Genomic DNA, 144,179 nt, shown 5'->3' with positions numbered 1-144,179 from the left:
ATTATGCTCCAAAATCAACTTCTGTCACCTTAGTGATACATTTTGGGATAGTACCTAAAGTTTAAAGCAGAAATCGGGGCACTTTTGAAATTTTCATTTTTGACCAAAATCAACAGGTCCGGGGCTTAGGGAATTTCTCATATGCCACAAAACTGTTGAAGCTCCTGTTCAAAAATGATGCTCCGAAATCAACTTCTGTCACCTTAGTGATACATTTTGGGATAGTACCTAAAGTTTAAAGCAGAAACAGGAGAACTTTTGAAATTTTCATTTTTGAACAAAATCGACAGCTCCGGGGCTTAGGGAATTTCTCATATGCCACAAAACTGTTGAAGCTCCTGTTCAAAAATGATGCTCCGAAATCAACTTCTGTCACCTTAGTGATACATTTTGGGATAGTACCTAAAGTTTAAAGCAGAAATCGGGGCACTTTTGAAATTTTCATTTTTGACCAAAATCAACAGGTCCGGGGCTTAAGGAATTTACATATGCCACAAAACGGTTGAAGCTCCTGTTCAAAAATGATGCTCCGAAATCAACTTCTGTCACCTTAGTGATACATTTTGGGATAGTACCTAAAGTTTAAAGCAGAAATCGGGGCACTTTTGAAATTTTCGTTTTTGAACAAAATCAACAGGACCGGGGCTTAGGGAATTTCTCATATGCCACAAAACTGTTGAAGCTCCTGTTCAAAAATGATGCTCTGAAATCAACTTCTGTCACCTTAGTGATACATTTTGGGATAGTACCTAAAGTTTAAAGCAGAAATCGGGGCACTTTTGAAATTTTCATTTTTGAACAAAATCAACAGGTTCGGGGCTTAGGGAATTTCTCATATGCCACAAAACGGTTGAAGCTCCTGTTCAAAAATGATGCTCCGAAATCAACTTCTGTCACCTTAGTGATACATTTTGGGATAGTACCTAAAGTTTAAAGCAGAAATTGGGGAACTTTTGAAATTTTCATTTTTGACCAAATTCGACAGGTTCGGGGCTTAGGGAATTTCTCATATGCCACAAAACGGTTGAAGCTCCTGTTCAAAAATGATGCTCCGAAATCAACTTTTGTCACCTTAGTGATACATTTTGGGATAGTACCTAAAGTTTAAAGCAGAAATTGGGGAACTTTTCATTTTTGACCAAAATCGACAGGTCCGGGGCTTAGGGAATTTCTCATATGCCACAAAACGGTTGAAGCTCCTGTTCAAAAATTATGCTCCAAAATCAATTTCTGTTACCTTAGTGATACATTTTGGGATAGTACCTAAAGTTTAAAGCAGAAATCGGGGCACTTTTGAAATTTGCATTTTTGACCAAAATCAACAGGTCCGGGGCTTAAGGAATTTACATATGCCACAAAACGGTTGAAGCTCCTGTTCAAAAATGATGCTCCGAAATCAACTTCTGTCACCTTAGTGATACATTTTGGGATAGTACCTAAAGTTTAAAGCACAAATTGGGACACTTTTGAAATTTTCATTTTTGACCAAAATCGACAAGTCAGGAGCTTAGGGAATTTCTCATATGCCACAAAACTGTTGAAGCTCCTGTTCAAAAATGATGCTCCGAAATCAACTTCTGTCACCTTAGTGATACATTTTGGGATAGTACCTAAAGTTTAAGGCAGAAATTGGGGCACTTTTGAAATTTTCATATTTGAACAAAATCAACAGGACCGGGGCTTAAGGAATTTCTCATATGCCAAAAACGGTTGAAGCTCCTGTTCAAAAATTATGCTCCAAAATCATCTTCTGTCACCTTAGTGATACATTTTGGGATAGTACCTAAAGTTTAAAGCAGAAACTGGGGAACTTTTGAAATTTTCATTTTTGAACAAAATCGACAGGGGCTCCTGTTCAAAAATTATGCTCCGAAATCAACTTCTGTTACCTTAGTGATACATTTTGGGATAGTACCTAAAGTTTAAAGCAGAAATCAGGGCACTTTTGAAATTTTAATTTTTGAACAAAATCAACAGGTCCGGGGCTTAAGGAATTTCTCATATGCCACAAAACGGTTGAAGCTCCTGTTCAAAAATTATGCTCCAAAATTAACTTCTGTCACCTTAGTGATACATTTTGGGATAGTACCTAAAGTTTAAAGCACAACTTGGGGCACTTTTGAAATTTTAATTTTTGACCAAAATCGACAGGTTCGGGGCTTAGGGAATTTCTCATATGCCACAAAACGGTTGAAGCTCCTGTTCAAAAATGATGCTCCGAAATCAACTTCTGTCAACTTAGTGATACATTTTGGGATAGTACCTAAAGTTTAAAGCAGAAATCGGGGCACTTTTGAAATTTTTATTTTTGACCAAAATCAACAGGTTTGGGGCTTAAGGAATTTACATATGCCACAAAACGGTTGAAGCTCCTGTTCAAAAATGATGCTCCGAAATCAACTTCTGTCACCTTAGTGATACATTTTGGGATAGTACCTAAAGTTTAAAGCAGAAATCGGGGAACTTTTGAAATTTTCATTTTTGAACAAAATCAACAGGTCCGGGGCTTAAGGAAGTTCTCATATTCCACAAAACGGTTGAAGCTCGTGTTCAAAAATTATGCTCCAAAATCAACTTCTGTCACCTTAGTGATACATTTTGGGATAGTACCTAAAGTTTAAAGCAGAAATCGGGGCACTTTTGAAATTTTCATTTTTGACCCAAATCAACAGGTCCGGGGCTTAGGGAATTTCTCATATGCCACAAAACGGTTGAAGCTCCTGTTCAAAAATGATGCTCCGAAATCAACTTCTGTCACCTTAGTGATACATTTTGGGATAGTACCTAAAGTTTAAAGCAGAAATCGGGGCACTTTTGAAATTTTCATTTTTGACCCAAATCAACAGGTCCGGGGCTTAGGGAATTTCTCATATGCCACAAAACGGTTGAAGCTCCTGTTCAAAAATGATGCTCCGAAATCAACTTTTGTCACCTTAGTGATACATTTTGGGATAGTACCTAAAGTTTAAAGCAGAAATCGGGGAACTTTTGAAATTTTCATTTTTGAACAAAATCAACAGGTACGGGGCTTAGGGAATTTCTCATATGCCACAAAACGGTTGAAGCTCCTGTTCAAAAATTATGCTCCGAAATGAACTTTTGTCACCTTAGTGATACATTTTGGGATAGTTGCTAAAGTTTAAAGCAGAAAGTGGGGCACTTTTGAAATTTTCATTTTTGAACAAAACCGACAGGTCCGGGGCTTAGGGAATTTCTCATATGCCACAAAACGGTTGAAGCTCCTGTTCAAAAATTATGCTCCGAAATCAACTTCTGTCACCTTAGTGATACATTTTGGGATAGTACCTAAAGTTTAAAGCACAAATTGGGACACTTTTGAAATTTTCATTTTTGACCAAAATCGGCAAGTCAGGAGCTTAGGGAATTTCTCATATGCCACAAAACTGTTGAAGCTCCTGTTCAAAAATGATGCTCCGAAATCAACTTCTGTCACCTTAGTGATACATTTTGGGATAGTACCTAAAGTTTAAAGCAGAAACTGGGGAACTTTTGAAATTTTCATTTTTGAACAAAATCGACAGGTGCGGGGCTTAGGGAATTTCTCATATGCCACAAAACGGTTGAAGCTCCTGTTCAAAAATTATGCTCCGAAATCAACTTCTGTTACCTTAGTGATACATTTTGGGATAGTACCTAAAGTTTAAAGCAGAAATCAGGGCACTTTTGAAATTTTCATTTTTGAACAAAATCAACAGGACCGGGGCTTAAGGAATTTCTCATATGCCACAAAACGGTTGAAGCTCCTGTTCAAAAATTATGCTCCAAAATCAACTTCTGTCACCTTAGTGATACATTTTGGGATAGTACCTAAAGTTTAAAGCACAACTTGGGGCACTTTTGAAATTTTAATTTTTGACCAAAATCGACAGGTTCAGGGCTTAGGGAATTTCTCATATGCCACAAAACGGTTGAAGCTCCTGTTCAAAAATGATGCTCCGAAATCAACTTCTGTCACCTTAGTGATACATTTTGGGATAGTACCTAAAGTTTAAAGCAGAAATCGGGGCACTTTTGAAATTTTTATTTTTGACCAAAATCAACAGGTTTGGGGCTTAAGGAATTTACATATGCCACAAAACGGTTGAAGCTCCTGTTCAAAAATTATGCTCCGAAATCAACTTCTGTCACCTTAGTGATACATTTTGGGATAGTACCTAAAGTTTAAAGCAGAAATCGGGGAACTTTTGAAATTTTCATTTTTGAACAAAATCAACAGGTCCGGGGCTTAAGGAATTTCTCATATTCCACAAAACGGTTGAAGCTCCTGTTCAAAAATTATGCTCCAAAATCAACTTCTGTCACCTTAGTGATACATTTTGGGATAGTTCCTAAAGTTTAAAGCAGAAATCGGGGCACTTTTGAAATTTTCATTTTTGACCAAAATCAACAGGTCCGGGGCTTAGGGAATTTCTCATATGCCACAAAATGGTTGAAGCTCCTGTTCAAAAATGATGCTCCGAAATCAACTTCTGTCACCTTAGTGATACATTTTGGGATAGTACATAAAGTTTAAAGCAGAAACAGGGGAACTTTTGAAATTTTAATTTTTTAACAAAATCGACAGGTCCGGGGCTTAAGGAATTTACATATGCCACAAAACGGTTGAAGCTCCTGTTCAAAAATTATGCTCCGAAATCAACTTCTGTCACCTTAGTGATACATTTTGCGATAGTACCTAAAGTTTAAAGCAGAAATCGGGGCACTTTTGAAATTTTCATTTTTGAACAAAATCAACAGGTCCGGGGCTTAAGGAATTTCTCATATTCCACAAAACAGTTGAAGCTCCTGTTCAAAAATTATGCTCCAAAATCAACTTCTGTCACCTTAGTGATACATTTTGGGATAGTACCTAAAGTTTAAAGCAGAAATCGGGGCACTTTTGAAATTTTCATTTTTGACCAAAATCAACAGGTCCGGGGCTTAGGGAATTTCTCATATGCCACAAAACGGTTGAAGCTCCTGTTCAAAAATAATGCTCCGAAATTAACTTCCGTCAACTTAGTGATACATTTTGGGATAGTACATAAAGTTTAAAGCAGAAATTGGGGCACTTTTGAAATTTTCATTTTTGACCAAAATCGACAAGTCTGGGGCTTAGGGAATTTCTCATATGTCACAAAACTGTTGAAGCTCCTGTTCAAAAATGATGCTCCGAAATCAACTTCTGTCACCTTAGTGATACATTTTGGGATAGTACCTAAAGTTTAAAGCAGAAACAGGAGAACTTTTGAAATTTTCATTTTTGAACAAAATCGACAGGTCCGGGGCTTAGGGAATTTCTCATATGCCACAAAACTGTTGAAGCTCCTGTTCAAAAATGATGCTCCGAAATCAACTTCTGTCACCTTAGTGATACATTTTGGGATAGTACCTAAAGTTTAAAGCAGAAATCGGGGCACTTTTGAAATTTTCATTTTTGACCAAAATCAACAGGTCCGGGGCTTAAGGAATTTACATATGCCACAAAACGGTTGAAGCTCCTGTTCAAAAATGATGCTCCGAAATCAACTTCTGTTACCTTAGTGATACATTTTGGGATAGTACCTAAAGTTTAAAGCAGAAATCGGGGCACTTTTGAAATTTTCATTTTTGAACAAAATCAACAGGACCGGGGCTTAGGGAATTTCTCATATGCCACAAAACTGTTGAAGCTCCTGTTCAAAAATGATGCTCCGAAATCAACTTCTGTCACCTTAGTGATACATTTTGGGATAGTACCTAAAGTTTAAAGCAGAAATCGGGGCACTTTTGAAATTTTCATTTTTGACCAAAATCAACAGGTCCGGGGCTTAAGGAATTTACATATGCCACAAAACGGTTGAAGCTCCTGTTCAAAAATGATGCTCCGAAATCAACTTCTGTCACCTTAGTGATACATTTTGGGATAGTACCTAAAGTTTAAAGCAGAAATCGGGGCACTTTTGAAATTTTCATTTTTGACCAAAATCAACAGGTCCGGGGCTTAAGGAATTTCTCATATTCCACAAAACGGTTGAAGCTCCTGTTCAAAAATTATGCTCCAAAATCAACTTCTGTCACCTTAGTGATACATTTTGGGATAGTACCTAAAGTTTAAAGCAGAAATCGGGGCACTTTTGAAATTTTCATTTTTGACCCAAATCAACAGGTCCGGGGCTTAGGGAATTTCTCATATGCCACAAAACGGTTGAAGCTCCTGTTCAAAAATGATGCTCCGAAATCAACTTCTGTCACCTTAGTGATACATTTTGGGATAGTACCTAAAGTTTAAAGCAGAAACAGGGGAACTTTTGAAATTTTAATTTTTGAACAAAATCGACAGGTGCGGGGCTTAGGGAATTTCTCATATGCCACAAAACGGTTGAAGCTCCTGTTCAAAAATTATGCTCCAAAATCAACTTCTGTCACCTTAGTGATACATTTTGGGATAGTTCCTAAAGTTTAAAGCAGAAATCGGGGCACTTTTGAAATTTTCATTTTTGACCAAAATCAACAGGTCCGGGGCTTAGGGAATTTCTCATATGCCACAAAATGGTTGAAGCTCCTGTTCAAAAATGATGCTCCGAAATCAACTTCTGTCACCTTAGTGATACATTTTGGGATAGTACCTAAAGTTTAAAGCAGAAATTGGGGAACTTTTCATTTTTGACCAAAATCAACAGGTCCGGGGCTTAGGGAATTTCTCATATGCCACAAAATGGTTGAAGCTCCTGTTCAAAAATTATGCTCCGAAATGAACTTTTGTCACCTTAGTGATACATATTGGGATAGTTGCTAAAGTTTAAAGCAGAAAGTGGGGCACTTTTGAAATTTTCATTTTTGAACAAAACCGACAGGTCCGGGGCTTAGGGAATTTCTCATATGCCACAAAACGGTTGAAGCTCCTGTTCAAAAATTATGCTCCGAAATCAACTTCTGTCACCTTAGTGATACATTTTGGGATAGTACATAAAGTTTAAAGCAGAAACTGGGGAACTTTTGAAATTTTCATTTTTGAACAAAATCGACAGGTGCGGGGCTTAGGGAATTTCTCATATGCCACAAAACGGTTGAAGCTCCTGTTCAAAAATTATGCTCCAAAATCAACTTCTGTCACCTTAGTGATACATTTTGGGATAGTTCCTAAAGTTTAAAGCAGAAATCGGGGCACTTTTGAAATTTTCATTTTTGACCAAAATCAACAGGTCCGGGGCTTAGGGAATTTCTCATATGCCACAAAATGGTTGAAGCTCCTGTTCAAAAATGATGCTCCGAAATCAACTTCTGTCACCTTAGTGATACATTTTGGGATAGTACCTAAAGTTTAAAGCAGAAACAGGGGAACTTTTGAAATTTTAATTTTTGAACAAAATCGACAGGTCCGGGGCTTAGGGAATTTCTCATATGCCACAAAACGGTTGAAGCTCCTGTTCAAAAATGATGCTCCGAAATCAACTTTTGTCACCTTAGTGATACATTTTGGGATAGTACCTAAAGTTTAAAGCAGAAATTGGGGAACTTTTCATTTTTGACCAAAATCAACAGGTCCGGGGCTTAGGGAATTTCTCATATGCCACAAAACGGTTGAAGCTCCTGTTCAAAAATTATGCTCCGAAATGAACTTTTGTCACCTTAGTGATACATATTGGGATAGTTGCTAAAGTTTAAAGCAGAAAGTGGGGCACTTTTGAAATTTTCATTTTTGAACAAAACCGACAGGTCCGGGGCTTAGGGAATTTCTCATATGCCACAAAACGGTTGAAGCTCCTGTTCAAAAATTATGCTCCGAAATCAACTTCTGTCACCTTAGTGATACATTTTGGGATAGTACCTAAAGTTTAAAGCACAAATTGGGACACTTTTGAAATTTTCATTTTTGACCAAAATCGGCAAGTCAGGAGCTTAGGGAATTTCTCATATGCCACAAAACTGTTGAAGCTCCTGTTCAAAAATGATGCTCCGAAATCAACTTCTGTCACCTTAGTGATACATTTTGGGATAGTACATAAAGTTTAAAGCAGAAACTGGGGAACTTTTGAAATTTTCATTTTTGAACAAAATCGACAGGTGCGGGGCTTAGGGAATTTCTCATATGCCACAAAACGGTTGAAGCTCCTGTTCAAAAATTATGCTCCAAAATCAACTTCTGTCACCTTAGTGATACATTTTGGGATAGTTCCTAAAGTTTAAAGCAGAAATCGGGGCACTTTTGAAATTTTCATTTTTGACCAAAATCAACAGGTCCGGGGCTTAGGGAATTTCTCATATGCCACAAAATGGTTGAAGCTCCTGTTCAAAAATGATGCTCCGAAATCAACTTCTGTCACCTTAGTGATACATTTTGGGATAGTACCTAAAGTTTAAAGCAGAAATTGGGGAACTTTTCATTTTTGACCAAAATCAACAGGTCCGGGGCTTAGGGAATTTCTCATATGCCACAAAATGGTTGAAGCTCCTGTTCAAAAATTATGCTCCGAAATGAACTTTTGTCACCTTAGTGATACATATTGGGATAGTTGCTAAAGTTTAAAGCAGAAAGTGGGGCACTTTTGAAATTTTCATTTTTGAACAAAACCGACAGGTCCGGGGCTTAGGGAATTTCTCATATGCCACAAAACGGTTGAAGCTCCTGTTCAAAAATTATGCTCCGAAATCAACTTCTGTCACCTTAGTGATACATTTTGGGATAGTACATAAAGTTTAAAGCAGAAACTGGGGAACTTTTGAAATTTTCATTTTTGAACAAAATCGACAGGTGCGGGGCTTAGGGAATTTCTCATATGCCACAAAACGGTTGAAGCTCCTGTTCAAAAATTATGCTCCAAAATCAACTTCTGTCACCTTAGTGATACATTTTGGGATAGTTCCTAAAGTTTAAAGCAGAAATCGGGGCACTTTTGAAATTTTCATTTTTGACCAAAATCAACAGGTCCGGGGCTTAGGGAATTTCTCATATGCCACAAAATGGTTGAAGCTCCTGTTCAAAAATGATGCTCCGAAATCAACTTCTGTCACCTTAGTGATACATTTTGGGATAGTACCTAAAGTTTAAAGCAGAAACAGGGGAACTTTTGAAATTTTAATTTTTGAACAAAATCGACAGGTCCGGGGCTTAGGGAATTTCTCATATGCCACAAAACGGTTGAAGCTCCTGTTCAAAAATGATGCTCCGAAATCAACTTTTGTCACCTTAGTGATACATTTTGGGATAGTACCTAAAGTTTAAAGCAGAAATTGGGGAACTTTTCATTTTTGACCAAAATCAACAGGTCCGGGGCTTAGGGAATTTCTCATATGCCACAAAACGGTTGAAGCTCCTGTTCAAAAATTATGCTCCGAAATGAACTTTTGTCACCTTAGTGATACATATTGGGATAGTTGCTAAAGTTTAAAACAGAAAGTGGGGCACTTTTGAAATTTTCATTTTTGAACAAAACCGACAGGTCCGGGGCTTAGGGAATTTCTCATATGCCACAAAACGGTTGAAGCTCCTGTTCAAAAATTATGCTCCGAAATCAACTTCTGTCACCTTAGTGATACATTTTGGGATAGTACCTAAAGTTTAAAGCACAAATTGGGACACTTTTGAAATTTTCATTTTTGACCAAAATCGGCAAGTCAGGAGCTTAGGGAATTTCTCATATGCCACAAAACTGTTGAAGCTCCTGTTCAAAAATGATGCTCCGAAATCAACTTCTGTCACCTTAGTGATACATTTTGGGATAGTACATAAAGTTTAAAGCAGAAACTGGGGAACTTTTGAAATTTTCATTTTTGAACAAAATCGACAGGTGCGGGGCTTAGGGAATTTCTCATATGCCACAAAACGGTTGAAGCTCCTGTTCAAAAATTATGCTCCAAAATCAACTTCTGTCACCTTAGTGATACATTTTGGGATAGTTCCTAAAGTTTAAAGCAGAAATCGGGGCACTTTTGAAATTTTCATTTTTGACCAAAATCAACAGGTCCGGGGCTTAGGGAATTTCTCATATGCCACAAAATGGTTGAAGCTCCTGTTCAAAAATGATGCTCCGAAATCAACTTCTGTCACCTTAGTGATACATTTTGGGATAGTACCTAAAGTTTAAAGCAGAAACAGGGGAACTTTTGAAATTTTAATTTTTGAACAAAATCGACAGGTCCGGGGCTTAGGGAATTTCTCATATGCCACAAAACGGTTGAAGCTCCTGTTCAAAAATTATGCTCCAAAATCAACTTCTGTCACCTTAGTGATACATTTTGGGATAGTACCTAAAGTTTAAAGAAGAAATCGGGGTACTTTTGAAATTTTCATTATTGACCAAAATCAACAGGTCCGGGGCTTAGGGAATTTCTCATATGCCACAAAACGGTTGAAGCTCCTGTTCAAAAATAATGCTCCGAAATCAACTTCCGTCAACTTAGTGATACATTTTTGGATAGTACATAAAGTTTAAAGCAGAAATCGGGGCACTTTTGAAATTTTCATTTTTGACCAAAATCAACAGGTCCGTGGCTTAAGGAATTTACATATGCCACAAAACGGTTGAAGCTCCTGTTCAAAAATGATGCTCCGAAATCAACTTCTGTCACCTTAGTGATACATTTTGCGATAGTACCTAAAGTTTAAAGCAGAAATCGGGGCACTTTTGAAATTTTCATTTTTGAACAAAATCAACAGGTCCGGGGCTTAAGGAATTTCTCATATTCCACAAAACAGTTGAAGCTCCTGTTCAAAAATTATGCTCCAAAATCAACTTCTGTCACCTTAGTGATACATTTTGGGATAGTACCTAAAGTTTAAAGCAGAAATCGGGGCACTTTTGAAATTTTCATTTTTGACCAAAATCAACAGGTCCGGGGCTTAGGGAATTTCTCATATGCCACAAAACGGTTGAAGCTCCTGTTCAAAAATAATGCTCCGAAATTAACTTCCGTCAACTTAGTGATACATTTTGGGATAGTACATAAAGTTTAAAGCAGAAATTGGGGCACTTTTGAAATTTTCATTTTTGACCAAAATCGACAAGTCCGGGGCTTAGGGAATTTCTCATATGCCACAAAACTGTTGAAGCTCCTGTTCAAAAATGATGCTCCGAAATCAACTTCTGTCACCTTAGTGATACATTTTGGGATAGTACCTAAAGTTTAAAGCAGAAATCGGGGCACTTTTGAAATTTTCATTTTTGAACAAAATCAACAGGACCGGGGCTTAGGGAATTTCTCATATGCCACAAAACTGTTGAAGCTCCTGTTCAAAAATGATGCTCCGAAATCAACTTCTTTCACCTTAGTGATACATTTTGGGATAGTACCTAAAGTTTAAAGCAGAAATCGGGGCACTTTTGAAATTTTCATTTTTGACCAAAATCAACCGGTCCGGGGCTTAAGGAATTTACATATGCCACAAAACGGTTGAAGCTCCTGTTCAAAAATGATGCTCCGAAATCAACTTCTGTCACCTTAGTGATACATTTTGGGATAGTACCTAAAGTTTAAAGCAGAAATCGGGGCACTTTTGAAATTTTCATTTTTGACCAAAATCAACAGGTCCGGGGCTTAAGGAATTTCTCATATTCCACAAAACGGTTGAAGCTCCTGTTCAAAAATTATGCTCCGAAATCAACTTCTGTCACCTTAGTGATACATTTTGGGATAGTACCTAAAGTTTAAAGCAGAAATCGGGGCACTTTTGAAATTTTCATTTTTGACCCAAATCAACAGGTCCGGGGCTTAGGGAATTTCTCATATGCCACAAAACGGTTGAAGCTCCTGTTCAAAAATGATGCTCCGAAATCAACTTTTGTCACCTTAGTGATACATTTTGGGATAGTACCTAAAGTTTAAAGCAGAAATTGGGGAACTTTTCATTTTTTAACCAAAATCAACAGGTCCGGGGCTTAGGGAATTTCTCATATGCCACAAAACGGTTGAAGCTCCTGTTCAAAAATTATGCTCCGAAATGAACTTTTGTCACCTTAGTGATACATATTGGGATAGTTGCTAAAGTTTAAAGCAGAAAGTGGGGCACTTTTGAAATTTTCATTTTTGAACAAAACCGACAGGTCCGGGGCTTAGGGAATTTCTCATATGCCACAAAACGGTTGAAGCTCCTGTTCAAAAATTATGCTCCGAAATCAACTTCTGTTACCTTAGTGATACATTTTGGGATAGTACCTAAAGTTTAAAGCACAAATTGGGACACTTTTGAAATTTTCATTTTTGACCAAAATCGGCAAGTCAGGAGCTTAGGGAATTTCTCATATGCCACAAAACTGTTGAAGCTCCTGTTCAAAAATGATGCTCCGAAATCAACTTCTGTCACCTTAGTGATACATTTTGGGATAGTACCTAAAGTTTAAAGCAGAAATCGGGGCACTTTTGAAATTTTCATTTTTGACCAAAATCAACAGGTCCGGGGCTTAGGGAATTTCTCATATGCCACAAAACGGTTGAAGCTCCTGTTCAAAAATAATGCTCCGAAATTAACTTCCGTCAACTTAGTGATACATTTTGGGATAGTACATAAAGTTTAAAGCAGAAATTGGGGCACTTTTGAAATTTTCATTTTTGACCAAAATCGACAAGTCCGGGGCTTAGGGAATTTCTCATATGCCACAAAACTGTTGAAGCTCCTGTTCAAAAATGATGCTCCGAAATAAACTTCTGTCACCTTAGTGATACATTTTGGGATAGTACCTAAAGTTTAAAGCAGAAACAGGAGAACTTTTGAAATTTTCATTTTTGAACAAAATCGACAGGTCCGGGGCTTAGGGAATTTCTCATATGCCACAAAACTGTTGAAGCTCCTGTTCAAAAATGATGCTCCGAAATCAACTTCTGTCACCTTAGTGATACATTTTGGGATAGTACCTAAAGTTTAAAGCAGAAATCGGGGCACTTTTGAAATTTTCATTTTTGACCAAAATCAACAGGTCCGGGGCTTAAGGAATTTACATATGCCACAAAACGGTTGAAGCTCCTGTTCAAAAATGATGCTCCGAAATCAACTTCTGTTACCTTAGTGATACATTTTGGGATAGTACCTAAAGTTTAAAGCAGAAATCGGGGCACTTTTGAAATTTTCATTTTTGAACAAAATCAACAGGACCGGGGCTTAGGGAATTTCTCATATGCCACAAAACTGTTGAAGCTCCTGTTCAAAAATGATGCTCCGAAATCAACTTCTGTCACCTTAGTGATACATTTTGGGATAGTACCTAAAGTTTAAAGCAGAAATCGGGGCACTTTTGAAATTTTCATTTTTGACCAAAATCAACAGGTCCGGGGCTTAAGGAATTTACATATGCCACAAAACGGTTGAAGCTCCTGTTCAAAAATGATGCTCCGAAATCAACTTCTGTCACCTTAGTGATACATTTTGGGATAGTACCTAAAGTTTTAAGCAGAAATCGGGGCACTTTTGAAATTTTCATTTTTGACCAAAATCAACAGGTCCGGGGCTTAAGGAATTTCTCATATTCCACAAAACGGTTGAAGCTCCTGTTCAAAAATTATGCTCCAAAATCAACTTCTGTCACCTTAGTGATACATTTTGGGATAGTACCTAAAGTTTAAAGCAGAAATCGGGGCACTTTTGAAATTTTCATTTTTGACCCAAATCAACAGGTTCGGGGCTTAGGGAATTTCTCATATGCCACAAAACGGTTGAAGCTCCTGTTCAAAAATGATGCTCCGAAATCAACTTCTGTCACCTTAGTGATACATTTTGGGATAGTACCTAAAGTTTAAAGCAGAAATCGGGGCACTTTTGAAATTTTCATTTTTGACCCAAATCAACAGGTCCGGGGCTTAGGGAATTTCTCATATGCCACAAAACGGTTGAAGCTCCTGTTCAAAAATGATGCTCCGAAATCAACTTTTGTCACCTTAGTGATACATTTTGGGATAGTACCTAAAGTTTAAAGCAGAAATTGGGGAACTTTTCATTTTTGACCAAAATCAACAGGTCCGGGGCTTAGGGAATTTCTCATATGCCACAAAACGGTTGAAGCTCCTGTTCAAAAATTATGCTCCGAAATGAACTTTTGTCACCTTAGTGATACATATTGGGATAGTTGCTAAAGTTTAAAGCAGAAAGTGGGGCACTTTTGAAATTTTCATTTTTGAACAAAACCGACAGGTCCGGGGCTTAGGGAATTTCTCATATGCCACAAAACGGTTGAAGCTCCTGTTCAAAAATTATGCTCCGAAATCAACTTCTGTCACCTTAGTGATACATTTTGGGATAGTACCTAAAGTTTAAAGCACAAATTGGGACACTTTTGAAATTTTCATTTTTGACCAAAATCGGCAAGTCAGGAGCTTAGGGAATTTCTCATATGCCACAAAACTGTTGAAGCTCCTGTTCAAAAATGATGCTCCGAAATCAACTTCTGTCACCTTAGTGATACATTTTGGGATAGTACCTAAAGTTTAAAGCAGAAACTGGGGAACTTTTGAAATTTTCATTTTTGAACAAAATCGACAGGTGCGGGGCTTAGGGAATTTTCATATGCCACAAAACGGTTGAAGCTCCTGTTCAAAAATTATGCTCCGAAATCAACTTCTGTTACCTTAGTGATACATTTTGGGATAGTACCTAAAGTTTAAAGCAGAAATCAGGGCACTTTTGAAATTTTCATTTTTGAACAAAATCAACAGGACCGGGGCTTAAGGAATTTCTCATATGCCACAAAACGGTTGAAGCTCCTGTTCAAAAATTATGCTCCAAAATCAACTTCTGTCACCTTAGTGATACATTTTGGGATAGTACCTAAAGTTTAAAGCACAACTTGGGGCACTTTTGAAATTTTAATTTTTGACCAAAATCGACAGGTTCGGGGCTTAGGGAATTTCTCATATGCCACAAAACGGTTGAAGCTCCTGTTCAAAAATGAATCTCCGAAATCAACTTCTGTCACCTTAGTGATACATTTTGGGATAGTACCTAAAGTTTAAAGCAGAAATCGGGGCACTTTTGAAATTTTTATTTTTGACCAAAATCAACAGGTTTGGGGCTTACGGAATTTACATATGCCACAAAACGGTTGAAGTTCCTGTTCAAAAATTATGCTCCGAAATCAACTTCTGTCACCTTAGTGATACATTTTGGGATAGTACCTAAAGTTTAAAGCAGAAATCGGGGAACTTTTGAAATTTTCATTTTTGAACAAAATCAACAGGTCCGGGGCTTAAGGAATTTCTCATATTCCACAAAACGGTTGAAGCTCCTATTCAAAAATTATGCTCCAAAATCAACTTCTGTCACCTTAGTGATACATTTTGGGATAGTTCCTAAAGTTTAAAGCAGAAATCGGGGCACTTTTGAAATTTTCATTTTTGACCAAAATCAACAGGTCCGGGGCTTAGGGAATTTCTCATATGCCACAAAATGGTTGAAGCTCCTGTTCAAAAATGATGCTCCGAAATCAACTTCTGTCACCTTAGTGATACATTTTGGGATAGTACCTAAAGTTTAAAGCAGAAACAGGGGAACTTTTGAAATTTTAATTTTTGAACAAAATCAACAGGTCCGGGGCTTAGGGAATTTCTCATATGCCACAAAACGGTTGAAGCTCCTGTTCAAAAATTATGCTCCAAAATCAACTTCTGTCACCTTAGTGATACATTTTGGGATAGTACCTAAAGTTTAAAGCAGAAATCGGGGCACTTTTGAAATTTTCATTTTTGACCAAAATCAACAGGTCCGGGGCTTAGGGAATTTCCCATATGCCACAAAACGGTTGAAGCTCCTGTTCAAAAATAATGCTCCGAAATCAACTTCCGTCAACTTAGTGATACATTTTGGGATAGTACATAAAGTTTAAAGCAGAAATCGGGGCACTTTTGAAATTTTCATTTTTGACCAAAATCAACAGGTCCGGGGCTTAAGGAATTTACATATGCCACAAAACGGTTGAAGCTCCTGTTCAAAAATGATGCTCCGAAATCAACTTCTGTCACCTTAGTGATACATTTTGCGATAGTACCTAAAGTTTAAAGCAGAAATCGGGGCACTTTTGAAATTTTCATTTTTGAACAAAATCAACAGGTCCGGGGCTTAAGGAATTTCTCATATTCCACAAAACAGTTGAAGCTCCTGTTCAAAAATTATGCTCCAAAATCAACTTCTGTCACCTTAGTGATACATTTTGGGATAGTACCTAAAGTTTAAAGCAGAAATCGGGGCACTTTTGAAATTTTCATTTTTGACCAAAATCAACAGGTCCGGGGCTTAGGGAATTTCTCATATGCCACAAAACGGTTGAAGCTCCTGTTCAAAAATAATGCTCCGAAATTAACTTCCGTCAACTTAGTGATACATTTTGGGATAGTACATAAAGTTTAAAGCAGAAATTGGGGCACTTTTGAAATTTTCATTTTTGACCAAAATCGACAAGTCCGGGGCTTAGGGAATTTCTCATATGCCACAAAACTGTTGAAGCTCCTGTTCAAAAATGATGCTCCGAAATCAACTTCTGTCACCTTAGTGATACATTTTGGGATAGTACCTAAAGTTTAAAGCAGAAACAGGAGAACTTTTGAAATTTTCATTTTTGAACAAAATCGACAGGTCCGGGGCTTAGGGAATTTCTCATATGCCACAAAACTGTTGAAGCTCCTGTTCAAAAATGATGCTCCGAAATCAACTTCTGTCACCTTAGTGATACATTTTGGGATAGTACCTAAAGTTTAAAGCAGAAATCGGGGCACTTTTGAAATTTTCATTTTTGACCAAAATCAACAGGTCCGGGGCTTAAGGAATTTACATATGCCACAAAACGGTTGAAGCTCCTGTTCAAAAATGATGCTCCGAAATCAACTTCTGTTACCTTAGTGATACATTTTGGGATAGTACCTAAAGTTTAAAGCAGAAATCGGGGCACTTTTGAAATTTTCATTTTTGACCAAAATCAACAGGTCCGGGGCTTAAGGAATTTACATATGCCACAAAACGGTTGAAGCTCCTGTTCAAAAATGATGCTCCGAAATCAACTTCTGTCACCTTAGTGATACATTTTGGGATAGTACCTAAAGTTTAAAGCAGAAATCGGGGCACTTTTGAAATTTTCATTTTTGACCAAAATCAACAGGTCCGGGGCTTAAGGAATTTCTCATATTCCACAAAACGGTTGAAGCTCCTGTTCAAAAATTATGCTCCAAAATCAACTTCTGTCACCTTAGTGATACATTTTGGGATAGTACCTAAAGTTTAAAGCAGAAATCGGGGCACTTTTGAAATTTTCATTTTTGACCCAAATCAACAGGTCCGGGGCTTAGGGAATTTCTCATATGCCACAAAACGGTTGAAACTCCTGTTCAAAAATGATGCTCCGAAATCAACTTCTGTCACCTTAGTGATACATTTTGGGATAGTACCTAAAGTTTAAAGCAGAAATCGGGGCACTTTTGAAATTTTCATTTTTGACCCAAATCAACAGGTCCGGGGCTTAGGGAATTTCTCATATGCCACAAAACGGTTGAAGCTCCTGTTCAAAAATGATGCTCCGAAATCAACTTTTGTCACCTTAGTGATACATTTTGGGATAGTACCTAAAGTTTAAAGCAGAAATTGGGGAACTTTTCGTTTTTGACCAAAATCAACAGGTCCGGGGCTTAGGGAATTTCTCATATGCCACAAAACGGTTGAAGCTCCTGTTCAAAAATTATGCTCCGAAATGAACTTTTGTCACCTTAGTGATACATATTGGGATAGTTGCTAAAGTTTAAAGCAGAAAGTGGGGCACTTTTGAAATTTTCATTTTTGAACAAAACCGACAGGTCCGGGGCTTAGGGAATTTCTCATATGCCACAAAATGGTTGAAGCTCCTGTTCAAAAATTATGCTCCGAAATCAACTTCTGTCACCTTAGTGATACATTTTGGGATAGTACCTAAAGTTTAAAGCAGAAACTGGGGAACTTTTGAAATTTTCATTTTTGAACAAAATCGACAGGTGTGGGGCTTAGGGAATTTCTCATATGCCACAAAACGGTTGAAGCTCCTGTTCAAAAATTATGCTCCAAAATCAACTTCTGTCACCTTAGTGATACATTTTGGGATAGTACCTAAAGTTTAAAGCACAACTTGGGGCACTTTTGAAATTTTAATTTTTGACCAAAATCGACAGGTTCGGGGCTTAGGGAATTTCTCATATGCCACAAAACGGTTGAAGCTCCTGTTCAAAAATGAATCTCCGAAATCAACTTCTGTCACCTTAGTGATACATTTTGGGATAGTACCTAAAGTTTAAAGCAGAAATCGGGGCACTTTTGAAATTTTTATTTTTGACCAAAATCAACAGGTTTGGGGCTTAAGGAATTTACATATGCCACAAAACGGTTGAAGCTCCTGTTCAAAAATTATGCTCCGAAATCAACTTCTGTCACCTTAGTGATACATTTTGGGATAGTACCTAAAGTTTAAAGCAGAAATCGGGGAACTTTTGAAATTTTCATTTTTGAACAAAATCAACAGGTCCGGGGCTTAAGGAATTTCTCATATTCCACAAAACGGTTGAAGCTCCTATTCAAAAATTATGCTCCAAAATCAACTTCTGTCACCTTAGTGATACATTTTGGGATAGTTCCTAAAGTTTAAAGCAGAAATCGGGGCACTTTTGAAATTTTCATTTTTGACCAAAATCAACAGGTCCGGGGCTTAGGGAATTTCTCATATGCCACAAAATGGTTGAAGCTCCTGTTCAAAAATGATGCTCCGAAATCAACTTCTGTCACCTTAGTGATACATTTTGGGATAGTACCTAAAGTTTAAAGCAGAAACAGGGGAACTTTTGAAATTTTAATTTTTGAACAAAATCAACAGGTCCGGGGCTTAAGGAATTTACATATGCCACAAAACGGTTGAAGCTCCTGTTCAAAAATTATGCTCCGAAATCAACTTCTGTCACCTTAGTGATACATTTTGGGATAGTACCTAAAGTTTAAAGCAGAAATCGGGGAACTTTTGAAATTTTCATTTTTGAACAAAATCAACAGGTCCGGGGCTTAAGGAATTTCTCATATTCCACAAAACGGTTGAAGCTCCTATTCAAAAATTATGCTCCAAAATCAACTTCTGTCACCTTAGTGATACATTTTGGGATAGTTCCTAAAGTTTAAAGCAGAAATCGGGGCATTTTTGAAATTTTCATTTTTGACCAAAATCAACAGGTCCGGGGCTTAGGGAATTTCTCATATGCCACAAAACGGTTGAAGCTCCTGTTCAAAAATAATGCTCCGAAATCAACTTCCGTCAACTTAGTGATACATTTTGGGATAGTACATAAAGTTTAAAGCAGAAATCGGGGCACTTTTGAAATTTTCATTTTTGACCAAAATCAACAGGTCCGGGGCTTAAGGAATTTACATATGCCACAAAACGGTTGAAGCTCCTGTTCAAAAATGATGCTCCGAAATCAACTTCTGTCACCTTAGTGATACATTTTGCGATAGTACCTAAAGTTTAAAGCAGAAATCGGGGCACTTTTGAAATTTTCATTTTTGAACAAAATCAACAGGTCCGGGGCTTAAGGAATTTCTCATATTCCACAAAACAGTTGAAGCTCCTGTTCAAAAATTATGCTCCAAAATCAACTTCTGTCACCTTAGTGATACATTTTGGGATAGTACCTAAAGTTTAAAGCAGAAATCGGGGCACTTTTGAAATTTTCATTTTTGACCAAAATCAACAGGTCCGGGGCTTAGGGAATTTCTCATATGCCACAAAACGGTTGAAGCTCCTGTTCAAAAATAATGCTCCGAAATTAACTTCCGTCAACTTAGTGATACATTTTGGGATAGTACATAAAGTTTAAAGCAGAAATTGGGGCACTTTTGAAATTTTCATTTTTGACCAAAATCAACAAGTCCGGGGCTTAGGGAATTTCTCATATGCCACAAAACTGTTGAAGCTCCTGTTCAAAAATGATGCTCCGAAATCAACTTCTGTCACCTTAGTGATACATTTTGGGATAGTACCTAAAGTTTAAAGCAGAAACAGGAGAACTTTTGAAATTTTCATTTTTGAACAAAATCGACAGGTCCGGGGCTTAGGGAATTTCTCATATGCCACAAAACTGTTGAAGCTCCTGTTCAAAAATGATGCTCCGAAATCAACTTCTGTCACCTTAGTGATACATTTTGGGATAGTACCTAAAGTTTAAAGCAGAAATCGGGGCACTTTTGAAATTTTCATTTTTGACCAAAATCAACAGGTCCGGGGCTTAAGGAATTTACATATGCCACAAAACGGTTGAAGCTCCTGTTCAAAAATGATGCTCCGAAATCAACTTCTGTTACCTTAGTGATACATTTTGGGATAGTACCTAAAGTTTAAAGCAGAAATCGGGGCACTTTTGAAATTTTCATTTTTGAACAAAATCAACAGGACCGGGGCTTAGGGAATTTCTCATATGCCACAAAACTGTTGAAGCTCCTGTTCAAAAATGATGCTCCGAAATCAACTTCTGTCACCTTAGTGATACATTTTGGGATAGTACCTAAAGTTTAAAGCAGAAATCGGGGCACTTTTGAAATTTTCATTTTTGACCAAAATCAACAGGTCCGGGGCTTAAGGAATTTACATATGCCACAAAACGGTTGAAGCTCCTGTTCAAAAATGATGCTCCGAAATCAACTTCTGTCACCTTAGTGATACATTTTGGGATAGTACCTAAAGTTTAAAGCAGAAATCGGGGCACTTTTGAAATTTTCATTTTTGACCAAAATCAACAGGTCCGGGGCTTAAGGAATTTCTCATATTCCACAAAACGGTTGAAGCTCCTGTTCAAAAAGTATGCTCCAAAATCAACTTCTGTCACCTTAGTGATACATTTTGGGATAGTACCTAAAGTTTAAAGCAGAAATCGGGGCACTTTTGAAATTTTCATTTTTGACCCAAATCAACAGGTCCGGGGCTTAGGGAATTTCTCATATGCCACAAAACGGTTGAAGCTCCTGTTCAAAAATGATGCTCCGAAATCAACTTCTGTCACCTTAGTGATACATTTTGGGATAGTACCTAAAGTTTAAAGCAGAAATCGGGGCACTTTTGAAATTTTCATTTTTGACCCAAATCAACAGGTCCGGGGCTTAGGGAATTTCTCATATGCCACAAAACGGTTGAAGCTCCTGTTCAAAAATGATGCTCCGAAATCAACTTTTGTCACCTTAGTGATACATTTTGGGATAGTACCTAAAGTTTAAAGCAGAAATTGGGGAACTTTTCCTTTTTGACCAAAATCAACAGGTCCGGGGCTTAGGGAATTTCTCATATGCCACAAAACGGTTGAAGCTCCTGTTCAAAAATTATGCTCCGAAATGAACTTTTGTCACCTTAGTGATACATATTGGGATAGTTGCTAAAGTTTAAAGCAGAAAGTGGGGCACTTTTGAAATTTTCATTTTTGAACAAAACCGACAGGTCCGGGGCTTAGGGAATTTCTCATATGCCACAAAATGGTTGAAGCTCCTGTTCAAAAATTATGCTCCGAAATCAACTTCTGTCACCTTAGTGATACATTTTGGGATAGTACCTAAAGTTTAAAGCACAAATTGGGACACTTTTGAAATTTTCATTTTTGACCAAAATCGGCAAGTCAGGAGCTTAGGGAATTTCTCATATGCCACAAAACTGTTGAAGCTCCTGTTCAAAAATGATGCTCCGAAATCAACTTCTGTCACCTTAGTGATACATTTTGGGATAGTACCTAAAGTTTAAAGCAGAAACTGGGGAACTTTTGAAATTTTCATTTTTGAACAAAATCGACAGGTGCGGGGCTTAGGGAATTTCTCATATGCCACAAAACGGTTGAAGCTCCTGTTCAAAAATTATGCTCCGAAATCAACTTCTGTTACCTTAGTGATACATTTTGGGATAGTACCTAAAGTTTAAAGCAGAAATCAGGGCACTTTTGAATTTTCATTTTTGAACAAAATCAACAGGACCGGGGCTTAAGGAATTTCTCATATGCCACAAAACGGTTGAAGCTCCTGTTCAAAAATTATGCTCCAAAATCAACTTTTGTCACCTTAGTGATACATTTTGGGATAGTTCCTAAAGTTTAAAGCAGAAATCGGGGCACTTTTGAAATTTTCATTTTTGACCAAAATCAACAGGTCCGGGGCTTAGGGAATTTCTCATATGCCACAAAACGGTTGAAGCTCCTGTTCAAAAATAATGCTCCGAAATCAACTTCCGTCAACTTAGTGATACATTTTGGGATAGTACATAAAGTTTAAAGCAGAAATCGGGGCACTTTTGAAATTTTCATTTTTGACCAAAATCAACAGGTTCGGGGCTTAGGGAATTTCTCATATGCCACAAAACGGTTGAAGCTCCTGTTCAAAAATAATGCTCCGAAATTAACTTCCGTCAACTTAGTGATACATTTTGGGATAGTACATAAAGTTTAAAGCAGAAATTGGGGCACTTTTGAAATTTTCATTTTTGACCAAAATCGACAAGTCCGGGGCTTAGGGAATTTCTCATATGCCACAAAACTGTTGAAGCTCCTGTTCAAAAATGATGCTCCGAAATCAACTTCTGTCACCTTAGTGATACATTTTGGGATAGTACCTAAAGTTTAAAGCAGAAATCGGGGCACTTTTGAAATTTTCATTTTTGAACAAAATCAACAGGACCGGGGCTTAGGGAATTTCTCATATGCCACAAAACTGTTGAAGCTCCTGTTCAAAAATGATGCTCCGAAATCAACTTCTGTCACCTTAGTGATACATTTTGGGATAGTACCTAAAGTTTAAAGCAGAAATCGGGGCACTTTTGAAATTTTCATTTTTGACCAAAATCAACAGGTCCGGGGCTTAAGGAATTTACATATGCCACAAAACGGTTGAAGCTCCTGTTCAAAAATGATGCTCCGAAATCAACTTCTGTCACCTTAGTGATACATTTTGGGATAGTACCTAAAGTTTAAAGCAGAAATCGGGGCACTTTTGAAATTTTCATTTTTGACCAAAAATCAACAGGTCCCGGGCTTAAGGAATTTCTCATATTCCACAAAACGGTTGAAGCTCCTGTTCAAAAATTATGCTCCAAAATCAACTTCTGTCACCTTAGTGATACATTTTGGGATAGTACCTAAAGTTTAAAGCAGAAATCGGGGCACTTTTGAAATTTTCATTTTTGACCCAAATCAACAGGTCCGGGGCTTAGGGAATTTCTCATATGCCACAAAACGGTTGAAGCTCCTGTTCAAAAATGATGCTCCGAAATCAACTTCTGTCACCTTAGTGATACATTTTGGGATAGTACCTAAAGTTTAAAGCAGAAATCGGGGCACTTTTGAAATTTTCATTTTTGACCCAAATCAACAGGTCCGGGGCTTAGGGAATTTCTCATATGCCACAAAACGGTTGAAGCTCCTGTTCAAAAATGATGCTCCGAAATCAACTTTTGTCACCTTAGTGATACATTTTGGGATAGTACCTAAAGTTTAAAGCAGAAATTGGGGAACTTTTCATTTTTGACCAAAATCAACAGGTCCGGGGCTTAGGGAATTTCTCATATGCCACAAAACGGTTGAAGCTCCTGTTCAAAAATTATGCTCCAAAATGAACTTTTGTCACCTTAGTGATACATATTGGGATAGTTGCTAAAGTTTAAAGCAGAAAGTGGGGCACTTTTGAAATTTTCATTTTTGAACAAAACCGACAGGTCCGGGGCTTAGGGAATTTCTCATATGCCACAAAACGGTTGAAGCTCCTGTTCAAAAATTATGCTCCGAAATCAACTTCTGTCACCTTAGTGATACATTTTGGGATAGTACCTAAAGTTTAAAGCAGAAATCGGGGCACTTTTGAAATTTTCATTTTTGACCAAAATCAACAGGTCCGGGGCTTAGGGAATTTCTCATATGCCACAAAACGGTTGAAGCTCCTGTTCAAAAATAATGCTCCGAAATTAACTTCCGTCAACTTAGTGATACATTTTGGGATAGTACATAAAGTTTAAAGCAGAAATTGGGGCACTTTTGAAATTTTCATTTTTGACCAAAATCGACAAGTCCGGGGCTTAGGGAATTTCTCATATGCCACAAAACTGTTGAAGCTCCTGTTCAAAAATGATGCTCCGAAATCAACTTCTGTCACCTTAGTGATACATTTTGGGATAGTACCTAAAGTTTAAAGCAGAAACAGGAGAACTTTTGAAATTTTCATTTTTGAACAAAATCGACAGGTCCGAGGCTTAGGGAATTTCTCATATGCCACAAAACGGTTGAAGCTCCTGTTCAAAAATTATGCTCCGAAATGAACTTTTGTCACCTTAGTGATACATATTGGGATAGTTGCTAAAGTTTAAAGCAGAAAGTGGGGCACTTTTGAAATTTTCATTTTTGAACAAAACCGACAGGTCCGGGGCTTAGGGAATTTCTCATATGCCACAAAATGGTTGAAGCTCCTGTTCAAAAATTATGCTCCGAAATCAACTTCTGTCACCTTAGTGATACATTTTGGGATAGTACCTAAAGTTTAAAGCACAAATTGGGACACTTTTGAAATTTTCATTTTTGACCAAAATCGGCAAGTCAGGAGCTTAGGGAATTTCTCATATGCCACAAAACTGTTGAAGCTCCTGTTCAAAAATGATGCTCCGAAATCAACTTCTGTCACCTTAGTGATACATTTTGGGATAGTACCTAAAGTTTAAAGCAGAAACTGGGGAACTTTTGAAATTTTCATTTTTGAACAAAATCGACAGGTGCGGGGCTTAGGGAATTTCTCATATGCCACAAAACGGTTGAAGCTCCTGTTCAAAAATTATGCTCCGAAATCAACTTCTGTTACCTTAGTGATACATTTTGGGATAGTACCTAAAGTTTAAAGCAGAAATCGGGGCACTTTTGAAATTTTCATTTTTGACCAAAATCAACAGGTCTGGGGCTTAAGGAATTTACATATGCCACAAAACGGTTGAAGCTCCTGTTCAAAAATGATGCTCCGAAATCAACTTCTGTTACCTTAGTGATACATTTTGGGATAGTACCTAAAGTTTAAAGCAGAAATCGGGGCACTTTTGAAATTTTCATTTTTGAACAAAATCAACAGGACCAGGGCTTAGGGAATTTCTCATATGCCACAAAACTGTTGAAGCTCCTGTTCAAAAATGATGCTCCGAAATCAACTTCTGTCACCTTAGTGATACATTTTGGGATAGTACCTAAAGTTTAAAGCAGAAATCGGGGCACTTTTGAAATTTTCATTTTTGACCAAAATCAACAGGTCCGGGGCTTAAGGAATTTACATATGCCACAAAACGGTTGAAGCTCCTGTTCAAAAATGATGCTCCGAAATCAACTTCTGTCACCTTAGTGATACATTTTGGGATAGTACCTAAAGTTTAAAGCAGAAATCGGGGCACTTTTGAAATTTTCATTTTTGACCAAAAATCAACAGGTCCCGGGCTTAAGGAATTTCTCATATTCCACAAAACGGTTGAAGCTCCTGTTCAAAAATTATGCTCCAAAATCAACTTCTGTCACCTTAGTGATACATTTTGGGATAGTACCTAAAGTTTAAAGCAGAAATCGGGGCACTTTTGAAATTTTCATTTTTGACCCAAATCAACAGGTCCGGGGCTTAGGGAATTTCTCATATGCCACAAAACGGTTGAAGCTCCTGTTCAAAAATGATGCTCCGAAATCAACTTCTGTCACCTTAGTGATACATTTTGGGATAGTACCTAAAGTTTAAAGCAGAAATCGGGGCACTTTTGAAATTTTCATTTTTGACCCAAATCAACAGGTCCGGGGCTTAGGGAATTTCTCATATGCCACAAAACGGTTGAAGCTCCTGTTCAAAAATGATGCTCCGAAATCAACTTTTGTCACCTTAGTGATACATTTTGGGATAGTACCTAAAGTTTAAAGCAGAAATTGGGGAACTTTTCATTTTTGACCAAAATCAACAGGTCCGGGGCTTAGGGAATTTCTCATATGCCACAAAACGGTTGAAGCTCCTGTTCAAAAATTATGCTCCAAAATGAACTTTTGTCACCTTAGTGATACATATTGGGATAGTTGCTAAAGTTTAAAGCAGAAAGTGGGGCACTTTTGAAATTTTCATTTTTGAACAAAACCGACAGGTCCGGGGCTTAGGGAATTTCTCATATGCCACAAAACGGTTGAAGCTCCTGTTCAAAAATTATGCTCCGAAATCAACTTCTGTCACCTTAGTGATACATTTTGGGATAGTACCTAAAGTTTAAAGCACAAATTGGGACACTTTTGAAATTTTCATTTTTGACCAAAATCGGCAAGTCAGGAGCTTAGGGAATTTCTCATATGCCACAAAACTGTTGAAGCTCCTGTTCAAAAATGATGCTCCGAAATCAACTTCTGTCACCTTAGTGATACATTTTGGGATAGTACCTAAAGTTTAAAGCAGAAATCGGGGCACTTTTGAAATTTTCATTTTTGACCAAAATCAACAGGTCCGGGGCTTAGGGAATTTCTCATATGCCACAAAACGGTTGAAGCTCCTGTTCAAAAATAATGCTCAGAAATTAACTTCCGTCAACTTAGTGATACATTTTGGGATAGTACATAAAGTTTAAAGCAGAAATTGGGGCACTTTTGAAATTTTCATTTTTGACCAAAATCGACAAGTCCGGGGCTTAGGGAATTTCTCATATGCCACAAAACTGTTGAAGCTCCTGTTCAAAAATGATGCTCCGAAATCAACTTCTGTCACCTTAGTGATACATTTTGGGATAGTACCTAAAGTTTAAAGCAGAAACAGGAGAACTTTTGAAATTTTCATTTTTGAACAAAATCGACAGGTCCGGGGCTTAGGGAATTTCTCATATGCCACAAAACTGTTGAAGCTCCTGTTCAAAAATGATGCTCCGAAATCAACTTCTGTCACCTTAGTGATACATTTTGGGATAGTACCTAAAGTTTAAAGCAGAAATCGGGGCACTTTTGAAATTTTCATTTTTGACCAAAATCAACAGGTCCGGGGCTTAAGGAATTTACATATGCCACAAAACGGTTGAAGCTCCTGTTCAAAAATGATGCTCCGAAATCAACTTCTGTTACCTTAGTGATACATTTTGGGATAGTACCTAAAGTTTAAAGCAGAAATCGGGGCACTTTTGAAATTTTCATTTTTGAACAAAATCAACAGGACCGGGGCTTAGGGAATTTCTCATATGCCACAAAACTGTTGAAGCTCCTGTTCAAAAATGATGCTCCGAAATCAACTTCTGTCACCTTAGTGATACATTTTGGGATAGTACCTAAAGTTTAAAGCAGAAATCGGGGCACTTTTGAAATTTTCATTTTTGACCAAAATCAACAGGTCCGGGGCTTAAGGAATTTACATATGCCACAAAACGGTTGAAGCTCCTGTTCAAAAATGATGCTCCGAAATCAACTTCTGTCACCTTAGTGATACATTTTGGGATAGTACCTAAAGTTTTAAGCAGAAATCGGGGCACTTTTGAAATTTTCATTTTTGACCAAAATCAACAGGTCCGGGGCTTAAGGAATTTCTCATATTCCACAAAACGGTTGAAGCTCCTGTTCAAAAATTATGCTCCAAAATCAACTTCTGTCACCTTAGTGATACATTTTGGGATAGTACCTAAAGTTTAAAGCAGAAATCGGGGCACTTTTGAAATTTTCATTTTTGACCCAAATCAACAGGTCCGGGGCTTAGGGAATTTCTCATATGCCACAAAACGGTTGAAGCTCCTGTTCAAAAATGATGCTCCGAAATCAACTTCTGTCACCTTAGTGATACATTTTGGGATAGTACCTAAAGTTTAAAGCAGAAATCGGGGCACTTTTGAAATTTTCATTTTTGACCCAAATCAACAGGTCCGGGGCTTAGGGAATTTCTCATATGCCACAAAACGGTTGAAGCTCCTGTTCAAAAATGATGCTCCGAAATCAACTTTTGTCACCTTAGTGATACATTTTGGGATAGTACCTAAAGTTTAAAGCAGAAATTGGGGAACTTTTCATTTTTGACCAAAATCAACAGGTCCGGGGCTTAGGGAATTTCTCATATGCCACAAAACGGTTGAAGCTCCTGTTCAAAAATTATGCTCCGAAATGAACTTTTGTCACCTTAGTGATACATATTGGGATAGTTGCTAAAGTTTAAAGCAGAAAGTGGGGCACTTTTGAAATTTTCATTTTTGAACAAAACCGACAGGTCCGGGGCTTAGGGAATTTCTCATATGCCACAAAACTGTTGAAGCTCCTGTTCAAAAATGATGCTCCGAAATCAACTTCTGTCACCTTAGTGATACATTTTGGGATAGTACCTAAAGTTTAAAGCAGAAACTGGGGAACTTTTGAAATTTTCATTTTTGAACAAAATCGACAGGTGCGGGGCTTAGGGAATTTCTCATATGCCACAAAACGGTTGAAGCTCCTGTTCAAAAATTATGCTCCGAAATCAACTTCTGTTACCTTAGTGATACATTTTGGGATAGTACCTAAAGTTTAAAGCAGAAATCGGGGCACTTTTGAAATTTTCATTTTTGAACAAAATCAACAGGACCGGGGCTTAGGGAATTTCTCATATGCCACAAAACTGTTGAAGCTCCTGTTCAAAAATGATGCTCCGAAATCAACTTCTGTCACCTTAGTGATACATTTTGGGATAGTACCTAAAGTTTAAAGCAGAAATCGGGGCACTTTTGAAATTTTCATTTTTGACCAAAATCAACAGGTCCGGGGCTTAAGGAATTTACATATGCCACAAAACGGTTGAAGCTCCTGTTCAAAAATGATGCTCCGAAATCAACTTCTGTCACCTTAGTGATACATTTTGGGATAGTACCTAAAGTTTTAAGCAGAAATCGGGGCACTTTTGAAATTTTCATTTTTGACCAAAATCAACAGGTCCGGGGCTTAAGGAATTTCTCATATTCCACAAAACGGTTGAAGCTCCTGTTCAAAAATTATGCTCCAAAATCAACTTCTGTCACCTTAGTGATACATTTTGGGATAGTACCTAAAGTTTAAAGCAGAAATCGGGGCACTTTTGAAATTTTCATTTTTGACCCAAATCAACAGGTCCGGGGCTTAGGGGATTTCTCATATGCCACAAAACGGTTGAAGCTCCTGTTCAAAAATGATGCTCCGAAATCAACTTCTGTCACCTTAGTGATACATTTTGGGATAGTACCTAAAGTTTAAAGCAGAAATCGGGGCACTTTTGAAATTTTCATTTTTGACCCAAATCAACAGGTCCGGGGCTTAGGGAATTTCTCATATGCCACAAAACGGTTGAAGCTCCTGTTCAAAAATGATGCTCCGAAATCAACTTTTGTCACCTTAGTGATACATTTTGGGATAGTACCTAAAGTTTAAAGCAGAAATTGGGGAACTTTTCATTTTTGACCAAAATCAACAGGTCCGGGGCTTAGGGAATTTCTCATATGCCACAAAACGGTTGAAGCTCCTGTTCAAAAATTATGCTCCGAAATGAACTTTTGTCACCTTAGTGATACATATTGGGATAGTTGCTAAAGTTTAAAGCAGAAAGTGGGGCACTTTTGAAATTTTCATTTTTGAACAAAACCGACAGGTCCGGGGCTTAGGGAATTTCTCATATGCCACAAAACGGTTGAAGCTCCTGTTCAAAAATTATGCTCCGAAATCAACTTCTGTCACCTTAGTGATACATTTTGGGATAGTACCTAAAGTTTAAAGCACAAATTGGGACACTTTTGAAATTTTCATTTTTGACCAAAATCGGCAAGTCAGGAGCTTAGGGAATTTCTCATATGCCACAAAACTGTTGAAGCTCCTGTTCAAAAATGATGCTCCGAAATCAACTTCTGTCACCTTAGTGATACATTTTGGGATAGTACCTAAAGTTTAAAGCAGAAACTGGGGAACTTTTGAAATTTTCATTTTTGAACAAAATCGACAGGTGCGGGGCTTAGGGAATTTCTCATATGCCACAAAACGGTTGAAGCTCCTGTTCAAAAATTATGCTCCGAAATCAACTTCTGTTACCTTAGTGATACATTTTGGGATAGTACCTAAAGTTTAAAGCAGAAATCAGGGCACTTTTGAAATTTTCATTTTTGAACAAAATCAACAGGACCGGGGCTTAAGGAATTTCTCATATGCCACAAAACGGTTGAAGCTCCTGTTCAAAAATTATGCTCCAAAATCAACTTCTGTCACCTTAGTGATACATTTTGGGATAGTACCTAAAGTTTAAAGCACAACTTGGGGCACTTTTTAAATTTTAATTTTTGACCAAAATCGACAGGTTCGGGGCTTAGGGAATTTCTCATATGCCACAAAACGGTTGAAGCTCCTGTTCAAAAATGAATCTCCGAAATCAACTTCTGTCACCTTAGTGATACATTTTGGGATAGTACCTAAAGTTTAAAGCAGAAATCGGGGCACTTTTGAAATTTTTATTTTTGACCAAAATCAACAGGTTTGGGGCTTAAGGAATTTACATATGCCACAAAACGGTTGAAGCTCCTGTTCAAAAATGATGCTCCGAAATCAACGTCTGTCACCTTAGTGATACATTTTGGGATAGTACCTAAAGTTTAAAGCAGAAATCGGGGAACTTTTGAAATTTTCATTTTTGAACAAAATCAACAGGTCCGGGGCTTAAGGAATTTCTCATATTCCACAAAACGGTTGAAGCTCCTATTCAAAAATTATGCTCCAAAATCAACTTCTGTCACCTTAGTGATACATTTTGGGATAGTTCCTAAAGTTTAAAGCAGAAATCGGGGCACTTTTGAAATTTTCATTTTTGACCAAAATCAACAGGTCCGGGGCTTAGGGAATTTCTCATATGCCACAAAATGGTTGAAGCTCCTGTTCAAAAATGATGCTCCGAAATCAACTTCTGTCACCTTAGTGATACATTTTGGGATAGTACCTAAAGTTTAAAGCAGAAACAGGGGAACTTTTGAAATTTTAATTTTTGAACAAAATCAACAGGTCCGGGGCTTAGGGAATTTCTCATATGCCACAAAACGGTTGAAGCTCCTGTTCAAAAATTATGCTCCAAAATCAACTTCTGTCACCTTAGTGATACATTTTGGGATAGTACCTAAAGTTTAAAGCAGAAATCGGGGCACTTTTGAAATTTTCATTTTTGACCAAAATCAACAGGTCCGGGGCTTAGGGAATTTCTCATATGCCACAAAACGGTTGAAGCTCCTGTTCAAAAATAATGCTCCGAAATCAACTTCCGTCAACTTAGTGATACATTTTGGGATAGTACATAAAGTTTAAAGCAGAAATCGGGGCACTTTTGAAATTTTCATTTTTGACCAAAATCAACAGGTCCGGGGCTTAAGGAATTTACATATGCCACAAAACGGTTGAAGCTCCTGTTCAAAAATGATGCTCCGAAATCAACTTCTGTCACCTTAGTGATACATTTTGCGATAGTACCTAAAGTTTAAAGCAGAAATCGGGGCACTTTTGAAATTTTCATTTTTGAACAAAATCAACAGGTCCGGGGCTTAAGGAATTTCTCATATTCCACAAAACAGTTGAAGCTCCTGTTCAAAAATTATGCTCCAAAATCAACTTCTGTCACCTTAGTGATACATTTTGGGATAGTACCTAAAGTTTAAAGCAGAAATCGGGGCACTTTTGAAATTTTCATTTTTGACCAAAATCAACAGGTCCGGGGCTTAGGGAATTTCTCATATGCCACAAAACGGTTGAAGCTCCTGTTCAAAAATAATGCTCCGAAATTAACTTCCGTCAACTTAGTGATACATTTTGGGATAGTACATAAAGTTTAAAGCAGAAATTGGGGCACTTTTGAAATTTTCATTTTTGACCAAAATCGACAAGTCCGGGGCTTAGGGAATTTCTCATATGCCACAAAACTGTTGAAGCTCCTGTTCAAAAATGATGCTCCGAAATCAACTTCTGTCACCTTAGTGATACATTTTGGGATAGTACCTAAAGTTTAAAGCAGAAACAGGAGAACTTTTGAAATTTTCATTTTTGAACAAAATCGACAGGTCCGGGGCTTAGGGAATTTCTCATATGCCACAAAACTGTTGAAGCTCCTGTTCAAAAATGATGCTCCGAAATCAACTTCTGTCACCTTAGTGATACATTTTGGGATAGTACCTAAAGTTTAAAGCAGAAATCGGGGCACTTTTGAAATTTTCATTTTTTGACCAAAATCAACAGGTCCGGGGCTTAAGGAATTTACATATGCCACAAAACGGTTGAAGCTCCTGTTCAAAAATGATGCTCCGAAATCAACTTCTGTTACCTTAGTGATACATTTTGGGATAGTACCTAAAGTTTAAAGCAGAAATCGGGGCACTTTTGAAATTTTCATTTTTGAACAAAATCAACAGGACCGGGGCTTAGGGAATTTCTCATATGCCACAAAACTGTTGAAGCTCCTGTTCAAAAATGATGCTCCGAAATCAACTTCTGTCACCTTAGTGATACATTTTGGGATAGTACCTAAAGTTTAAAGCAGAAATCGGGGCACTTTTGAAATTTTCATTTTTGACCAAAATCAACAGGACCGGGGCTTAAGGAATTTACATATGCCACAAAACGGTTGAAGCTCCTGTTCAAAAATGATGCTCCGAAATCAACTTCTGTCACCTTAGTGATACATTTTGGGATAGTACCTAAAGTTTAAAGCAGAAATCGGGGCACTTTTGAAATTTTCATTTTTGACCAAAATCAACAGGTCCGGGGCTTAAGGAATTTCTCATATTCCACAAAACGGTTGAAGCTCCTGTTCAAAAATGATGCTCCGAAATCAACTTTTGTCACCTTAGTGATACATTTTGGGATAGTACCTAAAGTTTAAAGCAGAAATTGGGGAACTTTTCATTTTTGACCAAAATCAACAGGTCCGGGGCTTAGGGAATTTCTCATATGCCACAAAACGGTTGAAGCTCCTGTTCAAAAATTATGCTCCGAAATGAACTTTTGTCACCTTAGTGATACATATTGGGATAGTTGCTAAAGTTTAAAGCAGAAAGTGGGGCACTTTTGAAATTTTCATTTTTGAACAAAACCGACAGGTCCGGGGCTTAGGGAATTTCTCATATGCCACAAAACGGTTGAAGCTCCTGTTCAAAAATTATGCTCCGAAATCAACTTCTGTCACCTTAGTGATACATTTTGGGATAGTACCTAAAGTTTAAAGCACAAATTGGGACACTTTTGAAATTTTCATTTTTGACCAAAATCGGCAAGTCAGGAGCTTAGGGAATTTCTCATATGCCACAAAACTGTTGAAGCTCCTGTTCAAAAATGATGCTCCGAAATCAACTTCTGTCACCTTAGTGATACATTTTGGGATAGTACCTAAAGTTTAAAGCAGAAACTGGGGAACTTTTGAAATTTTCATTTTTGAACAAAATCGACAGGTGCGGGGCTTAGGGAATTTCTCATATGCCACAAAACGGTTGAAGCTCCTGTTCAAAAATTATGCTCCGAAATCAACTTCTGTTACCTTAGTGATACATTTTGGGATAGTACCTAAAGTTTAAAGCAGAAATCAGGGCACTTTTGAAATTTTCATTTTTGAACAAAATCAACAGGACCGGGGCTTAAGGAATTTCTCATATGCCACAAAACGGTTGAAGCTCCTGTTCAAAAATTATGCTCCAAAATCAACTTCTGTCACCTTAGTGATACATTTTGGGATAGTTCCTAAAGTTTAAAGCAGAAATCGGGGCACTTTTGAAATTTTCATTTTTGACCAAAATCAACAGGTCCGGGGCTTAGGGAATTTCTCATATGCCACAAAATGGTTGAAGCTCCTGTTCAAAAATGATGCTCCGAAATCAACTTCTGTCACCTTAGTGATACATTTTGGGATAGTACCTAAAGTTTAAAGCAGAAACAGGGGAACTTTTGAAATTTTAATTTTTGAACAAAATCGACAGGTCCGGGGCTTAGGGAATTTCTCATATGCCACAAAACGGTTGAAGCTCCTGTTCAAAAATTATGCTCCAAAATCAACTTCTGTCACCTTAGTGATACATTTTGGGATAGTACCTAAAGTTTAAAGCAGAAATCGGGGCACTTTTGAAATTTTCATTTTTGAACAAAATCAACAGGTCCGGGGCTTAGGGAATTTCTCATATGCCACAAAACGGTTGAAGCTCCTGTTCAAAAATAATGCTCCGAAATCAACTTCCGTCAACTTAGTGATACATTTTGGGATAGTACATAAAGTTTAAAGCAGAAATCGGGGCACTTTTGAAATTTTCATTTTTGACCAAAATCAACAGGTCCGGGGCTTAAGGAATTTACATATGCCACAAAACGGTTGAAGCTCCTGTTCAAAAATGATGCTCCGAAATCAACTTCTGTCACCTTAGTGATACATTTTGCGATAGTACCTAAAGTTTAAAGCAGAAACAGGAGAACTTTTGAAATTTTCATTTTTGAACAAAATCAACAGGTCCGGGGCTTAAGGAATTTCTCATATGCCACAAAACAGTTGAAGCTCCTGTTCAAAAATTATGCTCCAAAATCAACTTCTGTCACCTTAGTGATACATTTTGGGATAGTACCTAAAGTTTAAAGCAGAAATCGGGGCACTTTTGAAATTTTCATTTTTGAACAAAATCAACAGGACCGGGGCTTAGGGAATTTCTCATATGCCACAAAACTGTTGAAGCTCCTGTTCAAAAATTATGCTCCGAAATCAACTTCTGTCACCTTAGTGATACATTTTGGGATAGTACCTAAAGTTTAAAGCAGAAATCGGGGCACTTTTGAAATTTTCATTTTTGAACAAAATCAACAGGACCGGGGCTTAGGGAATTTCTCATATGCCACAAAACTGTTGAAGCTCCTGTTCAAAAATGATGCTCCGAAATCAACTTCTGTCACCTTAGTGATACATTTTGGGATAGTACCTAAAGTTTAAAGCAGAAATCGGGGCACTTTTGAAATTTTCATTTTTGACCAAAATCAACAGGTCCGGGGCTTAAGGAATTTACATATGCCACAAAACGGTTGAAGCTCCTGTTCAAAAATGATGCTCCGAAATCAACTTCTGTCACCTTAGTGATACATTTTGGGATAGTACCTAAAGTTTTAAGCAGAAATCGGGGCACTTTTGAAATTTTCATTTTTGACCAAAATCAACAGGTCCGGGGCTTAAGGAATTTCTCATATTCCACAAAACGGTTGAAGCTCCTGTTCAAAAATTATGCTCCAAAATCAACTTCTGTCACCTTAGTGATACATTTTGGGATAGTACCTAAAGTTTAAAGCAGAAATCGGGGCACTTTTGAAATTTTCATTTTTGACCCAAATCAACAGGTCCGGGGCTTAGGGAATTTCTCATATGCCACAAAACGGTTGAAGCTCCTGTTCAAAAATGATGCTCCGAAATCAACTTTTGTCACCTTAGTGATACATTTTGGGATAGTACCTAAAGTTTAAAGCAGAAATTGGGGAACTTTTCATTTTTGACCAAAATCAACAGGTCCGGGGCTTAGGGAATTTCTCATATGCCACAAAACGGTTGAAGCTCCTGTTCAAAAATTATGCTCCGAAATGAACTTTTGTCACCTTAGTGATACATATTGGGATAGTTTCTAAAGTTTAAAGCAGAAAGTGGGGCACTTTTGAAATTTTCATTTTTGAACAAAACCGACAGGTCCGGGGCTTAGGGAATTTCTCATATGCCACAAAACGGTTGAAGCTCCTGTTCAAAAATTATGCTCCGAAATCAACTTCTGTTACCTTAGTGATACATTTTGGGATAGTACCTAAAGTTTAAAGCACAAATTGGGACACTTTTGAAATTTTCATTTTTGACCAAAATCGGCAAGTCAGGAGCTTAGGGAATTTCTCATATGCCACAAAACTGTTGAAGCTCCTGTTCAAAAATGATGCTCCGAAATCAACTTCTGTCACCTTAGTGATACATTTTGGGATGGTACCTAAAGTTTAAAGCAGAAACTGGGGAACTTTTGAAATTTTCATTTTTGAACAAAATCGACAGGTGCGGGGCTTAGGGAATTTCTCATATGCCACAAAACGGTTGAAGCTCCTGTTCAAAAATTATGCTCCGAAATCAACTTCTGTTACCTTAGTGATACATTTTGGGATAGTACCTAAAGTTTAAAGCAGAAATCAGGGCACTTTTGAAATTTTCATTTTTGAACAAAATCAACAGGACCGGGGCTTAAGGAATTTCTCATATGCCACAAAACGGTTGAAGCTCCTGTTCAAAAATTATGCTCCAAAATCAACTTCTGTCACCTTAGTGATACATTTTGGGATAGTACCTAAAGTTTAAAGCACAACTTGGGGCACTTTTGAAATTTTAATTTTTGACCAAAATCGACAGGTTCGGGGCTTAGGGAATTTCTCATATGCCACAAAACGGTTGAAGCTCCTGTTCAAAAATGAATCTCCGAAATCAACTTATGTCACCTTAGTGATACATTTTGGGATAGTACCTAAAGTTTAAAGCAGAAATCGGGGCACTTTTGAAATTTTTATTTTTGACCAAAATCAACAGGTTTGGGGCTTAAGGAATTTACATATGCCACAAAACGGTTGAAGCTCCTGTTCAAAAATTATGCTCCGAAATCAACTTCTGTCACCTTAGTGATACATTTTGGGATAGTACCTAAAGTTTAAAGCAGAAATCGGGGAACTTTTGAAATTTTCATTTTTGAACAAAATCAACAGGTCCGGGGCTTAAGGAATTTCTCATATTCCACAAAACGGTTGAAGCTCCTATTCAAAAATTATGCTCCAAAATCAACTTCTGTCACCTTAGTGATACATTTTGGGATAGTTCCTAAAGTTTAAAGCAGAAATCGGGGCACTTTTGAAATTTTCATTTTTGACCAAAATCAACAGGTCCGGGGCTTAGGGAATTTCTCATATGCCACAAAATGGTTGAAGCTCCTGTTCAAAAATGATGCTCCGAAATCAACTTCTGTCACCTTAGTGATACATTTTGGGATAGTACCTGAAGTTTAAAGCAGAAACAGGGGAACTTTTGAAATTTTAATTTTTGAACAAAATCAACAGGTCCGGGGCTTAGGGAATTTCTCATATGCCACAAAACGGTTGAAGCTCCTGTTCAAAAATAATGCTCCGAAATCAACTTCCGTCAACTTAGTGATACATTTTGGGATAGTACATAAAGTTTAAAGCAGAAATCGGGGCACTTTTGAAATTTTCATTTTTGACCAAAATCAACAGGTCCGGGGCTTAAGGAATTTACATATGCCACAAAACGGTTGAAGCTCCTGTTCAAAAATGATGCTCCGAAATCAACTTCTGTCACCTTAGTGATACATTTTGCGATAGTACCTAAAGTTTAAAGCAGAAATCGGGGCACTTTTGAAATTTTAATTTTTGAACAAAATCAACAGGTCCGGGGCTTAAGGAATTTCTCATATTCCACAAAACAGTTGAAGCTCCTGTTCAAAAATTATGCTCCAAAATCAACTTCTGTCACCTTAGTGATACATTTTGGGATAGTACCTAAAGTTTAAAGCAGAAATCGGGGCACTTTTGAAATTTTCATTTTTGACCAAAATCAACAGGTCCGGGGCTTAGGGAATTTCTCATATGCCACAAAACGGTTGAAGCTCCTGTTCAAAAATAATGCTCCGAAATTAACTTCCGTCAACTTAGTGATACATTTTGGGATAGTACATAAAGTTTAAAGCAGAAATTGGGGCACTTTTGAAATTTTCATTTTTGACCAAAATCGACAAGTCCGGGGCTTAGGGAATTTCTCATATGCCACAAAACTGTTGAAGCTCCTTTTCAAAAATGATGCTCCGAAATCAACTTCTGTCACCTTAGTGATACATTTTGGGATAGTACCTAAAGTTTAAAGCAGAAACAGGAGAACTTTTGAAATTTTCATTTTTGAACAAAATCGACAGGTCCGGGGCTTAGGGAATTTCTCATATGCCACAAAACTGTTGAAGCTCCTGTTCAAAAATGATGCTCCGAAATCAACTTCTGTCACCTTAGTGATACATTTTGGGATAGTACCTAAAGTTTAAAGCAGAAATCGGGGCACTTTTGAAATTTTCATTTTTGACCAAAATCAACAGGTCCGGGGCTTAAGGAATTTACATATGCCACAAAACGGTTGAAGCTCCTGTTCAAAAATGATGCTCCGAAATCAACTTCTGTTACCTTAGTGATACATTTTGGGATAGTACCTAAAGTTTAAAGCAGAAATCGGGGCACTTTTGAAATTTTCATTTTTGAACAAAATCAACAGGACCGGGGCTTAGGGAATTTCTCATATGCCACAAAACTGTTGAAGCTCCTGTTCAAAAATGATGCTCCGAAATCAACTTCTGTCACCTTAGTGATACATTTTGGGATAGTACCTAAAGTTTAAAGCAGAAATCGGGGCACTTTTGAAATTTTCATTTTTGACCAAAATCAACAGGTCCGGGGCTTAAGGAATTTACATATGCCACAAAACGGTTGAAGCTCCTGTTCAAAAATGATGCTCCGAAATCAACTTCTGTCACCTTAGTGATACATTTTGGGATAGTACCTAAAGTTTAAAGCAGAAATCGGGGCACTTTTGAAATTTTCATTTTTGACCAAAATCAACAGGTCCGGGGCTTTAGGAATTTCTCATATTCCACAAAACGGTTGAAGCTCCTGTTCAAAAATGATGCTCCAAAATCAACTTCTGTCACCTTAGTGATACATTTTGGGATAGTACCTAAAGTTTAAAGCAGAAATCGGGGCACTTTTGAAATTTTCATTTTTGACCCAAATCAACAGGTCCGGGGCTTAGGGAATTTCTCATATGCCACAAAACGGTTGAAGCTCCTGTTCAAAAATGATGCTCCGAAATCAACTTCTGTCACCTTAGTGATACATTTTGGGATAGTACCTAAAGTTTAAAGCAGAAATCGGGGCACTTTTGAAATTTTCATTTTTGACCCAAATCAACAGGTCCGGGGCTTAGGGAATTTCTCATATGCCACAAAACGGTTGAAGCTCCTGTTCAAAAATGATGCTCCGAAATCAACTTTTGTCACCTTAGTGATACATTTTGGGATAGTACCTAAAGTTTAAAGCAGAAATTGGGGAACTTTTCATTTTTGACCAAAATCAACAGGTCCGGGGCTTAGGGAATTTCTCATATGCCACAAAACGGTTGAAGCTCCTGTTCAAAAATTATGCTCCGAAATGAACTTTTGTCACCTTAGTGATACATATTGGGATAGTTGCTAAAGTTTAAAGCAGAAAGTGGGGCACTTTTGAAATTTTCATTTTTGAACAAAACCGACAGGTCCGGGGCTTAGGGAATTTCTCATATGCCACAAAATGGTTGAAGCTCCTGTTCAAAAATTATGCTCCGAAATCAACTTCTGTCACCTTAGTGATACATTTTGGGATAGTACCTAAAGTTTAAAGCACAAATTGGGACACTTTTGAAATTTTCATTTTTGACCAAAATCGGCAAGTCAGGAGCTTAGGGAATTTCTCATATGCCACAAAACTGTTGAAGCTCCTGTTCAAAAATGATGCTCCGAAATCAACTTCTGTCACCTTAGTGATACATTTTGGGATAGTACCTAAAGTTTAAAGCAGAAACTGGGGAACTTTTGAAATTTTCATTTTTGAACAAAATCGACAGGTGCGGGGCTTAGGGAATTTCTCATATGCCACAAAATGGTTGAAGCTCCTGTTCAAAAATGATGCTCCGAAATCAACTTCTGTCACCTTAGTGATACATTTTGGGATAGTACCTAAAGTTTAAAGCAGAAACAGGGGAACTTTTGAAATTTTAATTTTTGAACAAAATCGACAGGTCCGGGGCTTAGGGAATTTCTCATATGCCACAAAACGGTTGAAGCTCCTGTTCAAAAATTATGCTCCAAAATCAACTTCTGTCACCTTAGTGATACATTTTGGGATAGTACCTAAAGTTTAAAGCAGAAATCGGGGCACTTTTGAAATTTTCATTTTTGACCAAAATCAACAGGTCCGGGGCTTAGGGAATTTCTCATATGCCACAAAACGGTTGAAGCTCCTGTTCAAAAATAATGCTCCGAAATCAACTTCCGTCAACTTAGTGATACATTTTGGGATAGTACATAAAGTTTAAAGCAGAAATCGGGGCACTTTTGAAATTTTCATTTTTGACCAAAATCAACAGGTCCGGGGCTTAGGGAATTTCTCATATGCCACAAAACGGTTGAAGCTCCTGTTCAAAAATAATGCTCCGAAATTAACTTCCGTCAACTTAGTGATACATTTTGGGATAGTACATAAAGTTTAAAGCAGAAATTGGGGCACTTTTGAAATTTTCATTTTTGACCAAAATCGACAAGTCCGGGGCTTAGGGAATTTCTCATATGCCACAAAACTGTTGAAGCTCCTGTTCAAAAATGATGCTCCGAAATCAACTTCTGTCACCTTAGTGATACATTTTGGGATAGTACCTAAAGTTTAAAGCAGAAACAGGAGAACTTTTGAAATTTTCATTTTTGAACAAAATCGACAGGTCCGGGGCTTAGGGAATTTCTCATATGCCACAAAACTGTTGAAGCTCCTGTTCAAAAATGATGCTCCGAAATCAACTTCTGTCACCTTAGTGATACATTTTGGGATAGTACCTAAAGTTTAAAGCAGAAATCGGGGCACTTTTGAAATTTTCATTTTTGACCAAAATCAACAGGTCCGGGGCTTAAGGAATTTACATATGCCACAAAACGGTTGAAGCTCCTGTTCAAAAATGATGCTCCGAAATCAACTTCTGTTACCTTAGTGATACATTTTGGGATAGTACCTAAAGTTTAAAGCAGAAATCGGGGCACTTTTGAAATTTTCATTTTTGAACAAAATCAACAGGACCGGGGCTTAGGGAATTTCTCATATGCCACAAAACTGTTGAAGCTCCTGTTCAAAAATGATGCTCCGAAATCAACTTCTGTCACCTTAGTGATACATTTTGGGATAGTACCTAAAGTTTAAAGCAGAAATCGGGGCACTTTTGAAATTTTCATTTTTGACCAAAATCAACAGGTCCGGGGCTTAAGGAATTTACATATGCCACAAAACGGTTGAAGCTCCTGTTCAAAAATGATGCTCCGAAATCAACTTCTGTCACCTTAGTGATACATTTTGGGATAGTACCTAAAGTTTAAAGCAGAAATCGGGGCACTTTTGAAATTTTCATTTTTGACCAAAATCAACAGGTCCGGGGCTTAAGGAATTTCTCATATTCCACAAAACGGTTGAAGCTCCTGTTCAAAAATTATGCTCCAAAATCAACTTCTGTCACCTTAGTGATACATTTTGGGATAGTACCTAAAGTTTAAAGCAGAAATCGGGGCACTTTTGAAATTTTCATTTTTGACCCAAATCAACAGGTCCGGGGCTTAGGGAATTTCTCATATGCCACAAAACGGTTGAAGCTCCTGTTCAAAAATGATGCTCCGAAATCAACTTTTGTCACCTTAGTGATACATTTTGGGATAGTACCTAAAGTTTAAAGCAGAAATCGGGGCACTTTTGAAATTTTCATTTTTGACCCAAATCAACAGGTCCGGGGCTTAGGGAATTTCTCATATGCCACAAAACGGTTGAAGCTCCTGTTCAAAAATGATGCTCCGAAATCAACTTTTGTCACCTTAGTGATACATTTTGGGATAGTACCTAAAGTTTAAAGCAGAAATTGGGGAACTTTTCATTTTTGACCAAAATCAACAGGTCCGGGGCTTAGGGAATTTCTCATATGCCACAAAACGGTTGAAGCTCCTGTTCAAAAATTATGCTCCGAAATGAACTTTTGTCACCTTAGTGATACATATTGGGATAGTTGCTAAAGTTTAAAGCAGAAAGTGGGGCACTTTTGAAATTTTCATTTTTGAACAAAACCGACAGGTCCGGGGCTTAGGGAATTTCTCATATGCCACAAAACGGTTGAAGCTCCTGTTCAAAAATTATGCTCCGAAATCAACTTCTGTCACCTTAGTGATACATTTTGGGATAGTACCTAAAGTTTAAAGCACAAATTGGGACACTTTTGAAATTTTCATTTTTGACCAAAATCGGCAAGTCAGGAGCTTAGGGAATTTCTCATATGCCACAAAACTGTTGAAGCTCCTGTTCAAAAATGATGCTCCGAAATCAACTTCTGTCACCTTAGTGATACATTTTGGGATAGTACCTAAAGTTTAAAGCAGAAATCGGGGCACTTTTGAAATTTTCATTTTTGACCAAAATCAACAGGTCCGGGGCTTAGGGAATTTCTCATATGCCACAAAACGGTTGAAGCTCCTGTTCAAAAATAATGCTCCGAAATTAACTTCAGTCAACTTAGTGATACATTTTGGGATAGTACATAAAGTTTAAAGCAGAAATTGGGGCACTTTTGAAATTTTCATTTTTGACCAAAATCGACAAGTCCGGGGCTTAGGGAATTTCTCATATGCCACAAAACTGTTGAAGCTCCTGTTCAAAAATGATGCTCCGAAATCAACTTCTGTCACCTTAGTGATACATTATGGGATAGTACCTAAAGTTAAAAGCAGAAACAGGAGAACTTTTGAAATTTTCATTTTTGAACAAAATCGACAGGTCCGGGGCTTAGGGAATTTCTCATATGCCACAAAACTGTTGAAGCTCCTGTTCAAAAATGATGCTCCGAAATCAACTTCTGTCACCTTAGTGATACATTTTGGGATAGTACCTAAAGTTTAAAGCAGAAATCGGGGCACTTTTGAAATTTTCATTTTTGACCAAAATCAACAGGTCCAGGGCTTAAGGAATTTACATATGCCACAAAACGGTTGAAGCTCCTGTTCAAAAATGATGCTCCGAAATCAACTTCTGTTACCTTAGTGATACATTTTGGGATAGTACCTAAAGTTTAAAGCAGAAATCGGGGCACTTTTGAAATTTTCATTTTTGAACAAAATCAACAGGACCGGGGCTTAGGGAATTTCTCATATGCCACAAAACTGTTGAAGCTCCTGTTCAAAAATGATGCTCCGAAATCAACTTCTGTCACCTTAGTGATACATTTTGGGATAGTACCTAAAGTTTAAAGCAGAAATCGGGGCACTTTTGAAATTTTCATTTTTGACCAAAATCAACAGGTCCGGGGCTTAAGGAATTTACATATGCCACAAAACGGTTGAAGCTCCTGTTCAAAAATGATGCTCCGAAATCAACTTCTGTCACCTTAGTGATACATTTTGGGATAGTACCTAAAGTTTTAAGCAGAAATCGGGGCACTTTTGAAATTTTCATTTTTGACCAAAATCAACAGGTCCGGGGCTTAAGGAATTTCTCATATTCCACAAAACGGTTGAAGCTCCTGTTCAAAAATTATGCTCCAAAATCAACTTCTGTCACCTTAGTGATACATTTTGGGATAGTACCTAAAGTTTAAAGCAGAAATCGGGGCACTTTTGAAATTTTCATTTTTGACCCAAATCAACAGGTCCGGGGCTTAGGGAATTTCTCATATGCCACAAAACGGTTGAAGCTCCTGTTCAAAAATGATGCTCCGAAATCAACTTCTGTCACCTTAGTGATACATTTTGGGATAGTACCTAAAGTTTAAAGCAGAAATCGGGGCACTTTTGAAATTTTCATTTTTGACCCAAATCAACAGGACCGGGGCTTAGGGAATTTCTCATATGCCACAAAACGGTTGAAGCTCCTGTTCAAAAATGATGCTCCGAAATCAACTTTTGTCACCTTAGTGATACATTTTGGGATAGTACCTAAAGTTTAAAGCAGAAATTGGGGAACTTTTCATTTTTGACCAAAATCAACAGGTCCGGGGCTTAGGGAATTTCTCATATGCCACAAAACGGTTGAAGCTCCTGTTCAAAAATTATGCTCCGAAATGAACTTTTGTCACCTTAGTGATACATTTTGGGATAGTACCTAAAGTTTAAAGCAGAAATCGGGGCACTTTTGAAATTTTCATTTTTGACCCAAATCAACAGGTCCGGGGCTTAGGGAATTTCTCATATGCCACAAAACGGTTGAAGCTCCTGTTCAAAAATGATGCTCCGAAATCAACTTTTGTCACCTTAGTGATACATTTTGGGATAGTACCTAAAGTTTAAAGCAGAAATTGGGGAACTTTTCATTTTTGACCAAAATCAACAGGTCCGGGGCTTAGGGAATTTCTCATATGCCACAAAACGGTTGAAGCTCCTGTTCAAAAATTATGCTCCGAAATGAACTTTTGTCACCTTAGTGATACATATTGGGATAGTTGCTAAAGTTTAAAGCAGAAAGTGGGGCACTTTTGAAATTTTCATTTTTGAACAAAACCGACAGGTCCGGGGCTTAGGGAATTTCTCATATGCCACAAAATGGTTGAAGCTCCTGTTCAAAAATTATGCTCCGAAATCAACTTCTGTCACCTTAGTGATACATTTTGGGATAGTACCTAAAGTTTAAAGCACAAATTGGGACACTTTTGAAATTTTCATTTTTGACCAAAATCGGCAAGTCAGGAGCTTAGGGAATTTCTCATATGCCACAAAACGGTTGAAGCTCCTGTTCAAAAATTATGCTCCGAAATCAACTTCTGTTACCTTAGTGATACATTTTGGGATAGTACCTAAAGTTTAAAGCAGAAATCAGGGCACTTTTGAAATTTTCATTTTTGAACAAAATCAACAGGACCGGGGCTTAAGGAATTTCTCATATGCCACAAAACGGTTGAAGCTCCTGTTCAAAAATTATGCTCCAAAATCAACTTCTGTCACCTTAGTGATACATTTTGGGATAGTTCCTAAAGTTTAAAGCAGAAATCGGGGCACTTTTGAAATTTTCATTTTTGACCAAAATCAACAGGTCCGGGGCTTAGGGAATTTCTCATATGCCACAAAATGGTTGAAGCTCCTGTTCAAAAATGATGCTCCGAAATCAACTTCTGTCACCTTAGTGATACATTTTGGGATAGTACCTAAAGTTTAAAGCAGAAACAGGGGAACTTTTGAAATTTTAATTTTTGAACAAAATCGACAGGTCCGGGGCTTAGGGAATTTCTCATATGCCACAAAACGGTTGAAGCTCCTGTTCAAAAATTATGCTCCAAAATCAACTTCTGTCACCTTAGTGATACATTTTGGGATAGTACCTAAAGTTTAAAGCAGAAATCGGGGCACTTTTGAAATTTTCATTTTTGACCAAAATCAACAGGTCCGGGGCTTAGGGAATTTCTCATATGCCACAAAACGGTTGAAGCTCCTGTTCAAAAATAATGCTCCGAAATCAACTTCCGTCAACTTAGTGATACATTTTGGGATAGTACATAAAGTTTAAAGCAGAAATCGGGGCACTTTTGAAATTTTCATTTTTGACCAAAATCAACAGGTCCGGGGCTTAGGGAATTTCTCATATGCCACAAAACGGTTGAAGCTCCTGTTCAAAAATAATGCTCCGAAATTAACTTCCGTCAACTTAGTGATACATTTTGGGATAGTACATAAAGTTTAAAGCAGAAATTGGGGCACTTTTGAAATTTTCATTTTTGACCAAAATCGACAAGTCCGGGGCTTAGGGAATTTCTCATATGCCACAAAACTGTTGAAGCTCCTGTTCAAAAATGATGCTCCGAAATCAACTTCTGTCACCTTAGTGATACATTTTGGGATAGTACCTAAAGTTTAAAGCAGAAACAGGAGAACTTTTGAAATTTTCATTTTTGAACAAAATCGACAGGTCCGGGGCTTAGGGAATTTCTCATATGCCACAAAACTGTTGAAGCTCCTGTTCAAAAATGATGCTCCGAAATCAACTTCTGTCACCTTAGTGATACATTTTGGGATAGTACCTAAAGTTTAAAGCAGAAATCGGGGCACTTTTGAAATTTTCATTTTTGACCAAAATCAACAGGTCCGGGGCTTAAGGAATTTACATATGCCACAAAACGGTTGAAGCTCCTGTTCAAAAATGATGCTCCGAAATCAACTTCTGTTACCTTAGTGATACATTTTGGGATAGTACCTAAAGTTTAAAGCAGAAATCGGGGCACTTTTGAAATTTTCATTTTTGAACAAAATCAACAGGACCGGGGCTTAGGGAATTTCTCATATGCCACAAAACTGTTGAAGCTCCTGTTCAAAAATGATGCTCCGAAATCAACTTCTGTCACCTTAGTGATACATTTTGGGATAGTACCTAAAGTTTAAAGCAGAAATCGGGGCACTTTTGAAATTTTCATTTTTGACCAAAATCAACAGGTCCGGGGCTTAAGGAATTTACATATGCCACAAAACGGTTGAAGCTCCTGTTCAAAAATGATGCTCCGAAATCAACTTCTGTCACCTTAGTGATACATTTTGGGATAGTACCTAAAGTTTAAAGCAGAAATCGGGGCACTTTTGAAATTTTCATTTTTGACCAAAATCAACAGGTCCGGGGCTTAAGGAATTTCTCATATTCCACAAAACGGTTGAAGCTCCTGTTCAAAAATTATGCTCCAAAATCAACTTCTGTCACCTTAGTGATACATTTTGGGATAGTACCTAAAGTTTAAAGCAGAAATCGGGGCACTTTTGAAATTTTCATTTTTGACCCAAATCAACAGGTCCGGGGCTTAGGGAATTTCTCATATGCCACAAAACGGTTGAAGCTCCTGTTCAAAAATGATGCTCCGAAATCAACTTTTGTCACCTTAGTGATACATTTTGGGATAGTACCTAAAGTTTAAAGCAGAAATCGGGGCACTTTTGAAATTTTCATTTTTGACCCAAATCAACAGGTCCGGGGCTTAGGGAATTTCTCATATGCCACAAAACGGTTGAAGCTCCTGTTCAAAAATGATGCTCCGAAATCAACTTTTGTCACCTTAGTGATACATTTTGGGATAGTACCTAAAGTTTAAAGCAGAAATTGGGGAACTTTTCATTTTTGACCAAAATCAACAGGTCCGGGGCTTAGGGAATTTCTCATATGCCACAAAACGGTTGAAGCTCCTGTTCAAAAATTATGCTCCGAAATGAACTTTTGTCACCTTAGTGATACATATTGGGATAGTTGCTAAAGTTTAAAGCAGAAAGTGGGGCACTTTTGAAATTTTCATTTTTGAACAAAACCGACAGGTCCGGGGCTTAGGGAATTTCTCATATGCCACAAAACGGTTGAAGCTCCTGTTCAAAAATTATGCTCCGAAATCAACTTCTGTCACCTTAGTGATACATTTTGGGATAGTACCTAAAGTTTAAAGCACAAATTGGGACACTTTTGAAATTTTCATTTTTGACCAAAATCGGCAAGTCAGGAGCTTAGGGAATTTCTCATATGCCACAAAACTGTTGAAGCTCCTGTTCAAAAATGATGCTCCGAAATCAACTTCTGTCACCTTAGTGATACATTTTGGGATAGTACCTAAGTTTAAAGCAGAAATCGGGGCACTTTTGAAATTTTCATTTTTGACCAAAATCAACAGGTCCGGGGCTTAGGGAATTTCTCATATGCCACAAAACGGTTGAAGCTCCTGTTCAAAAATAATGCTCCGAAATTAACTTCAGTCAACTTAGTGATACATTTTGGGATAGTACATAAAGTTTAAAGCAGAAATTGGGGCACTTTTGAAATTTTCATTTTTGACCAAAATCGACAAGTCCGGGGCTTAGGGAATTTCTCATATGCCTCAAAACTGTTGAAGCTCCTGTTCAAAAATGATGCTCCGAAATCAACTTCTGTCACCTTAGTGATACATTTTGGGATAGTACCTAAAGTTTAAAGCAGAAACAGGAGAACTTTTGAAATTTTCATTTTTGAACAAAATCGACAGGTCCGGGGCTTAGGGAATTTCTCATATGCCACAAAACTGTTGAAGCTCCTGTTCAAAAATGATGCTCCGAAATCAACTTCTGTCACCTTAGTGATACATTTTGGGATAGTACCTAAAGTTTAAAGCAGAAATCGGGGCACTTTTGAAATTTTCATTTTTGACCAAAATCAACAGGTCCGGGGCTTAAGGAATTTACATATGCCACAAAACGGTTGAAGCTCCTGTTCAAAAATGATGCTCCGAAATCAACTTCTGTTACCTTAGTGATACATTTTGGGATAGTACCTAAAGTTTAAAGCAGAAATCGGGGCACTTTTGAAATTTTCATTTTTAAACAAAATCAACAGGACCGGGGCTTAGGGAATTTCTCATATGCCACAAAACTGTTGAAGCTCCTGTTCAAAAATGATGCTCCGAAATCAACTTCTGTCACCTTAGTGATACATTTTGGGATAGTACCTAAAGTTTTAAGCAGAAATCGGGGCACTTTTGAAATTTTCATTTTTGACCAAAATCAACAGGTCCGGGGCTTAAGGAATTTCTCATATTCCACAAAACGGTTGAAGCTCCTGTTCAAAAATTATGCTCCAAAATCAACTTCTGTCACCTTAGTGATACATTTTGGGATAGTACCTAAAGTTTAAAGCAGAAATCGGGGCACTTTTGAAATTTTCATTTTTGACCCAAATCAACAGGTCCGGGGCTTAGGGAATTTCTCATATGCCACAAAACGGTTGAAGCTCCTGTTCAAAAATGATGCTCCGAAATCAACTTCTGTCACCTTAGTGATACATTTTGGGATAGTACCTAAAGTTTAAAGCAGAAATCGGGGCACTTTTGAAATTTTCATTTTTGACCCAAATCAACAGGACCGGGGCTTAGGGAATTTCTCATATGCCACAAAACGGTTGAAGCTCCTGTTCAAAAATGATGCTCCGAAATCAACTTTTGTCACCTTAGTGATACATTTTGGGATAGTACCTAAAGTTTAAAGCAGAAATTGGGGAACTTTTCATTTTTGACCAAAATCAACAGGTCCCGGGCTTAGGGAATTTCTCATATGCCACAAAACGGTTGAAGCTCCTGTTCAAAAATTATGCTCCGAAATGAACTTTTGTCACCTTAGTGATACATATTGGGATAGTTGCTAAAGTTTAAAGCAGAAAGTGGGGCACTTTTGAAATTTTCATTTTTGAACAAAACCGACAGGTCCGGGGCTTAGGGAATTTCTCATATGCCACAAAACGGTTGAAGCTCCTGTTCAAAAATTATGCTCCGAAATCAACTTCTGTCACCTTAGTGATACATTTTGGGATAGTACCTAAAGTTTAAAGCACAAATTGGGACACTTTTGAAATTTTCATTTTTGACCAAAATCGGCAAGTCAGGAGCTTAGGGAATTTCTCATATGCCACAAAACTGTTGAAGCTCCTGTTCAAAAATGATGCTCCGAAATCAACTTCTGTCACCTTAGTGATACATTTTGGGATAGTACCTAAAGTTTAAAGCAGAAACTGGGGAACTTTTGAAATTTTCATTTTTGAACAAAATCGACAGGTGCGGGGCTTAGGGAATTTCTCATATGCCACAAAACGGTTGAAGCTCCTGTTCAAAAATTATGCTCCGAAATCAACTTCTGTTACCTTAGTGATACATTTTGGGATAGTACCTAAAGTTTAAAGCAGAAATCAGGGCACTTTTGAAATTTTCATTTTTGAACAAAATCAACAGGACCGGGGCTTAAGGAATTTCTCATATGCCACAAAACGGTTGAAGCTCCTGTTCAAAAATTATGCTCCAAAATCAACTTCTGTCACCTTAGTGATACATTTTGGGATAGTACCTAAAGTTTAAAGCACAACTTGGGGCACTTTTGAAATTTTAATTTTTGACCAAAATCGACAGGTTCGGGGCTTAGGGAATTTCTCATATGCCACAAAACGGTTGAAGCTCCTGTTCAAAAATGAATCTCCGAAATCAACTTCTGTCACCTTAGTGATACATTTTGGGATAGTACCTAAAGTTTAAAGCAGAAATCGGGGCACTTTTGAAATTTTTATTTTTGACCAAAATCAACAGGTTTGGGGCTTAAGGAATTTACATATGCCACAAAACGGTTGAAGCTCCTGTTCAAAAATTATGCTCCGAAATCAACTTCTGTCACCTTAGTGATACATTTTGGGATAGTACCTAAAGTTTAAAGCAGAAATCGGGGAACTTTTGAAATTTTCATTTTTGAACAAAATCAACAGGTCCGGGGCTTAAGGAATTTCTCATATTCCACAAAACGGTTGAAGCTCCTATTCAAAAATTATGCTCCAAAATCAACTTCTGTCACCTTAGTGATACATTTTGGGATAGTTCCTAAAGTTTAAAGCAGAAATCGGGGCACTTTTGAAATTTTCATTTTTGACCAAAATCAACAGGTCCGGGGCTTAGGGAATTTCTCATATGCCACAAAATGGTTGAAGCTCCTGTTCAAAAATGATGCTCTGAAATCAACTTCTGTCACCTTAGTGATACATTTTGGGATAGTACCTAAAGTTTAAAGCAGAAACAGGGGAACTTTTGAAATTTAAATTTTTGAACAAAATCAACAGGTCCGGGGCTTAGGGAATTTCTCATATGCCACAAAACGGTTGAAGCTCCTGTTCAAAAATTATGCTCCAAAATCAACTTCTGTCACCTTAGTGATACATTTTGGGATAGTACCTAAAGTTTAAAGCAGAAATCGGGGCACTTTTGAAATTTTCATTTTTGACCAAAATCAACAGGTCCGGGGCTTAGGGAATTTCTCATATGCCACAAAACGGTTGAAGCTCCTGTTCAAAAATAATGCTCCGAAATCAACTTCCGTCAACTTAGTGATACATTTTGGGATAGTACATAAAGTTTAAAGCAGAAATCGGGGCACTTTTGAAATTTTCATTTTTGAACAAAATCAACAGGTCCGGGGCTTAAGGAATTTCTCATATTCCACAAAACAGTTGAAGCTCCTGTTCAAAAATTATGCTCCAAAATCAACTTCTGTCACCTTAGTGATACATTTTGGGATAGTACCTAAAGTTTAAAGCAGAAATCGGGGCACTTTTGAAATTTTCATTTTTGACCAAAATCAACAGGTCCGGGGCTTAGGGAATTTCTCATATGCCACAAAACGGTTGAAGCTCCTGTTCAAAAATAATGCTCCGAAATTAACTTCCGTCAACTTAGTGATACATTTTGGGATAGTACATAAAGTTTAAAGCAGAAATTGGGGCACTTTTGAAATTTTCATTTTTGACCAAAATCGACAAGTCCGGGGCTTAGGGAATTTCTCATATGCCACAAAACTGTTGAAGCTCCTGTTCAAAAATGATGCTCCGAAATCAACTTCTGTCACCTTAGTGATACATTTTGGGATAGTACCTAAAGTTTAAAGCAGAAACAGGAGAACTTTTGAAATTTTCATTTTTGAACAAAATCGACAGGTCCGGGGCTTAGGGAATTTCTCATATGCCACAAAACTGTTGAAGCTCCTGTTCAAAAATGATGCTCCGAAATCAACTTCTGTCACCTTAGTGATACATTTTGGGATAGTACCTAAAGTTTAAAGCAGAAATCGGGGCACTTTTGAAATTTTCATTTTTGACCAAAATCAACAGGTCCGGGGCTTAAGGAATTTACATATGCCACAAAACGGTTGAAGCTCCTGTTCAAAAATGATGCTCCGAAATCAACTTCTGTTACCTTAGTGATACATTTTGGGATAGTACCTAAAGTTTAAAGCAGAAATCGGGGCACTTTTGAAATTTTCATTTTTGAACAAAATCAACAGGACCGGGGCTTAGGGAATTTCTCATATGCCACAAAACTGTTGAAGCTCCTGTTCAAAAATGATGCTCCGAAATCAACTTCTGTCACCTTAGTGATACATTTTGGGATAGTACCTAAAGTTTAAAGCAGAAATCGGGGCACTTTTGAAATTTTCATTTTTGACCAAAATCAACAGGTCCGGGGCTTAAGGAATTTACATATTCCACAAAACGGTTGAAGCTCCTGTTCAAAAATTATGCTCCATAATCAACTTCTGTCACCTTAGTGATACATTTTGGGATAGTACCTAAAGTTTAAAGCAGAAATCGGGGCACTTTTGAAATTTTCATTTTTGACCCAAATCAACAGGTCCGGGGCTTAGGGAATTTCTCATATGCCACAAAACGGTTGAAGCTCCTGTTCAAAAATGATGCTCCGAAATCAACTTCTGTCACCTTAGTGATACATTTTGGGATAGTACCTAAAGTTTAAAGCAGAAATCGGGGCACTTTTGAAATTTTCATTTTTGACCCAAATCAACAGGTCCGGGGCTTAGGGAATTTCTCATATGCCACAAAACGGTTGAAGCTCCTGTTCAAAAATGATGCTCCGAAATCAACTTTTGTCACCTTAGTGATACATTTTGGGATAGTACCTAAAGTTTAAAGCAGAAATTGGGGAACTTTTCATTTTTGACCAAAATCAACAGGTCCGGGGCTTAGGGAATTTCTCATATGCCACAAAACGGTTGAAGCTCCTGTTCAAAAATTATGCTCCGAAATGAACTTTTGTCACCTTAGTGATACATATTGGGATAGTTGCTAAAGTTTAAAGCAGAAAGTGGGGCACTTTTGAAATTTTCATTTTTGAACAAAACCGACAGGTCCGGGGCTTAGGGAATTTCTCATATGCCACAAAATGGTTGAAGCTCCTGTTCAAAAATTATGCTCCGAAATCAACTTCTGTCACCTTAGTGATACATTTTGGGATAGTACCTAAAGTTTAAAGCACAAATTGGGACACTTTTGAAATTTTCATTTTTGACCAAAATCGGCAAGTCAGGAGCTTAGGGAATTTCTCATATGCCACAAAACTGTTGAAGCTCCTGTTCAAAAATGATGCTCCGAAATCAACTTCTGTCACCTTAGTGATACATTTTGGGATAGTACCTAAAGTTTAAAGCAGAAACTGGGGAACTTTTGAAATTTTCATTTTTGAACAAAATCGACAGGTGCGGGGCTTAGGGAATTTCTCATATGCCACAAAACGGTTGAAGCTCCTGTTCAAAAATTATGCTCCGAAATCAACTTCTGTTACCTTAGTGATACATTTTGGGATAGTACCTAAAGTTTAAAGCAGAAATCAGGGCACTTTTGAAATTTTCATTTTTGAACAAAATCAACAGGACCGGGGCTTAAGGAATTTCTCATATGCCACAAAACGGTTGAAGCTCCTGTTCAAAAATTATGCTCCAAAATCAACTTCTGTCACCTTAGTGATACATTTTGGGATAGTACCTAAAGTTTAAAGCACAACTTGGGGGACTTTTGACATTTTAATTTTTGACCAAAATCGACAGGTTCGGGGCTTAGGGAATTTCTCATATGCCACAAAACGGTTGAAGCTCCTGTTCAAAAATGATGCTCCGAAATCAACTTCTGTCACCTTAGTGATACATTTTGGGATAGTACCTAAAGTTTAAAGCAGAAATCGGGGCACTTTTGAAATTTTTATTTTTGACCAAAATCAACAGGTCCGGGGCTTAAGGAATTTACATATGCCACAAAACGGTTGAAGCTCCTGTTCAAAAATGATGCTCCGAAATCAACTTCTGTCACCTTAGTGATACATTTTGGGATAGTACCTAAAGTTTAAAGCAGAAATCGGGGCACTTTTGAAATTTTCATTTTTGACCAAAATCAACAGGTCCGGGGCTTAAGGAATTTCTCATATTCCACGAAACGGTTGAAGCTCCTGTTCAAAAATTATGCTCCAAAATCAACTTCTGTCACCTTAGTGATACATTTTGGGATAGTTCCTAAAGTTTAAAGCAGAAATCGGGGCACTTTTGAAATTTTCATTTTTGACCAAAATCAACAGGTCCGGGGCTTAGGGAATTTCTCATATGCCACAAAACGGTTGAAGCTCCTGTTCAAAAATAATGCTCCGAAATCAACTTCCGTCAACTTAGTGATACATTTTGGGATAGTACATAAAGTTTAAAGCAGAAATTGGGGCACTTTTGAAATTTTCATTTTTGACCAAAATCGACAAGTCCGGGGCTTAGGGAATTTCTCATATGCCACAAAACTGTTGAAGCTCCTGTTCAAAAATGATGCTCCGAAATCAACTTCTGTCACCTTAGTGATACATTTTGGGATAGTACCTAAAGTTTAAAGCAGAAACAGGAGAACTTTTGAAATTTTCATTTTTGAACAAAATCGACAGGTCCGGGGCTTAGGGAATTTCTCATATGCCACAAAACTGTTGAAGCTCCTGTTCAAAAATGATGCTCCGAAATCAACTTCTGTCACCTTAGTGATACATTTTGGGATAGTACCTAAAGTTTAAAGCAGAAATCGGGGCACTTTTGAAATTTTCATTTTTGACCAAAATCAACAGGTCCGGGGCTTAAGGAATTTACATATGCCACAAAACGGTTGAAGCTCCTGTTCAAAAATGATGCTCCGAAATCAACTTCTGTCACCTTAGTGATACATTTTGGGATAGTACCTAAAGTTTAAAGCAGAAATCGGGGCACTTTTGAAATTTTCATTTTTGAACAAAATCAACAGGTTCGGGGCTTAGGGAATTTCTCATATGCCACAAAACGGTTGAAGCTCCTGTTCAAAAATGATGCTCAGAAATCAACTTCTGTCACCTTAGTGATACATTTTGGGATAGTACCTAAAGTTTAAAGCAGAAATTGGGGAACTTTTGAAATTTTCATTTTTGACCAAATTCGACAGGTTCGGGGCTTAGGGAATTTCTCATATGCCACAAAACGGTTGAAGCTCCTGTTCAAAAATAATGCTCCGAAATCAACTTCTGTCACCTTAGTGATACATTTTGGGATAGTACCTAAAGTTTAAAGCAGAAATCGGGGCACTTTTGAAATTTTCATTTTTGACCAAAATCAACAAGTCCGGGGCTTAAGGAATTTACATATGCCACAAAACGGTTGAAGCTCCTGTTCAAAAATGATGCTCCGAAATCAACTTTTGTCACCTTAGTGATACATTTTGGGATAGTACCTAAAGTTTAAAGCAGAAATCGGGGCACTTTTGAAATTTTCATTTTTGAACAAAATCAACAGGTTCGGGGCTTAGGGAATTTCTCATATGCCACAAAACGGTTGAAGCTCCTGTTCAAAAATGATGCTCCGAAATCAACTTCTGTCACCTTAGTGATACATTTTGGGATAGTACCTAAAGTTTAAAGCAGAAATTGGGGAACTTTTGAAATTTTCATTTTTGACCAAATTCGACAGGTTCGGGGCTTAGGGAATTTCTCATACGCCACAAAACGGTTGAAGCTCCTGTTCAAAAATGATGCTCCGAAATCATCTTTTGTCACCTTAGTGATACATTTTGGGATAGTACCTAAAGTTTAAAGCAGAAATTGGGGAACTTTTCATTTTTGACCAAAATCAACAGGTCCGGGGCTTAGGGAATTTCTCATATGCCACAAAACGGTTGAAGCTCCTGTTTAAAAAATTATGCTCCAAAATCAATTTCTGTTACCTTAGTGATACATTTTGGGATAGTACCTAAAGTTTAAAGCACAAATTGGGACACTTTTGAAATTTTCATTTTTTACCAAAATCGACAAGTCAGGAGCTTAGGGAATTTCTCATATGCCACAAAACTGTTGAAGCTCCTGTTCAAAAATGATGCTCCGAAATCAACTTCTGTCACCTTAGTGATACATTTTGGGATAGTACCTAAAGTTTAAAGCAGAAATCGGGGCACTTTTGAAATTTTCATTTTTGAACAAAATCAACAGGACCGGGGCTTAAGGAATTTCTCATATGCCAAAAACGGTTGAAGCTCCTGTTCAAAAATTATGCTCCAAAATCAACTTCTGTCACCTTAGTGATACATTTTGGGATAGTACCTAAAGTTTAAAGCAGAAACTGGGGAACATTTGAAATTTTCATTTTTGAACAAAATCGACAGGTGCGGGGCTTAGGGAATTTCTCATATGCCACAAAACGGTTGAAGCTCCTGTTCAAAAATTATGCTCCAAAATCAACTTCTGTCACCTTAGTGATACATTTTGGGATAGTACCTAAAGTTTAAAGCACAACTTGGGGCACTTTTGAAATTTTAATTTTTGACCAAAATCGACAGGTTCGGGGCTTAGGGAATTTCTCATATGCCACAAAACGGTTGAAGCTCCTGTTCAAAAATGATGCTCCGAAATCAACTTCTGTCACCTTAGTGATACATTTTGGGATAGTACCTAAAGTTTAAAGCAGAAATCGGGGCACTTTTGAAATTTTTATTTTTGACCAAAATCAACAGGTTTGGGGCTTAAGGAATTTACATATGCCACAAAACGGTTGAAGCTCCTGTTCAAAAATAATGCTCCGAAATCAACTTCCGTCAACTTAGTGATACATTTTGGGATAGTACATAAAGTTTAAAGCAGAAATTGGGGCACTTTTGAAATTTTCATTTTTGACCATAATCAACAGGTCCGGGGCTTAGGGAATTGCTCATATGCCACAAAACGGTTGAAGCTCCTGTTCAAAAATGATGCTCCGAAATCAACTTCTGTCACCTTAGTGATACATTTTGGGATAGTACCTAAAGTTTAAAGCAGAAACAGGGGAACTTTTGAAATTTTAATTTTTGAACAAAATCGACAGGTCCGGGGCTTAGGGAATTTCTCATATTCCACAAAACGGTTGAAGCTCCTGTTCAAAAATTATGCTCCAAAATGAACTTCTGTCACCTTAGTGATACATTTTGGGATAGTACCTAAAGTTTAAAGCAGAAATCGGGGCACTTTTGAAATTTTCATTTTTGACCAAAATCAACAGGTCCGGGGCTTAGGGAATTTCTCATATGCCACAAAACGGTTGAAGCTCCTGTTCAAAAATAATGCTCCGAAATCAACTTCCGTCAACTTAGTGATACATTTTGGGATAGTACATAAAGTTTAAAGCAGAAATCGGGGCACTTTTGAAATTTTCATTTTTGACCAAAATCAACAGGTCCGGGGCTTAAGGAATTTACATATGCCACAAAACGGTTGAAGCTCCTGTTCAAAAATGATGCTCCGAAATCAACTTCTGTCACCTTAGTGATACATTTTGGGATAGTACCTAAAGTTTAAAGCAGAAATCGGGGCACTTTTGAAATTTTCATTTTTGAACAAAATCAACAGGTCCGGGGCTTAAGGAATTTCTCATATTCCACAAAACGGTTGAAGCTCCTGTTCAAAAATTATGCTCCAAAATCAACTTCTGTCACCTTAGTGATACATTTTGGGATAGTACCTAAAGTTTAAAGCAGAAATCGGGGCACTTTTGAAATTTTCATTTTTGACCAAAATCAACAGGTCCGGGGCTTAGGGAATTTCTCATATGCCACAAAACGGTTGAAGCTCCTGTTCAAAAATAATGCTCCGAAATCAACTTCCGTCAACTTAGTGATACATTTTGGGATAGTACATAAAGTTTAAAGCAGAAATTGGGGCACTTTTGAAATTTTCATTTTTGACCAAAATCGACAAGTGTGGGGCTTAGGGAATTTCTCATATGCCACAAAACTGTTGAAGCTCCTGTTCAAAAATGATGCTCCGAAATGAACTTTTGTCACCTTAGTGATACATTTTGGGATAGTTGCTAAAGTTTAAAGCAGAAAGTGGGGCACTTTTGAAATTTTCATTTTTGAACAAAACCGACAGGTCCGGGGCTTAGGGAATTTCTCATATGCCACAAAACTGTTGAAGCTCCTGTTCAAAAATGATGCTCCGAAATCAACTTCTGTCACCTTAGTGATACATTTTGGGATAGTACCTAAAGTTTAAAGCAGAAACAGGAGAACTTTTGAAATTTTCATTTTTGAACAAAATCGACAGGTCCGGGGCTTAGGGAATTTCTCATATGCCACAAAACTGTTGAAGCTCCTGTTCAAAAATGATGCTCCGAAATCAACTTCTGTCACCTTAGTGATACATTTTGGGATAGTACCTAAAGTTTAAAGCAGAAACAGGAGAACTTTTGAAATTTTCATTTTTGAACAAAATCGACAGGTCCGGGGCTTAGGGAATTTCTCATATGCCACAAAACTGTTGAAGCTCCTGTTCAAAAATGATGCTCCGAAATCAACTTCTGTCACCTTAGTAATACATTTTGGGATAGTACCTAAAGTTTAAAGCAGAAATCGGGGCACTTTTGAAATTTTCATTTTTGACCAAAATCAACAGGTCCGGGGCTTAAGGAATTTACATATGCCACAAAACGGTTGAAGCTCCTGTTCAAAAATGATGCTCCGAAATCAACTTCTGTCACCTTAGTGATACATTTTGGGATAGTACCTAAAGTTTAAAGCAGAAATCGGGGCACTTTTGAAATTTTCATTTTTGAACAAAATCAACAGGTCCGGGGCTTAGGGAATTTCTCATATGCCACAAAACTGTTGAAGCTCCTGTTCAAAAATGATGCTCCGAAATCAACTTCTGTCACCTTAGTGATACATTTTGGGATAGTACCTAAAGTTTAAAGCAGAAATCGGGGCACTTTTGAAATTTTCATTTTTGACCAAAATCAACAGGTCCGGGGCTTAGGGAATTTCTCATATGCCACAAAACGGTTGAAGCTCCTGTTAAAAAATAATGCTCCGAAATCAACTTCCGTCAACTTAGTGATACATTTTGGGATAGTACATAAAGTTTAAAGCAGAAATCGGGGCACTTTTGAAATTTTCATTTTTGACCAAAATCGACAAGTCCGGGGCTTAGGGAATTTCTCATATGCCACAAAACTGTTGAAGCTCCTGTTCAAAAATTATGCTCCGAAATGAACTTTTGTCACCTTAGTGATACATTTTGGGATAGTTGCTAAAGTTTAAAGCAGAAAGTGGGGCACTTTTGAAATTTTCATTTTTGAACAAAACCGACAGGTCCGGGGCTTAGGGAATTTCTCATATGCCACAAAACTGTTGAAGCTCCTGTTCAAAAATGATGCTCCGAAATCAACTTCTGTCACCTTAGTGATACATTTTGGGATAGTACCTAAAGTTTAAAGCAGAAACAGGAGAACTTTTGAAATTTTCATTTTTGAACAAAATCGACAGGTCCGGGGCTTAGGGAATTTCTCATATGCCACAAAACTGTTGAAGCTCCTGTTCAAAAATGATGCTCCGAAATCAACTTCTGTCACCTTAGTGATACATTTTGGGATAGTACCTAAAGTTTAAAGCAGAAATCGGGGCACTTTTGAAATTTTCATTTTTGACCAAAATCAACAGGTCCGGGGCTTAAGGAATTTACATATGCCACAAAACGGTTGAAGCTCCTGTTCAAAAATGATGCTCCGAAATCAACTTCTGTTACCTTAGTGATACATTTTGGGATAGTACCTAAAGTTTAAAGCAGAAATCGGTGCACTTTTGAAATTTTCATTTTTGAACAAAATCAACAGGACCGGGGCTTAGGGAATTTCTCATATGCCACAAAACTGTTGAAGCTCCTGTTCAAAAATGATGCTCCGAAATCAAGTTCTGTCACCTTAGTGATACATTTTGGGATAGTACCTAAAGTTTAAAGCAGAAATCGGGGCACTTTTGAAATTTTCATTTTTGACCAAAATCAACAGGTCCGGGGCTTAAGGAATTTACATATGCCACAAAACGGTTGAAGCTCCTGTTCAAAAATGATGCTCCGAAATCAACTTCTGTCACCTTAGTGATACATTTTGGGATAGTACCTAAAGTTTAAAGCAGAAATCGGGGCACTTTTGAAATTTTCATTTTTGAACAAAATCAACAGGACCGGGGCTTAGGGAATTTCTCATATGCCACAAAACTGTTGAAGCTCCTGTTCAAAAATGATGCTCCGAAATCAACTTCTGTCACCTTAGTGATACATTTTGGGATAGTACCTAAAGTTTAAAGCAGAAATCGGGGCACTTTTGAAATTTTCATTTTTGAACAAAATCAACAGGTTCGGGGCTTAGGGAATTTCTCATATGCCACAAAACGGTTGAAGCTCCTGTTCAAAAATGATGCTCCGAAATCAACTTCTGTCACCTTAGTGATACATTTTGGGATAGTACCTAAAGTTTAAAGCAGAAATTGGGGAACTTTTGAAATTTTCATTTTTGACCAAATTCGACAGGTTCGGGGCTTAGGGAATTTCTCATATTCCACAAAACGGTTGAAGCTCCTGTTCAAAAATGATGCTCCGAAATCAACTTCTGTCACCTTAGTGATACATTTTGGGATAGTACCTAAAGTTTAAAGCAGAAATCGGGGCACTTTTGAAATTTTCATTTTTGACCAAAATCAACAGGTCCGGGGCTTAAGGAATTTACATATGCCACAAAACGGTTGAAGCTCCTGTTCAAAAATGATGCTCCGAAATCAACTTCTGTCACCTTAGTGATACATTTTGGGATAGTACCTAAAGTTTAAAGCAGAAATCGGGGCACTTTTGAAATTTTCATTTTTGAACAAAATCAACAGGTTCGGGGCTTAGGGAATTTCTCATATGCCACAAAACGGTTGAAGCTCCTGTTCAAAAATGATGCTCCGAAATCAACTTCTGTCACCTTAGTGATACATTTTGGGATAGTACCTAAAGTTTAAAGCAGAAATTGGGGAACTTTTGAAATTTTCATTTTTGACAATATTCGACAGGTTCGGGGCTTAGGGAATTTCTCATATGCCACAAAACGGTTGAAGCTCCTGTTCAAAAATGATGCTCCGAAATCATCTTTTGTCACCTTAGTGATACATTTTGGGATAGTACCTAAAGTTTAAAGCAGAAATTGGGGAACTTTTCATTTTTGACCAAAATCAACAGGTCCGGGGCTTAGGGAATTTCTCATATGCCACAAAACGATTGAAGCTCCTGTTTAAAAAATTATGCTCCAAAATCAATTTCTGTTACCTTAGTGATACATTTTGGGATAGTACCTAAAGTTTAAAGCAGAAATCGGGGCACTTTTGAAATTTTCATTTTTGACCAAAATCAACAGGTCCGGGGCTTAGGGAATTTCTCATATGCCACAAAACGGTTGAAGCTCCTGTTCAAAAATAATGCTCCGAAATCAACTTCCGTCACCTTAGTGATACATTTTGCGATAGTACCTAAAGTTTAAAGCAGAAATCGGGGCACTTTTGAAATTTTCATTTTTGAACTAAATCAACAGGTCCGGGGCTTAAGGAATTTCTCATATTCCACAAAACGGTTGAAGCTCCTGTTCAAAAATTTTGCTCCAAAATCAACTTCTGTCACCTTAGTGATACATTTTGGGATAGTACCTAAAGTTTAAAGCAGAAATCGGGGCACTTTTGAAATTTTCATTTTTGACCAAAATCAACAGGTCCGGGGCTTAGGGAATTTCTCATATGCCACAAAACGGTTGAAGCTCCTGTTCAAAAATAATGCTCCGAAATTAACTTCCGTCAACTTAGTGATACATTTTGGGATAGTACATAAAGTTTAAAGCAGAAATTGGGGCACTTTTGAAATTTTCATTTTTGACCAAAATCGACAAGTCCGGGGCTTAGGGAATTTCTCATATGCCACAAAACTGTTGAAGCTCCTGTTCAAAAATTATGCTCCGAAATGAACTTTTGTCATCTTAGTGATACATTTTGGGATAGTTGCTAAAGTTTAAAGCAGAAAGTGGGGCACTTTTGAAATTTTCATTTTTGAACAAAACCGACAGGTCCGGGGCTTAGGGAATTTCTCATATGCCACAAAACTGTTGAAGCTCCTGTTCAAAAATGATGCTCCGAAATCAACTTCTGTCACCTTAGTGATACATTTTGGGATAGTACCTAAAGTTTAAAGCAGAAACAGGAGAACTTTTGAAATTTTCATTTTTGAACAAAATCGACAGGTCCGGGGCTTAGGGAATTTCTCATATGCCACAAAACTGTTGAAGCTCCTGTTCAAAAATGATGCTCCGAAATCAACTTCTGTCACCTTAGTGATACATTTTGGGATAGTACCTAAAGTTTAAAGCAGAAATCGGGGCACTTTTGAAATTTTCATTTTTGACCAAAATCAACAGGTCCGGGGCTTAAGGAATTTACATATGCCACAAAACGGTTGAAGCTCCTGTTCAAAAATGATGCTCCGAAATCAACTTCTGTTACCTTAGTGATACATTTTGGGATAGTACCTAAAGTTTAAAGCAGAAATCGGGGCACTTTTGAAATTTTCATTTTTGAACAAAATCAACAGGACCTGGGCTTAGGGAATTTCTCATATGCCACAAAACTGTTGAAGCTCCTGTTCAAAAATGATGCTCCGAAATCAACTTCTGTCACCTTAGTGATACATTTTGGGATAGTACCTAAAGTTTAAAGCAGAAATCGGGGCACTTTTGAAATTTTCATTTTTGACCAAAATCAACAGGTCCGGGGCTTAAGGAATTTACATATGCCACAAAACGGTTGAAGCTCCTGTTCAAAAATCATGCTCCAAAATCAACTTCTGTCACCTTAGTGATACATTTTGGGATAGTACCTAAAGTTTAAAGCAGAAATCGGGGCACTTTTGAAATTTTCATTTTTGAACAAAATCAACAGGACCGGGGCTTAGGGAATTTCTCATATGCCACAAAACTGTTGAAGCTCCTGTTCAAAAATGATGCTCCGAAATCAACTTCTGTCACCTTAGTGATACATTTTGGGATAGTACCTAAAGTTTAAAGCAGAAATCGGGGCACTTTTGAAATTTTCATTTTTGAACAAAATCAACAGGTTCGGGGCTTAGGGAATTTCTCATATGCCACAAAACGGTTGAAGCTCCTGTTCAAAAATGATGCTCCGAAATCAACTTCTGTCACCTTAGTGATACATTTTGGGATAGTACCTAAAGTTTAAAGCAGAAATTGGGGAACTTTTGAAATTTTCATTTTTGACCAAATTCGACAGGTTCGGGGCTTAGGGAATTTCTCATATGCCACAAAACGGTTGAAGCTCCTGTTCAAAAATGATGCTCCGAAATCAACTTCTGTCACCTTAGTGATACATTTTGGGATAGTACCTAAAGTTTAAAGCAGAAATCGGGGCACTTTTGAAATTTTCATTTTTTGACCAAAATCAACAGGTCCGGGGCTTAAGGAATTTACATATGCCACAAAACGGTTGAAGCTCCTGTTCAAAAATGATGCTCCGAAATCAACTTCTGTCACCTTAGTGATACATTTTGGGATAGTTGCTAAAGTTTAAAGCAGAAAGTGGGGCACTTTTGAAATTTTCATTTTTGAACAAAATCAACAGGTTCGGGGCTTAGGGAATTTCTCATATGCCACAAAACGGTTGAAGCTCCTGTTCAAAAATGATGCTCCGAAATCAACTTCTGTCACCTTAGTGATACATTTTGGGATAGTACCTAAAGTTTAAAGCACAAATTGGGACACTTTTGAAATTTTCATTTTTTACCAAAATCGACAAGTCAGGAGCTTAGGGAATTTCTCATATGCCACAAAACTGTTGAAGCTCCTGTTCAAAAATGATGCTCCGAAATCAACTTCTGTCACCTTAGTGATACATTTTGGGATAGTACCTAAAGTTTAAAGCAGAAATCGGGGCACTTTTGAAATTTTCATTTTTGAACAAAATCAACAGGACCGGGGCTTAAGGAATTTCTCATATGCCAAAAACGGTTGAAGCTCCTGTTCAAAAATTATGCTCCAAAATCAACTTCTGTCACCTTAGTGATACATTTTGGGATAGTACCTAAAGTTTAAAGCAGAAACTGGGGAACTTTTGAAATTTTCATTTTTGACCAAAATCAACAGATCCGGGGCTTAGGGAATTTCTCATATGCCACAAAACTGTTGAAGCTCCTGTTCAAAAATTATGCTCCCAAATGAACTTTTGTCACCTTAGTGATACATTTTGGGATAGTTGCTAAAGTTTAAAGCAGAAAGTGGGGCACTTTTGAACAAAACCGACAGGTCCGGGGCTTAGGGAATTTCTCATATGCCACAAAACTGTTGAAGCTCCTGTTCAAAAATGATGCTCCGAAATCAACTTCTGTCACCTTAGTGATACATTTTGGGATAGTACCTAAAGTTTAAAGCAGAAACAGGAGAACTTTTGAAATTTTCATTTTTGAACAAAATCGACAGGTCCGGGGCTTAGGGAATTTCTCATATGCCACAAAACTGTTGAAGCTCCTGTTCAAAAATGATGCTCCGAAATCAACTTCTGTCACCTTAGTGATACATTTTGGGATAGTACCTAAAGTTTAAAGCAGAAATCGGGGCACTTTTGAAATTTTCATTTTTGAACAAAATCAACAGGACCGGGGCTTAAGGAATTTCTCATATGCCAAAAACGGTTGAAGCTCCTGTTCAAAAATGATGCTCCGAAATCAACTTCTGTCACCTTAGTGATACATTTTGGGATAGTACCTAAAGTTTAAAGCAGAAATCGGGGCACTTTTGAAATTTTCATTTTTGACCAAAATCAACAGGTCCGGGGCTTAAGGAATTTACATATGCCACAAAACGGTTGAAGCTCCTGTTCAAAAATGATGCTCCGAAATCAACTTCTGTCACCTTAGTGATACATTTTGGGATAGTACCTAAAGTTTAAAGCAGAAATCGGGGCACTTTTGAAATTTTCATTTTTGAACAAAATCAACAGGACCGGGGCTTAGGGAATTTCTCATATGCCACAAAACTGTTGAAGCTCCTGTTCAAAAATGATGCTCCGAAATCAACTTCTGTCACCTTAGTGATACATTTTGGGATAGTACCTAAAGTTTAAAGCAGAAATTGGGGAACTTTTGACATTTTCATTTTTGAACAAATTCGACAGGTTCGGGGCTTAGGGAATTTCTCATATGCCACAAAACGGTTGAAGCTCCTGTTCAAAAATGATGCTCCGAAATCATCTTTTGTCACCTTAGTGATACATTTTGGGATAGTACCTAAAGTTTAAAGCAGAAATCGGGGCACTTTTGAAATTTTCATTTTTGACCAAAATCAACAGGTCCGGGGCTTAAGGAATTTACATATGCCACAAAACGGTTGAAGCTCCTGTTCAAAAATGATGCTCCGAAATCAACTTCTGTCACCTTAGTGATACATTTTGGGATAGTACCTAAAGTTTAATGCAGAAATCATGGCACTTTTGAAATTTTCATTTTTGAACAAAATCAACAGGACCGGGGCTTAGGGAATTTCTCATATGCCACAAAACTGTTGAAGCTCCTGTTCAAAAATGATGCTCCGAAATCAACTTCTGTCACCTTAGTGATACATTTTGGGATAGTACCTAAAGTTTAAAGCAGAAATTGGTGAACTTTTGAAATTTTCATTTTTGACCAAATTCGACAGGTTCGGGGCTTAGGGAATTTCTCATATGCCACAAAACGGTTGAAGCTCCTGTTCAAAAATGATGCTCCGAAATCATCTTTTGTCAGCTTAGTGATACATTTTGGGATAGTACCTAAAGTTTAAAGCAGAAATTGGGGAACTTTTCATTTTTGACCAAAATCAACAGGTCCGGGGCTTAGGGAATTTCTCATATGCCACAAAACGGTTGAAGCTCCTGTTCACAAATTATGCTCCAAAATCAATTTCTGTTACCTTAGTGATACATTTTGGGATAGTACCTAAAGTTTAAAGCTTAAATCGGGGCACTTTTGAAATTTGCATTTTTGACCAAAATCAACAGGTTCGGGGCTTAAGGAATTTACATATGCCACAAAACGGTTGAAGCTCCTGTTCAAAAATTATGCTCCGAAATCAACTTCTGTCACCTTAGTGATACATTTTGGGATAGTACCTAAAGTTTAAAGCACAAATTGGGACACTTTTGAAATTTTCATTTTTTACCAAAATCGACAAGTCAGGAGCTTAGGGAATTTCTCATATGCCACAAAACTGTTGAAGCTCCTGTTCAAAAATGATGCTCCGAAATCAACTTCTGTCACCTTAGTGATACATTTTGGGATAGTACCTAAAGTTTAAAGCAGAAATCGGGGCACTTTTGAAATTTTCATTTTTGAACAAAATCAACAGGACCGGGGCTTAAGGAATTTCTCATATGCCAAAAACGGTTGAAGCTCCTGTTCAAAAATGATGCTCCGAAATCAACTTCTGTCACCTTAGTGATACATTTTGGGATAGTACCTAAAGTTTAAAGCACAACTTGGGGCACTTTTGAAATTTTAATTTTTGACCAAAATCGACAGGTTCGGGGCTTAGGGAATTTCTCATATGCCACAAAACGGTTGAAGCTCCTGTTCAAAAATGATGCTCCGAAATCAACTTCTGTCACCTTAGTGATACATTTTGGGATAGTACCTAAAGTTTAAAGCAGAAATCGGGGCACTTTTGAAATTTTTATTTTTGACCAAAATCAACAGGTTTGGGGCTTAAGGAATTTACATATGCCACAAAACGGTTGAAGCTCCTGTTCAAAAATTATGCTCCGAAATGAACTTTTGTCACCTTAGTGATACATTTTGGGATAGTTGCTAAAGTTTAAAGCAGAAAGTGGGGCACTTTTGAAATTTTAATTTTTGACCAAAATCAACAGGTCTGGGGCTTAGGGAATTTCTCATATGCCACAAAACTGTTGAAGCTCCTGTTCAAAAATGATGCTCCGAAATCAACTTCTGTCACCTTAGTGATACATTTTGGGATAGTACCTAAAGTTTAAAGCAGAAATCGGGGCACTTTTGAAATTTTCATTTTTGAACAAAATCAACAGGTTTGGGGCTTAAGGAATTTACATATGCCACAAAACGGTTGAAGCTCCTGTTCAAAAATTATGCTCCGAAATCAACTTCTGTCACCTTAGTGATACATTTTGGGATAGTACCTAAAGTTTAAAGCAGAAATCGGGGAACTTTTGAAATTTTCATTTTTGAACAAAATCAACAGGTCCGGGGCTTAAGGAATTTCTCATATTCCACAAAACGGTTGAAGCTCCTGTTCAAAAATTATGCTCCAAAATCAACTTCTGTCATTTTAGTGATACATTTTGGGATAGTACCTAAAGTTTAAAGCAGAAATCGGGGCACTTTTGAAATTTTCATTTTTGACCAAAATCAACAGGTCCGGGGCTTAGGGAATTTCTCATATGCCACAAAACGGTTGAAGCTCCTGTTCAAAAATAATGCTCCGAAATCAACTTCCGTCAACTTAGTGATACATTTTGGGATAGTACATAAAGTTTAAAGCAGAAATTGGGGCACTTTTGAAATTTTCATTTTTGACCAAAATCGACAATTCCGGGGCTTAGGGAATTTCTCATATGCCACAAAACTGTTGAAGCTCCTGTTCAAAAATTATGGTCCGAAATGAACTTTTGTCACCTTAGTGATACATTTTGGGATAGTTGCTAAAGTTTAAAGCAGAAAGTGGGGCACTTTTGAAATTTTAATTTTTGACCAAAATCAACAGGTCTGGGGCTTAGGGAATTTCTCATATGCCACAAAACTGTTGAAGCTCCTGTTCAAAAATGATGCTCCGAAATCAACTTCTGTCACCTTAGTGATACATTTTGGGATAGTACCTAAAGTTTAAAGCAGAAATCGGGGCACTTTTGAAATTTTCATTTTTGAACAAAATCAACAGGACCGGGGCTTAAGGAATTTCTCATATGCCACAAAACTGTTGAAGCTCCTGTTCAAAAATGATGCTCCGAAATCAACTTCTGTCACCTTAGTGATACATTTTGGGATAGTACCTAAAGTTAAAGCAGAAACAGGGGAACTTTTGAAATTTTCATTTTTGAACAAAATCGACAGGTCCGGGGCTTAGGGAATTTCTCATATGCCACAAAACTGTTGAAACTCCTGTTCAAAAATGATGCTCCGAAATCAACTTCTGTCACCTTAGTGATACATTTTGGGATAGTACCTAAAGTTTAAAGCAGAAATCGGGGCACTTTTGAAATTTTCATTTTTGAACAAAATCAACAGGACCGGGGCTTAAGGAATTTCTCATATGCCACAAAACGGTTGAAGCTCCTGTTCAAAAATGATGCTCCAAAATCAACTTCTGTCACCTTAGTGATACATTTTGGGATAGTACCTAAAGTTTAAAGCAGAAATCGGGGCACTTTTGAAATGTTCATTTTTGACCAAAATCAACAGGACCGGGGCTTAAGGAATTTCTCATATGCCAAAAACTGTTGAAGGTACCTAAAGTTTAGAGTAGAAATTGGGGCACTTTTGAAATTATTATTTTTGACCAAAATCGATGGGTCTGGGGCTTAGGGAATTTATTTTTGTCACAATACGGTTGACGCTCCTGTTTAAAAATCATGCTCTGAATTCAACTTCTGTCACCTTAGTGATACATTTTGGGATGGTACCTAAAGTTTAGAGCAGAAATTGGGGCACTTTTGAAATTTTCATTTTTGACCAAAATCGATGGGTCTGGGATTTAGGGAATTTCTCATAATCCACAAAATGGTTGAAGCTCCTTTTCAAAAATCATGCTCCGAAATCAACTTCTGTCACCTTAGTGATACATTTTGGAGTGGTACCCAAAGTTTAAAGCAGAAATTGGGGCACTTTTGAAATTTTCATTTTTTACCAAAATCGAAGTGTCTGGGGCTTAGGGAATTTCTTATATGTCATAAAACGGTTGACGCTCCTGTTTAAAAATCATGCTCCAAAATCAACTTCTGTACTTTAGTGAAAAACTTTGGGATGGTACCTAAAGTTTAAAGCAGAAATTGGGGCACTTTTGAAATTTTCATTTTTGACCAAAATCTATGGGTCTGGGATTTAGGGAATTTCTCATAATCCACAAAATGGTTGAAGCTCCTGTTCAAAAATCATGCTCCGAAATCAACTTCTGTCACCTTAGTGATACATTTTGGGGTGGTACCCAAAGTTTAAAGCAGAAATTGGGGCACTTTTGAAATTGTCATTTTTGACCAAAATCTATGGGTCCGTGGCTTAGGACATTTCTCAGATGCAACAAAATGGTTGAAGCTCCTGTTCAAAAATCATGCTCCGAAATCAACTTCTGTCACCTTAGTGATACATTTTGGGGTGGTACCCAAAGTTTAAAGCAGAAATTGGGGCACTTTTGAAATTGTCATTTTTGACCAAAATCTATGGGTCCGTGGCTTAGGACATTTCTCAGATGCAACAAAATGGTTGAAGCTCCTATTCAAAAATCATGCTCCGTAATCAACTTCTGTCACCTTAGTGATACATTTTGGGGTGGTACCTAAAGTTTAAAGCTGAAATCGGGGCACTTTTGACATTTTCATTTTTGACCAAAATCAACAGGTCCGGGGCTTAAGGAATTTACATATGCCACAAAACGGTTAAAGCTCCTGTTCAAAAATGATGCTCCGAAATCAACTTCTGTCACCTTAGTGATACATTTTGGGATAGTACCTAAAGTTTAAAGCAGAAACAGGGGAACTTTTGAAATTTTCATTTTTGAACAAAATCGACAGGTCCGGGGCTTAGGGAATTTCTCATATGCCACAAAACTGTTGAAGCTCCTGTTCAAAAATGATGCTCCGAAATCAACTTCTGTCACCTTAGTGATACATTTTGGGATAGTACCTAAAGTTTAAAGCAGAAATCGGGGCACTTTTGAAATTTTCATTTTTGAACAAAATCAACAGGACCGGGGCTTAAGGAATTTCTCATATGCCACAAAACGGTTGAAGCTCCTGTTCAAAAATTATGCTCCAAAATCAACTTCTGTCACCTTAGTGATACATTTTGGGATAGTACATAAAGTTTAAAGCAGAAACTGGGGAACTTTTGAAATTTTCATTTTTGAACAAAATCGACAGGTTTAGGGAATTTCTCATATGCCACAAAACTGTTGAAGCTCCTGTTAAAAAATGATGCTCCGAAATCAACTTCTGTCACCTTAGTGATACATTTTGGGATAGTACCTAAAGTTTAAAGCAGAAATCGGGGCACTTTTGAAATTTTCATTTTTGACCAAAATCGGTGGGTCTGGGGCTTAGGGAATCTCTCATATGCCACAAAATGATTACGCTCCAGTTTAAAAATCTTGCTATAAAAATAAACTTCTGTCACCTCAGTGATACATTTTGGGGTGGTACCTAAAGTTTAAAGCAGAAATTGGGGCACTTTTGAAATTTTCATTTTTGACCAAAATCGATGGGTCTGGGACTTAGGGAATTTCTCATAATCCACAAAATGGTTGAAGCTCCTGTTCAAAAATCATGCTCCGAAATCAACTTCTGTCACCTTAGTGATACATTTTGGGGTGGTACCCAAAGTTTAAAGCAGAAATTGGGGCACTTTTGAAATTTTCATTTTTGACCAAAATCGGCGGGTCTGGGGCTTAGGGAATCTCTCATATGCCACAAAATGATTACGCTCCAGTTTAAAAATCTTGCTATAAAAATCAACTTCTGTCAACTCAGTGATACATTTTGGGGTGGTACCTAAAGTTTAAAGCAGAAATTGGGGCACTTTTGAAATTGTCATTTTTGACCAAAATCTATGGGTCCGTGGCTTAGGAAATTTCTCAGATGCAACAAAATGGTTGAAGCTCCTATTCAAAAATCATGCTCCGTAATCAACTTCTGTCACCTTAGTGATACATTTTGGGGTGGTACCTAAAGTTTAAAGCAGAAATTGGGGCACTTTTGAAATTTTCATTTTTGACCAAAATCGATGGGTCTGGGGCTTAGGGAATTTCTCATATGCAACAAAATGGTTGAAGCTCCTGTTTAAAAATCATGATCCAAAATCAACTTCTTTCACCTTAGTGAAAAACTTTGGGATGGTACCTAAAGTTTAAAGCAGAAATTGGGGCACTTTTGAAATTTTCATTTTTTGACCAAAATCGATGGGTCTGGGGCTTAGGGAATTTCTCATAATCCACAAAATGGTTGAAGCTCCTGTTCAAAAATCATGCTCCGAAATCAACTTCTGTCACCTTAGTGATACATTTTGGGATGGTTCCTAAAGTTTAAAGCAGGAATTGGGGCACTTTTGAAATTTTCATTTTTGACCAAAATCGATGGGTCTGGGGCTTAGGGAATTTCTCATAATCCACAAAATGGTTGAAGCTCCTGTTCAAAAATCATGCTCCGAAATCAACTTCTGTCACCTTAGTGATACATTTTGGGATGGTTCCTAAAGTTTAAAGCAAAAATTGGGGCACTTTTGAAATTTTCATTTTTGACCAAAATCGATGGGTCCGTGGCTTTGGGAATTTCTCATAATCCACAAAATGGTTGAAGCTCCTGTTCAAAAATCATGCTCCGTAATCAACTTCTGTCACCTTAGTGATACATTTTGGGGTGGTACCTAAAGTTTAAAGCAGAAATTGGGGCACTTTTGAAATTTTAATTTTTGATCAAAATCGATGGGTCTGGGGCTTAGGGAATTTCTCATAATCCACAAAATGGTTGAAGCTCCTGTTCAAAAATCATGCTCCGAAATCAACTTCTGTCACCTTAGTGATACATTTTGGGATGGTTCCTAAAGTTTAAAGCAAAAATTGGGGCACTTTTGAAATTTTCATTTTTGACCAAAATCGATGGGTCTGGGGCTTAGGGAATTTCTCATAATCCACAAAATGGTTGAAGCTCCTGTTCAAAAATCATGCTCCGTAATCAACTTCTGTCACCTTAGTGATACATTTTGGGGTGGTACCTAAAGTTTAAAGCAGAAATTGGGGCACTTTTGAAATTTTCATTTTTGACCAAAATCTATGGGTCCGTGGCTTAGGAAATTTCTCAAATGCAACAAAATGGTTGAAGCTCCTATTCAAAAATCATGCTCCGTAATCAACTTCTGTCACCTTAGTGATACAATTTGGGGTGGCACCTAAAGTTTAAAGCAGAAATTGGGGCACTTTTGAAATTTTCATTTTTTACCAAAATCGAAGTGTCTGGGGCTTAGGGAATTTCTTATATGTCATAAAACGGTTGACGCTCCTGTTTAAAAATCATGCTCCAAAATCAACTTCTGTCACCTTAGTGAAAAACTTTGGGATGGTACCTAAAGTCTAAAGCAAAAATTGGGGAACTTTTGAAATTTTCATTTTTGACCAAAATCGATGGGCCTGGGGCTTAGGGAATTTCTCAAAATCCACAAAATGGTTGAAGCTCCTGTTCAAAAATCATGCTCCGAAATCAACTTCTGTCACCTTAGTGATACATTTTGGGGTGGTACCTAAAGTTTAAAGCAGAAATTAAGGCACTTTTGAAATTTTCATTTTTGACCAAAATTGATGGGTCCGGGGCTTAGGGAATTTCTCATAATCCACAAAATGGTTGAAGCCCCTGTTGAAAAATAATGCTCCAAAATCAACTTCTGTCACCTTAGTGAAACACTTTGGGATGGTACCTATTGTTTAAAGCAGAAATTGGGGCACTTTTGAAATTTTCATTTTTGACCAAAATCGATGGTCCGTGGCTTAGGAATTTTCTCATAATCCACAAAACGGTTGAAGCTCCTGTTCAAAAATCATGCTCAAAAATCAATTTCTGTCACCTTAGTGATACATTTTGGGATGGTACCTAAAGTTTAGAGTAGAAATTGGGGCACTTTTGAAATTATTATTTTTGACCAAAATCGATGGGTCTGGGGCTTAGGGAATTTATTTTTGTCACAAAACGGTTGACGCTCCTGTTCAAAATTCATGCTCTGAATTCAACTTCTGTCACCTTAGTGATACATTTTGGGATGGTACCTAAAGTTTAGAGTAGAAATTGGGGCACTTTTGAAATTTTCATTTTTGACCAAAATCGGTGGGTCTGGGGCTTAGGGAATCTCTCATATGCCACAAAATGATTACGCTCCTGTTTAAAAATCTTGCTATAAAAATCAACTTCTGTCACCTCAGTGATACATTTTGGGGTTGTACCTAAAGTTTAAAGCAGAAATTGGGGCACTTTTGAAATTTTCATTTTTGACCAAAATCGATGGGTCTGGGATTTAGGGAATTTCTCATAATCCACAAAATGTTTGAAGCTCCTGTTCAAAAATCATGCTCCGAAATCTACTTCTGTTACCTTAGTGATACATTTTGGGGTGGTACCTAAAGTTTAAAGCAGAAATTGGGGCACTTTTGAAATTTTAATTTTTGACCAAAATCGATGGATTTGTGGCTTAGGAAATTTCTCAGATGCAACAAAATGGTTGAAGCTCCTATTCAAAAATCATGCTCCGTAATCAACTTCTGTCAACTTAGTGATACATTTTGGGGTGGTACCTAAAGTTTAAAGCAGAAATTAAGGCACTTTTGAAATTTTAATTTTTGACCAAAATTGATGGGTCTGGGGCTTAGGGAATTTCTCATAATCCACAAAATGGTTGAAGCCCCTGTTGAAAAATAATTCTCCGAAATCAACTTCTGTCACCTTAGTGAAACACTTTGGGATGGTACCTATTGTTTAAAGCAGAAATTGGGGCACTTTTGAAATTTTCATTTTTTGACCAAAATCGATGGTCCGTGGCTTAGGAAATTTCTCATAATCCACAAAACGGTTGAAGCTCCTGTTCAAAAATCATGCTCCGAAATTAATTTCTGTCACCTTAGGGATACATTTTGGGATGGTACCTAAAGTTTAGAGTAGAAATTGGGGCACTTTTGAAATTTTCATTTTGACCAAAATCGGTGGGTCTGAGACTTAGGGAATCTCTCATATGACACAAAATGATTACGCTCCAGTTTAAAAATCTTGCTATAAAAATCAACTTCTGTCACCTCAGTGATACATTTTGGGGTGGTACCTAAAGTTTAAAGCAGAAATTGGGGCACTTTTGAAATTTTCATTTTTGACCAAAATTGATGGGTCTGGGGCTTAGCAAATTTCTCAGATGCCACAAAATGGTTGAAGCTCAAGTTCAAAAATCATGCTCCGAAATCAACTTCTGTCACCTTAGTGATACAATTTGGGATGGTACCTAAAGTTTAGAGTAGAAATTGGGGCACTTTTGAAATTTTCATTTTTTACCAAAATCGAATTGTCTGGGGCTTAGGGAATTTCTCATAATCCACAAAATAGTTGAAGCTCCTGTTCAAAAATCATGCTCCGAAATCAACTTCTGTCACCTTAGTGAAAAACTTTGGGATGGTACCTAAAGTTTAAAGTAAAAATTGGGGCACTTTTGAAATTTTAATTTTTGACCAAAATCGATGGGTTTGTGGCTTAGGAAATTTCTCAGATGCAACAAAATGGTTGAAGCTCCTATTCAAAAATCATGCTCCGTAATCAACTTCTGTCACCTTAGTGATACATTTTGGGGTGGTACCTAAAGTTTAAAGCAGAAATTGGGGCACTTTTGAAATTTTCAGTTTTGACCAAAATGGATGGGTCTGGGGCTTAGGGAATTTCTCATAATCCACAAAATGGTTGAAGCTCCTGTTCAAAAATCATGCTCTGAAATCAACTTCTGTCACCTTAGTGATACATTTTGGGATGATACCTAAAGTTTAGAGTAGAAATTGGGGCACTTTTGAAATTATTATTTTTGACCAAAATCGATGGGTCTGGGGCTTAGGGAATTTAATTTTTGTCACAAAACGGTTGACGCTCCTGTTTAAAAATCATGCTCTGAAATCAACTTCTGTCACCTTAGTGATACATTTTGGGATGGTACCTAAAGTTTAGAGTAGAAATTGGGGCACTTTTGAAATTTTCATTTTTGACCAAAATCGGTGGGTCTGGGGCTTAGGGAATCTCTCATATGCCACAAAATGATTACGCTCCAGTTTAAAAATCTTGCTATAAAAATCAACTACTGTCACCTCAGTGATACATTTTGGGGTGGTACCTAAAGTTTAAAGCAGAAATTGGGGCACTTTTGAAATTTTCATTTTTGACCAAAATCGATGGGTCTGGGGCTTAGGGAATTTCTCATAATCCACAAAATGGTTGAAGCTCCTGTTCAAAAATCATGCTCCGAAATCAACTTCTGTCACCTTAGTGATACATTTTGGGATGGTTCTTAAAGTTTAAAGCAAAAATTGGGGCACTTTTGAAATTTTCATTTTTGACCAAAATTGATGGGTCTGGGGTTTAGGGAATTTCTCATAATCCACAAAATGGTTGAAGCTCCTGTTCAAAAATCATGCTCCGTAATCAACTTCTGTCACCTTAGTGATACATTTTGGGGTGGTACCTAAAGTTTAAAGCAGAAATTGGGGCACTTTTTAAATTTTTATTTTTGACCAAAATCTATGGGTCTGGGGCTTAGGGAATTTCTCATAATCCACAAAATGGTTGAAGCTCCTGTTCAAAAATCATGCTCCGAAATCAACTTCTGTCACCTAAGTGATACATTTTGGGGTGGTACCTAAAGTTTAAAGCAGAAATTGGGGCACTTTTGAAATTGTCATTTTTGACCAAAATCTATGGGTCCGTGGCTTAGGAAATTTCTCAGATGCAACAAAATGGTTGAAGCCCCTATTCAAAAATCATGCTCCGTAATCAACTTGTCACCTTAGTGATACAATTTGGGGTGGTACCTAAAGTTTAAAGCAGAAATTGGGGCACTTTTGAAATTTTAATTTTTGACCAAAATCGAAGTGTCTGGGGCTTAGGGAATTTCTTATATGTCACAAAACGGTTGACGCTCCTGTTTAAAAATCATGCACCAAAATCAACTTCTGTCACCTTAGTGAAAAACTTTGGGATGGTACCTAAAGTTTAAAGCAGAAATTGGGGCACTTTTGAAATTTTCATTTTTGACCAAAATCGATGGATTTGTGGCTTAGGAAATTTCTCAGATGCAACAAAATGGTTGAAGCTCCTATTCAAAAATCATGCTCCGTAATCAACTTCTGTCACCTTAGTGATACATTTTGGGTTGGTACCTAAAGTTTAAAGCAGAAATTAAGGCACTTTTGAAATTTTCATTTTTGACCAAAATCGATGGGTCTGGGGCTTAGGAAACTTCTCATAATCCACAAAACGGTTGAAGCTCCTGTTCAAAAATCATGCTCCGAAATCAATTTCTGTCACCTTAGTGATACATTTTGGGATGGTACCTAAAGTTTAAAGCAGAAATTGGGGGCACTTTTGAAATTTTCATTTTTGACCAAAATAGATGGGTCTGGGGCTTAGGGAATTTCTCATAATCCACAAAATGGTTGAAGCTCCTGTTCAAAAATCATGCTCCGAAATCAACTTCTGTCACCTTAGTGATACATTTTGGGATGGTACCTAAAGTTTAGAGTAGAAATTGGGGCACTTTTGAAATTATTATTTTTGACCAAAATTGATGGGTCTGGGGCTTAGGGAATTTATTTTTGTCACAAAACGGTTGACGCTCCTGTTTAAAAATCATGCTCTGAATTCAACTTCTGTCACCTTAGTGATACATTTTGGGATGGTACCTAAAGTTTAGAGTAGAAATTGGGGCACTTTTGAAATTTTCATTTTTGACCAAAATCGGTGGGTCTGGGGGTTAGGGAATCTCTCATATGCCACAAAATGATTACGCTCCAGTTTAAAAATCTTGCTATAAAAATCAACTTCTGTCACCTCAGTGATACATTTTGGGGTGGTACCTAAAGTTTAAAGCAGAAATTGGGGCACTTTTGAAATTTTCATTTTTGACCAAAATCGATGGGTCTGGGATTTAGGGAATTTCTCATAATCCACAAAATGTTTGAAGCTCCTGTTCAAAAATCATGCTCCAAAATCAACTTATGTCACCTTAGTGATACATTTTGGGGTGGTACCCAAAGTTTATAGGAGAAATTGGGGCACTTTTGAAATTTTAATTTTTGACCAAAATTGATGGGTTTGTGGCTTAGGAAATTTCTCAGATGCAACAAAATGGTTGAAGCTCCTATTCAAAAATCATGCTCCGTAATCAACTTCTGTCACCTTAGTGATACATTTTGGGGTGGTACCTAAAGTTTAAAGCAGAAATTGGGGCACTTTTGACATTTCTAATTTTTGACAAAAATCGATGGGTTTGTGGCTTAGGAAATTTCTCAGATGCAACAAAATGGTTGAAGCTCCTATTCAAAAATCATGCTCCGTAGTCAACTTCTGTCACCTTAGTGATACATTTTGGGGTGGTACCTAAAGTTTAATGCAGAAATTGGGGCACTTTTGAAATTTTCATTTTTTACCAAAATAGATGGGTCTGGGGCTTAGGGAATTTCTCATAATCCACAAAATGGTTGAAGCTCCTGTTCAAAAATCATGCTCCGAAATCAACTTCTGTCACCTTAGTGATACATTTTGGGATGGTACCTAAAGTTTAGAGTAGAAATTGGGGCACTTTTGAAATTATTATTTTTGACCAAAATCGATGGGTCTGGGGCTTAGGGAATTTATTTTTTGTCACAAAATGGTTGACGCTCCTGTTTAAAAATCATGCTCTGAAATCAACTTCTGTCACCTTAGTGATACATTTTGGGATGGTACCTAAAGTTTAGAGTAGAAATTGGGGCACTTTTGAAATTTTCATTTTTGACCAAAATCGGTGGGTCTGGGGCTTAGGGAATCTCTCATATGCCACAAAATGATTGACGCTCAAGTTTAAAAATCTTGCTATAAAAATCAACTTCTGTCACCTCAGTGATACATTTTGAGGTGGTACCTAAAGTTTAATGCAGAAATTGGGGCACTTTTGAAATTTTCATTTTTGACCAAAATCGATGGGTCCATGGCTTAGGAAATTTCTCAGATGCAACAAAATGGTTGAAGCTCCTATTCAAAAAGCATGCTCCGTAATCATCTTCTGTCACCTTAGTGATACATTTTGGGATGGTACCCAAAGTTTAAAGCAAAAATTGGGGCACTTTTGAAATTTTCATTTTTGACCAAAATCGATGGGTTTGTGGCTTAGGAAATTTCTCAGATGCAACAAAATGGTTGAAGCTCCTATTCAAAAATCATGCTCCGTAATCAACTTCTGTCACCTTAGTGCTACATTTTGGGGTGGTACCTAAAGTTTAAAGCAGAAATTGGGGAACTTTTGAAATTTTCATTTTTGACCAAAATCGATGGGTCTGGGGCTTAGGGAATTTCTCATAATCCACAAAATGGTTGAAGCTCCTGTTCAAAAATCATGCTCCGAAATCAACTTCTGTCACCTTAGTGATACATTTTGGGGTGGTACCTAGAGTTTAAAGCAGAAATTGGGGCACTTTTGAAATTTTTAATTTTTGACAAAAATCGATGGGTTTGTGGCTTAGGAAATTTCTCAGATGCAACAAAATGGTTGAAGCTCCTATTCAAAAATCATGCTCCGAAATCAACTTCTGTCACCTTAGGGATACATTTTGGGGTGGTACCTAAAGTTTAAAGCAGAAATTGGGGCACTTTTGAAATTTTCATTTTTGACCAAAATCGATGGGTCTGGGGCTTAGGGAATTTCTCAAAATCCACAAAATGGTTGAAGCTCCTGTTCAAAAATCATGCTCCGAAATCAACTTCTGTCACCTTAGTGATACATTTTGGGATGGTACCTAAAGTTTAAAGCAGAAATTGGGGGCACTTTTGAAATTTTCATTTTTGACCAAAATAGATGGGTCTGGGGCTTAGGGAATTTCTCATAATCCACAAAATGGTTGAAGCTCCTGTTCAAAAATCATGCTCCGAAATCAACTTCTGTCACCTTAGTGATACATTTTGGGATGGTACCTAAAGTTTAGAGTAGAAATTGGGGCACTTTTGAAATTATTATTTTTGACCAAAATCGATGGGTCTGGGGCTTAGGGAATTTCTCATAATCCACAAAATGGTTGAAGCTCCTGTTCAAAAATCATGCTCCGAAATCAACTTCTGTCACCTTAGGGATACATTTTGGGGTGGTACCTAAAGTTTAAAGCAGAAATTGGGGGCACTTTTGAAATTTTCATTTTTGACCAAAATAGATGGGTCTGGGGCTTAGGGAATTTCTCATAATCCACAAAATGGTTGAAGCTCCTGTTCAAAAATCATGCTCCGAAATCAACTTCTGTCACCTTAGTGATACATTTTGGGGTGGTACCTAAAGTTTAAAGCAGAAATTGGGGCACTTTTTAAATTTTTATTTTTGACCAAAATCTATGGGTCTGGGGCTTAGGGAATTTCTCATAATCCACAAAATGGTTGAAGCTCCTGTTCAAAAATCATGCTCCGAAATCAACTTCTGTCACCTAAGTGATACATTTTGGGGTGGTACCTAAAGTTTAAAGCAGAAATTGGGGCACTTTTGAAATTGTCATTTTTGACCAAAATCTATGGGTCCGTGGCTTAGGAAATTTCTCAGATGCAACAAAATGGTTGAAGCCCCTATTCAAAAATCATGCTCCGTAATCAACTTGTCACCTTAGTGATACAATTTGGGGTGGTACCTAAAGTTTAAAGCAGAAATTGGGGCACTTTTGAAATTTTAATTTTTGACCAAAATCGAAGTGTCTGGGGCTTAGGGAATTTCTTATATGTCACAAAACGGTTGACGCTCCTGTTTAAAAATCATGCACCAAAATCAACTTCTGTCACCTTAGTGAAAAACTTTGGGATGGTACCTAAAGTTTAAAGCAGAAATTGGGGCACTTTTGAAATTTTCATTTTTGACCAAAATCGATGGATTTGTGGCTTAGGAAATTTCTCAGATGCAACAAAATGGTTGAAGCTCCTATTCAAAAATCATGCTCCGTAATCAACTTCTGTCACCTTAGTGATACATTTTGGGTTGGTACCTAAAGTTTAAAGCAGAAATTAAGGCACTTTTGAAATTTTCATTTTTGACCAAAATCGATGGGTCTGGGGCTTAGGAAACTTCTCATAATCCACAAAACGGTTGAAGCTCCTGTTCAAAAATCATGCTCCGAAATCAATTTCTGTCACCTTAGTGATACATTTTGGGATGGTACCTAAAGTTTAAAGCAGAAATTGGGGGCACTTTTGAAATTTTCATTTTTGACCAAAATAGATGGGTCTGGGGCTTAGGGAATTTCTCATAATCCACAAAATGGTTGAAGCTCCTGTTCAAAAATCATGCTCCGAAATCAACTTCTGTCACCTTAGTGATACATTTTGGGATGGTACCTAAAGTTTAGAGTAGAAATTGGGGCACTTTTGAAATTATTATTTTTGACCAAAATTGATGGGTCTGGGGCTTAGGGAATTTATTTTTGTCACAAAACGGTTGACGCTCCTGTTTAAAAATCATGCTCTGAATTCAACTTCTGTCACCTTAGTGATACATTTTGGGATGGTACCTAAAGTTTAGAGTAGAAATTGGGGCACTTTTGAAATTTTCATTTTTGACCAAAATCGGTGGGTCTGGGGGTTAGGGAATCTCTCATATGCCACAAAATGATTACGCTCCAGTTTAAAAATCTTGCTATAAAAATCAACTTCTGTCACCTCAGTGATACATTTTGGGGTGGTACCTAAAGTTTAAAGCAGAAATTGGGGCACTTTTGAAATTTTCATTTTTGACCAAAATCGATGGGTCTGGGATTTAGGGAATTTCTCATAATCCACAAAATGTTTGAAGCTCCTGTTCAAAAATCATGCTCCAAAATCAACTTATGTCACCTTAGTGATACATTTTGGGGTGGTACCCAAAGTTTATAGGAGAAATTGGGGCACTTTTGAAATTTTAATTTTTGACCAAAATTGATGGGTTTGTGGCTTAGGAAATTTCTCAGATGCAACAAAATGGTTGAAGCTCCTATTCAAAAATCATGCTCCGTAATCAACTTCTGTCACCTTAGTGATACATTTTGGGGTGGTACCTAAAGTTTAAAGCAGAAATTGGGGCACTTTTGACATTTCTAATTTTTGACAAAAATCGATGGGTTTGTGGCTTAGGAAATTTCTCAGATGCAACAAAATGGTTGAAGCTCCTATTCAAAAATCATGCTCCGTAGTCAACTTCTGTCACCTTAGTGATACATTTTGGGGTGGTACCTAAAGTTTAATGCAGAAATTGGGGCACTTTTGAAATTTTCATTTTTTACCAAAATAGATGGTTCTGGGGCTTAGGGAATTTCTCATAATCCACAAAATGGTTGAAGCTCCTGTTCAAAAATCATGCTCCGAAATCAACTTCTGTCACCTTAGTGATACATTTTGGGATGGTACCTAAAGTTTAGAGTAGAAATTGGGGCACTTTTGAAATTATTATTTTTGACCAAAATCGATGGGTCTGGGGCTTAGGGAATTTATTTTTTGTCACAAAATGGTTGACGCTCCTGTTTAAAAATCATGCTCTGAAATCAACTTCTGTCACCTTAGTGATACATTTTGGGATGGTACCTAAAGTTTAGAGTAGAAATTGGGGCACTTTTGAAATTTTCATTTTTGACCAAAATCGGTGGGTCTGGGGCTTAGGGAATCTCTCATATGCCACAAAATGATTGACGCTCAAGTTTAAAAATCTTGCTATAAAAATCAACTTCTGTCACCTCAGTGATACATTTTGAGGTGGTACCTAAAGTTTAATGCAGAAATTGGGGCACTTTTGAAATTTTCATTTTTGACCAAAATCGATGGGTCCATGGCTTAGGAAATTTCTCAGATGCAACAAAATGGTTGAAGCTCCTATTCAAAAAGCATGCTCCGTAATCATCTTCTGTCACCTTAGTGATACATTTTGGGATGGTACCCAAAGTTTAAAGCAAAAATTGGGGCACTTTTGAAATTTTCATTTTTGACCAAAATCGATGGGTTTGTGGCTTAGGGAATTTCTCATAATCCACAAAATGGTTGAAGCTCCTGTTCAAAAATCATGCTCCGAAATCAACTTCTGTCACCTTAGTGATACATTTTGGGGTGGTACCTAGAGTTTAAAGCAGAAATTGGGGCACTTTTGAAATTTTTAATTTTTGACAAAAATCGATGGGTTTGTGGCTTAGGAAATTTCTCAGATGCAACAAAATGGTTGAAGCTCCTATTCAAAAATCATGCTCCGAAATCAACTTCTGTCACCTTAGGGATACATTTTGGGGTGGTACCTAAAGTTTAAAGCAGAAATTGGGGCACTTTTGAAATTTTCATTTTTGACCAAAATCGATGGGTCTGGGGCTTAGGGAATTTCTCAAAATCCACAAAATGGTTGAAGCTCCTGTTCAAAAATCATGCTCCGAAATCAACTTCTGTCACCTTAGTGATACATTTTGGGATGGTACCTAAAGTTTAAAGCAGAAATTGGGGGCACTTTTGAAATTTTCATTTTTGACCAAAATAGATGGGTCTGGGGCTTAGGGAATTTCTCATAATCCACAAAATGGTTGAAGCTCCTGTTCAAAAATCATGCTCCGAAATCAACTTCTGTCACCTTAGTGATACATTTTGGGATGGTACCTAAAGTTTAGAGTAGAAATTGGGGCACTTTTGAAATTATTATTTTTGACCAAAATCGATGGGTCTGGGGCTTAGGGAATTTATTTTTGTCACAAAACGGTTGACGCTCCTGTTTAAAAATCATGCTCTGAATTCAACTTCTGTCACCTTAGTGATACATTTTGGGATGGTACCTAAAGTTTAGAGTAGAAATTGGGGCACTTTTGAAATTTTCATTTTTGACCAAAATCGGTGGGTCTGGGGCTTAGGGAATCTCTCATATGCCACAAAATGATTGACGCTCAAGTTTAAAAATCTTGCTATAAAAATCAACTTCTGTCACCTCAGTGATACATTTTGAGGTGGTACCTAAAGTTTAATGCAGAAATTGGGGCACTTTTGAAATTTTCATTTTTGACCAAAATCGATGGGTCCATGGCTTAGGAAATTTCTCAGATGCAACAAAATGGTTGAAGCTCCTATTCAAAAAGCATGCTCCGTAATCATCTTCTGTCACCTTAGTGATACATTTTGGGATGGTACCTAAAGTTTAAAGCAAAAATTGGGGCACTTTTGAAATTTTCATTTTTGACCAAAATCGATGGGTTTGTGGCTTAGGAAATTTCTCAGATGCAACAAAGTGGTTGAAGCTCCTATTCAAAAATCATGCTCCGTAATCAACTTCTGTCACCTTAGTGCTACATTTTGGGGTGGTACCTAAAGTTTAAAGCAGAAATTGGGGAACTTTTGAAATTTTCATTTTTGACCAAAATCGATGGGTCTGGGGCTTAGGGAATCTCTCATAATCCACAAAATGGTTGAAGCTCCTGTTCAAAAATCATGCTCCGAAATCAACTTCTGTCACCTTAGTGATACATTTTGGGGTGGTACCTAAAGTTTAAAGCAGAAATTGGGGCACTTTTGAAATTTTTAATTTTTGACAAAAATCGATGGGTTTGTGGCTTAGGAAATTTCTCAGATGCAACAAAATGGTTGAAGCTCCTATTCAAAAATCATGCTCCGAAATCAACTTCTGTCACCTTAGGGATACATTTTGGGGTGGTACCTAAAGTTTAAAGCAGAAATTGGGGGCACTTTTGAAATTTTCATTTTTGACCAAAATAGATGGGTCTGGGGCTTAGGGAATTTCTCATAATCCACAAAATGGTTGAAGCTCCTGTTCAAAAATCATGCTCCGAAATCAACTTCTGTCACCTTAGTGATACATTTTGGGATGGTACCTAAAGTTTAGAGTAGAAATTGGGGCACTTTTGAAATTATTATTTTTGACCAAAATCGATGGGTCTGGGGCTTAGGGAATTTATTTTTGTCACAAAACGGTTGACGCTCCTGTTTAAAAATCATGCTCTGAATTCAACTTCTGTCACCTTAGTGATACATTTTGGGATGGTACCTAAAGTTTAGAGTAGAAATTGGGGCACTTTTGAAATTTTCATTTTTGACCAAAATCGGTGGGTCTGGGGCTTAGGGAATCTCTCATATGCCACAAAATGATTGACGCTCAAGTTTAAAAATCTTGCTATAAAAATCAACTTCTGTCACCTCAGTGATACATTTTGAGGTGGTACCTAAAGTTTAATGCAGAAATTGGGGCACTTTTGAAATTTTCATTTTTGACCAAAATCGATGGGTCCATGGCTTAGGAAATTTCTCAGATGCAACAAAATGGTTGAAGCTCCTATTCAAAAAGCATGCTCCGTAATCATCTTCTGTCACCTTAGTGATACATTTTGGGATGGTACCTAAAGTTTAAAGCAAAAATTGGGGCACTTTTGAAATTTTCATTTTTGACCAAAATCGATGGGTTTGTGGCTTAGGAAATTTCTCAGATGCAACAAAGTGGTTGAAGCTCCTATTCAAAAATCATGCTCCGTAATCAACTTCTGTCACCTTAGTGCTACATTTTGGGGTGGTACCTAAAGTTTAAAGCAGAAATTGGGGAACTTTTGAAATTTTCATTTTTGACCAAAATCGATGGGTCTGGGGCTTAGGGAATCTCTCATAATCCACAAAATGGTTGAAGCTCCTGTTCAAAAATCATGCTCCGAAATCAACTTCTGTCACCTTAGTGATACATTTTGGGGTGGTACCTAAAGTTTAAAGCAGAAATTGGGGCACTTTTGAAATTTTTAATTTTTGACAAAAATCGATGGGTTTGTGGCTTAGGAAATTTCTCAGATGCAACAAAATGGTTGAAGCTCCTATTCAAAAATCATGCTCCGAAATCAACTTCTGTCACCTTAGGGATACATTTTGGGGTGGTACCTAAAGTTTAAAGCAGAAATTGGGGCACTTTTGAAATTTTCATTTTTGACCAAAATCGATGGGTCTGGAGCTTAGGGAATTTCTCATAATCCACAAAATGGTTGAAGCTCCTGTTCAAAAATCATGCTCCGAAATCAACTTCTGTCACCTTAGTGATACATTTTGGGATGGTACCTAAAGTTTAAAGCAGAAATTGGGGGCACTTTTGAAATTTTCATTTTTGACCAAAATAGATGGGTCTGGGGCTTAGGGAATTTCTCATAATCCACAAAATGGTTGAAGCTCCTGTTCAAAAATCATGCTCCGAAATCAACTTCTGTCACCTTAGTGATACATTTTGGGATGGTACCTAAAGTTTAGAGTAGAAATTGGGGCACTTTTGAAATTATTATTTTTGACCAAAATCGATGGGTCTGGGGCTTAGGGAATTTATTTTTGTCACAAAACGGTTGACGCTCCTGTTTAAAAATCATGCTCTGAATTCAACTTCTGTCACCTTAGTGATACATTTTGGGATGGTACCTAAAGTTTAGAGTAGAAATTGGGGCACTTTTGAAATTTTCATTTTTGACCAAAATCGGTGGGTCTGGGGGTTAGGGAATCTCTCATATGCCACATAATGATTACGCTCCAGTTTAAAAATCTTGCTATAAAAATCAACTTCTGTCACCTCAGTGATACATTTTGGGGTGGTACCTAAAGTTTAAAGCAGAAATTGGGGCACTTTTGAAATTTTCATTTTTGACCAAAATCGATGGGTCTGGGATTTAGGGAATTTCTCATAATCCACAAAATGTTTGAAGCTCCTGTTCAAAAATCATGCTCCGAAATCAACTTCTATCACCTTAGTGATACATTTTGGGGTGGTACCCAAAGTTTAAAGGAGAAATTGGGGCACTTTTGAAATTTTAATTTTTGACCAAAATTGATGGGTTTGTGGCTTAGGAAATTTCTCAGATGCAACAAAATGGATGAAGCTCCTATTCAAAAATCATGCTCCGTAATCAACTTCTGTCACCTTAGTGATACATTTTGGGGTGGTACCTAAAGTTTAAAGCAGAAATTGGGGCACTTTTGAAATTTTTAATTTTTGACAAAAATCGATGGGTTTGTGGCTTAGGAAATTTCTCAGATGCAACAAAATGGTTGAAGCTCCTATTCAAAAATCATGCTCCGTAATCAACTTCTGTCACCTTAGTGATACATTTTGGGGTGGTACCTAAAGTTTAATGCAGAAATTGGGGCCCTTTTGAAATTTTCATTTTTGACCAAAATCGATGGGTCTGGGGCTTAGGGAATTTCTCATAATCCACAAAATGGTTGAAGCTCCTGTTCAAAAATCATGCTCCGAAATCAACTTCTGTCACCTTAGTGATACATTTTGGGATGATACCTAAAGTTTAGAGTAGAAATTGGGGCACTATTGAAATTTTCATTTTTGACCAAAATCGGTGGGTCTGGGGCTTAGGTAATCTCTCATATGCCACAAAATGATTGACGCTCAAGTTTAAAAATCTTGCTATAAAAATCAACTTCTGTCACCTCAGTGATACATTTTGGGGTGGTACCTAAAGTTTAATGCAGAAATTGGGGCACTTTTGAAATTTTCATTTTTGACCAAAATCGATGGGTTTGTGGCTTAGGAAATTTCTCAGATGCAACAAAATGGTTAAAGCTCCTATTCAAAAATCATGCTCCGTAATCAACTTCTGTCACCTTAGTGATACATTTTGGGATGGTACCTAAAGTTTACAGCAAAAATTGGGGCACTTTTGAAATTTTCATTTTTGACCAAAATCGATGGGTTTGTGGCTTAGGAAATTTCTCAGATGCAACAAAATGGTTGAAGCTCCTATTCAAAAATCATGCTCCGTAATCAACTTCTGTCACCTTAGTGCTACATTTTGGGGTGGTACCTAAAGTTTAGAGTAGAAATTGGGGCACTATTGAAATTTTCATTTTTGACCAAAATCGGTGGGTCTGGGGCTTAGGTAATCTCTCATATGCCACAAAATGATTGACGCTCAAGTTTAAAAATCTTGCTATAAAAATCAACTTCTGTCACCTCAGTGATACATTTTGGGGTGGTACCTAAAGTTTAATGCAGAAATTGGGGCACTTTTGAAATTTTCATTTTTGACCAAAATCGGTGGGTCCATGGCTTAGGAAATTTCTCAGATGCAACAAAATGGTTGAAGCTCCTATTCAAAAAGCATGCTCCGTAATCATCTTCTGTCACCTTAGTGATACATTTTGGGATGGTACCTAAAGTTTAAAGCAAAAATTGGGGCACTTTTGAAATTTTCATTTTTGACCAAAATCGATGGGTTTGTGGCTTAGGAAATTTCTCAGAAGCAACAAAATGGTTGAAGCTCCTATTCAAAAATCATGCTCCGAAATCAATTTCTGTCACCTTAGGGATACATTTTGGGGTGGTACCTAAAGTTTAAAGCAGAAATTGGGGCACTTTTGAAATTTTCATTTTTGACCAAAATCGATGGGTCTGGGGCTTAGGGAATTTCTCATAATCCACAAAATGGTTGAAGCTCCTGTTCAAAAATCATGCTCCGAAATCAACTTCTGTCACCTTAGTGATACATTTTGGGGTGGTACCTAAAGTTTAAAGCAGAAATTGGGGCACTTTTGAAATTTTTAATTTTTGACAAAAATCGATGGGTTTGTGGCTTAGGAAATTTCTCAGATTCAACAAAATGGTTGAAGCTCCTATTCAAAAATCATGCTCCGAAATCAATTTCTGTCACCTTAGGGATACATTTTGGGGTGGTACCTAAAGTTTAAAGCAGAAATTGGGGCACTTTTGAAATTTTCATTTTTGACCAAAATCGATGGTCTGTGGCTTAGGAAACTTCTCATAATCCACAAAACGGTTGAAGCTCCTGTTCAAAAATCATGCTCCGAAATCAATTTCTGTCACCTTAGTGATACATTTTGGGATGGTACCTAAAGTTTAAAGCAGAAATTGGGGGCACTTTTGAAATTTTCATTTTTGACCAAAATAGATGGGTCTGGGGCTTATGGAATTTCTCATAATCCACAAAATGGTTGAAGCTCCTGTTCAAAAATCATGCTCCGAAATCAACTTCTGTCACCTTAGTGATACATTTTGGGATGGTACCTAAAGTTTAGAGTAGAAATTGGGGCACTTTTGAAATTATTATTTTTGAACAAAATCGATGGGTCTGGGGCTTAGGGAATTTATTTTTGTCACAAAATGGTTGACGCTCCTGTTTAAAAATCATGCTCTGAATTCAACTTCTGTCACCTTAGTGATACATTTTGGGATGGTACCTAAAGTTTAGAGTAGAAATTGGGGCACTTTTGAAATTTTCATTTTTGACCAAAATTGATGGGTCTGGGATTTAGGGAATTTCTCATAATCCACAAAATGTTTGAAGCTCCTGTTCAAAAATCATGCTCCGAAATCAACTTCTGTCACCTTAGTGATACATTTTGGGGTGGTACCCAAAGTTTAAAGGAGAAATTGGGGCACTTTTGAAATTTTAATTTTTGACCAAAATTGATGGGTCTGGGGCTTAGGGAATTTCTCAGATGCCACAAAATGGTTGAAGCTCCTGTTCAAAAATCATGCTCCGAAATCAACTTCTGTCACCTTAGTGATACATTTTGGGATGGTACCTAAAGTTTAGAGTAGAAAATGGGGCACTTTTGAAATTATAATTTTTTACCAAAATAGAAGTGTCTGGGGCTTAGGGAATTTCTTATATGTCACAAAACGGTTGACGCTCCTGTTTAAAAACCATGCTCCAAAATCAACTTCTGTCACCTTAGTGATACATTTTGGGGTGGTACCTAAAGTTTAAAGCAGAAATTGGGGCACTTTTGAAATTTTCATTTTTGACCAAAATCGATGGGTCCACGGCTTAGGAAATCTCTCAGATGCAACAAAATGGTTGAAGCTCCTATTCAAAAAGCATGCTCCGTAATCATCTTCTGTCACCTTAGTGATACATTTTGGGATGGTTCCTAAAGTTTAAAGCAAAAATTGGGGCACTTTTGAAATTTTCATTTTTGACCAAAATCGATGGGTTTGTGGCTTAGGAAATTTCTCAGATGCAACAAAATGGTTGAAGCTCCTATTTAAAAATCATGCTCCGTAATCAACTTCTGTCACCTTAGTGATACATTTTGGGGTGGTACCTAAAGTTTAATGCAGAAATTGGGGCACTTTTGAAATTTTCATTTTTTACCAAAATCGATGGGTCTGGGGCTTAGGGAATTTCTCATAATCCACAAAATGGTTGAAGCTCCTGTTCAAAAATCATGCTCCGAAATCAACTTCTGTCACCTTAGTGATACATTTTGGGATGGTACCTAAAGTTTAGAGTAGAAATTGGGGCACTTTTGAAATTTTAATCTTTTACCAAAATCGAAGTGTCTGGGGCTTAGGGAATTTCTTATATGTCACAAAACGGTTGACGCTCCTGTTTAAAAACCATGCTCCAAAATCAACTTCTGTCACCTTAGTGATACATTTTGGGGTGGTACCTAAAGTTTAAAGCAGAAATTGGGGCACTTTTAAAATTTTCATTTTTGACCAAAATCGATGGGTCCACGGCTTAGGAAATCTCTCAGATGCAACAAAATGGTTGAAGCTCCTATTCAAAAAGCATGCTCCGTAATCATCTTCTGTCACCGTAGTGATACATTTTGGGATGGTTCCTAAAGTTTAAAGCAAAAATTGGGGCACTTTTGAAATTTTCATTTTTGACCAAAATCGATGGGTTTGAGGCTTAGGAAATTTCTCAGATGCAACAAAATGGTTGAAGCTCCTATTTAAAAATCATGCTCCGTAATCAACTTCTGTCACCTTAGTGATACATTTTGGGGTGGTACCTAAAGTTTAGAGCAGAAATTGGGGCACTTTTGAAATTTTCATTTTTGACCAAAATCGATGGGTCTGGGGCTTAGGGAATTTCTCATAATCCACAAAATGGTTGAAGCTCCTGTTCAAAAATCATGCTCCGAAATCAACTTCTGTCACCTTAGTGATACATTTTGGGATGGTACCTAAAGTTTAGAGTAGAAATTGGGGCACTTTTGAAATTTTAATTTTTTACCAAAATCGAAGTGTCTGGGGCTTAGGGAATTTCTTATATGTCACAAAACGGTTGACGCTCCTGTTTAAAAACCATGCTCCAAAATCAACTTCTGTCACCTTAGTGATACATTTTGGGGTGGTACCTAAAGTTTAAAGCAGAAATTGGGGCACTTTTGAAATTTTCATTTTTGACCAAAATCGATTGGTCCACGGCTTAGGAAATCTCTCAGATGCAACAAAATGGTTGAAGCTCCTATTCAAAAAGCATGCTCCGTAATCATCTTCTGTCACCTTAGTGATACATTTTGGGATGGTTCCTAAAGTTTAAAGCAAAAATTGGGGCACTTTTGAAATTTTCATTTTTGACCAAAATCGATGGGTTTGAGGCTTAGGAAATTTCTCAGATGCAACAAAATGGTTGAAGCTCCTATTTAAAAATCATGCTCCGTAATCAACTTCTGTCACCTTAGTGATACATTTTGGGGTGGTACCTAAAGTTTAAAGCAAAAATTGGGACACTTTTGAAATTTTCATTTTTTACCAAAATAGATGGGTCTGGGGCTTCGGGAATTTCTCATAATCCTCAAAATGGTTGAAGCTCCTGTTCAAAATAAATTCCCTAAACTCCAGATTCATCGATTTTGGTCAAAAATAATAATTTCAAAAGTGCCCCAATTTCTACTCTAAACTTTAGGTATCATCCCAAAATGTATCACTAAGGTGACAGAAGTTGAATTCAGAGCATGATTTTTAAACAGGAGCGTCAACCGTTTTGTGACATATAAGAAATTCCCTAAGCCCCAGACACTTCGATTTTGGTAAAAAATGAAAATTTCAAAAGTGCCCCAATTTCTACTCTAAACTTTAGGTACCATCCCAAAATGTATCACTAAGGTGACAGAAGTTGAATTCAGAGCATGATTTTTAAACAGGAGCGTCAACCGTTTTGTGACAAAAATAAATTCCCTAAGCCCCAGACCCATCGATTTTGGTCAAAAATAATAATTTCAAAAGTGCCCCAATTTCTACTCTAAACTTTAGGTACCATCCCAAAATGTATCACTAAGGTGACAGAAGTTGAATTCAGAGCATGATTTTTGAACAGGAGCTTCAACCATTTTGTGGATTATGAGAAATTCCCTAAGCCCCAGACCCATCGATTTTGGTCAAAAATGAAAATTTCAAAAGTGCCCCAATTTTTGCTTTAAACATTAGGAACCATCCCAAAATGTATCACTAAGGTGACAGAAGTTGATTACGGAGCATGATTTTTGAATAGGAGCTTCAACCATTTTGTTGCATCTGAGAAATTTCCTAAGCCATGGACCCATCGTTTTTGGTCAAAAATGAAAATTTCAAAAGTGCCCCAATTTTTGCTTTAAACTTTAGGTACTATCCCAAAGTTTTTCACTAAGGTGACAGAAGTTGATTTTGGAGCATGATTTTTAAACAGGAGCGTCAACCGTTTTGTGACAAAAATAAATTCCCTAAGCCCCAGACCCATCGATTTTGGTCAAAAATAATAATTTCAAAAGTGCCCCAATTTCTACTCTAAACTTTAGGTACCATCCCAAAATGTATCACTAAGGTGACAGAAGTTGATTTCGGAGCATGATTTTTGAACAGGAGCTTCAACCATTTTGTGGATTATGAGAAATTTCCTAAGCCACGGACCATCGATTTTTGTCAAAAATGAAAATTTCAAAAGTGCCCCAATTTCTGCTCTAAACTTTAGGTACCATCCCAAAATGTATCACTAAGGTGACAGAAGTTGAATTCAGAGCATGATTTTTAAACAGGATCGTCAACCGTTTTGTGACAAAAATAAATTCCCTAAGCCCCAGACCCATCGATTTTGGTCAAAAATAATAATTTCAAAAGTGCCCCAATTTCTACTCTAAACTTTAGGTACCATCCCAAAATGTATCACTAAGGTGACAGAAGTTGATTTCAGAGCATGATTTTTGAACAGGAGCTTCAACCATTTTGTGGATTATGAGAAATTCCCTATGCCCCAGACCCATCGATTTTGGTCAAAAATGAAAATTTCAAAAGTTCCCCAATTTTTGCTTTAAACTTTAGGTACCATCCCAAAATGTATCACTAAGTTGACAGAAGTTGATTACGGAGCATGATTTTTGAATAGGAGCTTCAACCATTTTGTTGCATCTGAGAAATTTCCTAAGCCATGGACCTATCGATTTTGGTCAAAAATGAAAATTTCAAAAGTGCCCCAATTTCTGCTTTAAACTTTAGGTACCATCCCAAAGTTTTTCACTAAGGTGACAGAAGTTGATTTTGGAGCATGATTTTTAAACAGCAGCGTCAACCGTTTTGTGACATATAAGAAATTCCCTAAGCCCCAGACACTTCGATTTTGGTAAAAAATTAAAATTTCAAAAGTGCCCCAATTTCTACTCTAAACTTTAGGTACCATCCCAAAATGTATCACTAAGGTGACATAAGTTGATTTCGGAGCATGATTTTTAAACAGGAGCGTCAACCGTTTTGTGACAAAAATAAATTCCCTAAGCCCCAGACCCATCGATTTTGGTCAAAAATAATAATTTCAAAAGTGCCCCAATTTCTACTTTAAACTTTAGGTACCACCCCAAATTGTATCACTAAGGTGACAGAAGTTGATTACGGAGCATGATTTTTGAATAGGAGCTTCAACCATTTTGTTGCATCTGAGAAATTTCCTAAGCCACGGACCCATAGATTTTGGTCAAAAATGACAATTTCAAAAGTGCCCCAATTTCTGCTCTAAACTTTAGGTACCATCCCAAAATGTATCACTAAGGTGACAGAAGTTGAATTCAGAGCATGATTTTTAAACAGGAGCGTCAACCGTTTTGTGACAAAAATAAATTCCCTAAGCCCCAGACCCATCGATTTTGGTCAAAAATAATAATTTCAAAAGTGCCCCAATTTCTACTCTAAACTTTAGGTACCATCCCAAAATGTATCACTAAGGTGACAAAAGTTGATTTCAGAGCATGATTTTTGAACAGGAGCTTCAACCATTTTGTGGATTATGAGAAATTCCCTAAGCCCCAGACCCATCGATTTTGGTCAAAAATAATAATTTCAAAAGTGCCCCAATTTCTACTCTAAACTGTAGGTACCATCCCAAAATGTATCACTAAGGTGACAGAAATTGATTTCGGAGCATGATTTTTGAACAGGGGCTTCAACCGTTTTGTGGATTATGAGAAATTTCCTAAGCCACGGACCACCGATTTTGGTCAAAAATGAAAATTTCAAAAGTGCCCCAATTTCTTCTCTAAACTTTAGGTACCATCCCAAAATGTATCACTAAGGTGACAGAAGTTGAATTCAGAGCATGATTTTTAAACAGGAGCGTCAACCGTTTTGTGACAAAAATAAATTCCCTAAACCCCAGACCCATCGATTTTGGTCAAAAATAATAATTTCAAAAGTGCCCCAATTTCTACTCTAAACTTTAGGTACCATCCCAAAATGTATCACTAAGGTGACAGAAGTTGATTTCGGAGCATGATTTTTGAACAGGAGCTTCAACCATTTTGTGGATTATGAGAAATTTCCTAAGCCACGGACCATCGATTTTGGTCAAAAATGAAAATTTCAAAAGTGCCCCAATTTCTGCTCTAAACTTTAGGTACCATCCCAAAATGTATCACTAAGGTGACAGAAGTTGAATTCAGAGCATGATTTTTAAACAGGAGCGTCAACCGTTTTGTGACAAAAATAAATTCCCTAAGCCCCAGACCCATCGATTTTGGTCAAAAATAATAATTTCAAAAGTGCCCCAATTTCTACTCTAAACTTTAGGTACCATCCCAAAATGTATCACTAAGGTGACAGAAGTTGATTTCAGAGCATGATTTTTGAACAGGAGCTTCAACCATTTTGTGGATTATGAGAAATTCCCTAAGCCCCAGACCCATCGATTTTGGTCAAAAATGAAAATTTCAAAAGTTCCCCAATTTTTGCTTTAAACTTTAGGTACCATCCCAAAATGTATCACTAAGGTGACAGAAATTGATTTCGGAGCATGATTTTTGAACAGGGGCTTCAACCGTTTTGTGGATTATGAGAAATTTCCTAAGCCATGGACCTATCGATTTTGGTCAAAAATGAAAATTTCAAAAGTGCCCCAATTTCTGCTTTAAACTTTAGGTACCATCCCAAAGTTTTTCACTAAGGTGACAGAAGTTGATTTTGGAGCATGATTTTTAAACAGCAGCGTCAACCGTTTTGTGACATATAAGAAATTCCCTAAGCCCCAGACACTTCGATTTTGGTAAAAAATTAAAATTTCAAAAGTGCCCCAATTTCTACTCTAAACTTTAGGTACCATCCCAAAATGTATCACTAAGGTGACAGAAGTTGAATTCAGAGCATGATTTTTAAACAGGAGCGTCAACCGTTTTGTGACAAAAATAAATTCCCTAAGCCCCAGACCCATCGATTTTGGTCAAAAATAATAATTTCAAAAGTGCCTAAATTTCTACTCTAAACTTTAGGTACCATCCCAAAATGTATCACTAAGGTGACAGAAATTGATTTTGGAGCATGATTTTTGAACAGGGGCTTCAACCGTTTTGTGGATTATGAGAAATTTCCTAAGCCACGGACCACCGATTTTGGTCAAAAACGAAAATTTCAAAAGTGCCCCAATTTCTTCTCTAAACTTTAGGTACCATCCCAAAATGTATCACTAAGGTGACAGAAGTTGAATTCAGAGCATGATTTTTAAACAGGAGCGTCAACCGTTTTGTGCCATAAATAAATTCCCTAAGCCCCAGACCCATCGATTTTGGTCAAAAATAATAATTTCAAAAGTGCCCCAATTTCTACTCTAAACTTTACTTACCATCCCAAAATGTATCACTAAGGTGACAGAAGTTGATTTCGGAGCATGATTTTTGAACAGGAGCTTCAACCATTTTGTGGATTATGAGAAATTCCCTAAGCCCCAGACCCATCGATTTTGGTCAAAAATGACAATTTCAAAAGTGCCCCAATTTTTGCTTTAAACATTAGGAACCATCCCAAAATGTATCACTAAGGTGACAGAAGTTGATTACGGAGCATGATTTTTGAATAGGAGCTTCAACCATTTTGTTGCATCTGAGAAATTTCCTAAGCCATGGACCCATCGATTTTGGTCAAAAATGAAAATTTCAAAAGTGCCCCAATTTTTGCTTTAAACTTTAGGTACTATCCCAAAGTTTTTCACTAAGGTGACAGAAGTTGATTTTGGAGCATGATTTTTAAACAGGAGCGTCAACCGTTTTGTGACAAAAATAAATTCCCTAAGCCCCAGACCCATCGATTTTGGTCAAAAATAATAATTTCAAAAGTGCCCCAATTTCTACTCTAAACTTTAGGTACCATCCCAAAATGTATCACTAAGGTGACAGAAGTTGATTTCGGAGCATGATTTTTGAACAGGAGCTTCAACCATTTTGTGGATTATGAGAAATTCCCTAAGCCCCAGACCCATTTATTTTGGTCAAAAATGAAAATTTCAAAAGTGCCCCCAATTTCTGCTTTAAACTTTAGGTACCATCCCATAATGTGTTACTAAGGTGACAGATATTGATTTCGGAGCATGATTTTTGAACAGGGGCTTCAACCGTTTTGTGGATTATGAGAAATTTCCTAAGCCACGGACCATCGATTTTGGTCAAAAATGAAAATTTCAAAAGTGCCCCAATTTCTGCTCTAAACTTTAGGTACCATCCCAAAATGTATCACTAAGGTGACAGAAGTTGAATTCAGAGCATGATTTTTAAACAGGAGCGTCAACCGTTTTGTGACAAAAATAAATTCCCTAAGCCCCAGACCCATCGATTTTGGTCAAAAATAATAATTTCAAAAGTGCCCCAATTTCTACTCTAAACTTTAGGTACCATCCCAAAATGTATCACTAAGGTGACAGAAGTTGATTTCAGAGCATGATTTTTGAACAGGAGCTTCAACCATTTTGTGGATTATGAGAAATTCCCTAAGCCCCAGACCCATCGATTTTGGTCAAAAATGAAAATTTCAAAAGTTCCCCAATTTTTGCTTTAAACTTTAGGTACCATCCCAAAATGTATCACTAAGGTGACAGAAATTGATTTCGGAGCATGATTTTTGAACAGGGGCTTCAACCGTTTTGTGGATTATGAGAAATTTCCTAAGCCATGGACCTATCGATTTTGGTCAAAAATGAAAATTTCAAAAGTGCCCCAATTTCTGCTTTAAACTTTAGGTACCATCCCAAAGTTTTTCACTAAGGTGACAGAAGTTGATTTTGGAGCATGATTTTTAAACAGCAGCGTCAAACGTTTTGTGACATATAAGAAATTCCCTAAGCCCCAGACACTTCGATTTTGGTAAAAAATGAAAATTTCAAAAGTGCCCCAATTTCTACTCTAAACTTTAGGTACCATCCCAAAATGTATCACTAAGGTGACAGAAGTTGAATTCAGAGCATGATTTTTAAACAGGAGCGTCAACCGTTTTGTGACAAAAATAAATTCCCTAAGCCCCAGACCCATCGATTTTGGTCAAAAATAATAATTTCAAAAGTGCCCCAATTTCTACTCTAAACTTTAGGTACCATCCCAAAATGTATCACTGAGGTGACAGAAGTTGAATTCAGAGCATGATTTTTGAACAGGAGCTTCAACCATTTTGTGGATTATGAGAAATTCCCTAAGCCCCAGACCCATCGATTTTGGTCAAAAATGAAAATTTCAAAAGTGCCCCAATTTTTGCTTTAAACATTAGGAACCATCCCAAAATGTATCACTAAGGTGACAGAAGTTGATTACGGAGCATGATTTTTGAATAGGAGCTTCAACCATTTTGTTGCATCTGAGAAATTTCCTAAGCCATGGACCCATCGTTTTTGGTCAAAAATGAAAATTTCAAAAGTGCCCCAATTTTTGCTTTAAACTTTAGGTACTATCCCAAAGTTTTTCACTAAGGTGACAGAAGTTGATTTTGGAGCATGATTTTTAAACAGGAGCGTCAACCGTTTTGTGACAAAAATAAATTCCCTAAGCCCCAGACCCATCGATTTTGGTCAAAAATAATAATTTCAAAAGTGCCCCAATTTCTACTCTAAACTTTAGGTACCATCCCAAAATGTATCACTAAGGTGACAGAAGTTGATTTCGGAGCATGATTTTTGAACAGGAGCTTCAACCATTTTGTGGATTATGAGAAATTTCCTAAGCCACGGACCATCGATTTTTGTCAAAAATGAAAATTTCAAAAGTGCCCCAATTTCTGCTCTAAACTTTAGGTACCATCCCAAAATGTATCACTAAGGTGACAGAAGTTGAATTCAGAGCATGATTTTTAAACAGGATCGTCAACCGTTTTGTGACAAAAATAAATTCCCTAAGCCCCAGACCCATCGATTTTGGTCAAAAATAATAATTTCAAAAGTGCCCCAATTTCTACTCTAAACTTTAGGTACCATCCCAAAATGTATCACTAAGGTGACAGAAGTTGATTTCAGAGCATGATTTTTGAACAGGAGCTTCAACCATTTTGTGGATTATGAGAAATTCCCTATGCCCCAGACCCATCGATTTTGGTCAAAAATGAAAATTTCAAAAGTTCCCCAATTTTTGCTTTAAACTTTAGGTACCATCCCAAAATGTATCACTAAGTTGACAGAAGTTGATTACGGAGCATGATTTTTGAATAGGAGCTTCAACCATTTTGTTGCATCTGAGAAATTTCCTAAGCCATGGACCTATCGATTTTGGTCAAAAATGAAAATTTCAAAAGTGCCCCAATTTCTGCTTTAAACTTTAGGTACCATCCCAAAGTTTTTCACTAAGGTGACAGAAGTTGATTTTGGAGCATGATTTTTAAACAGCAGCGTCAACCGTTTTGTGACATATAAGAAATTCCCTAAGCCCCAGACACTTCGATTTTGGTAAAAAATTAAAATTTCAAAAGTGCCCCAATTTCTACTCTAAACTTTAGGTACCATCCCAAAATGTATCACTAAGGTGACATAAGTTGATTTCGGAGCATGATTTTTAAACAGGAGCGTCAACCGTTTTGTGACAAAAATAAATTCCCTAAGCCCCAGACCCATCGATTTTGGTCAAAAATAATAATTTCAAAAGTGCCCCAATTTCTACTTTAAACTTTAGGTACCACCCCAAATTGTATCACTAAGGTGACAGAAGTTGATTACGGAGCATGATTTTTGAATAGGAGCTTCAACCATTTTGTTGCATCTGAGAAATTTCCTAAGCCACGGACCCATAGATTTTGGTCAAAAATGACAATTTCAAAAGTGCCCCAATTTCTGCTCTAAACTTTAGGTACCATCCCAAAATGTATCACTAAGGTGACAGAAGTTGAATTCAGAGCATGATTTTTAAACAGGAGCGTCAACCGTTTTGTGACAAAAATAAATTCCCTAAGCCCCAGACCCATCGATTTTGGTCAAAAATAATAATTTCAAAAGTGCCCCAATTTCTACTCTAAACTTTAGGTACCATCCCAAAATGTATCACTAAGGTGACAAAAGTTGATTTCAGAGCATGATTTTTGAACAGGAGCTTCAACCATTTTGTGGATTATGAGAAATTCCCTAAGCCCCAGACCCATCGATTTTGGTCAAAAATAATAATTTCAAAAGTGCCCCAATTTCTACTCTAAACTGTAGGTACCATCCCAAAATGTATCACTAAGGTGACAGAAATTGATTTCGGAGCATGATTTTTGAACAGGGGCTTCAACCGTTTTGTGGATTATGAGAAATTTCCTAAGCCACGGACCACCGATTTTGGTCAAAAATGAAAATTTCAAAAGTGCCCCAATTTCTTCTCTAAACTTTAGGTACCATCCCAAAATGTATCACTAAGGTGACAGAAGTTGAATTCAGAGCATGATTTTTAAACAGGAGCGTCAACCGTTTTGTGACAAAAATAAATTCCCTAAACCCCAGACCCATCGATTTTGGTCAAAAATAATAATTTCAAAAGTGCCCCAATTTCTACTCTAAACTTTAGGTACCATCCCAAAATGTATCACTAAGGTGACAGAAGTTGATTTCGGAGCATGATTTTTGAACAGGAGCTTCAACCATTTTGTGGATTATGAGAAATTCCCTAAGCCCCAGACCCATTTATTTTGGTCAAAAATGAAAATTTCAAAAGTGCCCCCAATTTCTGCTTTAAACTTTAGGTACCATCCCAAAATGTATCACTAAGGTGACAGAAATTGATTTCGGAGCATGATTTTTGAACAGGGGCTTCAACCGTTTTGTGGATTATGAGAAATTTCCTAAGCCACGGACCATCGATTTTGGTCAAAAATGAAAATTTCAAAAGTGCCCCAATTTCTGCTCTAAACTTTAGGTACCATCCCAAAATGTATCACTAAGGTGACAGAAGTTGAATTCAGAGCATGATTTTTAAACAGGAGCGTCAACCGTTTTGTGACAAAAATAAATTCCCTAAGCCCCAGACCCATCGATTTTGGTCAAAAATAATAATTTCAAAAGTGCCCCAATTTCTACTCTAAACTTTAGGTACCATCCCAAAATGTATCACTAAGGTGACAGAAGTTGATTTCAGAGCATGATTTTTGAACAGGAGCTTCAACCATTTTGTGGATTATGAGAAATTCCCTAAGCCCCAGACCCATCGATTTTGGTCAAAAATGAAAATTTCAAAAGTTCCCCAATTTTTGCTTTAAACTTTAGGTACCATCCCAAAATGTATCACTAAGGTGACAGAAATTGATTTCGGAGCATGATTTTTGAACAGGGGCTTCAACCGTTTTGTGGATTATGAGAAATTTCCTAAGCCATGGACCTATCGATTTTGGTCAAAAATGAAAATTTCAAAAGTGCCCCAATTTCTGCTTTAAACTTTAGGTACCATCCCAAAGTTTTTCACTAAGGTGACAGAAGTTGATTTTGGAGCATGATTTTTAAACAGCAGCGTCAACCGTTTTGTGACATATAAGAAATTCCCTAAGCCCCAGACACTTCGATTTTGGTAAAAAATTAAAATTTCAAAAGTGCCCCAATTTCTACTCTAAACTTTAGGTACCATCCCAAAATGTATCACTAAGTTGAAAGAAGTTGATTACGGAGCATGATTTTTGAATAGGAGCTTCAACCATTTTGTTGCATCTGAGTAATTTCCTAAGCCATGGACCTATCGATTTTGGTCAAAAATGAAAATTTCAAAAGTGCCCCAATTTCTGCTTTAAACTTTAGGTATCATCCCAAAGTTTTTCACTAAGGTGACAGAAGTTGATTTTGGAGCATGATTTTTAAACAGCAGCGTCAACCGTTTTGTGATATATAAGAAATTCCCTAAGCCCCAGACACTTCGATTTTGGTAAAAAATGAAAATTTCTAAAGTGCCCCAATTTCTACTCTAAACTTTAGGTACCATCCCAAAATGTATCACTAAGGTGACAGAAGTTGAATTCAGAGCATGATTTTTAAACAGGAGCGTCAACCGTTTTGTGACAAAAATAAATTCCCTAAGCCCCAGACCCATCGATTTTGGTCAAAAATAATAATTTCAAAAGTGCCTAAATTTCTACTCTAAACTTTAGGTACCATCAGAAAATGTATCACTAAGGTGACAGAAATTGATTTCGGAGCATGATTTTTGAACAGGGGCTTCAACCGTTTTGTGGATTATGAGAAATTTCCTAAGCCACGGACCACCGATTTTGGTCAAAAATGAAAATTTCAAAAGTGCCCCAATTTCTTCTCTAAACTTTAGGTACCATCCCAAAATGTATCACTAAGGTGACAGAAGTTGAATTCAGAGCATGATTTTTAAACAGGAGCGTCAACCGTTTTGTGACATAAATAAATTCCCTAAGCCCCAGACCCATCGATTTTGGTCAAAAATAATAATTTCAAAAGTGCCCCAATTTCTACTCTAAACTTTACTTACCATCTCAAAATGTATCACTAAGGTGACAGAAGTTGATTTCGGAGCATGATTTTTGAACAGGAGCTTCAACCATTTTGTGGATTATGAGAAATTCCCTAAGCCCCAGACCCATCGATTTTGGTCAAAAATGACAATTTCAAAAGTGCCCCAATTTTTGCTTTAAACATTAGGAACCATCCCAAAATGTATCACTAAGGTGACATAAGTTGATTACGGAGCATGATTTTTGAATAGGAGCTTCAACCATTTTGTTGCATCTGAGAAATTTCCTAAGCCATGGACCCATCGATTTTGGTCAAAAATGAAAATTTCAAAAGTGCCCCAATTTTTGCTTTAAACTTTAGGTACTATCCCAAAGTTTTTCACTAAGGTGACAGAAGTTGATTTTGGAGCATGATTTTTAAACAGGAGCGTCAACCGTTTAGTGACAAAAATAAATTCCCTAAGCCCCAGACCCATCGATTTTGGTCAAAAATAATAATTTCAAAAGTGCCCCAATTTCTACTCTAAACTTTAGGTACCATCCCAAAATGTATCACTAAGGTGACAGAAGTTGATTTCGGAGCATGATTTTTGAACAGGAGCTTCAACCATTTTGTGGATTATGAGAAATTCCCTAAGCCCCAGACCCATTTATTTTGGTCAAAAATGAAAATTTCAAAAGTGCCCCCAATTTCTGCTTTAAACTTTAGGTACCATCCCATAATGTGTTACTAAGGTGACAGATATTGATTTCGGAGCATGATTTTTGAACAGGGGCTTCAACCGTTTTGTGGATTATGAGAAATTTCCTAAGCCACGGACCATCGATTTTGGTCAAAAATGAAAATTTCAAAAGTGCCCCAATTTCTGCTCTAAACTTTAGGTACCATCCCAAAATGTATCACTAAGGTGACAGAAGTTGAATTCAGAGCATGATTTTTAAACAGGAGCGTCAACCGTTTTGTGACAAAAATAAATTCCCTAAGCCCCAGACCCATCGATTTTGGTCAAAAATAATAATTTCAAAAGTGCCCCAATTTCTACTCTAAACTTTAGGTACCATCCCAAAATGTATCACTAAGGTGACAGAAGTTGATTTCAGAGCATGATTTTTGAACAGGAGCTTCAACCATTTTGTGGATTATGAGAAATTCCCTAAGCCCCAGACCCATCGATTTTGGTCAAAAATGAAAATTTCAAAAGTTCCCCAATTTTTGCTTTAAACTTTAGGTACCATCCCAAAATGTATCACTAAGGTGACAGAAATTGATTTCGGAGCATGATTTTTGAACAGGGGCTTCAACCGTTTTGTGGATTATGAGAAATTTCCTAAGCCATGGACCTATCGATTTTGGTCAAAAATGAAAATTTCAAAAGTGCCCCAATTTCTGCTTTAAACTTTAGGTACCATCCCAAAGTTTTTCACTAAGGTGACAGAAGTTGATTTTGGAGCATGATTTTTAAACAGCAGCGTCAAACGTTTTGTGACATATAAGAAATTCCCTAAGCCCCAGACACTTCGATTTTGGTAAAAAATTAAAATTTCAAAAGTGCCCCAATTTCTACTCTAAACTTTAGGTACCATCCCAAAATGTATCACTAAGGTGACAGAAGTTGAATTCAGAGCATGATTTTTAAACAGGAGCGTCAACCGTTTTGTGACAAAAATAAATTCCCTAAGCCCCAGACCCATCGATTTTGGTCAAAAATAATAATTTCAAAAGTGCCCCAATTTCTACTCTAAACTTTAGGTACCATCCCAAAATGTATCACTAAGGTGACATAAGTTGATTTCGGAGCATGATTTTTAAACAGGAGCGTCAACCGTTTTGTGACAAAAATAAATTCCCTAAGCCCCAGACCCATCGATTTTGGTCAAAAATAATAATTTCAAAAGTGCCCCAATTTCTATTCTAAACTTTAGGTACCACCCCAAATTGTATCACTAAGGTGACAGAAGTTGATTACGGAGCATGATTTTTGAATAGGAGCTTCAACCATTTTGTTGCATCTGAGAAATTTCCTAAGCCACGGACCCATAGATTTTGGTCAAAAATGACAATTTCAAAAGTGCCCCAATTTCTGCTCTAAACTTTAGGTACCATCCCAAAATGTATCACTAAGGTGACAGAAGTTGAATTCAGAGCATGATTTTTAAACAGGAGCGTCAACCGTTTTGTGACAAAAATAAATTCCCTAAGCCCCAGACCCATCGATTTTGGTCAAAAATAATAATTTCAAAAGTGCCCCAATTTCTACTCTAAACTTTAGGTACCATCCCAAAATGTATCACTAAGGTGACAAAAGTTGATTTCAGAGCATGATTTTTGAACAGGAGCTTCAACCATTTTGTGGATTATGAGAAATTCCCTAAGCCCCAGACCCATCGATTTTGTTCAAAAATGAAAATTTCAAAAGTTCCCCAATTTTTGCTTTAAACTTTAGGTACCATCCCAAAATGTATCACTAAGTTGAAAGAAGTTGATTACGGAGCATGATTTTTGAATAGGAGCTTCAACCATTTTGTTGCATCTGAGAAATTTCCTAAGCCATGGACCTATCGATTTTGGTCAAAAATGAAAATTTCAAAAGTGCCCCAATTTCTGCTTTAAACTTTAGGTATCATCCCAAAGTTTTTCACTAAGGTGACAGAAGTTGATTTTGGAGCATGATTTTTAAACAGCAGCGTCAACCGTTTTGTGATATATAAGAAATTCCCTAAGCCCCAGACACTTCGATTTTGGTAAAAAATGAAAATTTCAAAAGTGCCCCAATTTCTACTCTAAACTTTAGGTACCATCCCAAAATGTATCACTAAGGTGACAGAAGTTGAATTCAGAGCATGATTTTTAAACAGGAGCGTCAACCGTTTTGTGACAAAAATAAATTCCCTAAGCCCCAGACCCATCGATTTTGGTCAAAAATAATAATTTCAAAAGTGCCCCAATTTCTACTCTAAACTTTAGGTACCATCCCAAAATGTATCACTAAGGTGACAGAAATTGATTTTGGAGCATGATTTTTGAACAGGAGCTTCAACCGTTTTGTGGATTATGAGAAATTTCCTAAATCCCAGACCCATCGATTTTGGTAAAAAATGAAAATTTCAAAAGTGCCCCAATTTCTACTCTAAACTTTAGGTACCATCCCAAAATGTATCACTAAGGTGACAGAAGTTGATTTCGGAGCATGATTTTTGAACAGGAGCTTCAACCATTTTGTGGCATCTTAGAAATTCCCTAAGCCCCGGATCTGTCGATTTTGGTCAAAAATGAAAATTTCAAAAGTGCCCCAATTTCTGCTTTAAACTTTAGGTACCACCCCAAAATGTATCACTGAGGTGACAGAAGTTGATTTTTATAGCAAGATTTTTAAACTGGAGCGTCAATCATTTTGTGGCATATGAGAGATTCCCTAAGCCCCAGACCCACCGATTTTGGTCAAAAATGAAAATTTCAAAAGTGCCCCAATTTCTACTCTAAACTTTAGGTACCATCCCAAAATGTATCACTAAGGTGACAGAAATTGATTTCGGAGCATGATTTTTGAACAGGAGCTTCAACCGTTTTGTGGATTATGAGAAATTTCCTAAGCCACGGACCATCGATTTTGGTCAAAAATGAAAATTTCAAAAGTGCCCCAATTTCTGCTTTAAACTTTAGGTACCACCCCAAAATGTATCACTAAGGTGACAGAAGTTGATTTCGGAGCATGATTTTTGAACAGGAGCTTCAACCATTTTGTGGATTATGAGAAAATCCCTAAGCCCCAGACCCATCGATTTTGGTCAAAAATGAAAATTTCAAAAGTGCCCCAATTTCTGCTTTAAACAATAGGCACCATCACAAAGTGTTTCACTAAGGTGACAGAAGTTGATTTCGGAGCATTATTTTTCAACAGGAGCTTCAACCATTTTGTGGCATCTGAGAAATTCCCTAAGCCCCAGACCCATCAATTTTGGTCAAAAATGAAAATTTCAAAAGTGCCCCAATTTCTACTCTAAACTTTAGGTACCATCCCAAAATGTATCACTAAGGTGACAGAAGTTGAATTCAGAGCATGATTTTTAAACAGGAGCGTCAACCGTTTTGTGACAAAAATAAATTCCCTAAGCCCCAGACCCATCGATTTTGGTCAAAAATAATAATTTCAAAAGTGCCTAAATTTCTACTCTAAACTTTAGGTACCATCAGAAAATGTATCACTAAGGTGACAGAAATTGATTTCGGAGCATGATTTTTGAACAGGGGCTTCAACCGTTTTGTGGATTATGAGAAATTTCCTAAGCCACGGACCACCGATTTTGGTCAAAAATGAAAATTTCAAAAGTGCCCCAATTTCTTCTCTAAACTTTAGGTACCATCCCAAAATGTATCACTAAGGTGACAGAAGTTGAATTCAGAGCATGATTTTTAAACAGGAGCGTCAACCGTTTTGTGACATAAATAAATTCCCTAAGCCCCAGACCCATCGATTTTGGTCAAAAATAATAATTTCAAAAGTGCCCCAATTTCTACTCTAAACTTTACTTACCATCTCAAAATGTATCACTAAGGTGACAGAAGTTGATTTCGGAGCATGATTTTTGAACAGGAGCTTCAACCATTTTGTGGATTATGAGAAATTCCCTAAGCCCCAGACCCATCGATTTTGGTCAAAAATGACAATTTCAAAAGTGCCCCAATTTTTGCTTTAAACATTAGGAACCATCCCAAAATGTATCACTAAGGTGACATAAGTTGATTACGGAGCATGATTTTTGAATAGGAGCTTCAACCATTTTGTTGCATCTGAGAAATTTCCTAAGCCATGGACCCATCGATTTTGGTCAAAAATGAAAATTTCAAAAGTGCCCCAATTTTTGCTTTAAACTTTAGGTACTATCCCAAAGTTTTTCACTAAGGTGACAGAAGTTGATTTTGGAGCATGATTTTTAAACAGGAGCGTCAACCGTTTAGTGACAAAAATAAATTCCCTAAGCCCCAGACCCATCGATTTTGGTCAAAAATAATAATTTCAAAAGTGCCCCAATTTCTACTCTAAACTTTAGGTACCATCCCAAAATGTATCACTAAGGTGACAGAAGTTGATTTCGGAGCATGATTTTTGAACAGGAGCTTCAACCATTTTGTGGATTATGAGAAATTCCCTAAGCCCCAGACCCATTTATTTTGGTCAAAAATGAAAATTTCAAAAGTGCCCCCAATTTCTGCTTTAAACTTTAGGTACCATCCCATAATGTGTTACTAAGGTGACAGATATTGATTTCGGAGCATGATTTTTGAACAGGGGCTTCAACCGTTTTGTGGATTATGAGAAATTTCCTAAGCCACGGACCATCGATTTTGGTCAAAAATGAAAATTTCAAAAGTGCCCCAATTTCTGCTCTAAACTTTAGGTACCATCCCAAAATGTATCACTAAGGTGACAGAAGTTGAATTCAGAGCATGATTTTTAAACAGGAGCGTCAACCGTTTTGTGACAAAAATAAATTCCCTAAGCCCCAGACCCATCGATTTTGGTCAAAAATAATAATTTCAAAAGTGCCCCAATTTCTACTCTAAACTTTAGGTACCATCCCAAAATGTATCACTAAGGTGACAGAAGTTGATTTCAGAGCATGATTTTTGAACAGGAGCTTCAACCATTTTGTGGATTATGAGAAATTCCCTAAGCCCCAGACCCATCGATTTTGGTCAAAAATGAAAATTTCAAAAGTTCCCCAATTTTTGCTTTAAACTTTAGGTACCATCCCAAAATGTATCACTAAGGTGACAGAAATTGATTTCGGAGCATGATTTTTGAACAGGGGCTTCAACCGTTTTGTGGATTATGAGAAATTTCCTAAGCCATGGACCTATCGATTTTGGTCAAAAATGAAAATTTCAAAAGTGCCCCAATTTCTGCTTTAAACTTTAGGTACCATCCCAAAGTTTTTCACTAAGGTGACAGAAGTTGATTTTGGAGCATGATTTTTAAACAGCAGCGTCAAACGTTTTGTGACATATAAGAAATTCCCTAAGCCCCAGACACTTCGATTTTGGTAAAAAATTAAAATTTCAAAAGTGCCCCAATTTCTACTCTAAACTTTAGGTACCATCCCAAAATGTATCACTAAGGTGACAGAAGTTGAATTCAGAGCATGATTTTTAAACAGGAGCGTCAACCGTTTTGTGACAAAAATAAATTCCCTAAGCCCCAGACCCATCGATTTTGGTCAAAAATAATAATTTCAAAAGTGCCCCAATTTCTACTCTAAACTTTAGGTACCATCCCAAAATGTATCACTAAGGTGACATAAGTTGATTTCGGAGCATGATTTTTAAACAGGAGCGTCAACCGTTTTGTGACAAAAATAAATTCCCTAAGCCCCAGACCCATCGATTTTGGTCAAAAATAATAATTTCAAAAGTGCCCCAATTTCTATTCTAAACTTTAGGTACCACCCCAAATTGTATCACTAAGGTGACAGAAGTTGATTACGGAGCATGATTTTTGAATAGGAGCTTCAACCATTTTGTTGCATCTGAGAAATTTCCTAAGCCACGGACCCATAGATTTTGGTCAAAAATGACAATTTCAAAAGTGCCCCAATTTCTGCTCTAAACTTTAGGTACCATCCCAAAATGTATCACTAAGGTGACAGAAGTTGAATTCAGAGCATGATTTTTAAACAGGAGCGTCAACCGTTTTGTGACAAAAATAAATTCCCTAAGCCCCAGACCCATCGATTTTGGTCAAAAATAATAATTTCAAAAGTGCCCCAATTTCTACTCTAAACTTTAGGTACCATCCCAAAATGTATCACTAAGGTGACAAAAGTTGATTTCAGAGCATGATTTTTGAACAGGAGCTTCAACCATTTTGTGGATTATGAGAAATTCCCTAAGCCCCAGACCCATCGATTTTGTTCAAAAATGAAAATTTCAAAAGTTCCCCAATTTTTGCTTTAAACTTTAGGTACCATCCCAAAATGTATCACTAAGTTGAAAGAAGTTGATTACGGAGCATGATTTTTGAATAGGAGCTTCAACCATTTTGTTGCATCTGAGAAATTTCCTAAGCCATGGACCTATCGATTTTGGTCAAAAATGAAAATTTCAAAAGTGCCCCAATTTCTGCTTTAAACTTTAGGTATCATCCCAAAGTTTTTCACTAAGGTGACAGAAGTTGATTTTGGAGCATGATTTTTAAACAGCAGCGTCAACCGTTTTGTGATATATAAGAAATTCCCTAAGCCCCAGACACTTCGATTTTGGTAAAAAATGAAAATTTCAAAAGTGCCCCAATTTCTACTCTAAACTTTAGGTACCATCCCAAAATGTATCACTAAGGTGACAGAAGTTGAATTCAGAGCATGATTTTTAAACAGGAGCGTCAACCGTTTTGTGACAAAAATAAATTCCCTAAGCCCCAGACCCATCGATTTTGGTCAAAAATAATAATTTCAAAAGTGCCCCAATTTCTACTCTAAACTTTAGGTACCATCCCAAAATGTATCACTAAGGTGACAGAAATTGATTTTGGAGCATGATTTTTGAACAGGAGCTTCAACCGTTTTGTGGATTATGAGAAATTTCCTAAATCCCAGACCCATCGATTTTGGTAAAAAATGAAAATTTCAAAAGTGCCCCAATTTCTACTCTAAACTTTAGGTACCATCCCAAAATGTATCACTAAGGTGACAGAAGTTGATTTCGGAGCATGATTTTTGAACAGGAGCTTCAACCATTTTGTGGCATCTTAGAAATTCCCTAAGCCCCGGATCTGTCGATTTTGGTCAAAAATGAAAATTTCAAAAGTGCCCCAATTTCTGCTTTAAACTTTAGGTACCACCCCAAAATGTATCACTGAGGTGACAGAAGTTGATTTTTATAGCAAGATTTTTAAACTGGAGCGTCAATCATTTTGTGGCATATGAGAGATTCCCTAAGCCCCAGACCCACCGATTTTGGTCAAAAATGAAAATTTCAAAAGTGCCCCAATTTCTACTCTAAACTTTAGGTACCATCCCAAAATGTATCACTAAGGTGACAGAAATTGATTTCGGAGCATGATTTTTGAACAGGAGCTTCAACCGTTTTGTGGATTATGAGAAATTTCCTAAGCCACGGACCATCGATTTTGGTCAAAAATGAAAATTTCAAAAGTGCCCCAATTTCTGCTTTAAACTTTAGGTACCACCCCAAAATGTATCACTAAGGTGACAGAAGTTGATTTCGGAGCATGATTTTTGAACAGGAGCTTCAACCATTTTGTGGATTATGAGAAAATCCCTAAGCCCCAGACCCATCGATTTTGGTCAAAAATGAAAATTTCAAAAGTGCCCCAATTTCTGCTTTAAACAATAGGCACCATCACAAAGTGTTTCACTAAGGTGACAGAAGTTGATTTCGGAGCATTATTTTTCAACAGGAGCTTCAACCATTTTGTGGCATCTGAGAAATTCCCTAAGCCCCAGACCCATCAATTTTGGTCAAAAATGAAAATTTCAAAAGTGCCCCAATTTCTGCTTTAAACTTTAGGTACCACCCCAAATTGTATCACTAAGGTGACAGAAGTTGATTACGGAGCATGATTTTTGAATAGGAGCTTCAACCATTTTGTTGCATCTGAGAAATTTCCTAAACCACGGACCCATAGATTTTGGTCAAAAATGACAATTTCAAAAGTGCCCCAATTTCTGCTTTAAACTTTAGGTACCACCCCAAAATGTATCACTAAGTTGACAGAAGTTGATTTCGGAGCATGATTTTTGAACAGGAGCTTCAACCGTTTTGTGGATTATGAGAAATTCCCTAAGCCCCAGACCCATCAATTTTGGTAAAAAATGAAAATTTCAAAAGAGCCCCAATTTCTGCTTTAAACTTTAGGTACCACCCCAAAATGTAATACTAAGGTGACAGAAGTTGATTTCGGAGCATGATTTTTGAACAGGAGCTTCAACTATTTTGTGGATTATGAGAAATTCCCTAAGCCCCAGACCCATCGATTTTGGTCAAAAATGAAAATTTCAAAAGTGCCCCAATTTTTGCTTTAAACTTTAGGAACCATCCCAAAATGTATCACTAAGGTGACAGAAGTTGATTACGGAGCATGATTTTTGAATAGGAGCTTCAACCATTTTGTTGCATCTGAGAAATTTCCTAAGCCATGGACCCATCGATTTTGGTTAAAAATGAAAATTTCAAAAGTGCCCCAATTTCTGCTTTAAACTTTAGGTACCATCCCAAAGTTTTTCACTAAGGTGACAGAAGTTGATTTTGGAGCATGATTTTTAAACAGGAGCGTCAACCGTTTTGTGACATATAAGAAATTCCCTAAGCCCCTGACTTGTCGATTTTGGTCAAAAATTAAAATTTCAAAAGTGCCCCAATTTCTACTCTAAACTTTAGGTACCATCCCAAAATGTATCACTAAGGTGACAGAAGTTGATTTCGGAGCATGATTTTTAAACAGGAGCATCAACCGTTTTGTGACATATAAGAAATTCCCTAAGCCCCAGACAATTCGATTTTGGTCAAAAATGAAAATTTCAAAAGTGCCCCAATTTCTGCTTTAAACTTTAGGTACCACCCCAAATTGTATCACTAAGGTGACAGAAGTTGATTACAGAGCATGATTTTTGAATAGGAGCTTCAACCATTTTGTTGTATCTGAGAAATTTCCTAAGCCACGGACCCATAGATTTTGGTCAAAAATGAAAATTGCAAAAGTGCCCCAATTTCTGCTTTAAACTTTAGGTACCACCCCAAAATGTATCACTAAGGTGACAGAAGTTGATTTCGGAGCATGATTTTTGAACAGGAGCTTCAACCATTTTGTGGATTATGAGAAATTCCCTAAGCCCCAGACCCATCGATTTTGGTCAAAAATGAAAATTTTAAAAGTGCCCCAATTTCTGCTTTAAACTTTAGGTACCACCCCAAAATGTATCACTAAGGTGACAGAAGTTGATTACGGAGCATGATTTTTTGAACAGGAGCTTCAACCATTTTGTGGCATCTGAGAAATTCCCTAAGCCCCAGACCCATCAATTTTGGTCAAAAATGAAAATTTCAAAAGTGCCCCAATTTCTGCTTTAAACTTTAGGTACCATCCCAAAGTTTTTCACTAAGGTGACAGAAGTTGATTTTGGAGCATGATTTTTAAACAGGAGCGTCAACCGTTTTGTGACAAAATAAATTCCCTAAGCCCCAGACCCATCGATTTTGGTCAAAAATAATAATTTCAAAAGTGCCCCAATTTCTACTCTAAACTTTAGGTACCATCCCAAAATGTATCACTAAGGTGACAGAAATTGATTTCGGAGCATGATTTTTGAACAGGGGCTTCAACCGTTTTGTGGATTATGAGAAATTCCCTAAGCCCCAGACCCATTTATTTTGGTCAAAAATGAAAATTTCAAAAGTGCCCCCAATTTCTGCTTTAAACTTTAGGTACCATCCCAAAATGTATCACTAAGGTGACAGAAATTGATTTCGGAGCATGATTTTTGAACAGGGGCTTCAACCGTTTTGTGGATTATGAGAAATTTCCTAAGCCACGGACCATCGATTTTGGTCAAAAATGAAAATTTCAAAAGTGCCCCAATTTCTGCTCTAAACTTTAGGTACCATCCCAAAATGTATCACTAAGTTGACAGAAGTTGATTACGGAGCATGATTTTTGAATAGGAGCTTCAACCATTTTGTTGCATCTGAGAAATTTCCTAAGCCATGGACCTATCGATTTTGGTCAAAAATGAAAATTTCAAAAGTGCCCCAATTTCTGCTTTAAACTTTAGGTACCATCCCAAAGTTTTTCACTAAGGTGACAGAAGTTGATTTTGGAGCATGATTTTTAAACAGCAGCGTCAACCGTTTTGTGACATATAAGAAATTCCCTAAGCCCCAGACACTTCGATTTTGGTAAAAAATGAAAATTTCAAAAGTGCCCCAATTTCTACTCTAAACTTTAGGTACCATCCCAAAATGTATCACTAAGGTGACAGAAGTTGAATTCAGAGCATGATTTTAAAACAGGAGCGTCAACCGTTTTGTGACAAAAATAAATTCCCTAAGCCCCAGACCCATCGATTTTGGTCAAAAATAATAATTTCAAAAGTGCCTAAATTTCTACTCTAAACTTTAGGTACCATCCCAAAATGTATCACTAAGGTGACATAAGTTGATTTCGGAGCATGATTTTTGAACAGGAGCTTCAACCATTTTGTGGATTATGAGAAATTCCTTAAGCCCCAGACCCATCTATTTTGGTCAAAAATGAAAATTTCAAAAGTGCCCCCAATTTCTGCTTTAAACTTTAGGTACCATCCCAAAATGTATCACTAAGGTGACAGAAATTGATTTCGGAGCATGATTTTTGAACAGGGGCTTCAACCGTTTTGTGGATTATGAGAAATTTCCTATGCCACGGACCACCGATTTTGGTCAAAAATGAAAATTTCAAAAGTGCCCCAATTTCTACTCTAAACTTTAGGTACCATCCCAAAATGTATCACTAAGGTGACAGAAGTTGAATTCAGAGCATGATTTTTAAACAGGAGCGTCAACCGTTTTGTGACAAAAATAAATTCCCTAAGCCCCAGACCCATCGATTTTGGTCAAAAATAATAATTTCAAAAGGGCCCCAATTTCTGCTTTAAACTTTAGGTACCATCCCAAAATGTATCACTAAGGTGACAGAAATTGATTTCGGAGCTTGATTTTTGAACAGGAGCTTCAACCGTTTTGTGGATTATGAGAAATTTCCTAAATCCCAGACCCATCGATTTTGGTAAAAAATGAAAATTTCAAAAGTGCCCCAATTTCTACTCTAAACTTTAGGTACCATCCCAAAATGTATCACTAAGGTGACAGAAGTTGAATTCAGAGCATGATTTTTGAATAGGAGCTTCAACCATTTTGTTGCATCTGAGAAATTTCCTAAGCCACGGACCCATAGATTTTGGTCAAAAATGACAATTTCAAAAGTGCCCCAATTTCTACTCTAAACTTTAGGTACCATCCCAAAATGTATCACTAAGGTGACAGAAGTTGATTACGGAGCATGATTTTTGAATAGGAGCTTCAACCATTTTGTTGCATCTGAGAAATTTCCTAAACCACGGACCCATAGATTTTGGTCAAAAATGACAATTTCAAAAGTGCCCCAATTTCTGCTTTAAACTTTAGGTACCACCCCAAAATGTATCACTAAGTTGACAGAAGTTGATTTCGGAGCATGATTTTTGAACAGGAGCTTCAACCGTTTTGTGGATTATGAGAAATTCCCTAAGCCCCAGACCCATCGATTTTGGTCAAAAATGAAAATTTCAAAAGTGCCCCAATTTCTGCTTTAAACTTTAGGTACCACCCCAAATTGTATCACTAAGGTGACAGAAGTTGATTACGGAGCATGATTTTTGAATAGGAGCTTCAACCATTTTGTTGCATCTGAGAAATTTCCTAAACCACAGACCCATAGATTTTGGTCAAAAATGACAATTTCAAAAGTGCCCCAATTTCTGCTTTAAACTTTAGGTACCACCCCAAAATGTATCACTAAGTTGACAGAAGTTGATTTCGGAGCATGATTTTTGAACAGGAGCTTCAACCATTTTGTGGATTATGAGAAATTCCCTAAGTCCCAGACCCATCGATTTTGGTCAAAAATGAAAATTTCAAAAGTGCCCCAATTTCTGCTTTAAACTTTAGGTACCACCCCAAAATGTATCACTGAGGTGACAGAAGTTGATTTTTATAGCAAGATTTTTAAACTGGAGCGTCAATCATTTTGTGGCATATGAGAGATTCCCTAAGCCCCAGACCCACCGATTTTGGTCAAAAATGAAAATTTCAAAAGTGCCCCAATTTCTACTCTAAACTTTAGGTACCATCCCAAAATGTATCACTAAGGTGACAGAAATTGATTTCGGAGCATGATTTTTGAACAGGAGCTTCAACCGTTTTGTGGATTATGAGAAATTTCCTAAGCCACGGACCATCGATTTTGGTCAAAAATGAAAATTTCAAAAGTGCCCCAATTTCTGCTTTAAACAATAGGCACCATCCCAAAGTGTTTCACTAAGGTGACAGAAGTTGATTTCGGAGCATTATTTTTCAACAGGAGCTTCAACCATTTTGTGGCATCTGAGAAATTCCCTAAGCCCCAGACCCATCAATTTTGGTCAAAAATGAAAATTTCAAAAGTGCCCCAATTTCTGCTTTAAACTTTAGGTACCACCCCAAATTGTATCACTAAGGTGACAGAAGTTGATTACGGAGCATGATTTTTGAATAGGAGCTTCAACCATTTTGTTGCATCTGAGAAATTTCCTAAGCCACGGACCCATAGATTTTGGTCAAAAATGACAATTTCAAAAGTGCCCCACTTTCTGCTTTAAACTTTAGGTACCACCCCAAAATGTATCACTAAGTTGACAGAAGTTGATTTCGGAGCATAATTTGTAAAAAATGAAAATTTCAAAAGTGCCCCGATTTCTGCTTTAAACTTTAGGTACTATCCCAAAATGTATCACTAAGGTGACAGAAGTTGATTTCGGAGCAAGATTTTTGAACAGGAGCTTCAACCATTTTGTGGTGCCTGAGAAATTCCCTAAGCCCTGGACCTATCGATTTTGGTCAAAAATTAAAATGTCAAAAGTGCCCCAATTTCTGCTTTAAACTTTAGGTACCATCACAAAATGTATCACTAAGGTGACAGAAGTTGATTTCTGAGCATGATTTTTGAACAGGAGCTTCAACCATTTTGTGGATTATGAGAAAATCCCTAAGCCCCAGACCCATCGATTTTGGTCAAAAATGAAAATTTCAAAAGTGCCCCAATTTCTGCTTTAAACTTTAGGTACTATCCCAAAATGTATCACTAAGTTGACAGAAGTTGATTTCGGAGCATAATTTTTTAACACTAGCTTCAACCATTTTGTGGTGCCTGAGAAATTCTCTAAGCCCCGGACCTATCGATTTTGGTCAAAAATGAAAATTTCAAAAGTGCCCCGATTTCTGCTTTAAACTTTAGGTACTATCCCAAAATGTATCACTAAGGTGACAGTAGTTGATTTCGGAGCATAATGTTTGAACAGGAGCTTCAACCGTTTTGTGGCATATGTAAATTCCTTAAGCCCCGGACCTGTTGATTTTGGTCAAAAATGAAAATTTCAAAAGTGCCCCGATTTCTGCTTTAAACTTTAGGTACTATCCCAAAATGTATCACTAAGGTGACATAAGTTGATTTCGGAGCATCATTTTTGAACAGGAGCTTCAACAGTTTTGTGGCATATGAGAAATTCTCTAAGCCCCGAACCTGTGGATTTTGGTCAAAAATGAAAATTTCAAAAGTGACCCCAATTTCTGCTTTAAAGTTTAGGTACCATCCCAAAATGTATCACTAAGGTGACAGAAGTTGTTTTCGGAGCATGATTTTTGAACAGGAGTTTCAACCATTTTGTGGAATCTGAGAAATTACCTAAGCCTTGGAACAATCGATTTTGGTCAAAAATGAAAATTTCAAAAGTGCCCCAATTTCTGCTTTAAACTTTAAGTACCATCCCAAAATGTATCACTAAGGTGACAGAAGTTGATTTCGGAGCAAGATTTTTGAACAGGAGCTTCAACCGTTTTGTGGTGCTTGAGAAATTCCCTAAGCCCTGGACCCATAACTTTTTGGTCAAAAATTAAAATTTCAAAAGTATCTCAATTTCTGCTTTAAACTTTAGGTACCATCCCAAAATGTATCACTAAGGTGACAGAAGTTGATTTCGGAGCAAGATTTTTGAACAGGAGCTTCAACCGTTTTGTGGTGCTTGAGAATTTCCCTAAGACCTGGACCCATCAATTTTGGTCAAAAATGAAAATTTCAAAAGTGCCCCAATTTCTGCTTTAAACTTTAGGTACTATTCCAAAATGTATCACTTAGGTGACAGGAGTTTATTTTGGAGAATTATTTTTGAACAGGAGCTTCAACCGTTTTGTGGATTATGAAAAATTCCTTAAGCCCCGGACCCATATATTTTGGTTAAAAATGGAAATTTCAAAAGTGCCCCAAATTCTGCTTTAAACTTTAGGTCCCATCACAAAATGTATCACTAAGGTGACAGAAGTTGATTTTGGAGCATAATTTTTGAACAGGATCTTCAACCGTTTTGTGGTGCTTGAGAAATTCCCTAAGCCCTGGACAAATCAATTTTGGTCAAAAATTAAAATTTCAAAAGTGCCCCAATTTCTGCTTTAAACTTTAGGTACCACCCCAAAATGTATCACTGAGGTGACAGAAGTTGATTTTTATAGCAAGATTTTTAAACTGGAGCGTCAATCATTTTGTGGCATATGAGAGATTCCCTAAGCCCCAGACCCACCGATTTTGGTCAAAAATGAAAATTTCAAAAGTGCCCCAATTTCTACTCTAAACTTTAGGTACCATCCCAAAATGTATCACTAAGGTGACAGAAATTGATTTCGGAGCATGATTTTTGAACAGGAGCTTCAACCGTTTTGTGGATTATGAGAAATTTCCTAAGCCACGGACCATCGATTTTGGTCAAAAATGAAAATTTCAAAAGTGCCCCAATTTCTGCTTTAAACTTTAGGTACCACCCCAAAATGTATCACTAAGGTGACAGAAGTTGATTTCGGAGCATGATTTTTGAACAGGAGCTTCAACCATTTTGTGGATTATGAGAAAATCCCTAAGCCCCAGACCCATCGATTTTGGTCAAAAATGAAAATTTCAAAAGTGCCCCAATTTCTGCTTTAAACTTTAGGTACCACCCCAAAATGTATCACTGAGGTGACAGAAGTTGATTTTTATAGCAAGATTTTTAAACTGGAGCGTCAATCATTTTGTGGCATATGAGAGATTCCCTAAGCCCCAGACCCACCGATTTTGGTCAAAAATGAAAATTTCAAAAGTGCCCCAATTTCTACTCTAAACTTTAGGTACCATCCCAAAATGTATCACTAAGGTGACAGAAATTGATTTCGGAGCATGATTTTTGAACAGGAGCTTCAACCGTTTTGTGGATTATGAGAAATTTCCTAAGCCACGTACCATCGATTTTGGTCAAAAATGAAAATTTCAAAAGTGCCCCAATTTCTGCTTTAAACAATAGGCACCATCCCAAAGTGTTTCACTAAGGTGACAGAAGTTGATTTCGGAGCATTATTTTTCAACAGGAGCTTCAACCATTTTGTGGCATCTGAGAAATTCCCTAAGCCCCAGACCCATCAATTTTGGTCAAAAATGAAAATTTCAAAAGTGCCCCAATTTCTGCTTTAAACTTTAGGTACCACCCCAAAATGTAATACTAAGGTGACAGAAGTTGATTTCGGAGCATGATTTTTGAACAGGAGCTTCAACTATTTTGTGGATTATGAGAAATTCCCTAAGCCATGGACCCATCGATTTTGGTTAAAAATGAAAATTTCAAAAGTGCCCCAATTTCTGCTTTAAACTTTAGGTACCATCCCAAAGTTTTTCACTAAGGTGACAGAAGTTGATTTTGGAGCATGATTTTTAAACAGGAGCGTCAACCGTTTTGTGACATATAAGAAATTCCCTAAGCCCCAGACAATTCGATTTTGGTAAAAAATGAAAATTTCAAAAGTGCCCCAATTTCTACTCTAAACTTTAGGTACCATCCCAAAATGTATCACTAAGGTGACAGAAGTTGATTTCGGAGCATGGTTTTTAAACAGGAGCGTCAACCGTTTTGTGACATAAGAAATTCCCTAAGCCCCAGACAATTCGATTTTGGTCAAAAATGAAAATTTCAAAAGTGCCCCAATTTCTGCTTTAAACTTTAGGTACCACCCCAAATTGTATCACTAAGGTGACAGAAGTTGATTACAGAGCATGATTTTTGAATAGGAGCTTCAACCATTTTGTTGTATCTGAGAAATTTCCTAAGCCACGGACCCATAGATTTTGGTCAAAAATGAAAATTGCAAAAGTGCCCCAATTTCTGCTTTAAACTTTAGGTACCACCCCAAAATGTATCACTAAGTTGACAGAAGTTGATTACGGAGCATGATTTTTGAACAGGAGCTTCAACCATTTTGTGGCATCTGAGAAATTCCCTAAGCCCCAGACCCATCAATTTTGGTCAAAAATGAAAATTTCAAAAGTGCCCCAATTTCTGCTTTAAACTTTAGGTACCATCCCAAAGTTTTTCACTAAGGTGACAGAAGTTGATTTTGGAGCATGATTTTTAAACAGGAGCGTCAACCGTTTTGTGACATATAAGAAATTCCCTAAGCCCCAGACACTTCGATTTTGGTAAAAAATTAAAATTTCAAAAGTGCCCCAATTTCTACTCTAAACTTTAGGTACCATCCCAAAATGTATCAGTAAGGTGACAGAAGTTGATTTCGGAGCATGATTTTTGAACAGGAGCTTCAACCATTTTGTGGATTATGAGAAATTCCCTAAGTCCCAGACCCATCGATTTTGGTCAAAAATGAAAATTTCAAAAGTGCCCCAATTTCTGCTTTAAACTTTAGGTACCACCCCAAAATGTATCACTGAGGTGACAGAAGTTGATTTTTATAGCAAGATTTTTAAACTGGAGCGTCAATCATTTTGTGGCATATGAGAGATTCCCTAAGCCCCAGACCCACCGATTTTGGTCAAAAATGAAAATTTCAAAAGTGCCCCAATTTCTACTCTAAACTTTAGGTACCATCCCAAAATGTATCACTAAGGTGACAGAAATTGATTTCGGAGCATGATTTTTGAACAGGAGCTTCAACCGTTTTGTGGATTATGAGAAATTTCCTAAGCCACGTACCATCGATTTTGGTCAAAAATGAAAATTTCAAAAGTGCCCCAATTTCTGCTTTAAACAATAGGCACCATCCCAAAGTGTTTCACTAAGGTGACAGAAGTTGATTTCAGAGCATTATTTTTCAACAGGAGCTTCAACCATTTTGTGGCATCTGAGAAATTCCCTAAGCCCCAGACCCATCAATTTTGGTCAAAAATGAAAATTTCAAAAGTGCCCCAATTTCTGCTTTAAACTTTAGGTACCACCCCAAAATGTAATACTAAGGTGACAGAAGTTGATTTCGGAGCATGATTTTTGAACAGGAGCTTCAACTATTTTGTGGATTATGAGAAATTCCCTAAGCCATGGACCCATCGATTTTGGTTAAAAATGAAAATTTCAAAAGTGCCCCAATTTCTGCTTTAAACTTTAGGTACCATCCCAAAGTTTTTCACTAAGGTGACAGAAGTTGATTTTGGAGCATGATTTTTAAACAGGAGCGTCAACCGTTTTGTGACATATAAGAAATTCCCTAAGCCCCAGACAATTCGATTTTGGTAAAAAATGAAAATTTCAAAAGTGCCCCAATTTCTACTCTAAACTTTAGGTACCATCCCAAAATGTATCACTAAGGTGACAGAAGTTGATTTCGGAGCATGATTTTTAAACAGGAGCGTCAACCGTTTTGTGACATATAAGAAATTCCCTAAGCCCCAGACAATTCGATTTTGGTCAAAAATGAAAATTTCAAAAGTGCCCCAATTTCTGCTTTAAACTTTAGGTACCACCCCAAATTGTATCACTAAGGTGACAGAAGTTGATTACAGAGCATGATTTTTGAATAGGAGCTTCAACCATTTTGTTGTATCTGAGAAATTTCCTAAGCCACGGACCCATCGATTTTGGTCAAAAATGAAAATTTCAAAAGTGCCCCAATTTCTGCTTTAAACTTTAGGTACCATCCCAAAGTTTTTCACTAAGGTGACAGAAGTTGATTTTGGAGCATGATTTTTAAACAGGAGCGTCAACCGTTTTGTGACATATAAGAAATTCCCTAAGCCCCAGACACTTCGATTTTGGTAAAAAATTAAAATTTCAAAAGTGCCCCAATTTCTACTCTAAACTTTAGGTACCATCCCAAAATGTATCAGTAAGGTGACAGAAGTTGATTTCGGAGCATGATTTTTGAACAGGAGCTTCAACCATTTTGTGGATTATGAGAAATTCCCTAAGTCCCAGACCCATCGATTTTGGTCAAAAATGAAAATTTCAAAAGTGCCCCAATTTCTGCTTTAAACTTTAGGTACCACCCCAAAATGTATCACTGAGGTGACAGAAGTTGATTTTTATAGCAAGATTTTTAAACTGGAGCGTCAATCATTTTGTGGCATATGAGAGATTCCCTAAGCCCCAGACCCACCGATTTTGGTCAAAAATGAAAATTTCAAAAGTGCCCCAATTTCTACTCTAAACTTTAGGTACCATCCCAAAATGTATCACTAAGGTGACAGAAATTGATTTCGGAGCATGATTTTTGAACAGGAGCTTCAACCGTTTTGTGGATTATGAGAAATTTCCTAAGCCACGGACCATCGATTTTGGTCAAAAATGAAAATTTCAAAAGTGCCCCAATTTCTGCTTTAAACAATAGGCACCATCCCAAAGTGTTTCACAAAGGTGACAGAAGTTGATTTCGGAGCATTATTTTTCAACAGGAGCTTCAACCATTTTGTGGCATCTGAGAAATTCCCTAAGCCCCAGACCCATCAATTTTGGTCAAAAATGAAAATTTCAAAAGTGCCCCAATTTCTGCTTTAAACTTTAGGTACCACCCCAAATTGTATCACTAAGGTGACAGAAGTTGATTACGGAGCATGATTTTTGAATAGGAGCTTCAACCATTTTGTTGCATCTGAGAAATTTCCTAAGCCACGGACCCATAGATTTTGGTCAAAAATGACAATTTCAAAAGTGCCCCAATTTCTGCTTTAAACTTTAGGTACCATCCCAAAGTTTTTCACTAAGGTGACAGAAGTTGATTTTGGAGCATGATTTTTAAACAGGAGCGTCAACCGTTTTGTGACATATAAGAAATTCCCTAAGCCCCAGACACTTCGATTTTGGTAAAAAATTAAAATTTCAAAAGTGCCCCAATTTCTACTCTAAACTTTAGGTACCATCCCAAAATGTATCAGTAAGGTGACAGAAGTTGATTTCGGAGCATGATTTTTGAACAGGAGCTTCAACCATTTTGTGGATTATGAGAAATTCCCTAAGTCCCAGACCCATCGATTTTGGTCAAAAATGAAAATTTCAAAAGTGCCCCAATTTCTGCTTTAAACTTTAGGTACCACCCCAAAATGTATCACTGAGGTGACAGAAGTTGATTTTTATAGCAAGATTTTTAAACTGGAGCATCAATCATTTTGTGGCATATGAGAGATTCCCTAAGCCCCAGACCCACCGATTTTGGTCAAAAATGAAAATTTCAAAAGTGCCCCAATTTCTACTCTAAACTTTAGGTACCATCCCAAAATGTATCACTAAGGTGACAGAAATTGATTTCGGAGCATGATTTTTGAACAGGAGCTTCAACCGTTTTGTGGATTATGAGAAATTTCCTAAGCCACGGACCATCGATTTTGGTCAAAAATGAAAATTTCAAAAGTGCCCCCAATTTCTGCTTTAAACTTTAGGTACCATCCCAAAATGTATCACTAAGGTGACAGAAATTGATTTCGGAGCATGATTTTTGAACAGGAGCTTCAACCGTTTTGTGGATTATGAGAAATTTCCTAAGCCACGGACCATCGATTTTGGTCAAAAATGAAAATTTCAAAAGTGCCCCAATTTCTGCTTTAAACAATAGGCACCATCCCAAAGTGTTTCACAAAGGTGACAGAAGTTGATTTCGGAGCATTATTTTTCAACAGGAGCTTCAACCATTTTGTGGCATCTGAGAAATTCCCTAAGCCCCAGACCCATCAATTTTGGTCAAAAATGAAAATTTCAAAAGTGCCCCAATTTCTGCTTTAAACTTTAGGTACCACCCCAAATTGTATCACTAAGGTGACAGAAGTTGATTACGGAGCATGATTTTTGAATAGGAGCTTCAACCATTTTGTTGCATCTGAGAAATTTCCTAAGCCACGGACCCATAGATTTTGGTCAAAAATGACAATTTCAAAAGTGCCCCAATTTCTGCTTTAAACTTTAGGTACCACCCCAAAATGTATCACTAAGTTGACAGAAGTTGATTTCGGAGCATAATTTGTAAAAAATGAAAATTTCAAAAGTGCCCCAATTTCTACTCTAAACTTTAGGTACCATCCCAAAATGTATCAGTAAGGTGACAGAAGTTGATTTCGGAGCATGATTTTTGAACAGGAGCTTCAACCATTTTGTGGATTATGAGAAATTCCCTAAGTCCCAGACCCATCGATTTTGGTCAAAAATGAAAATTTCAAAAGTGCCCCAATTTCTGCTTTAAACTTTAGGTACCACCCCAAAATGTATCACTGAGGTGACAGAAGTTGATTTTTATAGCAAGATTTTTAAACTGGAGCGTCAATCATTTTGTGGCATATGAGAGATTCCCTAAGCCCCAGACCCACCGATTTTGGTCAAAAATGAAAATTTCAAAAGTGCCCCAATTTCTACTCTAAACTTTAGGTACCATCCCAAAATGTATCACTAAGGTGACAGAAATTGATTTCGGAGCATGATTTTTGAGCAGGAGCTTCAACCGTTTTGTGGATTATGAGAAATTTCCTAAGCCACGTACCATCGATTTTGGTCAAAAATGAAAATTTCAAAAGTGCCCCAATTTCTGCTTTAAACAATAGGCACCATCCCAAAGTGTTTCACTAAGGTGACAGAAGTTGATTTCGGAGCATTATTTTTCAACAGGAGCTTCAACCATTTTGTGGCATCTGAGAAATTCCCTAAGCCCCAGACCCATCAATTTTGGTCAAAAATGAAAATTTCAAAAGTGCCCCAATTTCTGCTTTAAACTTTAGGTACCACCCCAAAATGTAATACTAAGGTGACAGAAGTTGATTTCGGAGCATGATTTTTGAACAGGAGCTTCAACTATTTTGTGGATTATGAGAAATTCCCTAAGCCATGGACCCATCGATTTTGGTTAAAAATGAAAATTTCAAAAGTGCCCCAATTTCTGCTTTAAACTTTAGGTACCATCCCAAAGTTTTTCACTAAGGTGACAGAAGTTGATTTTGGAGCATGATTTTTAAACAGGAGCGTCAACCGTTTTGTGACATATAAGAAATTCCCTAAGCCCCAGACAATTCGATTTTGGTAAAAAATGAAAATTTCAAAAGTGCCCCAATTTCTACTCTAAACTTTAGGTACCATCCCAAAATGTATCACTAAGGTGACAGAAGTTGATTTCGGAGCATGGTTTTAAAACAGGAGCGTCAACCGTTTTGTGACATAAGAAATTCCCTAAGCCCCAGACAATTCGATTTTGGTCAAAAATGAAAATTTCAAAAGTGCCCCAATTTCTGCTTTAAACTTTAGGTACCACCCCAAATTGTATCACTAAGGTGACAGAAGTTGATTACAGAGCATGATTTTTGAATAGGAGCTTCAACCATTTTGTTGTATCTGAGAAATTTCCTAAGCCACGGACCCATAGATTTTGGTCAAAAATGAAAATTGCAAAAGTGCCCCAATTTCTGCTTTAAACTTTAGGTACCACCCCAAAATGTATCACTAAGTTGACAGAAGTTGATTACGGAGCATGATTTTTGAACAGGAGCTTCAACCATTTTGTGGCATCTGAGAAATTCCCTAAGCCCCAGACCCATCAATTTTGGTCAAAAATGAAAATTTCAAAAGTGCCCCAATTTCTGCTTTAAACTTTAGGTACCATCCCAAAGTTTTTCACTAAGGTGACAGAAGTTGATTTTGGAGCATGATTTTTAAACAGGAGCGTCAACCGTTTTGTGACATATAAGAAATTCCCTAAGCCCCAGACACTTCGATTTTGGTAAAAAATTAAAATTTCAAAAGTGCCCCAATTTCTACTCTAAACTTTAGGTACCATCCCAAAATGTATCAGTAAGGTGACAGAAGTTGATTTCGGAGCATGATTTTTGAACAGGAGCTTCAACCATTTTGTGGATTATGAGAAATTCCCTAAGTCCCAGACCCATCGATTTTGGTCAAAAATGAAAATTTCAAAAGTGCCCCAATTTCTGCTTTAAACTTTAGGTACCACCCCAAAATGTATCACTGAGGTGACAGAAGTTGATTTTTATAGCAAGATTTTTAAACTGGAGCGTCAATCATTTTGTGGCATATGAGAGATTCCCTAAGCCCCAGACCCACCGATTTTGGTCAAAAATGAAAATTTCAAAAGTGCCCCAATTTCTACTCTAAACTTTAGGTACCATCCCAAAATGTATCACTAAGGTGACAGAAATTGATTTCGGAGCATGATTTTTGAACAGGAGCTTCAACCGTTTTGTGGATTATGAGAAATTTCCTAAGCCACGTACCATCGATTTTGGTCAAAAATGAAAATTTCAAAAGTGCCCCAATTTCTGCTTTAAACAATAGGCACCATCCCAAAGTGTTTCACTAAGGTGACAGAAGTTGATTTCAGAGCATTATTTTTCAACAGGAGCTTCAACCATTTTGTGGCATCTGAGAAATTCCCTAAGCCCCAGACCCATCAATTTTGGTCAAAAATGAAAATTTCAAAAGTGCCCCAATTTCTGCTTTAAACTTTAGGTACCACCCCAAAATGTAATACTAAGGTGACAGAAGTTGATTTCGGAGCATGATTTTTGAACAGGAGCTTCAACTATTTTGTGGATTATGAGAAATTCCCTAAGCCATGGACCCATCGATTTTGGTTAAAAATGAAAATTTCAAAAGTGCCCCAATTTCTGCTTTAAACTTTAGGTACCATCCCAAAGTTTTTCACTAAGGTGACAGAAGTTGATTTTGGAGCATGATTTTTAAACAGGAGCGTCAACTGTTTTGTGACATATAAGAAATTCCCTAAGCCCCAGACAATTCGATTTTGGTAAAAATGAAAATTTCAAAAGTGCCCCAATTTCTACTCTAAACTTTAGGTACCATCCCAAAATGTATCACTAAGGTGACAGAAGTTGATTTCGGAGCATGATTTTTAAACAGGAGCGTCAACCGTTTTGTGACATATAAGAAATTCCCTAAGCCCCAGACAATTCGATTTTGGTCAAAAATGAAAATTTCAAAAGTGCCCCAATTTCTGCTTTAAACTTTAGGTACCACCCCAAATTGTATCACTAAGGTGACAGAAGTTGATTACAGAGCATGATTTTTGAATAGGAGCTTCAACCATTTTGTTGTATCTGAGAAATTTCCTAAGCCACGGACCCATCGATTTTGGTCAAAAATGAAAATTTCAAAAGTGCCCCAATTTCTGCTTTAAACTTTAGGTACCATCCCAAAGTTTTTCACTAAGGTGACAGAAGTTGATTTTGGAGCATGATTTTTAAACAGGAGCGTCAACCGTTTTGTGACATATAAGAAATTCCCTAAGCCCCAGACACTTCGATTTTGGTAAAAAATTAAAATTTCAAAAGTGCCCCAATTTCTACTCTAAACTTTAGGTACCATCCCAAAATGTATCAGTAAGGTGACAGAAGTTGATTTCGGAGCATGATTTTTGAACAGGAGCTTCAACCATTTTGTGGATTATGAGAAATTCCCTAAGTCCCAGACCCATCGATTTTGGTCAAAAATGAAAATTTCAAAAGTGCCCCAATTTCTGCTTTAAACTTTAGGTACCACCCCAAAATGTATCACTGAGGTGACAGAAGTTGATTTTTATAGCAAGATTTTTAAACTGGAGCGTCAATCATTTTGTGGCATATGAGAGATTCCCTAAGCCCCAGACCCACCGATTTTGGTCAAAAATGAAAATTTCAAAAGTGCCCCAATTTCTACTCTAAACTTTAGGTACCATCCCAAAATGTATCACTAAGGTGACAGAAATTGATTTCGGAGCATGATTTTTGAACAGGAGCTTCAACCGTTTTGTGGATTATGAGAAATTTCCTAAGCCACGGACCATCGATTTTGGTCAAAAATGAAAATTTCAAAAGTGCCCCCAATTTCTGCTTTAAACTTTAGGTACCATCCCAAAATGTATCACTAAGGTGACAGAAATTGATTTCGGAGCATGATTTTTGAACAGGAGCTTCAACCGTTTTGTGGATTATGAGAAATTTCCTAAGCCACGGACCATCGATTTTGGTCAAAAATGAAAATTTCAAAAGTGCCCCAATTTCTGCTTTAAACAATAGGCACCATCCCAAAGTGTTTCACAAAGGTGACAGAAGTTGATTTCGGAGCATTATTTTTCAACAGGAGCTTCAACCATTTTGTGGCATCTGAGAAATTCCCTAAGCCCCAGACCCATCAATTTTGGTCAAAAATGAAAATTTCAAAAGTGCCCCAATTTCTGCTTTAAACTTTAGGTACCACCCCAAATTGTATCACTAAGGTGACAGAAGTTGATTACGGAGCATGATTTTTGAATAGGAGCTTCAACCATTTTGTTGCATCTGAGAAATTTCCTAAGCCACGGACCCATAGATTTTGGTCAAAAATGACAATTTCAAAAGTGCCCCAATTTCTGCTTTAAACTTTAGGTACCATCCCAAAGTTTTTCACTAAGGTGACAGAAGTTGATTTTGGAGCATGATTTTTAAACAGGAGCGTCAACCGTTTTGTGACATATAAGAAATTCCCTAAGCCCCAGACACTTCGATTTTGGTAAAAAATTAAAATTTCAAAAGTGCCCCAATTTCTACTCTAAACTTTAGGTACCATCCCAAAATGTATCAGTAAGGTGACAGAAGTTGATTTCGGAGCATGATTTTTGAACAGGAGCTTCAACCATTTTGTGGATTATGAGAAATTCCCTAAGTCCCAGACCCATCGATTTTGGTCAAAAATGAAAATTTCAAAAGTGCCCCAATTTCTGCTTTACACTTTAGGTACCACCCCAAAATGTATCACTGAGGTGACAGAAGTTGATTTTTATAGCAAGATTTTTAAACTGGAGCGTCAATCATTTTGTGGCATATGAGAGATTCCCTAAGCCCCAGACCCACCGATTTTGGTCAAAAATGAAAATTTCAAAAGTGCCCCAATTTCTACTCTAAACTTTAGGTACCATCCCAAAATGTATCACTAAGGTGACAGAAATTGATTTCGGAGCATGATTTTTGAACAGGAGCTTCAACCGTTTTGTGGATTATGAGAAATTTCCTAAGCCACGGACCATCGATTTTGGTCAAAAATGAAAATTTCAAAAGTGCCCCCAATTTCTGCTTTAAACTTTAGGTACCATCCCAAAATGTATCACTAAGGTGACAGAAATTGATTTCGGAGCATGATTTTTGAACAGGAGCTTCAACCGTTTTGTGGATTATGAGAAATTTCCTAAGCCACGGACCATCGATTTTGGTCAAAAATGAAAATTTCAAAAGTGCCCCAATTTCTGCTTTAAACAATAGGCACCATCCCAAAGTGTTTCACAAAGGTGACAGAAGTTGATTTCGGAGCATTATTTTTCAACAGGAGCTTCAACCATTTTGTGGCATCTGAGAAATTCCCTAAGCCCCAGACCCATCAATTTTGGTCAAAAATGAAAATTTCAAAAGTGCCCCAATTTCTGCTTTAAACTTTAGGTACCACCCCAAATTGTATCACTAAGGTGACAGAAGTTGATTACGGAGCATGATTTTTGAATAGGAGCTTCAACCATTTTGTTGCATCTGAGAAATTTCCTAAGCCACGGACCCATAGATTTTGGTCAAAAATGACAATTTCAAAAGTGCCCCAATTTCTGCTTTAAACTTTAGGTACCACCCCAAAATGTATCACTAAGTTGACAGAAGTTGATTTCGGAGCATAATTTGTAAAAAATGAAAATTTCAAAAGTGCCCCAATTTCTACTCTAAACTTTAGGTACCATCCCAAAATGTATCAGTAAGGTGACAGAAGTTGATTTCGGAGCATGATTTTTGAACAGGAGCTTCAACCATTTTGTGGATTATGAGAAATTCCCTAAGTCCCAGACCCATCGATTTTGGTCAAAAATGAAAATTTCAAAAGTGCCCCAATTTCTGCTTTAAACTTTAGGTACCACCCCAAAATGTATCACTGAGGTGACAGAAGTTGATTTTTATAGCAAGATTTTTAAACTGGAGCGTCAATCATTTTGTGGCATATGAGAGATTCCCTAAGCCCCAGACCCACCGATTTTGGTCAAAAATGAAAATTTCAAAAGTGCCCCAATTTCTACTCTAAACTTTAGGTACCATCCCAAAATGTATCACTAAGGTGACAGAAATTGATTTCGGAGCATGATTTTTGAACAGGAGCTTCAACCGTTTTGTGGATTATGAGAAATTTCCTAAGCCACGGACCATCGATTTTGGTCAAAAATGAAAATTTCAAAAGTGCCCCAATTTCTGCTTTAAACAATAGGCACCATCCCAAAGTGTTTCACAAAGGTGACAGAAGTTGATTTCGGAGCATTATTTTTCAACAGGAGCTTCAACCATTTTGTGGCATCTGAGAAATTCCCTAAGCCCCAGACCCATCAATTTTGGTCAAAAATGAAAATTTCAAAAGTGCCCCAATTTCTGCTTTAAACTTTAGGTACCACCCCAAATTGTATCACTAAGGTGACAGAAGTTGATTACGGAGCATGATTTTTGAATAGGAGCTTCAACCATTTTGTTGCATCTGAGAAATTTCCTAAGCCACGGACCCATAGATTTTGGTCAAAAATGACAATTTCAAAAGTGCCCCAATTTCTGCTTTAAACTTTAGGTACCACCCCAAAATGTATCACTAAGTTGACAGAAGTTGATTTCGGAGCATAATTTGTAAAAAATGAAAATTTCAAAAGTGCCCCAATTTCTGCTTTAAACTTTAGGTACTATCCCAAAATGTATCACTAAGGTGACAGAAGTTGATTTCGGAGCATCATTTTTGAACAGGAGCTTCAACAGTTTTGTGGCATCTGAGAAATTTCCTAAGACCCGGAACGATCATTTTTGGTCAAAAATGAAAAGTTCAAAAGTGCCCCATTTTCTGCTTTAAACTTTAGGTACTATCCCAAAATGTATCACTAAGTTGACAGAAGTTGATTTCGGAGCATAATTTTTTAACACTAGCTTCAACCATTTTGTGGTGCCTGAGAAATTCTCTAAGCCCCGGACCTATCGATTTTGGTCAAAAATGAAAATTTCAAAAGTGCCCCGATTTCTGCTTTAAACTTTAGGTACTATCCCAAAATGTATCACTAAGGTGACAGTAGTTGATTTCGGAGCATAATGTTTGAACAGGAGCTTCAACCGTTTTGTGGCATATGTAAATTCCTTAAGCCCCGGACCTGTTGATTTTGGTCAAAAATGAAAATTTCAAAAGTGCCCCGATTTCTGCTTTAAACTTTAGGTACTATCCCAAAATGTATCACTAAGGTGACAGAAGTTGATTTCGGAGCATCATTTTTGAACAGGAGCTTCAACAGTTTTGTGGCATATGAGAAATTCTCTAAGCCCCGAACCTGTGGATTTTGGTCAAAAATGAAAATTTCAAAAGTGACCCCAATTTCTGCTTTAAAGTTTAGGTACCATCCCAAAATGTATCACTAAGGTGACAGAAGTTGTTTTCGGAGCATGATTTTTGAACAGGAGTTTCAACCATTTTGTGGAATCTGAGAAATTACCTAAGCCTTGGAACAATCGATTTTGGTCAAAAATGAAAATTTCAAAAGTGCCCCAATTTCTGCTTTAAACTTTAAGTACCATCCCAAAATGTATCACTAAGGTGACAGAAGTTGATTTCGGAGCAAGATTTTTGAACAGGAGCTTCAACCGTTTTGTGGTGCTTGAGAAATTCCCTAAGCCCTGGACCCATAACTTTTTGGTCAAAAATTAAAATTTCAAAAGTATCTCAATTTCTGCTTTAAACTTTAGGTACCATCCCAAAATGTATCACTAAGGTGACAGAAGTTGATTTCGGAGCAAGATTTTTGAACAGGAGCTTTAACCGTTTTGTGGTGCTTGAGAATTTCCCTAAGACCTGGACCCATCAATTTTGGTCAAAAATGAAAATTTCAAAAGTGCCCCAATTTCTGCTTTAAACTTTAGGTACTATTCCAAAATGTATCACTAAGGTGACAGGAGTTTATTTTGGAGAATTATTTTTGAACAGGAGCTTCAACCGTTTTGTGGATTATGAAAAATTCCTTAAGCCCCGGACCCATATATTTTGGTTAAAAATGGAAATTTCAAAAGTGCACCAAATTCTGCTTTAAACTTTAGGTCCCATCACAAAATGTATCACTAAGGTGACAGAAGTTGATTTTGGAGCATAATTTTTGAACAGGATCTTCAACCGTTTTGTGGTGCTTGAGAAATTCCCTAAGCCCTGGACCCATCAATTTTGGTCAAAAATTAAAATTTCAAAAGTGCCCCAATTTCTGCTTTAAACTTTAGGTACCACCCCAAAATGTATCACTAAGGTGACAGAAGTTGATTTCGGAGCATGATTTTTGAACAGGAGCTTCAACCGTTTTGTGGATTATGAGAAATTTCCTAAGCCACGGACCATCGATTTTGGTCAAAAATGAAAATTTCAAAAGTGCCCCAATTTCTGCTTTAAACAATAGGCACCATCCCAAAGTGTTTCACAAAGGTGACAGAAGTTGATTTCGGAGCATTATTTTTCAACAGGAGCTTCAACCATTTTGTGGCATCTGAGAAATTCCCTAAGCCCCAGACCCATCAATTTTGGTCAAAAATGAAAATTTCAAAAGTGCCCCAATTTCTGCTTTAAACTTTAGGTACCACCCCAAATTGTATCACTAAGGTGACAGAAGTTGATTACGGAGCATGATTTTTGAATAGGAGCTTCAACCATTTTGTTGCATCTGAGAAATTTCCTAAGCCACGGACCCATAGATTTTGGTCAAAAATGACAATTTCAAAAGTGCCCCAATTTCTGCTTTAAACTTTAGGTACCACCCCAAAATGTATCACTAAGTTGACAGAAGTTGATTTCGGAGCATAATTTGTAAAAAATGAAAATTTCAAAAGTGCCCCAATTTCTACTCTAAACTTTAGGTACCATCCCAAAATGTATCAGTAAGGTGACAGAAGTTGATTTCGGAGCATGATTTTTGAACAGGAGCTTCAACCATTTTGTGGATTATGAGAAATTCCCTAAGTCCCAGACCCATCGATTTTGGTCAAAAATGAAAATTTCAAAAGTGCCCCAATTTCTGCTTTAAACTTTAGGTACCACCCCAAAATGTATCACTGAGGTGACAGAAGTTGATTTTTATAGCAAGATTTTTAAACTGGAGCGTCAATCATTTTGTGGCATATGAGAGATTCCCTAAGCCCCAGACCCACCGATTTTGGTCAAAAATGAAAATTTCAAAAGTGCCCCAATTTCTACTCTAAACTTTAGGTACCATCCCAAAATGTATCACTAAGGTGACAGAAATTGATTTCGGAGCATGATTTTTGAACAGGAGCTTCAACCGTTTTGTGGATTATGAGAAATTTCCTAAGCCACGGACCATCGATTTTGGTCAAAAATGAAAATTTCAAAAGTGCCCCAATTTCTGCTTTAAACAATAGGCACCATCCCAAAGTGTTTCACAAAGGTGACAGAAGTTGATTTCGGAGCATTATTTTTCAACAGGAGCTTCAACCATTTTGTGGCATCTGAGAAATTCCCTAAGCCCCAGACCCATCAATTTTGGTCAAAAATGAAAATTTCAAAAGTGCCCCAATTTCTGCTTTAAACTTTAGGTACCACCCCAAATTGTATCACTAAGGTGACAGAAGTTGATTACGGAGCATGATTTTTGAATAGGAGCTTCAACCATTTTGTTGCATCTGAGAAATTTCCTAAGCCACGGACCCATAGATTTTGGTCAAAAATGACAATTTCAAAAGTGCCCCAATTTCTGCTTTAAACTTTAGGTACCACCCCAAAATGTATCACTAAGTTGACAGAAGTTGATTTCGGAGCATAATTTGTAAAAAATGAAAATTTCAAAAGTGCCCCAATTTCTGCTTTAAACTTTAGGTACTATCCCAAAATGTATCACTAAGGTGACAGAAGTTGATTTCGGAGCATCATTTTTGAACAGGAGCTTCAACAGTTTTGTGGCATCTGAGAAATTTCCTAAGACCCGGAACGATCATTTTTGGTCAAAAATGAAAAGTTCAAAAGTGCCCCATTTTCTGCTTTAAACTTTAGGTACTATCCCAAAATGTATCACTAAGTTGACAGAAGTTGATTTCGGAGCATAATTTTTTAACACTAGCTTCAACCATTTTGTGGTGCCTGAGAAATTCTCTAAGCCCCGGACCTATCGATTTTGGTCAAAAATGAAAATTTCAAAAGTGCCCCGATTTCTGCTTTAAACTTTAGGTACTATCCCAAAATGTATCACTAAGGTGACAGTAGTTGATTTCGGAGCATAATGTTTGAACAGGAGCTTCAACCGTTTTGTGGCATATGTAAATTCCTTAAGCCCCGGACCTGTTGATTTTGGTCAAAAATGAAAATTTCAAAAGTGCCCCGATTTCTGCTTTAAACTTTAGGTACTATCCCAAAATGTATCACTAAGGTGACAGAAGTTGATTTCGGAGCATCATTTTTGAACAGGAGCTTCAACAGTTTTGTGGCATATGAGAAATTCTCTAAGCCCCGAACCTGTGGATTTTGGTCAAAAATGAAAATTTCAAAAGTGACCCCAATTTCTGCTTTAAAGTTTAGGTACCATCCCAAAATGTATCACTAAGGTGACAGAAGTTGTTTTCGGAGCATGATTTTTGAACAGGAGTTTCAACCATTTTGTGGAATCTGAGAAATTACCTAAGCCTTGGAACAATCGATTTTGGTCAAAAATGAAAATTTCAAAAGTGCCCCAATTTCTGCTTTAAACTTTAAGTACCATCCCAAAATGTATCACTAAGGTGACAGAAGTTGATTTCGGAGCAAGATTTTTGAACAGGAGCTTCAACCGTTTTGTGGTGCTTGAGAAATTCCCTAAGCCCTGGACCCATAACTTTTTGGTCAAAAATTAAAATTTCAAAAGTATCTCAATTTCTGCTTTAAACTTTAGGTACCATCCCAAAATGTATCACTAAGGTGACAGAAGTTGATTTCGGAGCAAGATTTTTGAACAGGAGCTTTAACCGTTTTGTGGTGCTTGAGAATTTCCCTAAGACCTGGACCCATCAATTTTGGTCAAAAATGAAAATTTCAAAAGTGCCCCAATTTCTGCTTTAAACTTTAGGTACTATTCCAAAATGTATCACTAAGGTGACAGGAGTTTATTTTGGAGAATTATTTTTGAACAGGAGCTTCAACCGTTTTGTGGATTATGAAAAATTCCTTAAGCCCCGGACCCATATATTTTGGTTAAAAATGGAAATTTCAAAAGTGCACCAAATTCTGCTTTAAACTTTAGGTCCCATCACAAAATGTATCACTAAGGTGACAGAAGTTGATTTTGGAGCATAATTTTTGAACAGGATCTTCAACCGTTTTGTGGTGCTTGAGAAATTCCCTAAGCCCTGGACCCATCAATTTTGGTCAAAAATTAAAATTTCAAAAGTGCCCCAATTTCTGCTTTAAACTTTAGGTACCACCCCAAAATGTATCACTAAGGTGACAGAAGTTGATTTCGGAGCATGATTTTTGAACAGGAGCTTCAACCGTTTTGTGGATTATGAGAAATTTCCTAAGCCACGGACCATCGATTTTGGTCAAAAATGAAAATTTCAAAAGTGCCCCAATTTCTGCTTTAAACAATAGGCACCATCCCAAAGTGTTTCACAAAGGTGACAGAAGTTGATTTCGGAGCATTATTTTTCAACAGGAGCTTCAACCATTTTGTGGCATCTGAGAAATTCCCTAAGCCCCAGACCCATCAATTTTGGTCAAAAATGAAAATTTCAAAAGTGCCCCAATTTCTGCTTTAAACTTTAGGTACCACCCCAAATTGTATCACTAAGGTGACAGAAGTTGATTACGGAGCATGATTTTTGAATAGGAGCTTCAACCATTTTGTTGCATCTGAGAAATTTCCTAAACCACGGACCCATAGATTTTGGTCAAAAATGACAATTTCAAAAGTGCCCCAATTTCTGCTTTAAACTTTAGGTACCACCCCAAAATGTATCACTAAGTTGACAGAAGTTGATTTCGGAGCATAATTTGTAAAAAATGAAAATTTCAAAAGTGCCCCAATTTCTACTCTAAACTTTAGGTACCATCCCAAAATGTATCAGTAAGGTGACAGAAGTTGATTTCGGAGCATGATTTTTGAACAGGAGCTTCAACCATTTTGTGGATTATGAGAAATTCCCTAAGTCCCAGACCCATCGATTTTGGTCAAAAATGAAAATTTCAAAAGTGCCCCAATTTCTGCTTTAAACTTTAGGTACCACCCCAAAATGTATCACTGAGGTGACAGAAGTTGATTTTTATAGCAAGATTTTTAAACTGGAGCGTCAATCATTTTGTGGCATATGAGAGATTCCCTAAGCCCCAGACCCACCGATTTTGGTCAAAAATGAAAATTTCAAAAGTGCCCCAATTTCTACTCTAAACTTTAGGTACCATCCCAAAATGTATCACTAAGGTGACAGAAATTGATTTCGGAGCATGATTTTTGAACAGGAGCTTCAACCGTTTTGTGGATTATGAGAAATTTCCTAAGCCACGGACCATCGATTTTGGTCAAAAATGAAAATTTCAAAAGTGCCCCAATTTCTGCTTTAAACAATAGGCACCATCCCAAAGTGTTTCACAAAGGTGACAGAAGTTGATTTCGGAGCATTATTTTTCAACAGGAGCTTCAACCATTTTGTGGCATCTGAGAAATTCCCTAAGCCCCAGACCCATCAATTTTGGTCAAAAATGAAAATTTCAAAAGTGCCCCAATTTCTGCTTTAAACTTTAGGTACCACCCCAAATTGTATCACTAAGGTGACAGAAGTTGATTACGGAGCATGATTTTTGAATAGGAGCTTCAACCATTTTGTTGCATCTGAGAAATTTCCTAAGCCACGGACCCATAGATTTTGGTCAAAAATGACAATTTCAAAAGTGCCCCAATTTCTGCTTTAAACTTTAGGTACCACCCCAAAATGTATCACTAAGTTGACAGAAGTTGATTTCGGAGCATAATTTGTAAAAAATGAAAATTTCAAAAGTGCCCCAATTTCTGCTTTAAACTTTAGGTACTATCCCAAAATGTATCACTAAGGTGACAGAAGTTGATTTCGGAGCATCATTTTTGAACAGGAGCTTCAACAGTTTTGTGGCATCTGAGAAATTTCCTAAGACCCGGAACGATCATTTTTGGTCAAAAATGAAAAGTTCAAAAGTGCCCCATTTTCTGCTTTAAACTTTAGGTACTATCCCAAAATGTATCACTAAGTTGACAGAAGTTGATTTCGGAGCATAATTTTTTAACACTAGCTTCAACCATTTTGTGGTGCCTGAGAAATTCTCTAAGCCCCGGACCTATCGATTTTGGTCAAAAATGAAAATTTCAAAAGTGCCCCGATTTCTGCTTTAAACTTTAGGTACTATCCCAAAATGTATCACTAAGGTGACAGTAGTTGATTTCGGAGCATAATGTTTGAACAGGAGCTTCAACCGTTTTGTGGCATATGTAAATTCCTTAAGCCCCGGACCTGTTGATTTTGGTCAAAAATGAAAATTTCAAAAGTGCCCCGATTTCTGCTTTAAACTTTAGGTACTATCCCAAAATGTATCACTAAGGTGACAGAAGTTGATTTCGGAGCATCATTTTTGAACAGGAGCTTCAACAGTTTTGTGGCATATGAGAAATTCTCTAAGCCCCGAACCTGTGGATTTTGGTCAAAAATGAAAATTTCAAAAGTGACCCCAATTTCTGCTTTAAAGTTTAGGTACCATCCCAAAATGTATCACTAAGGTGACAGAAGTTGTTTTCGGAGCATGATTTTTGAACAGGAGTTTCAACCATTTTGTGGAATCTGAGAAATTACCTAAGCCTTGGAACAATCGATTTTAGTCAAAAATGAAAATTTCAAAAGTGCCCCAATTTCTGCTTTAAACTTTAAGTACCATCCCAAAATGTATCACTAAGGTGACAGAAGTTGATTTCGGAGCAAGATTTTTGAACAGGAGCTTCAACCGTTTTGTGGTGCTTGAGAAATTCCCTAAGCCCTGGACCCATAACTTTTTGGTCAAAAATTAAAATTTCAAAAGTATCTCAATTTCTGCTTTAAACTTTAGGTACCATCCCAAAATGTATCACTAAGGTGACAGAAGTTGATTTCGGAGCAAGATTTTTGAACAGGAGCTTTAACCGTTTTGTGGTGCTTGAGAATTTCCCTAAGACCTGGACCCATCAATTTTGGTCAAAAATGAAAATTTCAAAAGTGCCCCAATTTCTGCTTTAAACTTTAGGTACTATTCCAAAATGTATCACTAAGGTGACAGGAGTTTATTTTGGAGAATTATTTTTGAACAGGAGCTTCAACCGTTTTGTGGATTATGAAAAATTCCTTAAGCCCCGGACCCATATATTTTGGTTAAAAATGGAAATTTCAAAAGTGCACCAAATTCTGCTTTAAACTTTAGGTCCCATCACAAAATGTATCACTAAGGTGACAGAAGTTGATTTTGGAGCATAATTTTTGAACAGGATCTTCAACCGTTTTGTGGTGCTTGAGAAATTCCCTAAGCCCTGGACCCATCAATTTTGGTCAAAAATTTAAATTTCAAAAGTGCCCCAATTTCTGCTTTAAACTTTAGGTACCACCCCAAAATGTATCACTAAGGTGACAGAAGTTGATTTCGGAGCATGATTTTTGAACAGGAGCTTCAACCATTTTGTGGATTATGAGAAATTCCCTAAGCCCCAGACCCATCAATTTTGGTCAAAAATGAAAATTTCAAAAGTGCCCCAATTTCTGCTTTAAACTTTAGGTACCACCCCAAAATGTATCACTGAGGTGACAGAAGTTGATTTTTATAGCAAGATTTTTAAACTGGAGCGTCAATCATTTTGTGGCATATGAGAGATTCCCTAAGCCCCAGACCCACCGATTTTGGTCAAAAATGAAAATTTCAAAAGTGCCCCAATTTCTACTCTAAACTTTAGGTACCATCCCAAAATGTATCACTAAGGTGACAGAAATTGATTTCGGAGCATGATTTTTGAACAGGAGCTTCAACCGTTTTGTGGATTATGAGAAATTTCCTAAGCCACGGACCCATAGATTTTGGTCAAAAATGAAAATTTCAAAAGTGCCCCAATTTCTGCTTTAAACTTTAGGTACCACCCCAAAATGTATCACTAAGGTGACAGAAGTTGATTTCGGAGCATGATTTTTGAACAGGAGCTTCAACCATTTTGTGGATTATGAGAAAATCCCTAAGCCCCAGACCCATCGATTTTGGTCAAAAATGAAAATTTCAAAAGTGCCCCAATTTCTGCTTTAAACTTTAGGTACCACCCCAAAATGTATCACTGAGGTGACAGAAGTTGATTTTTATAGCAAGATTTTTAAACTGGAGCGTCAATCATTTTGTGGCATGTGAGAGATTCCCTAAGCCCCAGACCCACCGATTTTGGTCAAAAATGAAAATTTCAAAAGTGCCCCAATTTCTACTCTAAACTTTAGGTACCATCCCAAAATGTATCACTAAGGTGACAGAAATTGATTTCGGAGCATGATTTTTGAACAGGAGCTTCAACCGTTTTGTGGATTATGAGAAATTTCCTAAGCCACGTACCATCGATTTTGGTCTAAAATGAAAATTTCAAAAGTGCCCCAATTTCTGCTTTAAACAATAGGCACCATCCCAAAGTGTTTCACTAAGGTGACAGAAGTTGATTTCGGAGCATTATTTTTCAACAGGAGCTTCAACCATTTTGTGGCATCTGAGAAATTCCCTAAGCCCCAGACCCATCAATTTTGGTCAAAAATGAAAATTTCAAAAGTGCCCCAATTTCTGCTTTAAACTTTAGGTACCACCCCAAATTGTATCACTAAGGTGACAGAAGTTGATTACGGAGCATGACTTTTGAATAGGAGCTTCAACCATTTTGTTGCATCTGAGAAATTTCCTAAACCACGGACCCATAGATTTTGGTCAAAAATGACAATTTCAAAAGTGCCCCAATTTCTGCTTTAAACTTTAGGTACCACCCCAAAATGTATCACTAAGTTGACAGAAGTTGATTTCGGAGCATGATTTTTGAACAGGAGCTTCAACCGTTTTGTGGATTATGAGAAATTCCCTAAGCCCCAGACCCATCGATTTTGGTCAAAAATGAAAATTTCAAAAGTGCCCCAATTTCTGCTTTAAACTTTAGGTACCACCCCAAAATGTAATACTAAGGTGACAGAAGTTGATTTCGGAGCATGATTTTTGAACAGGAGCTTCAACTATTTTGTGGATTATGAGAAATTCCCTAAGACATGGACCCATCAATTTTGGTTAAAAATGAAAATTTCAAAAGTGCCCCAATTTCTGCTTTAAACTTTAGGTACCATCCCAAAGTTTTTCACTAAGGTGACAGAAGTTGATTTTGGAGCATGATTTTTAAACAGGAGCGTCAACCGTTTTGTGACATATAAGAAATTCCCTAAGCCCCAGACAATTCGATTTTGGTAAAAAATGAAAATTTCAAAAGTGCCCCATTTTCTACTCTAAACTTTAGGTACCATCCCAAAATGTATCACTAAGGTGACAGAAGTTGATTTCGGAGCATGATTTTTAAACAGGAGCGTCAACCGTTTTGTGACATATAAGAAATTCCCTAAGCCCCAGACCCATCAATTTTGGTCAAAAATGAAAATTTCAAAAGTGCCCCAATTTCTGCTTTAAACTTTAGGTACCACCCCAAAATGTATCACTGAGGTGACAGAAGTTGATTTTTATAGCAAGATTTTTAAACTGGAGCGTCAATCATTTTGTGGCATATGAGAGATTCCCTAAACCCCAGACCCACCGATTTTGGTCAAAAATGAAAATTTCAAAAGTGCCCCAATTTCTACTCTAAACTTTAGGTACCATCCCAAAATGTATCACTAAGGTGACAGAAATTGATTTCGGAGCATGATTTTTGAACAGGAGCTTCAACCGTTTTGTGGATTATGAGAAATTTCCTAAGCCACGGACCCATAGATTTTGGTCAAAAATGAAAATTTCAAAAGTGCCCCAATTTCTGCTTTAAACTTTAGGTACCACCCCAAAATGTTTCACTAAGGTGACAGAAGTTGATTTCGGAGCATTATTTTTCAACAGGAGCTTCAACCATTTTGTGGCATCTGAGAAATTCCCTAAGCCCCAGACCCATCAATTTTGGTCAAAAATGAAAATTTCAAAAGTGCCCCAATTTCTGCTTTAAACTTTAGGTACCACCCCAAATTGTATCACTAAGGTGACAGAAGTTGATTACGGAGCATGATTTTTGAATAGGAGCTTCAACCATTTTGTTGCATCTGAGAAATTTCCTAAACCACGGACCCATAGATTTTGGTCAAAAATGACAATTTCAAAAGTGCCCCAATTTCTGCTTTAAACTTTAGGTACCACCCCAAAATGTATCACTAAGTTGACAGAAGTTGATTTCGGAGCATGATTTTTGAACAGGAGCTTCAACCGTTTTGTGGATTATGAGAAATTCCCTAAGCCCCAGACCCATCGATTTTGGTCAAAAATGAAAATTTCAAAAGTGCCCCAATTTCTGCTTTAAACTTTAGGTACCACCCCAAAATGTTTCACTAAGGTGACAGAAGTTGATTTCGGAGCATTATTTTTCAACAGGAGCTTCAACCATTTTGTGGCATCTGAGAAATTCCCTAAGCCCCAGACCCATCAATTTTGGTCAAAAATGAAAATTTCAAAAGTGCCCCAATTTCTGCTTTAAACTTTAGGTACCACCCCAAATTGTATCACTAAGGTGACAGAAGTTGATTACGGAGCATGATTTTTGAATAGGAGCTTCAACCATTTTGTTGCATCTGAGAAATTTCCTAAACCACGGACCCATAGATTTTGGTCAAAAATGACAATTTCAAAAGTGCCCCAATTTCTGCTTTAAACTTTAGGTACCACCCCAAAATGTATCACTAAGTTGACAGAAGTTGATTTCGGAGCATGATTTTTGAACAGGAGCTTCAACCGTTTTGTGGATTATGAGAAATTCCCTAAGCCCCAGACCCATCGATTTTGGTCAAAAATGAAAATTTCAAAAGTGCCCCAATTTCTGCTTTAAACTTTAGGTACCACCCCAAAATGTAATACTAAGGTGACAGAAGTTGATTTCGGAGCATGATTTTTGAACAGGAGCTTCAACTATTTTGTGGATTATGAGAAATTCCCTAAGCCATGGACCCATCGATTTTGGTAAAAAATGAAAATTTCAAAAGTGCCCCAATTTCTACTCTAAACTTTAGGTACCATCCCAAAATGTATCACTAAGGTGACAGAAGTTGATTTCGGAGCATGATTTTTAAACAGGAGCGTCAACCGTTTTGTGACATATAAGAAATTCCCTAAGCCCCAGACAATTCGATTTTGGTCAAAAATGAAAATTTCAAAAGTGCCCCAATTTCTGCTTTAAACTTTAGGTACCACCCCAAATTGTATCACTAAGGTGACAGAAGTTGATTACAGAGCATGATTTTTGAATAGGAGCTTCAACCATTTTGTTGTATCTGAGAAATTTCCTAAGCCACGGACCCATAGATTTTGGTCAAAAATGAAAATTGCAAAAGTGCCCCAATTTCTGCTTTAAACTTTAGGTACCACCCCAAAATGTATCACTAAGGTGACAGAAGTTGATTTCGGAGCATGATTTTTGAACAGGAGCTTCAACCATTTTGTGGATTATGAGAAATTCCCTAAGCCCCAGACCCATCGATTTTGGTCAAAAATGAAAATTTTAAAAGTGCCCCAATTTCTGCTTTAAACTTTAGGTACCACCCCAAAATGTATCACTAAGGTGACAGAAGTTGATTACGGAGCATGATTTTTGAAAAGGAGCTTCAACCATTTTGTGGCATCTGAGAAATTCCCTAAGCCCCAGACCCATCAATTTTGGTCAAAAATGAAAATTTCAAAAGTGCCCCAATTTCTGCTTTAAACTTTAGGTACCATCCCAAAGTTTTTCACTAAGGTGACAGAAGTTGATTTTGGAGCATGATTTTTAAACAGGAGCGTCAACCGTTTTGTGACATATAAGAAATTCCCTAAGCCCCAGACACTTCGATTTTGGTAAAAAATTAAAATTTCAAAAGTGCCCCAATTTCTACTCTAAACTTTAGGTACCATCCCAAAATGTATCAGTAAGGTGACAGAAGTTGATTTCGGAGCATGATTTTTGAACAGGAGCTTCAACCGTTTTGTGGATTATGAGAAATTTCCTAAGCCACGGACCCATAGATTTTGGTCAAAAATGAAAATTTCAAAAGTGCCCCAATTTCTGCTTTAAACTTTAGGTACCACCCCAAAATGTATCACTAAGGTGACAGAAGTTGATTTCGGAGCATGATTTTTGAACAGGAGCTTCAACCATTTTGTGGATTATGAGAAAATCCCTAAGCCCCAGACCCATCGATTTTGGTCAAAAATGAAAATTTCAAAAGTGCCCCAATTTCTGCTTTAAACTTTAGGTACCACCCCAAAATGTATCACTGAGGTGACAGAAGTTGATTTTTATAGCAAGATTTTTAAACTGGAGCGTCAATCATTTTGTGGCATATGAGAGATTCCCTAAGCCCCAGACCCACCGATTTTGGTCAAAAATGAAAATTTCAAAAGTGCCCCAATTTCTACTCTAAACTTTAGGTACCATCCCAAAATGTATCACTAAGGTGACAGAAATTGATTTCGGAGCATGATTTTTGAACAGGAGCTTCAACCGTTTTGTGGATTATGAGAAATTTCCTAAGCCCCAGACCCATCAATTTTGGTCAAAAATGAAAATTTCAAAAGTGCCCCAATTTCTGCTTTAAACTTTAGGTACCACCCCAAATTGTATCACTAAGGTGACAGAAGTTGATTACGGAGCATGATTTTTGAATAGGAGCTTCAACCATTTTGTTGCATCTGAGAAATTTCCTAAACCACGGACCCATAGATTTTGGTCAAAAATGACAATTTAAAAAGTGCCCCAATTTCTGCTTTAAACTTTAGGTACCACCCCAAAATGTATCACTAAGTTGACAGAAGTTGATTTCGGAGCATGATTTTTGAACAGGAGCTTCAACCGTTTTGTGGATTATGAGAAATTCCCTAAACCCCAGACCCATCGATTTTGGTCAAAAATGAAAATTTCAAAAGTGCCCCAATTTCTGCTTTAAACTTTAGGTACCACCCCAAAATGTAATACTAAGGTGACAGAAGTTGATTTCGGAGCATGATTTTTGAACAGGAGCTTCAACTATTTTGTGGATTATGAGAAATTCCCTAAGCCATGGACCCATCGATTTTGGTTAAAAATGAAAATTTAAAAAGTGCCCCAATTTCTGCTTTAAACTTTAGGTACCATCCCAAAGTTTTTCACTAAGGTGACAGAAGTTGATTTTGGAGCATGATTTTTAAACAGGAGCGTCAACCGTTTTGTGACATATAAGAAATTCCCTAAGCCCCAGACAATTCGATTTTGGTAAAAAATGAAAATTTCAAAAGTGCCCCAATTTCTACTCTAAACTTTAGGTACCATCCCAAAATGTATCACTAAGGTGACAGAAGTTGATTTCGGAGCATGATTTTTAAACAGGAGCGTCAACCGTTTTGTGACATATAAGAAATTCCCTAAGCCCCAGACAATTCGATTTTGGTCAAAAATGAAAATTTCAAAAGTGCCCCAATTTCTGCTTTAAACTTTAGGTACCACCCCAAATTGTATCACTAAGGTGACAGAAGTTGATTACAGAGCATGATTTTTGAATAGGAGCTTCAACCATTTTGTTGTATCTGAGAAATTTCCTAAGCCACGGACCCATAGATTTTGGTCAAAAATGAAAATTGCAAAAGTGCCCCAATTTCTGCTTTAAACTTTAGGTACCACCCCAAAATGTATCACTAAGGTGACAGAAGTTGATTTTGGAGCATAATTTTTGAACAGGATCTTCAACCGTTTTGTGGTGCTTGAGAAATTCCCTAAGCCCTGGACCCATCAATTTTGGTCAAAAATTTAAATTTCAAAAGTGCCCCAATTTCTGCTTTAAACTTTAGGTACCACCCCAAAATGTATCACTAAGGTGACAGAAGTTGATTTCGGAGCATGATTTTTGAACAGGAGCTTCAACCATTTTGTGGATTATGAGAAATTCCCTAAGCCCCAGACCCATCAATTTTGGTCAAAAATGAAAATTTCAAAAGTGCCCCAATTTCTGCTTTAAACTTTAGGTACCACCCCAAAATGTATCACTGAGGTGACAGAAGTTGATTTTTATAGCAAGATTTTTAAACTGGAGCGTCAATCATTTTGTGGCATATGAGAGATTCCCTAAGCCCCAGACCCACCGATTTTGGTCAAAAATGAAAATTTCAAAAGTGCCCCAATTTCTACTCTAAACTTTAGGTACCATCCCAAAATGTATCACTAAGGTGACAGAAATTGATTTCGGAGCATGATTTTTGAACAGGAGCTTCAACCGTTTTGTGGATTATGAGAAATTTCCTAAGCCACGGACCCATAGATTTTGGTCAAAAATGAAAATTTCAAAAGTGCCCCAATTTCTGCTTTAAACTTTAGGTACCACCCCAAAATGTTTCACTAAGGTGACAGAAGTTGATTTCGGAGCATTATTTTTCAACAGGAGCTTCAACCATTTTGTGGCATCTGAGAAATTCCCTAAGCCCCAGACCCATCAATTTTGGTCAAAAATGAAAATTTCAAAAGTGCCCCAATTTCTGCTTTAAACTTTAGGTACCACCCCAAATTGTATCACTAAGGTGACAGAAGTTGATTACGGAGCATGATTTTTGAATAGGAGCTTCAACCATTTTGTTGCATCTGAGAAATTTCCTAAACCACGGACCCATAGATTTTGGTCAAAAATGACAATTTCAAAAGTGCCCCAATTTCTGCTTTAAACTTTAGGTACCACCCCAAAATGTATCACTAAGTTGACAGAAGTTGATTTCGGAGCATGATTTTTGAACAGGAGCTTCAACCGTTTTGTGTATTATGAGAAATTCCCTAAGCCCCAGACCCATCGATTTTGGTCAAAAATGAAAATTTCAAAAGTGCCCCAATTTCTGCTTTAAACTTTAGGTACCACCCCAAAATGTAATACTAAGGTGACAGAAGTTGATTTCGGAGCATGATTTTTGAACAGGAGCTTCAACTATTTTGTGGATTATGAGAAATTCCCTAAGCCATGGACCCATCGATTTTGGTTAAAAATGAAAATTTCAAAAGTGCCCCAATTTCTGCTTTAAACTTTAAGTACCATCCCAAAATGTATCACTAAGGTGACAGAAGTTGATTTTGGAGCAAGATTTTTGAACAGGAGCTTCAACCGTTTTGTGGATTATGAGAAATTTCCTAAGCCACGGACCATCGATTTTGGTCAAAAATGAAAATTTCAAAAGTGCCCCAATTTCTGCTTTAAACAATAGGCACCATCCCAATTTGTTTCACTAAGGTGACAGAAGTTGATTTCGGAGCATGATTTTTAAACAGGAGCGTCAACCGTTTTGTGACATATAAGAAATTCCCTAAGCCCCAGACAATTCGATTTTGGTAAAAAATGAAAATTTCAAAAGTGCCCCAATTTCTACTCTAAACTTTAGGTACCATCCCAAAATGTATCACTAAGGTGACAGAAATTGATTTCGGAGCATGATTTTTGAACAGGAGCTTCAACCGTTTTGTGGATTATGAGAAATTTCCTAAGCCACGGACCATCGATTTTGGTCAAAAATGAAAATTTCAAAAGTGCCCCAATTTCTGCTTTAAACAATAGGCACCATCCCAATTTGTTTCACTAAGGTGACAGAAGTTGATTTCGGAGCATTATTTTTCAACAGGAGCTTCAACCATTTTGTGGCATCTGAGAAATTCCCTAAGCCCCAGACCCATTAATTTTGTTCAAAA

Source organism: Pseudophryne corroboree, chromosome 9, assembly GCF_028390025.1.
Source record: "Pseudophryne corroboree isolate aPseCor3 chromosome 9, aPseCor3.hap2, whole genome shotgun sequence".
In the NCBI taxonomy this organism is placed as follows: domain Eukaryota; kingdom Metazoa; phylum Chordata; class Amphibia; order Anura; family Myobatrachidae; genus Pseudophryne; species Pseudophryne corroboree.
Note: the sequence above shows the minus strand (reverse complement) of the source record.